General features: G+C 38.0%; 5 protein-coding genes and 1 long non-coding RNA gene across 16 annotated transcripts in view; 5 read left to right on the forward strand and 1 right to left on the reverse strand.

Annotated features, from left to right (window-relative positions):
- The window catches only part of LOC132847105 (uncharacterized), a 15,994-nt gene extending 5,318 nt beyond the window's left edge, over positions 1–10,676 (forward strand). The window contains exons 2-3 of the long non-coding RNA XR_009648599.1: positions 10,208–10,265; positions 10,449–10,676. This is a non-coding gene — a long non-coding RNA (uncharacterized LOC132847105). The remainder of the gene's footprint in view (positions 1–10,207; positions 10,266–10,448) is intronic.
- Positions 10,677–16,380: 5,704 nt separating this feature from the next.
- Positions 16,381–34,378, reverse strand: LOC132847095 (synapse differentiation-inducing gene protein 1). Its single transcript, XM_060872066.1, has 4 exons — positions 34,072–34,378; positions 31,041–31,694; positions 25,367–25,504; positions 16,381–17,153 (listed from the first exon to the last, which is right to left on the reverse strand). The coding sequence occupies exons 2-4, from the start codon at positions 31,593–31,595 to the stop codon at positions 16,995–16,997; spliced, it is 852 nt and encodes a 283-aa protein (XP_060728049.1). The 5' UTR covers positions 31,596–31,694; positions 34,072–34,378; the 3' UTR covers positions 16,381–16,994.
- A 2,790-nt stretch (positions 34,379–37,168) lies between these two features.
- Positions 37,169–66,584, forward strand: LOC132847084 (cullin-9). 3 transcript variants are annotated; one of them, XM_060872047.1, is made up of 42 exons: positions 37,169–37,374; positions 38,448–39,095; positions 41,983–42,137; positions 43,676–44,248; positions 44,325–44,466; positions 44,679–44,866; positions 45,015–45,435; positions 45,955–46,147; positions 46,675–46,876; positions 47,282–47,472; positions 47,955–48,151; positions 48,237–48,474; positions 48,801–48,906; positions 49,011–49,238; positions 49,744–49,834; positions 50,105–50,276; positions 50,549–50,654; positions 50,744–50,839; positions 50,981–51,156; positions 52,198–52,331; positions 52,819–53,004; positions 53,741–53,770; positions 54,110–54,246; positions 54,389–54,571; positions 55,186–55,343; positions 56,499–56,700; positions 56,898–57,069; positions 57,761–57,906; positions 58,048–58,177; positions 58,379–58,581; positions 58,753–59,003; positions 59,946–60,324; positions 60,683–60,823; positions 61,006–61,170; positions 61,326–61,489; positions 62,701–62,794; positions 62,944–63,018; positions 63,111–63,221; positions 63,602–63,719; positions 63,869–64,002; positions 64,298–64,389; positions 65,279–66,584. In XM_060872047.1, exons 2-42 carry the CDS (start codon positions 38,453–38,455, stop codon positions 65,496–65,498), a joined length of 7,743 nt encoding a protein of 2,580 aa, XP_060728030.1. In that variant the 5' UTR covers positions 37,169–37,374; positions 38,448–38,452; the 3' UTR covers positions 65,499–66,584. The 3 variants fall into 3 exon arrangements, with proteins under 3 accessions (XP_060728030.1, XP_060728031.1, XP_060728032.1); XM_060872048.1 differs by having other exon boundaries at positions 53,744–53,770; XM_060872049.1 differs by lacking the exon at positions 53,741–53,770.
- Positions 66,585–67,875: 1,291 nt separating this feature from the next.
- Positions 67,876–91,751, forward strand: si:dkeyp-121d4.3 (uncharacterized). Of its 5 annotated transcripts, XR_009648591.1 has the most exons (20): positions 67,876–69,511; positions 69,762–69,928; positions 70,024–70,066; positions 72,402–72,527; positions 72,600–72,698; positions 77,542–77,763; positions 77,900–78,037; positions 78,209–78,307; positions 78,438–78,539; positions 79,333–79,557; positions 80,534–80,671; positions 80,827–80,919; positions 81,003–81,079; positions 81,707–82,415; positions 82,490–82,885; positions 83,291–85,318; positions 85,528–85,618; positions 86,521–86,586; positions 90,131–90,411; positions 90,867–91,006. XR_009648591.1 is itself a non-coding variant. In XM_060872050.1 (19 exons), exons 1-19 carry the CDS (start codon positions 68,426–68,428, stop codon positions 91,484–91,486), a joined length of 6,525 nt encoding a protein of 2,174 aa, XP_060728033.1. In that variant the 5' UTR covers positions 67,878–68,425; the 3' UTR covers positions 91,487–91,751. The 5 variants fall into 5 exon arrangements, 3 of the variants coding, with proteins under 3 accessions (XP_060728033.1, XP_060728034.1, XP_060728035.1); XR_009648592.1 differs by lacking the exon at positions 86,521–86,586; XM_060872050.1 differs by lacking the exon at positions 90,131–90,411 and having other exon boundaries at positions 67,878–69,511; positions 90,867–91,751.
- Positions 91,752–92,964: 1,213 nt separating this feature from the next.
- On the forward strand, positions 92,965–106,990 carry znf318 (zinc finger protein 318). Of its 4 annotated transcripts, XR_009648594.1 has the most exons (13): positions 92,965–93,399; positions 93,687–93,805; positions 94,075–94,642; positions 94,799–96,152; positions 96,241–96,338; positions 97,824–97,923; positions 98,026–98,312; positions 101,983–102,144; positions 102,289–102,379; positions 103,188–103,306; positions 104,166–106,279; positions 106,398–106,482; positions 106,575–106,990. XR_009648594.1 is itself a non-coding variant. In XM_060872054.1 (12 exons), the coding sequence occupies exons 1-11, from the start codon at positions 93,148–93,150 to the stop codon at positions 106,263–106,265; spliced, it is 5,250 nt and encodes a 1,749-aa protein (XP_060728037.1). In that variant the 5' UTR covers positions 92,965–93,147; the 3' UTR covers positions 106,266–106,279; positions 106,398–106,990. The 4 variants fall into 4 exon arrangements, 2 of the variants coding, with proteins under 2 accessions (XP_060728037.1, XP_060728036.1); XR_009648593.1 differs by having other exon boundaries at positions 104,166–106,482; XM_060872054.1 differs by having other exon boundaries at positions 106,398–106,990.
- Positions 106,991–111,315: 4,325 nt separating this feature from the next.
- Positions 111,316–130,731, forward strand: ppp2r5d (protein phosphatase 2, regulatory subunit B', delta). Of its 2 annotated transcripts, XM_060872062.1 has the most exons (17): positions 111,316–111,609; positions 112,508–112,591; positions 116,348–116,522; positions 121,836–122,035; positions 123,852–123,962; positions 124,347–124,439; positions 124,606–124,736; positions 125,467–125,526; positions 125,645–125,753; positions 126,036–126,089; positions 126,214–126,384; positions 126,777–126,904; positions 127,084–127,185; positions 127,351–127,423; positions 127,836–127,883; positions 128,048–128,161; positions 130,446–130,731. In XM_060872062.1, the coding sequence occupies exons 1-17, from the start codon at positions 111,583–111,585 to the stop codon at positions 130,581–130,583; spliced, it is 1,818 nt and encodes a 605-aa protein (XP_060728045.1). In that variant the 5' UTR covers positions 111,316–111,582; the 3' UTR covers positions 130,584–130,731. The 2 variants fall into 2 exon arrangements, with proteins under 2 accessions (XP_060728045.1, XP_060728046.1); XM_060872063.1 differs by lacking the exons at positions 111,316–111,609; positions 112,508–112,591 and adding an exon at positions 112,692–112,741.
- The last annotated feature ends 459 nt before the right edge of the window (positions 130,732–131,190 follow it).

Here is a 131,190-nt window from a genome sequence, read left to right on the forward strand (position 1 = left end):
TATATATATATATATATATATATATATATATATATATATACATATATATCTCACTAATGCTATATATATATATATATAGCATTAGTGAGATATATATATGTATATATATATAATGTGTGTGTGTGTATATATATATATACATATATATATCTCACTAATGCTATATATATATATATATATATATATATATATATATATATATATATATATATATATATATATATATATATAATGTGTGTGTGTGTGTATATATATATATATACATATATATCTCACTAATGCTAAACTTTGAAAATCCCCTATTTAAAACATAAATTGATAAACACAATTTATTTTTTCACTTATTTCCCAGATGAACATCAATTCACCTGTATTTTGTGCAGAATATAATGGCCATCAGTTTAGACCATCTGTCATGCAAATTCCTAGTAAGTAGAATTTTTAATAGGACTAAAACCCATAATCCACAATCCCACACCAACAATTATTAGACTCTGTATGAGCATCTGTTCCACAGATGTCTGTTATGCTTATATGGTAATATGAACCAAAAGCCTGGCATTTTCATAAGCATTCATTTGGAGACTTCAGGGACAAACATTCTCTCTGATTAAATTATTACAAATACAATACACATACTGTATTTTAGGCAAAAAAACAAAGTTTGATAATTGATTTAATGAAAAATTTTTATGCATTCTGAAAGTTTATCTATGATCAGGCTTCATGAGAGACCATATGCATATCAGAGTTTCTGAGTATAATGTAATAGATTTATCAATGTATCAGTTACTCAGCTGACATGCAAACTCCTCTTTGTGATAAGGCTTGTTTTCTTTTATCCCTCTGCTTAATAAAGAAAAAAATAATTTAAGTAAAAAAGATTGCATTTGTCAAGTTTACAGTGATGGTTCTACTGTTTGTCATTAAGTACCTGGATATAGGTTTCGATAGAGTTTTAATTAAAAAAAGCCTTGAAGTGTAGATCACCACTGCCTGAATACCTAAGCAACTTTTTCATTGTTTCAAAGCTCTTCATATGAAGATGCTTCTTCAGATATTGCTTAATTGAGGAACTGTACTCCTAGAAAAAGGTTCCTTGAGAGTTCTTGGTAAATCTACCAGATCTTCTATCCTGGAACCTTGAAAAAATGTGCATGTCTGGTTTATATGTTTTTTACATAGAACCTTTAAGGATTTTAACCTTTGTGAGACTAACTAAAGCAAGCAGAAGGTAATTAATGGGCTTTTTTTTGTACAGAGTGTAATTACCGATTATGGACAATGTCACATCGAATTAAAGAAGCATCTCCTGTCCTTTATCCCAGTTGACCTTGAGACTTTACTGTAACTCCACTAGTGAATTCATTTGCTGTTCTCGATACATATAAATTGTTTGGGTAAAAATAATACTGATTGGGAGTTATAACATGAGTAAGGTGTGCTAGAACAGTTTGATCTTGATCAGAGCGCTGCTGTAGAATAGCAGGTCATTTGCCTGCACTAAATCACACTGAAATCCAATTCCATTGCGTCCTTTGCTGATTACTATCAGTGTAACAAAACTGATTGATGTTCAGGGATATGTTTAACCAGAGACACAGGGGAGATGAATTCAATCTTCAGTTCAATCTTAAGTCTCATAGCCTCTGTGACATTTGCACTCTATTGGGTCATTCCTTGAATGAGCATATTAGATTTCTGTTCAATATTTTACCTCACATTCCTGACATGTTCTCAATAGGGATCCGAATGAGATTGGAAGCGCTGAATAGACCTGATAACACAGTAATTTATTCCTTCAATTAGTAATATAGTATATTGTTTTTCTTCACGAGGGCATGTCTCTGATAGAGGAATATCGCCTAACCTCACTTCATGACAAGAAAGAGATTTCATGGTCAAATGCAAATACTTTTATCCCTCCACATTCATCTCACCTTGTGATATTCCCTTTAGAGTAAAGCTTATATTAGATGTTTTTTATAATTTATTACTGTTCCACACATGGCAGTTGATTTAAGCTGAAAAGAAGCCACATGGCTGTGACACCACAGGGACAACAAAACTGGTGATCGGAAAAGACGAAAAATGTAAACTTTATAAATATAAATAAAGTCCATGTGATTCCACTTAGCCCTCCAACTGTTTACATGTAGTCTCATCAGTATGCAGATACAGTCAGTGTAAGAAAAATGGCTCAGACCTCATAATGTTCTGCAGGGCTCTGCATTAAACTGCACCATGTTCACATGAATTTCATATTAGGAGACTCAGCATGGTTGAAATACTCCAGTGACTTCAAATCACACAGCAGCATCTCAACACTGTATGGTTTAGTGTTTTCTCTATTCAGACACTGACTCAGCTTTTGAAAGACTTGGCAGTTAAATGCTGATTCAGAAGTTTTTAAAGCAAGAGATTAAAACCTGAAACCTAAAAATGCAATTCAACACATGCAAAACAGACAGGTGTTCAGTGTTCAGACTGACTCTGAGTCTTGGGTTATGTAACGTTATGGTTTGGTCCAAATGCATGGTAATGTCCTTAAAATCACATTCTGTTTTTAAATGCAAATGAATACTATTTTGAAAGATGAAACTATTTATTTGCTATTTTGTAGAATCTGATTTTTATTTTGGAAGCATCTGGAAGCATTGGTATTTACTACTTATTGCCACCCATTTCTACTGTTTTTTTTTTTTTTATTATTTTTTATATACATATAATCTAATCTATTTTTTCAAAAGAGATCCCAGAAACATTTCAATCATCCAATAGGAGAACAGGAGAAAATTCAAGGAAGAACTGGTGGCGCTGCTTTTTCAATGGGGTCAGAACTCAGAGTCATCCATGATAGAGCACCCTGCATCAGAGAGGGTTAACGGATCAAGGGCAGCTGCAGCTTGACAGTGTTGAGACCGTCTGATCAGTACTGCTGAGTATTAACCGTTGACCCAACTTTGTCTGTGGCTTGGGTCCATTTGTCCTCTAAGGTGGAGGTCACTGCAAATCGATACAAAGCATTTCAGACAGATCACCTCTATCCGATAATGAAACATTTATATCCTCATAGCTGAGACCTCTTCTGGGATTAAAATGTCCCCGTACCCAGGACATATGGGCTCACTCACTAGTTTGATATGTGTGAAATCTGATAGTCACCAGTAGTGATGAACTGATGGCAGTTCCTGTTAATTTCAGTGAGTCAGGTCATTAAGCTCAGCTCACCAATAGTAACCAATGCGTTCAGATCACAAAAGACCCATTGCCATTTTTTCTGTAATGGACAAAGTATTCAATAGTTTGCCCAGTGAACAATGTCTGAAAATGTCTCATTAAATCTTAATTAATCTTTTAATTAACAAAAGAGCAATACTTTGCATTGTATTTCATAACCCATTACACATACAGAAAGCATTCACTAAGCACATTACTGTGTTTGCTGTGTGTGTGTTGCATTATGAAGATTCATTTTCATTTATACTGATAATGAACTCCTCTAATACACTGAATACAAACATCTTCAACAAGCAAGGTTTAGCACCTCGTTCTGCCTAATAATATTTCAAGCAATGGTCTGTGTACAATAAACACAAGTAGTTGAAAACTAGTTATTAGTTGGAATCTGTGAAAAAGAGAAATTCTCAGCATTCTCTACCACAAATATCAAAACATTCATTGAGGGAATAGAATTTTCATACCTCATGCCTTCAATATAGTCCCAGAACCTATATCTAAACACGTTAAACCAACATTTTACTAAAACACTGTGATGAAATGTATTTAAATCTGTCAACCTTCTGTATGCATTTTTGTAAATAACTAATTAAAATCGTTTTTCAACATGTTCAGAAATCATTAAGCTAGTTACTTTGGTAAATAAATATCCCCATATTTTGTCTTTCTTCTGCAGAATGCATGTCCATGAAGTGCTATAGAAATGCCAGTGATGTAACTAACAACCTTACCATTGCTGAAAATAACATGTGCTCCATGTAGGGTGTACAGTATATTGTTCAGTGTTTAATGCACTACTTAAATAATTTTTCCTCTCTCCAAGCCCATTTTCTGATCATCAGTTTGAGAAGCTGCCATAGCTGCAAAGTAAACTTTAACCCCTTTAACACAAGAATGTAGACGGGCATTTCTCACTAGCCCTCAGCTCTGTGTAGAGTGTAACCTAGCAACAGTGTCTAAGTGCCATTTACTTTAATCTAGATTTCCAAACCCAGTGCTGCTGAAGTAGGGTTTGTAGCTAATGTCACCTGGATTTGCATTTTCCACAGCCATACGAGAATGCTAAATAAAATGTTTGGCATCAAGGGAAAAAACTGTGGTTATTCTTTCCATGGTGCATGGCTCCATGATTCTTTCCAGCATATTGCTTTATTGGTGGAATGATTGGCTATTGATTACAGGTGGTTTGTTTTTCCAATAAGGCACTGTAGGACAATTTGAAATTTGAAATTTGGTAAATGGAAAGCAACCATGCAGGAGATGATAAGAGTATTGTCAGGAAATAAGGCATGGCACAGACTAAAAAACAGGTCACGTTTGGAAAGGGCTGTGGAGGTCCTTCACTAGAGAGTTGTGAATGCAGAATTCTCTCTTTATACGTTCTGAAACTTGTTTTTTATAAGTGCTTATATTTAAAGACCAATAAATGACAGATGGGCTTGTTATAAATGTATAATTCTATCCTATAAAACCAAAGTGAAGATCATTATCCATCAAAAACAAAAAAAGAAAAATCATTTCATTAAAGCAATTAAAAAAAAAAAAAAAAAAAAAAGTTGCTAAGGCAGAAATTTATAGCACTTCAGAAATCAACATAAAAAGTCTTAGTTGTTCATAATAATAGTATGTAATAAGACATTCAGAACTTCAGAACATTTAGTCTCATTACTGCTGATTTGTATTAGTGAATTATTATCTTGAAAATAAGGATTAGATTATGGCTATCAGCACCACAAATGTATTCCAGTTAAAGTTCCAGTTCTTTGCTTTGGGCTAAATTCATTGGGCTACTAATTTATCATCTAAAAAATATTTGGCAGATGACTTTATTTTGGAGAAAGCGGCAGAGTCCATTAACAAAAAATCTGTTTTTTTTTTCTTTTTGTATTTATCCAATAAAGGAAAAAATCTCTTAGTGTCTGAAATTCACTTGTGAACTTTTATAACATCAATGCAATATTAGTTGGCAAAGAGAGCACTGGATAATATCTGTGAAAATAATTGCAAGAGATAACTCTTTTTTGCAAATAAGCACTTTGGCAGCAATCGTTTGCTTTTAAATAAGGCTTTGAAACTACACTCTAGTGATATTTATCTGGGTAAATCTAAAAAAAAAAAAAAATAATTAAAAATTAAAACATTGCCAACATAATTATAGTGAATGCTTATTGTTAATCTGCTCTCCATGTTATTTTTTGCCAGTGAGTCAAGAGAACAGATTGAATATCAGGGGATAAAATAGTAACATCCTACCCCTGAAACCATGCTCTGTGTGCAGCAAACTGCCATTGCACCCCTGTAAAACAGCATTAACACATTAATGTGCAGAAGTCTCTCATGTTAGTAAATGCAGTTCACAGCAGAAGCCTCTGTTCTCATTCTCTTGAAGCTTTAAGGAATTTAAGTGAGGCTCAAGATTCATTTTGTATTCAGTGTCTGATTCTCTGTGTATGCTTTTCTGACAGAGTAAATATAGCTTTGTTTGTGTGTGTGTGTGTGTGTGTGTGTGTGTGTGTGTGTGTGTGTGTGTGTGTGTGTGTTCTTTCTGGAGTCCGAATATCCCAAAAATGGAACAAAAGTAAAGACATTTTGCTAACACAACACAGCTCTGCTACATCTTAGATACTTTTCCACTAGACAGTGCAGAAGAGCAAGGAAAGGTAACAAATCCATTAAAACACATTTTTCTTTATTTCTGTTACCAAATAACCCAAATAAGAATTTGTGCTTCTTACCCAGGTTCCTTTCTCTCCAATTGATCTTTCACTGTAAGCTTTTCATAAGTGTATTATTAAGTGTAAGTTAATCCTTGGTAAATGCTACATTCCCTATAAAACATATCCACAAAAAATCAGCTCTCTCCACTTTTAGCTAAATTGCTAATAGCTCAATTTTTGCTGTGTTGCAAGAGAATAACAATGGTGTCATATTTTCATACCTTTTCATTATGTTTAACAATAAACAGCACCAGACATTTGACATGCTACATAACCTGACAACCCCACATTCTAGTCACCCCACAAGCTCCTCCTTGTTTTACACAATATAATGCAATTGGAAAACAGACACAGGATATTCAGAGTTCTGGATTTTGCTTTGTTGCCATATTCTTTGTGTATTGTACATAATTAAAGAGCATTGTAACAGTCCCTCCAGGATTTTGCAAATTGGGAATTGCAACTGAAGTGATATTTGTAGGTTTTTGCAATCGTATAAAACAAGAGAGTAAGGACTAAGTTTAAGAATAGAATTTAGTTTAGAGGTACAGTAGACATAAGTCACATGCAGGGCCGGCCCTGCGCACAGGCAGAATAGGCAAATGCTAAGGGCGCCCGTGCGCCCAAATTATTATTTTTATTAATATATATATATATATATATATATATATATATATATATATATATATATATATATATATATATATATATATATATATAGATAGATAGATAGATAGATAGACACATATATATTAATATATATGTATATATATATTTTATTACCTGAGAAGTATTTTATTTATATATTTATTATATATATTTTATTGCTGTAAGAAAGGCAAGGAAAGCATGGTCTCCGTAATATAGTTTTTTTTATATAGTTTGTGTGTGTTCCCAAAATATTTTCAAAATAAAGAAAAACAGGACAAAGCTGTGCAGTTTGTTTCTGTGTAAGTTTATGAACAAAATGATCGGAACACAATTGTCTGTGATTCCAGGGGCACCAGGTGAAATCTTGCCTAGGGCAGCAAATTGGCTTTTCAAATCACATGTTCCCTGGTCACATGTCTCTATAGTAATGCAGCGTGTGGGAGAATGAGGGAGAAAAAGACAGAGAGAAAATTATTAGGTATGCTTGTAATCATGTGATGGTTAAAGACAATGGATAATGACAGCATAACTAAAAGGAAGAGCCAGAAGGTGACAGACATGGGAATCAGCATATAAAGTGACTTGCGAGGGTGTTAAGACAACGGCATTCAAACATCCCAGTTCACCAAATACTCTATGCCCATGAACCCTCCACATCTGCTCCTTTACCTAAGAAAAAATATTTTTAAAAAGCTAAACTAAAGAAATTTGTTTTCAGCCTGGACTTAAACACTGAGACTCTGTCTGAGTCCCGAACATTAATTGGAAAGCTGGTCCATAACAGCAGGGCTCTGTAATAAAAAGTACCTGCACATTTTAATTGAAGTAGGTGTGGTGGATCATAAAAAAAAAAAAAAAAAAAAGATCGCTCAGGTACTGTGACTTGAGACCATTCAGTGCTTTATAGGTGAGTAATAGTATTTTATAAACAATGTGAAATTTGACTGGGATAGGAGTGATGTTTTCATATCTTGTGGTTCTAGTTAGTACTGCTGGGTTCTAGACTAACTGGAGAGAGTTTATAGTCCTACTGGAACATCCAAAGGGCTACCCTTGTGATATTAACTACATGAGCTTCAAAAGAGAGACTGAAGTCAATAATCACACAAGGTCTTTTACTTATGCACATAATGAAACAGAAAGGCCATCCAGGGTTACTCTGTGGCCCTAGTGAGTGAACTTCTGTCTTGTCAGATTTAAGCAGGAGGAAATTAGTAAGCATTTACTGTCTAATGTCCTTTACACAATTTTCAATCATAATAAGTTGGTGTTTCTCATCTGACTTTCCTCAGACGTATTGCTGCATGTCATCAGCATAACAGTGGAAGCTGATACCATGTTTACAAATAATTACACCAAGGGCTAGCATATATAAGAAGAAAAACAGTGGGCCTAAAACAGAATCTTGTGGAACACCAAACATAACCTTAGTATGTTCAGAGAAGTCACCATTTGACCTGAGACACGAGAGCCAGGAGAGGGCGGTTTCTTTAACACCAACATTTTCTAGTCAATCAAGTAAAATAGCATGGTCAATGGTGTCAAAAGCTGCATTAAGATCTTGTAACACCAGCAAAGAGACACAACCCTGATCAAGGGCTTAACAGGTCATTTACAACTTTAACCAGTGCTGTCGCTGTGCTATGATGAGGCCTAAATCCTGACTGATCTATTTCATGAATGTTATTCCTATGTATGTACGAGCATAACTGCTGAGCTACAACCCTTTCTAGGATCTTGGATGTAAAGGGGGTTTTGATATTGGCCTATAGATAGACAGCTGGCCGGGGTCGAGGTTGAGTTATTTAATCAGAGGTTTGATAACTGCTAGTTTAAATGATTTAGGCACATTGCCAGTGCTAAGGGAAGAATTTATTATTTTTAGAACGTGTTCAGAAGCTATAAGCAATATGTAAGCAAGGAATCCAGTATGCAGTTTGATAGTTTTGAAGGGGAGTAAAACAATCTAAGTGCTGATCAGTGCTGAACAAGTGCTGAACATTTATATTATCTACAGCATTGTCTATCAAATTTTTTGGTTTTAAATTAGTAATTTGAATTTTATGCTTTATTCTCTCAATTTATCCATTGAAATCATTCATGAAGTCTTTGCCTTTGCAGATGGTGTGCACTTTTCTACAATGGTTTTACTCCTAGTTAATTTTCTACAGAATTAAATAAAATCTTTAATTAGGGTAGAGAGACACACTGATCTAGCAGCACTAAGACATTTTTTGTAGCTCAGAAGACTTTTCTCCATGCTGATTGAAATTCTGATAATTTGTTTGACACCTTTTATGTTTTAATTTCCTAGTTGATTGCTTGAAAGTTCATGTGTTGTCATTGTACCAGGGTACTAGTTATTTTTCTTTAATTATTTAAGTGGAGCTACAATATTTAAGGTATAACGAAACACTGAATCTAAGTAGGGGGGCACGGTGGCTTAGTGGTTAGCACATTCGCCTCACACCTCCAGGGTCGGGGTTCGATTCCCGCCTCCGCCTTGTGTGTGTGGAGTTTGCATGTTCTCCCCGTGATTCTGGGGTTTCCTCCGGGTACTCCGGTTTCCTCCCCCAGTCCAAAGACATGCATGGTAGGTTGATTGGCATCTCTGGAAAATTGTCCGTAGTGTGTGATTGCGTGATTGCGTGAGTGAATGAGAGGGTGTGTGTGCCCTGCGATGGGTTGGCACTCCGTCCAGGGTGTATCCTGCCTAGATGCCCGATGATGCCTGAGATGGGCACAGGCTCCCCGTGACCCGAGGTAGTTTGGATAAGCGGTAGAAGATGAATGAATGAATGAATGAATCTAAGTAATCAGTCACCTGACTAAGTACTGTGGGTTCAGACAGCGATCCAATCACTGGATGATAATTCTGGGAGACATTTGGTAAATCTCACTGCAGTAGCAGATGTAAATATACACTGTACATTTTTCAAATCTTTCCTATACTGTACTTAATTAATAATTTTAGGAGTTATTCTGTAGTATACTCTAAGGTGAATAACTGAATGATAAGCTACAACTAATCCTCTGTTCTCTATATACTCAACATCTTGTAAAATATTTAGTGGAGTTATACATCTGCATGACATTAAATGCACAGTTTCACTTTGCCAACAAGAGGATGTTGTCTTGTTTATTTGGAGTCACATAACAGCACTAAAATGCTTGGCTTGACTTGCAAACCTTTTGCAAATTCTCCACTGGCTTTAGCATTCATTGTGTTTCACTTGAATTCATTGATTTTACACTGCATTAGCTCTGTCATTTTATCAATTATAAAATAGAAATTATACATGTAGATGAGAAAATGTTGGTGTTTTACAAATACATGTTGTTATTATTATTATTATTATTATTATTATTATTATTATTATTATTTATTTTTTCTATATTTCAATGCCTGGGTGGTGATGTACCCCAGTGTGTCCAAAATTTGCATAGTAATTAATTGCCTGTTGCTGGGGTGAGCATCATTTCCATTTGACTGCAGTGGCTGCCCTTTTAAAGGTTGATTTATTCTGTTCTTTTTTTAAAATTAGCCTCTTAAACCTCTCTTTGTCTTTTTTTCTCTCCTCTCCCATTTATTCCTCAAGCCACCATATTGCAGGATGAGGTCCGGTAGTGATTGGATGCCCCTGTTGACATTATAATGTGAGTAACCACTTATTTCTGCGCTCAGTATAAGCACTGCAGAACCTTTTTCAGTCATCCTAATATTCCACAGATTCCAAGGCTTTACTTTTCTGTCAGTCAAATCATCACACTAATATAACACTATACTGCTGCCACTGCTGTGATGATTGAACTGGTTTCACAGCTCTTGTTTTTTTTCAGATTGTTGTGTGATGATTGGTGTGTATATGCAGAGCTCCCATCTCAACAAGACCCACTGGTGCTGGAAACGTCTTCATTCAGGGCAAGTGCTGTGTTTCAGTGGAGTAGAAAGACAGTCAAGAGCATTTGGATCTGAGCCTAAATTGCTTTATTCTGTTTTATGGTCATTTTGAAAATATATGAAGTGAGTGAGAATGAGTTAAACTAGAATATAGTTAACCTTTAAAACATGGCCCTATTAGATTTTTATAAATCCCATTCAACGTTATATTCACACTGTACTGAAGAGTTTATTTTGACAAAACAGTACTAAAAATACTGATTATTGTTTCTTTCTTAAAGTGCTTGAAGCAAACCTCAGAAATGATTAATTACATGTATTGAAATGCCAGAAGGCAGCATTTGTTCTAGATATAATTTCTCATTTATTGGCATTCAAGCACATGCAATCAATAAAATGTGAATAATGCTGTTTAAATGTAGTCATGTCTGGATAATTACAATGCAAATTTGCAAACAACATATTAACAACCTTTCAACCCTGTCCATTTATTTTATTTTAGTATGAAAGTTCATCCTATTGTTTTTTGTGTATATTTTATGGACAATAGATTTCAGAGTGTTATTTCACTCATGCAGCAGCAAGATATGGTGCTGTATTAGAAGCCGGTAGAATAAGCAGAGCCGTCTTTCTGTTTGTGTTCTGTTTGTGTTCATTTCTATTTAATGACCCTAGAGGAAAGACTGCCTCACTGATTCATTGAGCAGATGCCTGAACACAATGCCCAGTCTCTGATGAATGCTGCCACTCTTTCATTTTTCCACCCCTTGAATCATTTATTTGATGTTTCTGAAGTTATACTATATACACAGACTTTCATTAGATGTGTTCTGGGTGACTTTAGTCTGCTTTGTATTATCTGTGTGAATATACAGTAGACAGCATGTGCTGTAAACTTGTCTAGTTACTTTCAATATAAAATATTGACCATTCTTAGAAAGCATTTAATATAATTATTTTTTATATGTTTTACAGAATATATAAAAATATTTTTTTGTCCTTGTCATATTGTCCTTGTATCTGTGTATATCATTTGGATTAAAAAAAATATAATAATAAGGAAATTTAGGAAAGGACACAAGAATCCGGTTAACCATGCTGTGTTTACTGTATCTACAAAATTATATCTAGCTGCCCACACACACACACACACACACACACACACACACACACACACACACACACACACACACACACACACACACACACATTCAAAATAAACATTCTGTTGTCAGAACTAGTCTGTGTTTATTTTTATGCTTCTTAATCCTATACAGTAATAATTTCCAAATTGGTATACATAAAAGCCACGATGCTGACATTTTTCCACCTCTCCAGACTCTCTCTGAGCTATTAAAACAAAACCCAATCTGATCATGCATTAAGCTAATTCTGCAGATGCCCTAGCTGCCATCTAACCCTTTTAAATGAATAGAGCCATGATGTTTGCTGTTATGAGTAATGGTAGTGTCTACAACTTGATAGCTTATATTTTCCTGCCATCAGTGAGTGCAGATAAACAGTGTTCTAAATGTTTATACTTATTAAATTGAACTCAAACAACTAGCCAAAAATTCCATTTAATTTATTGATGCCTTACAAGAACTGTCACAAAAAATTGGCCACTGCCAGCAGACGGCACTGGAATACTGATGAGGTGATCCTTTTTCAACCTCTATCTATGTCAGATTATAGGCCAAGATAATGGTGTGTGTGTAGATAGATAGATAGATAGATAGATAGATAGATAGATAGATAGATAGATAGATAGATAGATAGATAGATAGATAGATAGATAGATAGATAGATAGATAGATAGATAGATAGATAGATGGTAACGCTGCAATAAAGCTTATTTATACAATTATCCATTCATGTGGCAGCAGTGCAATGTTTAAAGGTGTGAAATCATGCAGATAGAGGTCAAGTGCTTGAGTTAATGCTTGCAGCAAACACATCATAATAGGGAATGATTGTTGCTAGCAGGTGGTCTGGTTCCAATATTGATCTCCTGGGATTTTTTTATGCACAACAGTCTCTCAAATTTACACAGCATTTACATCTAGTGAACAGCAGTTCTGTAGATTTCAGGCTGCAGTGAGCAAATGAAAATGGACAGTTGAAGATCAGAAATGATAAATCTTGATTTCTGTTGGAATATGCAGATGAATTTTGTGTCAATAGAATCCATGGACCCAGCCTGGTTTCTCTCAACAGTTCAGGCTGGTGGGGGAAATGTAGCAGTGTGTAGCAGAAATGATTTGTGGCACATAATAAACCCCTTAATACCAGTTGATCATTGTTGTAATGCCACAACATTCCTTAATTGACAAAACTTGTTGTTGAGGGTATCACATCTGATTTCCTTCCTGATGCAACCTCCCCATTTTATACAGGATTGGGACTGGCACTGAGAATTAAACCCTTAATGGCTGGGTTGGTTCTCTGCCCAGGAATCAAACCTAGGCTGGAGGAGAGAGTTTACTGACAAAATTTGTGTAGTGCTTTTAACAAAGGACATTTTCACAGGAATATAACAATTCAGAATAAAAATTAGGTTTAAATTTATATGTATCCTTAATGGTCAAGCCAGAGGCGAAGGTTGCAAGTAAAAACTAAGTAACCTAAGTAACCTTAGGCGGAACTAGACTCAAACATGACCCCATCCTCATCTGGGTGACACAAGAGAGTGTGATTGTAAACAGTTTACTCATACTATAATGGCTACTTCTAGCACTATAATACCCAGTGCCACAAAGCACAGATTGTCTTAAACTGGTTCCATGAACATGACAAAAATTTCCATGACAAAATAAAGTGTTTATTGTACTTCAGTTTTTTATGTACTCATGATCTGAATCCAATTGTGCTTTTTGGGATGTGGTAGTATAACATCCAGTATGAACATTTTCCCTCCACAATGCCACAAGGCTGAATTTTAACTCACTTCTTCAGTTATCTCACTCATTTCCTGTTTGCATGGTTTAAAAAGCACATGGACCTTTCATTAGATACAAAGCAGTTTGCCTGCAACCTCTTAAGCTCTGAGCTGTGATTTCTCAGACAGATATTTTGTGCATGTCCCTTTTGCCTTTTCATGTTTCTTGCCATTTGTCTACTTTTTTTTGTCTACCGTGTGCTTGTTGTTTTGACGTTACATTTGAGAATTTGAGTTTTTTACTCACCCTTCACGATTTCAGTCTGTGTATCTTGTATTTTCTGCAATGATTCTTTTTGTTTTTTTGCCTACAACCTTTATTATTTTGCCTGTGTATACGTATATATATATATATATATATATATATATATATATATATATATATATATATATATATATATATATATTGCATGATCGTAAAACTGATGAATCTGCAGAATCTAATCATTCAGAGCATGTATATAAATATAAAGCTATTTAATGTTTCTTTAACAGTTACAGAACTACTAGAACTGTTCTACTATAGTGAACTTTAAATACTAATTACAATAGCAAATAGCTTAGCAAATCAATGTTAGAGATTGAACCAAGACTTGAGTCTGATTTATGTGGCTTTTACTGGTTGTAGTGTAAAATTACAAGTTGGGACTGATTAAAATGTAGGGCACACTAGCTTGATGAAACAGGAGTGATAAGTCTGCCCATTTACACTGATAGGTGTAGGACTGCTGCAAACTTTATGGTCCTCATCCATGCAGATAGGACTAATAGCATAATGACACTACCAAATCACACAGAATGAAACCTTCACACATACAAAGTTTAACGGTTACTTGTATCTGTAAATGTTTTCACTGCTGTTAAAAATCATTTTATTCTTTCATGATTTTTGCTTGAAATAAGCGAAAGCTATGACAAAATCCCTCACACACTCAATGGAGCACTAAAAGCTTTCCTAATTACTTCAAGTTGAGCATCCTGCTTGGGTTGAATTACAAGTTCCTTAATTAGAGAACAACCTCAGCCTCGTCTGATCCTTCTCCTCAGGGTCCTCATCCCCTTGCCATAAAACAGCTTCACAAAACCGCTATCGTCATCTCATTTACTTCCTCTGGCAAACACGGGCCATAAATCATTTCAGAGCAGCAAGCAGGCTGTTTCCACTGCTATGAAATATGCATATTTTGTCCAGGTGGTTAGTCATTCATGCTGCATGTGATGCTGATAATGTAGGCTGAAATGACCTCTAATAGGGCTTGATGTATTTCTGTTTTCACAGTAAAAGTGCCTATGTAAGTTTATGTAAACATCTGCCTCAATAATTGTTATTATAGTCTGGTGACACGTTGCTAAGTTGTTTTTAATTGTATTTCTTTAATGTACAGAGTGTTACCCTGTAAAATTAGCAAACAATAAGCTCTCCTATTCGTTATGTTGAAGTGGACATTTCTTTTTCTCTAGCAAATCAAATGTGATAGATTTGTGACAAAGCACTGAAGACTAACTGGGACTTAGAGACTATTGAAGATCAGATTTGGGCTGTAATGGAACACAGAATTATAGTAGTAATTATCCAAAATACAATAGTGAAGTATTTGTATTCAGTCCATGAAATAATTTAAAAATATTCTTTAGAAAACACTAACTGACCCTTAGCAAAAATGTTACCCTAAAAAAAAAAAACCCTTATGAATGTTATATTTTGTGTCCTTTACAGTATATATTTACTAAACACATTTAGGGCAGTTGATTTGGTACTTTTTCATAGAATCCACCTTAACCCTTCTGGTAACAATGATAGCAGCATTTGCTTAATATGTCATTGTTCAATTAAAATGCCATTTATTATTGTAGCTATTGCTGCAGCACTTAACCATTAAACTTATTTTTTTAGCATTATTCTGCAATGAAGCCAAGACAACATGCATTTAACTATTGAAACAAATTAAACTTGACCCAAGACAGTGATACCAAGAAATCTAGTCCTGCGTGTTACTAATTTATATGCCAGAAATACCCTTAATATAATGTATACAGCACTTCAAACATAAAATAAGCTACTGAAGAAAAACTATTTCAGACATTTGACCTTGCTGTGACCCTGTAATGAGAAGCTCGCCCACTCAGTGGCAGAGGCATTACAATGCTTTAACCTATCTCAGGCAACAATCTTGTTTTCTGTACACTTTTTTTTATTTCATTTGGCTGTATTTTGCTTTTACATAACACAGATGAAAGTAAAAAATAAATAAATAAATCTGTGTAGAATTCACAAATACACAAAATATGGGTAACTAGCATTCTTGCTAATGGCATGTGGGACATAAAGGCATTTCCAATGATTCACTGATTACATAATTAAAATTTTACTTTCACTCTATAATTTGTATAATTTGGGCAACATGGTTGTACTTGGACGTGCTTGACGTTACCAGTGAATATCACAATATTATTGAAACTCCAGAAAAAAGAATGAGAGAACTCACTTTTATTTATTCTGTTATAAAAGATAAGATTGGTTAAATTTAGATGATGTCACCTTTTGTTTATGTGAGTCCAGGTAAAATCTACATTTAGATTCAATGGTGAAATACAAGACCAATCAGATGATCAAGCCTGTACAATAACAAAATGTCATTTTGACCAGACCAGTGAAATCGTCTACGGTGCCAGGAGGCACTGGGAAGGAAAAAACAATGAAATACATTTGCTTGCTTCAGTATGTGGATGTGTGCAGGTCAAGACTTAATTAAGCAGGGCATAATCAAGTATAATCACACAGGGTACATAAATAAAGACTAGGTTTGAATGAAAAGACTATATTTAATTGGCAAGAGGTTGCAGTTTGGCGATTAAAATCTCCCACAAGGTGAAAATCTATAACACAGTGTAAGCATGTACACCATCATAATTTGGCATGTAGAAACTGAAAGCATATGGTCTGGTTTTAAGACTTCATGTGTTATCTCACAAAAAAAATGATTCATAAATATTTACAGCCCTCTCAGATCAAAATGTTACTGCTATACCAAAAAAGCCCACAATCAGGTCCTACAGCCCATCTATATGGCTTTTTGTCCATCTTACCCTTGAGTGTTGAATAAGCCCATTCTTATGGTCCTTATAATATTGTATCTCTTTATAAGAAGGCTTCAAAGCACTGTGGCACTTCAGATAGATTGTTTTTCATACATCACCATCATACAGAAGAAAAGTAACACTACACTAAAGGCTCAGAAGACAAGATTGGCACAATAAATACTATGGTTGATCAAACCGGAGTGATGTTTTCACCTTGTAAACAGGTATTAAAGTCTATTACTACAGTATGTCTACACAAATGCCACTGTGATAAACAGTGAATACGAAAAAGGAATGCCATGATTTACAGTGTCATAATGTTTACAAATGAGGATCCATTCAATAATTCCATGTGATTCATAAAAGTGCTGTAGAGTGTGTAGATCATTACTCAGTGCAGTACTGTAAGTGGCCTTACAGTAAATCCACATGCACAGTCAGTGGCAAGATGGGCAGCGAGGCAAGGCTACAAGTGGTTGTTCTTGGAAAGGTATGCAATAAGAGCCACTGCCACGCCAACGTAGATGCCTGTACCGATGGTGATGGACAGCACAGCTAGGAACAGAGCACGTCTGGAGCTGGAGCTGGCACGGTGAAAATCCCCTTTATTTACTGCTTTGTTAGTCTGGTGGAGAAGGAGAGAGATGCAGAGGCACAGAGTAATGCTTCAGTAAATGCCACAGTAGAACAAATTGAGAATAATCAACAGAGAACATTATGAGAAAAAAATGGAAAAGGAGATGATGATGAGGGTGCAGTGAAAAGGAGAGTAAATAGTGAGTAGAAATTATTAATTGGCTCCTCTCTAGCAGCTGACTGACAGGGGGTTCTAGTACAGAGTGGATACATAAATAATTCGAGTGCCATGATTCATTTCCCTCCTGAGGGCACCCAAGCCTTTGAAGTTCAGGAAACCTTGCCAAGATTTAAGGCACAATTTTTTTTGGATTTTATTTATATTTCAATGTTCTGCAGAGTTATTCTTCTCCTCCAATATGGCAGATGTTTCTTTATAACCTCTTAAATAATTTCTTTTTCTATTCATTTGAGCTACAGCATAATGGGGGGGGGGGGGGGGACGACGACAAAGCGAGCTATCTGCCTCTAGCCTTTTGGCTGACATATTTCCCTGAGCATGCAGCCATCAAAACAGGCAGCACCACACTGGAACATAGCTTGGTAATGTTAATTGACGGACATAAGCTCTAATCTATCAGCCAATTATATTAGAAAAAGCCAACCTAGCTGCATCAAAAGACAAATTGGATTACTGCAAGCAAGCATCACCAATCAGAGTGATCTGTGGGCCAGGGAATAGGATTGCAGTTTTTCCTTCTATATCCTTTACCTCCACACCCTTCAGCTCAGTTATCTAACTCTGTATACTAAGTTAATCAATTTTTTAATAAATATTAGTCCCATTTTCATGTTTATCAGTTTTATATCCTGCTCTTACAGTATTTCAGCAGGAGTGTCTGTCTGAGACTAGGCAGACTAATGAGAGTGGAACAGCATGCAGGGTCTTTGGAATAGATTTAGAGCACTGAAGAATTTCTCTTTTGCTTAATAAATGAGGTTTAAAGTATTCTCTCTCTCTCTCTCTCTCTCTCTCTCTCTCTCTCTCTCTCTCTCTCTCTATCTCTCTCGCTCTCTATCTCTCACACTCACACACACACATACACACACACATACACACACACACACACACACACACACACACACACACACACACACACACACACACCTCTCCTGAGAGCCCCAGCGTGAGAACTAGAGAGTAGAGAGAGTCAATAAAAGTCCTCTGAAATGAAAATTGGAAACAGCAGTCCACATTCTACAAAATAATCCACAGTATACGTTCATAACGCACTAATTAATCATCTGAATTGTGCCTTCATCGTGAGTGTGGGTGTGAAAATGGTCAGTGGCAGCGCTGCTGAAATATTTATGTGTTCTTTTTGTACGTCCCATGAGATCAGTATGGCAGCAGGACATCAGCACAGCAGACAACACTGCAAAATCCACTGGGCTCTAAGTGCAAACACAGGGTGGAGAGGAAATGTCTACCTGCTGAGCTCACAGGCAAGATGACGATCAGTAAAAGTGAAAAAGTACAGCATTTACTACAACTGTTGCTGTGTTTTTGCATTGCATCTTTTAACTTTAGCTTCTTCTGCAGGGTGGCTTTTGTGTCACTCCAGCTGTTGTCACACACTGTAATCTCAAATAAGTAGGTGGATTAACTCAGTTCTGGGGAGCTGAACAAAATAGGTTTTTTAAATGTCTTGTCATATTGTATTCTATTGTATGAGATGTCTTCTGTTGTTAACTTTATCTGACAAAAAGTCTTGTGACAACAAAGTTTAATCCTTGTTACATTCCTTTTCTTCAATTTCTTACATATACTGGATAGTTCATTTTTTTCTGTATTTAAGAATTTATTATATTAAAACACAGAGTTATCATCATGACACACATGAAAAAAACTGTGGTCAATGCCGACGCCTTGCTGGTACACAGTACAAACCTGTACAGTATATCAGCTCTACAGTGAAAATCTAGATGCATATGTTTTCTGTTGAACATAAATATCTGGTCTTGAACAACAAGGACAAACCAACTAGTTGACTGCTGGTCTCTCATCCATTTTTTCCATATTGCAGGAGACAGAAGAGGTATAGAGATATACTTTATAGTTCATAGGTATTCCCTAATGACAGGATAATGCACCATGCTACACAGGAATGGTTTGAGGAACATGACAAAACCCCAGTAAACTCTAAATTCCCTAGATCTCGATGCAATCAAACATATGTACTGTGATGTGCTGGACAAACAAGGGGTTTGACACAATATTACACATCTAGTTTTAATGTTCTTGCTGACAGCTTATACTGCTGTACTGTTTTGTCTTTGTGAAGAGAAAATAAAGGCAGTTGCATTCTGTAATAGTGATTACAATTTCTCTGATGGTGAAGGTTAATTTTTTTTCTCACTTATTCTCACTAACTTTTTTTCTCACTCATTTCACTCTCAGAATTTCTTACTGGAATACTGTGGGTTAAAAACGCCAATGCCGAATGACCTCCTACAGTTTATAATTACTTTGTTTATTTGTATCCTGTTGGACTTAAATAAACATTGTTGGCCTTAATCAATTACTCATGATTTTGTTCACATTCACTTCTCAAATTGCCTGCAATACATTTAAGGAAATTAAAAAAAAATAATAAATACAGTCAGTGTCAAGGTAACACATTACTAAAAAAATCAAGCCTAATGTTAACATAAGTGCTTTTATCACATTTACAGATAAGCATTTTAACACATTTAGAAATAAGTGTTTTAACACTTTTTCACATAGTTGTCCTCTCACTGAGATTCACTGCTTCAGAATTGGATAGTATGTTTAGCATATTATTCTTTAACTGCTGCAAATTCAGTTGAAACTAATAGGTATCTAGGGAAAAACTGAAATACTGTAAGCCAGGTAATGAAGCCGCAATGTATCAGTAGTGTTATGTTAACAAACAAGTTAGTATTATTAACTACTAATGAATACAGGGTAATCACTTAATAAGAATATTAAACTAATGGTTGGGTAGTTTATCACAATCTATATTATACTTACAGAGTGTTATACATCTCCTGTATAATTATTGTTAATTATCCCAGTATTCCAGTATTCTTCAGAAGCTAATAGTGAGTTAGCAGTTAATGTTGTACTACTTATTCATTCCTAATAATCACTGCATAGTTACCTTTAAAATATTACACAGCATTGTAATATAATGTTTTACTATATGTAGTTATAAATATAGGAATAATTTTCCGTTTACGAGGTTAAATTGCTTTGTTAATAACCCCAACAACCCAACATGATGAAATCAACACTATATGGCCAATAGTTTGTGGACACCTATATCATTCACTTACAATAATTATGTACTTGCTGAAAAGTTCACTCATGTTTTAGTATCCTTTCAGTATTATAATAATTAAATTCAATCAAATTAAAAAGACTTTCCGCTAGATGTTGTATGGCTGTAAAGTCAGTTAGCTGTTAGGACTCGGCCCGGACTTTGGCCACGTGCATCTGTTTACGTTTCTCGTCACATGTCTGCCCCGCTTTCGTCTGCTCCTCCCTGTCGTCACACCTGATCCTTATTGTGTCATTGTCTTTTTGTATTTAACTGTGCCGCGTTGCCTCGTGCAGCACGGCATCTACTGTGGTTTGTCCTGTTTCTAGTCTGCGTCATGTTTCGTGTTTTCTGTTATTAAACCCTGTTTATTTTAGCTATCCTGCGTTTGGGTCTGTTCCGTGTCATGACATTAGCATTCTAGTTTATCCCAAAGGTGTTTAGTGGGATTGAGGTCAGGTCTCTGTGCAAGGAACAAGTGTCTTTTGAAGGAACATGTTTGGACTAGGTCTCTTGCAATGTCACAGCATCCAAAAACATTCTGTATCATTGTGTGCTTCTAGCTTAGCGAAGAAGACATTATGAAGGGCCTGAAACTTAACAGCAACAGTTACGTGAAACCTGTAGTGTGAGGTGCATAGCGTTGATAGTTTGTTTCTTCACTTTATACTAATGTATCTATAAATAAGACAGGTATTAAAAGCTTTATTATGAAACTTTAATGTGAAGATCCTACAGATGGCTCACTGAAACATCCTTTCCTTACCAACATTGAACAATGACCGCAAATGAATCTGGCTTCAGAGAAAAACGTTCTTGAAATTCTTTCCCTTGAGGCATAAGTAGGCACTTACTATGCAAATAAGATTAACAATTCTATTGTTCTGGCCAGATGAGGAACTCTTGTAATTACTGTTTTACTTTAAGTATGCCTGATTAAGACTAAATCAAAGCAAACCTGATTAACAGTGGCTCAATAGTGGGGCGATACATGGAAAAGATGAATAATAATATAAGAGAAAAACGTGCTCCAAAGATGAAGCAGTAGGTTTAGTGTATCTCTAACTATGAATTGGATTCAATTATTACAAAGCATTAAGTACATGAGCAGCAGGATGAAACAGTGGGTAGCGTTGTCTCCTCACAGTTCTAGGCTTTATAGACGCATTGATTCAGAGCTCTGATTACTGTCTGTGTGGAGTTTTTATTGTTCTGCCCATGTACCTGTGGCTCTCATCCTTCCACATCCAAAAAAACATGCAGGTAGGTGGATAGGCTATTCTAAATTTTGCCTAGAAGTGAATGAGTGAGTGTGCATGGTGCCCTGTGATGGACTGGAGTCCTATCCTAGCTGTATTCCTCAAGCTCAGTGTTCTTATGCTAAGCAAAAAAATCTTATGACAGTCCCAATAAAAAAGTTGCTGTAGATGAAAAAGTGAATTTTGTACATCACAAAATAATACTGAAGGATGACTATTGGTGTTGCCATTATTATAAAGCTTATAAAGATCCTTATATGGTAATGAAAAAAAGCAATTTTAAAGCTGTAATGAACAAACAAACACACGTAAGAAAACTCACAGCTGTATGTACAGTATGTATATATATGTAAAGTGTTAACTGCTTTGTCTTTATTGCCTCCATTAGTTGTCCCTGGTGGGTGTGTTTAAGAGCTCATGCCTTACAATGCCCACTCTAGCACATTCCCATGCCAGAATATTACATAAGGAGTTTACTCATACAGCATGCTCTAAAACCAATAAATCAGATTATGCACAGCGGATTAGCAAAAACAGATGCTGCATTTCATATACACATATGAAGAATAGAATTTCAAATTCTACTTCTCCATAACAGAGAATTTATTTGAGGATGGATTTTTTTTGAAAAGGCATTTTTATAAAAGTGCACGTCTATAAGAAATAAGGCTGAAACATACACAATCAGATAGTTATGGAGGAATCTTGCTCATATTTTGAGCAGAACTTGTTCTAATTAGGAACAAGGTGGTAAAAGTAAATGTTATGCTGACTGCAATGGTTTGAAAAGTGGTGCAAACAAAACTCTAAGTGATTGATTCTTTTTCTAGCAGCCTGGGAAAACACTTCATATGGTCCAATTTTGAGATATGTAGTTCTGAAAATTACAGGCTGTCCTAAACTGAATCTGAACTGAAATGAAAATAAAGTTATAGCATTATAAAAGAAGTCTCCAGAAGTAGTAAAAAAAAAAAAAAAAAGAGTAAAATGCCCTTTAAAGGTTTAGTGCCTTAATTCTGACTCCACTAAGCAGACCAAAATTGTGTAAACGCATTATTAAATTTAATTTGCATTTCATTTAATGTGTAATAAATAAATGTATAAATAAGATTATGAAAACTATGCCAGTCTTTAAAGCAGCCTTTATTTTCAGAAAACTGGCTGACAGGAGACCTGCCCATGCAGCAGACATTTACTCTTTAATAATATAATATTTTATATTTAAAAGGCAGACATTTGTAGTCTAGTAAAGATCATTACATTTTCACTAGAAATTGTTTATCTCTACAGTATATTATCTCAGTTGGAATAACCTTAAGCTAATTTAATATGAAGTTGAGATGGCAGATGCACACAAACGTATCTCTACATGCGTCACCTAATCTATTCCTGAAAAACATTATTGTCAGTTTGGGATATTATCAGTTGGGAATTGATTATCAGCATCATTTACATTTCTACATCTCACCATCTGAGTTAAAAGCCATCTACGGCATTTAAACACAAGCCTCATCATTGTTATTTCACTTAAATAATGTCTGTTCATGCTAATTGATGGGGAAAATCACTGATTAATTCATCCAGGTCTGTCTGATTTCTTATAAATTTGTTTCCTTATTAAGACATCTATCTGCTCTGTTTTTTGATGACATGACAGCAAAGGAGCTTCAGATGCATTAATTTTGGTATGGCATGTAGTTATTCAGTACCTTGCTCAAAGCATGACATTCATTTTGCGAGAAAGCGCATTTAATTAGTATGGTTTATACATATTCAGACATTCTAGTTTCACTGCTGTGTTAAAATGGCTTCTAAACTTACATCGTCTTTATAGGCAGACAGCTAAGGACATGTTAGATAGAAACATAAATAAAAACATTTAGTCATTTTGGGGATTGGGGTACAAGGGACAGGTTTTTCCAGGCTGACATATACAGTATTTCTTGTTTAAGCACGCATATTTACACCGTGATTGCATTTTACTTCTCTGGAAAGCCTCTAAAGCACCTTCAGTTTCTGTGTGGCTCCAGAATGTGATGTCATTGCTTAAACTGGAAAAGATAAAGTTTTCATCCAGGGGTAACTCTGAAAAATTTCGCCATAAATGGGGCTCTTTCATGGACTATTTTAAATTGCTACAAACTGTACCATGTGATTGATTCTGCCCCCTCCCCCCGTACTTTTTATTTTTATTTTTATTTATTTATTTATTTTACTGCGTGTGTTTTCTGTCTCCTGCATATGCCTTTTTTCTTTACTCGCTGTTTTACTGTGTTCTAAAATAACAAAAATTTAAGGGGAATACCTGTAAACTGTATGTACATGACTGTTTGCGATACTTCCTCAATAAGAAGATTGAAAAAATATATATATATTTACACCGTGATATATTTAGATATTTTTAGATATATTGAGTCGAAATGATCAGTAATAAACTAAAACCCCAATAAAGACACGCCTGGTCTGTGTAACCAGGTCATTATTTGACATTCAGAGCAAAAATCCACAAACTCTTCCGATTATTTCTGATTATCTGTTGGCTGTGTTTTTGTGTGACAATTTTATTTTCAGGCCTGTTTGTCAAAGATCTCTGCATGTAAAAGCTCACGCAGTGTGTGTGGGAGCCTCCTCTGCACTTTCAGTTTAGTGTGGACACTGTTACTCTGACAAAACAACAGCCTGCAAGCAATAAATGTTGTGTAATGTGAGCAATACAGCGATTTCTGAATTTTAAATGTTGCCCAATGTCCACTAGACATCAAAGAGGATGTCAGATTATAATGCTCTTCGATATTAATCCAAAATATCAGGTATACAAATAAATTATTCATACACTATGGTGTGTGTGTGTGTGCTTCCAAATATGTTAGCTTCCAAAATACTTCAGAGAACCTGCTGTTCTTCCAGTCCAGTGCGTGCGATAAGCTCAGAGGATTCATAGGGGGTTTCAGGGAATTGATTTTGGCGTGGGCTTAGTTGCTTGGGCCTGTCTGAGTAAACTTTTTTCTTTCATACGGAGGATTAGAGAGTTGTAGGTGTTGATTCCTGACGTGATGTGAGCGAGTGAGATGCTGCTGAGCTGCTTTTCAAGTCAGCATTTAAATATCAGGGAATTTTTTATCCTGTCTCATTAGTACAAACTAACTAATTAGTACAAAGCAATGGATGTTTTACTAGGCTTCAATCATTTACCTGTTTTAAAAAGAGTACTATTTGTACAATAAAGAAAGACGTCAAATGCTTTCGCTTGGAACCACCGACAACTGCCACTTATCTACTTCCATTTTTGTTCTGTACTCCAGAGTGAACATCACACAGGACTAAAAACCCACTTGACTGTGCAGCAAGCAGAAGTCATCTCTGTTTGAAAGAATAATGTCTCCAGAAATCCTTACACTGTGTTGGTGTTGTTGGTTTTACAAAAAATAATAACAATAATTGAGGCAAAGATCGAATCCTAGTTTGTTCATTTTTTAAAGGCATGTATATACATTTTTTGTGTCAATATTTTAATTTGAATTTCATAATGAGACATGAGACAACAAAAAATAAATATCAGACCAGGATTTGATCTAACATAATAAGAATAAACAATAATGACTTTTGATATTGGTGTGATATCTTTGTACTATGAGGAGCAGGTGTTAAGAGATCTTTACCTCATGAGACAGGTAGAAGGCAGCGATGCCAAGGGGCCAGAAGCAGCACAACATTGAAAAGACACTGAGGCCCAGGTGGTCTCGCGGGGGCATCATCAGGAAGTTGTCTTCACTCTCTGAGTCACTTGAGTACTCACTCTGCAGAAAGTACATGAAAATTCATTATCGAGGACAGGTTATTTTACTTTATTTTTACACTTTCCAAACCATTTCTAAGCCACAGAAAACAGCAGATTATTGTATGTCTCTTATCTCTTATTTCTAAAGCTGATGAGTTGCTACTGAGGTGAAGCCATTGCAGACGCATATTTAGCATAGCACATTTAATAACACACTTCGAAATAACTGTAGATTCGTCTGTGCTACAGAAACATCTGTGCTATTCCCTGAAGTATATCATATTCAAATTTGCCATATTGCTCCGAACACACAATAGAATAACTCGCTGTTCAAATAACGTTTGTAAGCAATAGCTATAATTAAAGGGAAAGATAATCCATTTTGAACAGAAGTGTAATCTATTTTTGAAGATGACGGTCATAAAATCTAGAATGGTGGTCGTCATTGATCAACTATCACATCACGCCTTAGTCGCACAGTAGCAGACACTCGGGAATGATTCTAAAGTCACATCCCACTAATCATTTACACTTGTTAGTCAGACAATTTATATTAAGCACAGAAAGCAAGTGTGATTTAAGCCAAATAATAGACTTTACCTCTATTGAGAATTGCAAGAGATTATCCAAGAGACAATGTGGTAAAGAGCTCATTTCCTCACTGAGGAATGTTGTGTAAGAAGTGTTTTAGGAATAAGAAAATTATCCAATGAATATAACTATAGATGATATTCCACTACAGCTACAGCTGGGTTATATGGTTGAATAGATGTTGCTCTAGTTATAGTGCTGAAGCTGATCTTATTGCAAATGAAGCTGATCTTAATCCCTAGAGCCAATACAAACAAAGTAGAGGTATGACACAGAAGACTTCTCAGTCAACAGCTTCACTTTGTATGCTGAAAGGTGAGCCAAGACACAAAAAAAAATCTCTCGCTGAAACAGTGAGTTAAAAGTGGAAGACACATCTTTCATCAAGGCTGCAATGTTGAAGCAGGCTGAAATTCTTGTTGAGATCATATCATTGAACTATGTGAGTGGATGATTGGACCTAGAGAAGTTGTGTATTATAGAAGATTAGCAGGCCAAGCACTGATCCCTGGGGAATACTTTACTTAAAGACTTATTAGGCCTTGGTCACATCCCCTTACAAAGCACTCTGTAAGTCTCAAACTGTATTTGTGACATCCTTATAAGAGTTGTACAGTATGTGTTTGTGTATGTGATTTATCTGTGAACTCCAGATGGCTGTCTTTGCATTCACCTTACTGTTTACATGTCTAGGCTGAAACAGCTTGTACTGAATGCATTTCTTGCCACCAATTTGTACAAAGTTGGCCTTTTGCATATGTTCACAGACAAGGACATGATGGGCAATGATTCTCTCTCTCTCTCTCTCTCTCTCTCTCTCTCTCTCTCTCTCTCTCTCTCTCTCTCTCTCTCTCTTTCTCTCTCCTGATTATGCAACACTATTTAGAACTGAGCCGTACTCTATGTGCCATGGCAACATAATCTTTGAAATATTATGGAAACATGTTGCAGAGGATGAGACAATGAGACAATAGATCAGTAGGAGTGTGGAGGATTTTACACCAACTCCACATAAAAACAGCAAAATATATCAAGGAGAAAGATATCAAAAGCAAGCGGTGGTGTTTACATACATAACAACTGAATTTCTAATTTGTTTTTTTGTTGTTTTTTATTTTACCATGTGTGAGTTAAAGACTTACACACCTTACATGAGAGATATATTTCAAAAAAGCATTGTGTTTCATCTGAATAAACAGTATCATCACCCACACTAGAGCCCAAAAGAACAGACGACATAATAAAAATATTATATAAACCAATCATCATTAGAAGGCTAAGAGACTAGGGTTCAGTGTAAGGCCAATGATTCTGTCACACAGCTTCTAAAGTACACCAAATTAACTACAGAACTGGAGGCTACATAAACTGCCTCAAACTACATAATGGGTCTTAATTAATAATCATCATCTTTTCACTGGTGTCTACTTTTGACGATGTCTTTTGCATTACCTGTATAATATTTATAATCTACATTTTACAATTATTTATCTAAATACAAGAAAGGGAGAAGGAAATTCAAGTACACTTAAAGGAGGAATGAATTTACTGCTGTAATTTACCAGCAGTCAATTATGTTCTAAGATGATACTGCACATAGGACTAGAAATATTTTACTCAGAGCAGTGTGTTATGGAGAGGAATGGAACTGTAGTAACTTTACTACAACTACAGTAACCCTGTAGTGAGGTTGCATGCTTTGAATTATAATTGCTTCACTAACTGGATGCCAAATTTTAAAATCTTAAATCTAGCTCAACCCACTACAATCTGTTCAGAGTGGTGATCAGGAGCACTTGGTCCATACCAATGCTGAGAAGAATTATAATGACAGTATAATGCCATTTTTTTCATAATGACAATCATTAATCTCTCCATGAAAGTATATATAAAGGTTGTGGTTCATTCAACATGAGAAGAAGGTGAAGTATGTATTCATACGTACTCAAGAGACAAGGCTCAACGTCAGAATGTATGCATATGCTATCACATACGCTTACTTTCACCTGGTAAACCTGCAGGCATCACAGACCATTTATTTGCATAAAATTCTATGTAAGGATGCATTCATCCACATAGCAGTGCCTTAAAATCATATACATACAATTTATGTGCGCATACAGCTGCATCTCAATAATTTAGAATGTTGTGGAAAAGTTACATTTTTTTCAGTAATTCAACTCAAATAGTGAAACTTGTGTATTACATAAATTTAGTACACACAGACTGAAGTGGTTTAAGTCTCTGGTACTTTGTATTGTGATGATTTTGGCTCACATTTAACAAAAACCCACCAAAAAATTAGAATATGGTGACATGCCAATCAGCTAATCAACTCAAAACACCTGCAAAGGTTTCCTGAGCCATCAAAATGGTCTCTCTATTTGGTTCACTAGGCTACACAATCATAGGGAAGACTGCCGAACTGACTGTTGTCCAGAAGACAATCACTGACACCCTTCACAAGGAGGGTAAGCCACAAACATTTATTGCCAAAGAAGCCGACTGTTCACAGAGTGCTGTATCCAAGCCTGTTAACAGAAAGTTGAGTGGAAGGAAAAAGTGTGGAAGAAAAGGATGCACAATTAACCAAGAGAACCGCAGCCATGAGAGGCTTGTCAAGCAAAATTGATTCAGGAATTTGGGTGAATTCACAAGGAATGGACTGTAATGGACAAGGCATCAAGAGCTACCACACACAGACATGTCAAGGAATTTGGCTACAGTTGTCCTCTTGTTAAGCCACTCCTGAACCACAAACAACATCAAGGGCATCTTAACGGGATAAGGAGAAGAAGAACTGGACTGTTGCTCAGTGGTCCAATGTTCTCTTTTTGGATGAGAGCAAGTTTTGTATTTCATTTGGAAACCAAGGTGCTAGAGTCTGGAGGAAAGGTGGAGAAGATCATAGCCCAATTTGCTTGAAGTCCAGTGTTAAGTTTCCACAGTCTGTAATGATTCGGGGTGCAATGTCATCTGCTGGTGTTGGTCCACTGTGTTTTTTGAAAACCAAAGTCACTGCACCCGTTTACCAAGACATTTTAGAGCACTTCATGCTTCCTTTTGCTGACCAGCTTTTTAAAGATGCTGATTTCATTTTTCAGCAGGATTTGGCACTTGTCCACACTGCCAAAAGTTGGTTAAATGACCATGGTGTTGGTGTGCTTGACTGGCCAGCAAACTCACCAGACCTGAACCCCATAGAGAATCTATAGAGTATTGTCAAGAGGAAAATGAGAAACAAGAGACCAAAAAATGCAGATGAGCTGAAGGCCACTGTCAAAGAAACCCTGGCTTCCATACCACCTCAGCAGTGCCACAGACTGATCACCTCCATGCCACGACAAATTAAGGCAGTAATTAAAGCAAAAGGAGCCCCTACCAAGTATTGAGTACATATACAGTAAATTAACATACTTTCCAGAAGGCCAACAATTGAGATAGTGAACTGGTGGGTTTTTGTTAAATGTAAACCAAATCATCACAATTCAAAGAACCAAAGACTTAAACTACTTCAGTCTGTGTGCACTGAATTAATACACAAGTTTCACTATTTGAGTTGAATTACTGAAATAAATGAACTTTTCCACAACATTCTAATTTATTGAGATGCACCTGTATATAACTGATTCTTGTCAATATAGGAAGCCAGGTCATGTCACAATATGGCATGATTACACAATATTGCATTTATATAAAAAATAACTCTTTAATAGCTCTTTATCAGTCCTTCATCAGTAATCTTACTGTAAGTATTGTATTAAGTACATTCTGCATTGGAGTACAGTTGTAGTAAACAAAGCACATAAACTTTTTAATACTGCACCAGTAGGTTCTTAATAATAGGTTCCCAGCTATCAGTGGTAGTGATTAACAGGTAGGCTAGGTCAATTAATACAATTACATAAGCTAATAGAATAAGCCACTAGACTGTCATGACAACAGTTCAACATCAACACTACCCTTTCAACTCATATCAATTAATTATGGTTTCATTATAGTCTACGTCTTGCAGCCCAATATGTAGAAAAGAAATTGAATATTATTTTGAAATCTGAATTTCATTTGAATTACATACAATATTACATCAGGCACTACAAAATAATTCAAATTGACACTGTGTTTCCACTAATTATGTGAATGACTGCATTTTAATAAACCATACATCCAGGTTTCACTATACAAATGTTTCAGAGTGAATCAATGTCCCCTTAAGACATATGGTATCATAAATTAGGCATTGTTTACAACATCCCTTCCTCTATTTATGGCCAGTTTTTCCCTGATTACAAAACCTTTTTAGAGCAGTAAGGAAATACTGCACGTGTGTAATAAATGTCAGTGTGAATACCAGCAGGCTATGCATGTGATGCTCTTTATAATGTCAGATCAAAGGTTTTTAGAGGTTATTTATTGATGTTGAATAGTTCACAGTCTGGGCAAACCACAGCACATCTGCAAGCTTTCTTCCTCTTCAAGCATTATTGTCACCACACAGAGATCTGCAGAATGTGCGGCAGTCTTAGAACAGGTGGCCTAGGCAGGTTGGAAACAGCAGGAAACTGGCTATCCAGACTGCCCTTACACTCAGACCCCTCTCCCTCAACACACACACACACACACACACACACACACACGCACACACACACACACACAGTCAGAAATATGGATTGCTTCCAGTGAAACAAGACTGGAGGTTGAAAAAGAAATAGTGACAGGTTCAACTACTATGCAAAAAAAAAAATAAAAAAATGTTGAAAATTATATTAGCTTTGATGAATCACCTACAAACATCTGAAATATCCCAGTATTGTCAATACTTGTTTTGAATGTACCACTGTTATCTGTAGTGGTTTTCATTCAGTGCAAGATGCCTTTTAAATAACAGTTACATACAATGTTATGTTTTTGATTTATAAATAAACAATTATAGATTACAACAAAGACACATGTCCAGATCCTACCTCCAGCTCTTGAAACTCATCGTCATCATCCACATCATAAGAGAGTGTATGAATCTTGGTATCCTCCATAGATAAATCCAGGAATTTGTTGTCAGTGAGCATGAGCCCATCTTTAGTAACTGTAGTGGTGGAGTTAGCAGGAGCTATGTCCTCAATGAATGTGGTCTCACAGCAGTCGCTTCCCTCACCCCACACTCTCAGTACTCCTTCAGGGTACAGGATGAGGTTGGGCTTATAAAAAGGGTCCAGAGCCTGGGGCAAGGCACTGGGGTTGAGCAGCTGTGGATGGTGCCCACTAATCCGTGTCCCAGTTCTGTCCTGACCTGGATGCTTGGAGGAATAATTGACCACTGCGTGGCCCTGATACTGTGGGGCAGAGTACACTGACACTCGCCCTTCCTTGGTCTCCACCATTACACTTCGGGTGTTGATCAGACCGTTGCATTTGCAGCACTCAGGCCCCAAGTCACCACCACCTGCTGTTGATAAGATCCTCTGAGCAGGAGGATCTTTCTCCTCTTCTGCTCTGGGGGCAGTTCTGAGCCCTGTTTCCATTCTGACCTAGTGAGCACTGTTGCTGTGGATGGTCCCTGTCCAGGCACTAGATTGCCTCATCAGTACTTCCATGAGGTGGAAGCATTGCCCTGGTCTCTCCTAGATAGAACCACAGCAAACAGAATGAATAATGTTTACCATTAATTGTTTTACTCTAATATTCATGATCTACTCCATTGTAAAGAAAATTTTTACATATAACGTCAGGAATCATTTCTTATAACAAGGCTACCATGACTGATTTGCAAACACACATACATACACATTTAGAAGTTACATTTATGCTATTCTTGTATATTTTTAGAAATGAGGCCCAAGGCTCAACACATACATTCTTCATATAAAATATAAATTTAATATACATTACATGGTGTAAATTATACTGGAGATGGTTAAGAATTTAATTAGCTGTGCTTAGAATCTGTCAATAAGCACATGAAAGCATATATTGCTATATGACTATATACAGAGTTTGGAAAAAGTAATGTGAACATCCATTGTAATAGGGGTTAATATTATTTGTGTAGGCTACTGTGACAAAAAATGTGGTGATTATCATTTATGCATTTTTCTTTGCTATATAATGCCAATATAAAAGGAGTTGTGCTCAGAAGTGGTTAGTTTAAAGCATTGTTAAAATGGGTGACTTGTCAGACTTCCAAAGGGAACAGATCGTGGGAGCTCTTTAGCGCCTGTAACCTTCAAGACCAACAGCCTCCACGATTATGACCGTGTACGGAAAGCATGACAGGACTTCATCAGTGAAGTATAGTGGATGAAAATCAAGACATAATGATAGGGACTGTGAAACTCTAGGAAGGACTGTGTCCAAACAATACAAAACTACTGCAGCAAACGCGACAGCAGAACTTAATGTCCATCTTAAAGACCCTGTTTCCACAAAAACAGTCTGCAGAAAACTTCACAAAGCCAAAATCCATGGAAGAGTTGCACTTGCTAGACCACTGATCACAGACACAATGCAAAAATGCAAAAAGATGGTGTCAAGGTCATAAACCCTGGACAGATAAAGACTGAAATCGATATGGCGAGATAAATCATCGAGTTAATGGATGGAAAAGCCTCAAGGAACAATAGCTACAGTATACTACTTAGACTATCCCCCAGATGGAGCATGCCAATGTGATTAAAGGCAGGTCATAATGATTGAGTAAATTATTCTTCTGCACTTTTGGTCTCATACAAAGCAAAATACAGCACAGATATTCTGTATACATATTCAGGATACTAAAGAACTCACTGCTGAAATAGCCCAGTAGTCCTGATTTTACTTTTGGGTCCTATAAACAAAGAAGAAATAAAAACAATATTGTCACTTCTCAGGAGTAGACCTTTCTTTTCATATGAGTTCTAATAATACATAAGCTGGCATTTGCCATTGTTCAGTTTCCTCTGACAGTAGCTACTGCTCAAGGTACAGAGACAGGATAAGGAGGCTGAATCCCAAGCGCTAACCTTGGTTTTAAAGCAAAACTACAATTATTACTTGCCCATTAACATGCTCAATTTTGTTAAATTGTAAATTTTATACCTGCAGTACTTCACAGTTTCTGGACGGCTGTATTGTTATTCACAGTAATGCAAGAAGTGTTTCTTCTGATGCTTGAAATGATTATTGGCTGTGATGTCACTCTCATCAAATAATATCTCTAGTAGTAGCTGTACCTCTCTGTCATTTTATTCTATGACCTAACGAGCCATTTCAGTGTTTTAATATAACCTTATATATATGATACATCTTTACTAATACTACAAATGTTGATGTGAAAACCTATTTGTGATTGAAAACCTAATCAATTATTCTTTACACATTACAAATGATTTAATTAAACTTGTAAAAAAAAAAAAAAAAAACTTAATGGAAAGCGACACAGAATATCAATTGAGTGTATTTACTGAATAATATAATTTACAATGAATGCCTAAATAATAAGTTGAGACTACCAAGGGTTACTACAAATACAAACAGCAATGATCCTTTTGAATAGAAAGTTTTTGTGAAAAAGGTATATCACTTAGAATTGAATATGAATTGGATAGTTCTATTCGTAGTTACACTAAACGATTAATTACAAAAGAAAGAAATAATGCATGCAATCAGCAGAGAGTAATTATTTTTCTATTGCTTTTGGTTAAGTGTTGGTGCTGTCGTCGTTTTGGGGCCGCAATGAGAGCTGTCCATGGTACTGCACTATAAGATCCAAGGAAGAAAAACAGAAAACTAAAATAAGACGACAAAAACGTGTCATTCAGCATTCAATTATGCGTAAAATTCTTGAAATCTATGAAATAAAGCTAAAATTTCAAAAGAGACAAATACCAAACTAATCGTCTCTAACCTTTCGAAGCGCGTAACTAACAGCAACCTGGCTTCTGTTGTCTCTCGGCGGCATCTTGGTGCAATCATTCATTTGCGGTACAAGTTCGTGATCTGACTGGTAAAGCAAGCGCTTACCTTCCGTGCCAAGTGCGTGCCATTCGACGTCCAAAACACACGCGGACTTGTGTGCCTTCAGTCCGTCGTGTTATTCATGCACAACAGTAGAGAAGGTTAAATAAAAACCTCTATCCAAAGAGTAATATTTGTGAAATGAGAAGGAAAATCAGCCAGCTGGTGTGGACTCGCCTTTCGTGTGGAAGCCGTGTAGAGGACGCAGCATGGTGACACTCTCAGTTGTTTATTTTATTTATTTATTTACATATTTATATATTTATTTATTTATTTACGTATCACGCACTCTTCTGCATTTCCAACATGCTTCATCCAAGGTATTGGGGCTGTGTATGTCCTGAACGTGTGTACTGTCCTAATATGTATAAGTGCGCTCGCGTTCCTCTTGGTCCTAAAGAGCAATCTGCTCTGGGACATCCTACACACACCGCACCGTCATTCTTAACCAATTGACACCCAAATTAGGCCTGTTAACATTTAACCGATGCATATAATAGTGTCCTATGGATTGCAAAATATAACTCTAATAATATATGACTCTAATAAAATTGATATAAAGTATGATGTGTGAGAAAAATCATTGTTTACATAATTACAATAGTTAATCCAGTCAATAAGGCTATCAAATTTCTCCGCAAACTTTGGTTCCTTTTGATGTCGACTAACTTAATGTAATATTGCCACCTAGTGATCTTTCCTAAGAGGGCTATAAGAGAACATCACTAACACAGTAAATTCACTACATTAAGATTTTTTCCATTTGAAAAGTAGATACCAAAGCACATGATACATTTCTAAATTCCTCAGGTGCTAACTATCAACTGGCAAGAGAATATGTTCTCCAGTTTTAGTAACATTTGGTTATTTGGGACGCACATTCATGACACAGTAATGCAGTATTTTGCACGCGGTTCTCACATACAGTAGTTTTCCTTTGGGTTATCCATTTTCCTGCTGCAGTCTAAAACATGCTAGTAGGTGATGGAACTTCTACTGTACACCACATTGCCCCCAGTTGTGAATGTTTGTGTGCATTGAGCCCTGAGATGGACTGGCAACTGTTTCTATGTGAGTTCTACTGTTTTACACCCAGAGTTACTAGCACAGACTCCCCGATCCTTGATAACCCTATATCCACCATAATCAAGATAAAACAGAATCAGAATCAGAATCAGGTTTATTGGCCAAGTGTGTTGACACACACAAGGAATTTGGTTCCAGCTGTTGATGACTCTCAAAAGTACAGACAGAAATAACACTATACATGTAGCTTGGATTATACAAGACAAAAACAGACAAGACATGACAAGACAAGACAAGATAAGACAAGACAAAACAGACTATATGAGACAATGTGAGACAATATTAGCAAGTTTACATTATTTGTAAGAATGAGAATGTTAGTGGGTTTATTATTATTTTAGGCCTTTAGTTTTATGATTACTTATTATTTCCTAATTTCAGAAAAGATTGTGAACAGATTTTTTTTAATCAAAGCTTTTCAATTTTTTCTAATCAAAGCTTTTCCAGCAACTAGCTAGATGTTTTCATAATGTAAGTGGTGCAGTGTGACAAAACTAGATGTAACTTAACATTAACATTAACTTAAATGTAAATTCAAAATTTATTTGTTACAATAGTACAATGTGTGTAAATGTATGTTTTGTTTGGTTTTGGGTTTTGTTTTTTGGAAGCACTGAAATAGCTGCACAATATAATAAAAAGTACAATTTTTACACTCCAATTTAACACCCAAAGAAACTCCAAATAAGTATTCTTTTCAGAGCTTGTAGGGTAGCTAACTAGTTTATCAGCAGGTTAGTTTGACTGTAGCCTTTCTACTTTAAATCACAAGTAGCTTGACAAGTTACAGTTGCCATTAATTAGCTAATTGCAGAAGAGATACAAAAGCTATACATAAACATAAGCCATCAGTGCAAAAGGAAAAAAGCAAGAATCAAATACTAAAAATACTATAAAACAATAATGATCATTTAGTTTATGATTTAAAAGAGATTTTGGACATTTCCAAAACTTGTATTTTGAACTCATGGATAAGTCATGGATAAGTGCTTCCAGGTTAAAAGTTCAGAAGACCAAGTGGCCATTTCAGCTATCACTAGTAGTTTCCATTCACACTCTGTTTTATTAATGTACAAGAATATTGGTTAATCATAAAAAAAATCGTTATTGGTACAATTTCCTAAATGAATATGAGAAATAAAATTCAAATATTTTGCTGGTCAGAAAATCTCAATATTATAAAAATGGCCAATATAGCAGCTTGCAGCCTGTGAGACATGGATTGTACATTGTGAGAGTTTTGCTTGCATTTGTAATTAATACTATTCTGTGCAAAGATAAATAATCTTTCACATACACACACACACACACACACACACACGCACGCGCACACACACACACACACACACACACACACACACATTATGTGTTGTCACTTTCATACACTGAGAAAAGCCCCATTTGGTGGATAGTATGGATAGTTTCACTAGATGATGTTAAGTCCAGTGTTAGTACCGTTGACAAGGCAGCATCCTTCTCAACTGACAGAAACATCTATCAATTTAACACACACTAGGATAAAGATTTGCCTAGTCAACAAACTCAGCAAAGTTATATAATGTATGGTATACATGTGAAGCAGCAGGTAAAATGCTAGTAAACAAGACCACACATATAATTGACCAGTTCTTCAAAGTTTATTACCAGATCCTGTTAAAAAAAAAAAGACATATTGCATGCCATCACCTCTAACTCATATCATCTACATGTTTGAATGTATTTATGCTGCTGAGACAGTAGTAGAGAAGTCTACCCAGGTTAATGAGGAGAAATTTGAATAATGCAAATATAACTGAAAATATTAAGACCTTTATCAAAGACATGATGCAATAAAATGAATGCATAATCTTGCATTTAAACCGAATACACGCAGGAGCAGAGCTGCAATATTCGAGTGGTAATAAAAAAATATCTTTAAATATTTCAAACTGTAAAGTTGAACTGTAAAAGTTTAATGAGTTCATCTTTTGGCTCCTGTTCAGCCACTAGGAGCATGCAGACGTCGGGCTTAGAATATTTTCCACTTCCGCTTTTGGGGCGGAAGACAAACTCATAAGTCTTCACGTAGAAGGAAATATTGTGAATAAGATTACTATTGGTAAAGCGTATAGCTAAGTTAAGAAAACGTGCTCAGGCTGGGCAACGATACGATATTAAGGAGAAGGAAATCTCATCGAGTGAGGGAGAAAGTAGTGAAGCCGCGGAAGTCGTATAACACTGGAGGTAAACGATAATTATGGGTTTTATTTTATATAGCATCCTGGCTAAGCTACTGGTCGGGCCGCGCTGTTGGACCGCTAACAGCGCGCTAGCAACTGTGGACTAGCCTAGCTGGATAGCTTAGCATGGATAGCTTAGCCTTGATAGCTTAACCAGCAACTTAACAGGTAGCGGTCGCCGGCGTGTGAACAGCTTTTATCCTTGAACCCCAAAACTCACTTCCCCCCAAAAAAACAGCGTTATAACAGAGTGTTTGTAAACATCCACGCCGGTGGGTTTAGCTTTAATTTGACATGTAGTAAGTAGCATTGAGGATGGGGAGTGGCCCAGGAGGGCATCAGATAGATGTGATTCAGCATCAAAAGTCAGTCTGAGAAATAAGTTAGTGCTTGTGAAACTCTTCTCATTGTTTTAACAACCTAATAAATGTGTGTGAACGGTATTGTAGTAACTGAGCGTTTGTTTACATATTAGCCGAAGCTAAGTTGCCTCCTGCTGCTCCTGTTTGTGCGAGAGTGAAACTTGGCACCAAATGACACTCGGATGAAGTGGAAGTGTGTAAGAGAGAGAGCACCATTTGATACAAGGCCCCGACTTGCTCACTGCTGTATTTTTTTAACATGAACTAACGGAAAAAGAATGTGCTGTTTCATTAGCTTAGTGTACGCAGCTAACGCTAACGCCCAGTGACTCCACACTTGACCCTAACTGACCTAAATGAGTCACGTAACGTTACAGTTAGCATTTACATAAGGCTGTAGTCGCTTGCTAAGATCTCAGTATTGATATTTATATATAGTATAGGTATTGAAAGCTTCCACTTTCTGTGTGTTTTTTTTATTTTTATTTTTTATTTATTTCAGATGACATGAGTAAATTTTTTAGCCTGTTACTCATTCATTCCTGTTCTCATTCAGGTTCATTTGCATGAACCAACAGTAGAAATAGCTTTAAATCGTCTTGGTTTATCAGACCTTTATACCAGGTCAGTACACTGGTATGGTTTGAGTAATTTTATTTACACATTTAATATGCTATAACCACCTACTACATGTGTGTCATTATTCATTTGCCAGCTGTCATGGTGGGCGAGCGGCGCAACGGGAACCTGCTGGTTCAACTTGGACCAAAACAGCAGGCTTACCCAGAGGAGCTGATCCGTCAGAGACGTACCCATGATGGCCAGACGGAGTATCTGATACGCTGGAGCCTGCAGGCTGTAGATGATGGCTCCATCTCAGGCAGCAGCGGTAATGAAGGAGGCAGCAGCAGTAGCGGTAACTCTGGCGTGGGAAGCTCCAGTGGGTGCGCTTCAGGAGAGAGTAAGACAGAGAATATCCTGATGTGGATGACTACTGAGGATGTGTATGCTAACTGCCCTACTCTACTTGGAAAGCGACCACTGCAGGAGGAGAAGGCGAGACCCAGTGGCCAGTTCCCATCCGATGTCACCTTTGATGAGGTGGACCTTCGTGACATGAAGGAAGACGTCAAAAACCTTGTTGAGCGAGCACGGAAGCAGATGGCCAAAAACAGCGATTTTGCCATTAGCCTTACACACACCATTCATGTGCTGAGTGCTTATGCAAGCATTGGCTCACTGGTGGGAGTCTTCAAGGAGACTGGGGCACTTGACCTGCTGATGGAGCTACTGGGAAACAAAGAGCGACAAACCCGTCGCAGTGCAGGCAAGATGCTGCGTGCTCTGGCCTCTCACGATGCAGGTATGTAAAAACTGTGACTGTACTCTTTGCAAATACCAGTGTACCACTCAATAAATATGTACCACTAATTTGGGAAGGCGTTCAACTACATTTTGAATTGGGGATTTGTGCTTATTCTAAGAGCATTTCATCCTAGTGAAGCCAGATCTTAATGGACCTTGCTTTGTATACCAGGGCATTGTCATGCTGGAACAGGTTTTAGATTGTTTTGTTTTGGAATATGCACGTGTGGAATAGGGCATGGAGTGAGAGATAGATAACATAAGTGTGCTGCTGTAACAGCCAATTTTCATATATTGTGAAATTATTGTATTTTTGGCCTGTGTTTTGTTTGACATCCATTTGATCACACAAAAAATCACAGAAGCGGGTGTGTCTGAAGCACTTTAAGCACGTTTTTATTCTGCTGTTAGTTACAGTGATTTCTTGAACCCAGGATAAAATGCTGTTTTCTTTGTGTTATCAGTATTATTGTGTTGCACACATATTTAGAGTATTTGGCACACTAATGTTTAATTCAAATACTCACTAGTTGGCGGCATCATAATTTACCAGGAAGTCGATGGACATATACAATGCATTGTACAGTTTTGGGCCATACACGTTTTATACAATAAACAATCTTCCTATGTATATTAAATTATTCAAGCACTTAAAATTCAGAAGGTAATTTGTTAAGAATTGCCTCTGAACCCAGAGAGCATTAATAATGGGCTTACATCAAGGCTAAAGGTCAGTTGTAAGCAATGATAGCCTTCAAAGTTTCAGCAAATAAATCCCTCTTGCTGTACGTTTCATTTACATAAATTCTTACAGGAAGCAGCTTCATTCAGTAAAAGTGGAGAGGGAGGGTTGTTGCTCTGTAGAATTTCCTCTGAAGTTTAATGTTCATGAGATCAAGTAAAACCTGGTGCACTGTGGAAATGGTATTTTATTTACTCAGAAGTTACTAAGCAACAGTTCAGCCACAAGGAGCCGAAAAAGTATAATGTTTGAGCTGGATGGGGAGATACAGAGAACAAACATTCCAACATTGTGGTTATATACTTTTGAACTGTATTTGACAATAATGCTGGTCAATAACTACATTTATGGAAAAACAAATGCACACTACTTATTTTAAGACTCCCGAGTGTACATTTTTTCCCCCCTTGGCTTCCGATGAAGGATACAGTGTGTCTGCTTTCAATGCTGGAATGCTAAGTTTCCTCTTAGTTTATTTATATTGAAAATAACAAAAATCCTAAAATATAGATGTTTACAGACTTATACAAACTGTAAAGTGATCAATCTATAGCTTAAATCAGAGTGTTTCTCAACCAGGAGCTTGTTTTACAATTACAGATTTAATTGTATTACAAATACAATTACTGTGATGTTCTCCAAATAAAGGCCCAAAATTTGGTGGTTTTTTTTAAATTGCATGTACATTTAGAGCTCTCGCTTCATGAAAACATTGTTCATGAAAACATTGAGTGTATAGTCTACCGTTAAAGTACTGAATTTGCAAGTCCAATTCTTTTTTTTTTTTTTTTTTTGCTTGAAATGTGAGTTCAAAAGAGAAAAATATGAAACAATAGATCAGAATAGGAGATTCAATTTCCTGATACCTTTTATGATGTTACTTACATGTAGGTGTGTTAAACAGTACTTGCGTCTAGGTGTGTTAAACTGCTTAGAGCATGGCACCTTTTGTTGAACACACACAGTTTCCAGATGATCAGAGATATTGGGACATGTGACTTGTAGGTGTATCTTGTTTCCCACGTGTGTCCTCTTAAATTGATTGTTTAAACAGTTGTTAGCTCAGAATGTGTATACCTGATTTGAGCTCTGGATTGACCTGTGAAGTCGGCATTTAGTGCTGAAAAGGATCAACCAGCATGAAGAATAGAGAGCTGTTTATGGGGTGGATCCAGTCAGAATATGTATTAGGTACACAGATGACAGAAGTTTGAGAGCCACTGGCTTAAACTGCTGTAACTTCATTTATAGCTAAATATCAATAGCATTAGCCATTCCAGACTGTTTATTAGATGCAAAGGAAGTGGACATGGATTATAATTTGGACAAGTGTGGTTACACTTGCCTCGTGTGTTTGTGTGTGCTTTTGTGCACGGTATTGAAACTGTAAAATAACTTAAGCCAGGCCGTAAAGAAAATCAAATCAGTATTCGGTTACTGCAGTTTGTGTTGTTGTTATACCTACACAGAATCTGAAAATGTGCAGAGACAGAGCAGCACTGATGCTGTGTTAGATGTTAGATTTTTTTTTTAAACACACACACACAGTTTTCGGTTTTCAGAAAGGAAGTACACAAGCAAGATGGTGCATTATCACTTATTTACACTGGCTTATATGCTTTAGTAAATATTCCAAATATCCGTTCTGAGTCAGACTGTCCGATTTCTGTAAACCTGCATAGCCACTGTTAACAGAAGGTTCATTAATCCAGCGAGATTTCAGATTTTTAAATGTTAAAAGCTGTGACAGTTAGCACCGCCAGCTTAAGAGCATGTGCATCAGCACAAATAGGAAGATTTCATTTTCAATACATTTTCTGTGTGTAGTTGGTTAGCCTCTAACATCAGTTTTACTTTCATGTCACAGAAAAACAATAGCTAAACTATACACAAACATCACTTCAGTATCACAATCAAACACAAAACAGCCAGTCGGAGAAAGCTAATGCATGCTACCTACAAGAGTTCTTCTCACTCATTCTCTGGTTATGGTGAGGGAGAATGTGAAAATGTCAGTGTACTTAAAGTGTGAAATGGGAGAAGAATAATTTGGCTTTTGTATTGATTGTGTGTTGTATTGATTTTAAAATCTTAGGCACTTAATGTGTTTCTTAATGTCGTCGTTCCCCCTGCTCTTTTGCAGGAAGTCGTGCCTATGTGCTGCTATCCCTAAGCCAACAGGATGGCATCGAGCAACACATGGACTTTGACAACCGCTACACCCTACTGGAGCTGTTTGCAGAGACAACTTCTTCAGAGGAGCATGGCATCTCTTTCGAGGGCATCCACCTCCCTCAAGTAAACATCCCTCATCTCACTTAGTGCCTGGTTTGCTGTTTTATTGGAACTTGTTTTTAGTTATCTGAAACTTACATTTTACTTTATATTTTTTAACAGCAAAACTAGCTTTGAATTACCCAGTAGGGAAGTAAAACCAGCAGGAATGCCAAGAGAGTATTGTTATGTGATGATCAGTAACTTTGGAGATACACACTGCCTCCAGAAAGTATTCACACCCTGGTGATTTCACTTTTCGCTGTATTGCAGCATCAAATTCAAGTACGTTAGGAAGGGATCATTTTTTTGCTTCTTTTGAAGTGACTCTTTACAGAAATAAAATTAGTTAATTATTTACTGTATCCTTCATTATTTCTAAGTCTTAAAATTCTATAAAAAAAATTCTAAACACCATTCTATTAATTACAAAAGATTTTAGTTCCAAAAAGTAAGAAATTACAGATTTGAGTGTCTGAGATATGTCTCTGTAAGATTGCACATGCTGACTTCAAACTACTTCTACAAATGTTCTCCAACGCTCTAGACACAGATGTCTGGAACAGGTTCTCAGTAAGAATTTGATTGTATATGAGGGCATTCAGTGAGCTCTGTAACTCCTATGCTGTGGTGTAGATGGACTCTTGAACACTTCTCTGATAATTGCCTGAGCACTCAACTGGCCCTTGCCATATAGTTCCACCTTGTTATAAGTGAGTGTTCCTAAACAGTTCAAAGCTTTGCTGGTTGAGTTTTTCCTCCTTTATCTTTATTGCTGTTCCTTGGGCCTCATTACAGCATGACTTCTGAGAGTTCTGAGACCTTGCAAAGACAGTGGACCTTATTGTACTGCTGTACAGTTGGTCACAGATGCATTCACACTGACCACAGTGTACACATTTAGTATGAGTGCTCAAGAAAATTAAATACTAGTTCTAAATTAGATAGTTTTAGGAAGTGGAGTTGAATAGTTATCAGCTGTCTATTTATGGATTTTAATTCTGGGGACATTGCGCTATATTTAATTTTATATTTGTAGCAAGTAAGAAGCAGCAAAATAAAAAGATAATACCCGTTGTCCCCTAATATATGTAAATGTTATGTTGTACTGAAAGAAATAATCATTGATGGGTGAATCCATTCTGTAGATAGTCTTTTATGTCACAAATGCTTAAATCTTCCACAGCAGTTCATCCCTTTTGCTTTAGATTTGTGTCCTGTGACAGAATTTCTCCTTTTGTTCAGAATTGGGCTTACAGCATAAATGTTACTAGTATAAATCATTACTAGTGAACAGTATGTTTGTGCATTTTACGTTACAATGGTATATTTATTACTCTTATGCATATGACTATTAATACGATCCTGGATCTCTTGACTTTTTTCAAAATATTTTCTTTCTATTTATAGGTAATTTTGATTTCAAAATAATCTAACAAATGAAACACCTCCACCTCGTCTGAGGCTAACCAACAGTAAATACAAGCATGGATGATATCATCTGGATTCCTTAAAGTTTAACATGCAATTTTTACTTAGGTTGTGTTTCTCTGTGGTTATAGATCCCAGGCAAACTGCTCTTTTCTCTGGTGAAGCGATACCTTTGTGTGACCTCACTGATGGACAAGCTCAACACCTTTGGTGCCGAGTTGAGCTCAGAGCGGCAGGAGCCTGGCCCCTCCTCTTCCACAGCAGCTCACCAATCAGAGCAATCCCGGCTACACCGGGAGTTTGAGTTCACCATGGCAATGGCAAACCTCATCTCAGAGCTGGTACGAGTGATGGGCTGGGATCGTAATCGCCAGCCACCCCTTGCCTCCACCACAACAGCTTTGGGAGCAGAAGAGACAGTGGGAGATATGAACAGACGCACCTTACGTTCCATCTTCCAGCCCCGTTTTTCTGCTTCTCCCGTTATGACCACAACAGTAACAGCAGCACCTGCTCCACCCAAAAAGAAGGCAAATGGCTTCAGGACTCGCACAGACTTCTCCACACGTTCAGCTTATGTGGAGTATGTGCAGGACACCCTGAAGAGCGGCATGCAGGTGCGCATGCTGGAGGACTATGAGGAAGTCAGTGCCGGTGATGAGGGAGAGTTTCGCTACAGTAATGATGGCTCACCGCCTGTTCAGGTAGACATAGTTTTTGGTATTTTTCCCACTGTCTTCCTTAAATGCTGTCAGATGTATGACAGACTTTGTGTTGTAGGTGTACTGGAACTCAATCTCCAGAACATACTGGGTGCACTGGCACATGATTGAGATTCTGGGAAATGGAAGCAGTGGACAAACCGAGAAGGAAACTCAGGAAAAGGCTCTTTCTCTAACCGAGACGATTAAACTTACTGCAGGTAAGACTGGATTACACACACACACACACACACACATACACACACACATTTGGGTAATAGGACACACTTCTGTGGCTTGTGTTATTGGCTGATTTAGTCTTGCTCCAGTCTGCTTCCCTGCACTATGGTAAAACTGCTGTTGCTAATTGATGTAATTTCTGACTTTTCATGTCTGTTGATGTGTAACCCATCTTCTTCTTCCTGTGTTACAGTAAGTCAGATGTTCTCGAAGCCACCTGGTGGGCTGTACTCATTACCTTACCTAACAGACAGCCTGCAGGATGATGCAGAGACACTTAGTCGTGCTGAGTGGTGGGAAGTGCTTTTCTTCATTAAGAAGCTGGAGCCAAAGCAGCAACAAGAGATCAACAACATCCTTCGACAGAATATTGATGAACAGGTCTTTACAGATTTCTGATTCCTTTATGAATCTTCAGAATAGAGAATGGAGTACAGATGGGTTTTTTAGCTGCTTCAAGTAGATGATGTTTCAGTTATTAAGTGACTTTTGTTTAAAGATTTCATTTTCAAATTTTTTTTTCTGTCAGATGGTGGAGCTGGATGAGGCCACTTTAATTCAGATGTCGGTGTCAAGCGAGGTTGCCCGGAAGGTTCTGCATTACCTGAAACAGACCCTGCAGGCCTCCTGCTTGGGTGACTTGCTCTGTGCACATGCCTTTGCTAAACACTACTTGCGCCGTGGTGGAGCCAGTCTGGAGGATGAGGAAATGTTCACTGACAACTCTCTCAACAGCTCTGGGATTGGTTTGCAGGGAGCCTCATCATCTTCATCAGTGACACCTAAAGCTTCTACATCTGCTGATTCTTTTTCCATTAATGGCTGTGTATCTAAGAAACCCAAAAAAGAGATTATTGTAGATAACAGCAGCTGTAACAGCGACACAGAGAGTGAGCTACCAGCAGAAGATGAGACTAAGTATCCTATAGATCTGGAGGAAAAGATGAAATGTGAGTTGCATCTGGTAGTTTTCAATTTTAGATTTTTACACTGAAATTACACTATATGAGTAAAGGTTTGTGGAAACATGGCCATCACACTTATATGTGGGTCTTCTCCAACATTGGAGGCACAAAGTTGTATAGGATGATTTTGTATTTTGAAGCATTACAATCTCCTTTCACTTGAATGGGGCACGAACCTCATGACAAAGCCCCTTTGCACAAAGCGAGCTCTATGAAGACGTGTTTGGTTAAATTCCCTCAGTCACGCTCCATGTCTAGTGGAAAGTTTTCTCAGGAAATTGGAGGCTATTATAAAGAGGGGGGACTAAATTTGGAATGGGATGTTCAACAAGTGCATGTTCACAAATCTTTGTTTATATAGTGTATTGATTCCTGCAAGAACCAATACAAAAAAGATATCTGTACATTCAGTCAGCCACCAAATTACTGTTGTTATGGAATTGCTTTCAATTTGAGAAAAATAAAAATCTGATATCTTTTATCATTTATTTTATTTTATTATAGTATTTAATAACCCAAAAGTACAAGGTAAGAAGACAGCCTTGGAGAAAATTGGAGAGGTTGTGGACATTATGAAAAAGAGTAGCTCTGACTCTGGACAGCTGCTGGCTGGCATGAAGTTCATCTGTAAGATCCTGGACGAAGAGGGGCCTCAGGAGCGTAGCACTCTTCGATCAGATTCAGCACAGAGCATCCGGTGAGTGAAAATACACCCCATAAAAACAGATTATATCTGATTATTCAAATCCACTTAAGGAGATTTATTTTATTTTAGCTTATGTATCTCCAAGGCACATTTGTCAACTTAAAATTAATACCTTAAAAATGATGTAAGGAGGAAAAAACATTCTTTTGGAAGTTGGAGCCATCTTATTAAAAAAGAAAATAACACATAATACAGCCATTGGTGTTCTGTTTGGCCAACATGGACACACTGATTACAGCGCATTTGTGTAAAGTCTTATACAGAAACAAAATGCATGAAATGACTAGGTATCAACAGTTCAGTTCTAGTTCAATTTTGCTGTAGATTTAGTTGCTTCAGGAAATGCATGATACACAGTCTATCACCACTGAAAATACGTTCCAAATTGTTCATATCTGTGCATTTCTAACTTTCTGAGGGTTATGTCATACCCTGTCATATATATATATATCAACTGAGTTTGCTGTATGATGCTTAAACTTCTGGCTAACCACAGACCCAAACCTTGATTTCTTTAGGGACAAAGTCTTAAAGCTACTGGTTGAGATGGTTGGTAGTCAACCAAAACAAAATGCCATCATGGCCTTGCTTCTAACACGTAGCCTAATGCTCAAATATGAGTGGCGGGTTTCCTTCGCTACAGAGGGTGGAGTGAAAGCCATTTTATCCTGCATGCAGGAGTATCCCACCTGCACACAAGTGCAGCAGATTGCATTAGCAGTAAGTACCTTATTGACATCCACGTACACTCATAAATTCATTGTCTCTCTTCTGCACTTTGCCGGCCAGTAACAGTCCAAGTGTCTGCCTGACTCATTCTATGGGTGCACACACACCCAGCACTATAGCTAAGTACAAGCAATCGAACAATGCATATAAACGCTGTAAGATGTTAGAAACAGAAAATGTATTATTTGGAATTTACTTTGTGTACAATAGTCCACAAATCCTCCTTTTATTCTTTATCATTTTACAGATTTTAGGGATTATCTGTTTCCCAGTCCAACTAAACTAGCCTCACCTAATCTTATTTCTATTGATCAATGAATTTCCCAACCTGAATAGCTTTGTTATAACAAAACATGCAGGTAAACGAACACAAGAATATATATTTTCTCCCTTCAGACATTAAAAGTCATAACTGGTGCCAGTAAGCATGACCTACGCAGTGTGGGAAGCTGCGTGCCCCTCTCTGAATCGGGCACGCAGATGATGCTGGAGATCTTTGCAAGCATTGGCTCAGCAACACCTGAAGGGTCAAAGGGGCTTCTTGGAGCAATTCCATCTGCCATTGATCTTATGCTGAACACCTCTAGGTAGGTGACTGAAAGCTATTAGCAAAATGTCTTCTGTTTCTCAAAATCGCAGAAAAGCATGTCTTTTTTCTGTCTAAAATTGTTTTCAACTGACTTGTTGAAATTGTACTAAAATGTCTAAAGATAAATCACCTGCAAGTGTTTTCTTGAAGCGAACAGCCACTAGAATATTTGATTGCCTTGAAATTTCCATTAGTTCTCTTGTTTTACAAAATTTCAGGATTCATTACATAATTTTTCTCAAAATATTTGAAGATACTGTCTTGTGGTATTTCTGGAGAAATCGCTTTACAGTTTGGTCCATAAATATTTGGACCTATTGGTCAGTGGTGTTGCATATCGTACCTGTCCACCACAGTATTTATTATATGGTTCCAGATGGGATGGGAGAATTTGATCTTCATTTATGTTGACATTGTTTTATGTATCTGAAGGTGAAGATGTTGATCTTCTAATGATACATGTTTCTCTGCTTTATTTAGTTGTAGTCCATCCGTACGGAATGGGCTGTTGGTGATAATCATGCTGATCTCCAGCCACAAGAGCCTAGCGGAGCAACTGGTGGCCTGTGACATCACCACTGTACTCCGGAAGTGCCTTTCTGGACACCGCTCAGAAAGCATGCTGGCAATAATTGCCCTCACTCACATCTCCAACGTTCATAAACTGGAAAAGCAAGGTAGCATAAATGAGTGCTCATATATGTTTACTTTTGATTTCAGAACAATGTGTTCTTAGTAACTTTTTTGACTTGCTTCCTGTAGAGTCTAAGGAGGAGCTTGACTTCAAGGACACAGAGCTGAAGATGTTGGTTGTAGGTCTAAAGGAGATGACTACCACCAAGGAGGTGATCCAGACGCTGGAACAGCTGCTGTGTGATGAAACCTCTCAGCTGGAGGATGAGAGGAATGAGGTGATGCATAGCAGAGACACATTTCAGGACCTGGTGCGCCTCATGGACCAACACAGAGTGGAGCGCACAGTACAACTCTCCATTCTCAGGCAAGGAGTCCAAAGTTTGCACATCATTTGCTTCATTTATCCATCCAGACCGCACCAAATTACATAGTTTACATTTAGTGTTTAAATGGAGTGTCTCCTTACAATCCAGTGTGATGTAAAGATGATTACATCTTTTAAGACATTATTTGAGGCCTTTGTTTGCAGTGAATAACTTTGGCTGCTCCTGTCCATCGGTTTGTAAATAAAAGATCTATAGATTATGACAATATTTTATGGCATGGCTTCACTCACACCAGGATTGTTTTAGTGTGGAAAAGGGTAATAAATAATAGAACTGACTTACTTTATTGCTATGTTTGTAACAGAATCCTGAACAAGTTCTTGGACAATTACCAGGAGGATTTGCTTCCCTGGCATGAGAGTATTGAACCTTCCCTCTCTTCTATGACAGCTTGTATTAATGACAGAGAGGTACCTAGTTGTCTTCACATACATACTTCTTTGCTAAAAGTTCTCTCTTAAGCCAGTTTGGTGCTTCTTTTTTAAGTTTCCTACATCTTTCTCTTAATATCTAGGCTGTGCAGCAGTTCATCCGTTTCCTATACCGACTGGCTTCTCTGAACAAAGACTATGCTGTAGTTATGTGTCGTCTTGGCACTAAGGAAACACTTGTCAAAGCTTTGGACAAGCATAGCACCAACTTGCTACTGGTCACAGAGCTAAGAGACCTCATTAACGATTGTGAAAAGTATGCCAGCCTTTACAAGAAGATGACCACCAGTGTGTTGGCTGGATGCATACAGGTTATTAACTGTCAATATTGTTTCTTGTCTGAGTTTTAACAGGGCTGTCACTACTAACAGAGTACAGGACTTTTTCATTTTTGTTAAACAAATGTCTTATATATTACTAGGGCTGTCAGCTTTCTCAGTCATCGACATGACATGACAAACTACAACCTGATTGTGCGTTGAATTTTTTAAGTATGTTAAATAAACTGATCCTATTACAAAAAGTGACAACTTTCTTTTCCATCTACTTTCTCTTTTTAATTTTTACTTTTTGTTAATCACTGCTCTCCCACCCCCAAGAAAAAAGTGAAAAGGTGCATAAGAACCTGATTACAATAACAATGTATGTGATTTTTAAAAAGTAACTAAGAATATAACTCATTACTTAATTCTGTACATTATCAAATAACTAATGGCAGCCCTGATGTATACTGCTCTAGGATCAATTAAAAAATATCTTAATCATCAGAAATATTTGCCATCACAGGAAGTCTCATATGATTTTGTTTCACACTAGATGGTTTTGGGCCAGATTGAGGAACATCGACGCAATCATCAGCCTATCAACATCCCTTTCTTTGATGTGTTCTTGCGCAACTTGTGCCAAGGTTTGAGAAGAACACATGATAAGAGCAACATATCATCAAATGCATTTAGTTAAATTAATTTCATTTGTTTACAATGAAGTGATAAATTTTAAAACTCAGGGGAGTCAGAAATGTTCAGATATGTTCAGTCTGGGCTGCACTCAGGCACCTGAAACAACAAATAAACATGTTGTGTACACGTCTTTACACACTATTTAAAATTCCACAAATTGGAGCAAAACGAAATGTGGTATGTGTTTTGATTTTTAGCTCAGTGTTGTTGTTTTCCAGGTTCCAGTGTGGAGCTGAAAGAGGATAAATGCTGGGAGAAGGTGGAAGTCTCCTCTAACCATCACCGAGCTAACAAGTTAACTGACAAGAATCCCAAGACATTCTGGGAATCCAACGGTTGCACAGGCTCTCATTTTATCAATATTTACATGCACAAAGGGGTAGTGATTAGGTTTGTGTATATTCATCCATTTATATGTTTGAAACTAGTCATTGTCGAGAGCCATGAATATTTGTCTTTATTTATTAATAATACAGTGGTAAAAATCACAACATACTGTTTATTAAATCATATTAAGTTATTTCTTATCACTTTTATTGCTATTAGCCAGTTTGACTCACCAGTCGAATAAATCAAAACCTCATTTGATATTTTTACCCGACAGAATTAAAGCAAGGGCAAAATAAATGCATGTTTATATAGGTTTGGTTTTTCTTCTGCAGGCAACTTGCAGTCCTTGTAGCCAGCGAAGATTCCAGTTACATGCCAGCACGTATAGTAGTACTGGGTGGAGATGATCCCACAAACATCAATACTGAACTCAATACTGTAAGAAATCATACTGTCCCTGCTACAGTAACGTTGTTAACGCAGTTTCATATTCTCTTTGAACGAAGGCTTTATCTGATGTTTAACAGGTCAACGTGCCACCATCTGCTAGCCGCGTTGTTCTGCTGGAGAATATGACCCGCTTCTGGTCCATAATTCAGATCCGGATAAAGAGGTGTCAGCAGGTCAGGAATATTTTTCTGTTCTTCTTTGTGGTGTAATGATGTTTAAATAAACAGATGTATGTGAATGTCTTGTAAACATAAAATCTAAATGAAGGAAAAAGGAATCATGTTGAATTAATGTATGTATTCATTTTGCATCAGGGTGGTATTGATACTCGAGTGCACGGCTTTGAAATTCTGGGGCCGAAGCCAACATTCTGGCCAGTGTTCAAGGAGCAGCTGTGCTGTCGTACCTACCTTTTCTACACAACCAAGGCTCACACCTGGTGCCAGGAAATCTTAGGGGACAGGAACCAACTGCTGCAGCTTTTCAATAAGTGAGTAATGTGCTGCTTTTAAGAACTCTTTCTTATTATTTATCTGAGCTTAAAAACCCATTTTGCAAGGGACTACTAGCCAAGTTAGCATCAGAAAGAATGAAACCACAAAATGGACACGTGCAATATTAACATTTTAAAAGCCCGAGTGAAAACTTTCTCACCCAGAACATTAAAGGTACAATATAAACATCATTTAACAAGTTTTTTTTTTTTTTTTAATAAACCAAAATATGCAAGAATGTAGAGCTAAAACATTGTAATAAGGCAATTAGATTATATGCTAGATTATATAGCTGACCATTGGAAATTTTAAATTATTGTTAAAACCTGACCACAATGTCTAAGTGTTTTTGCTTGCTGTGTAAAAGTAAGTCAGGGGACCTGGATTAGTTTAAACTTGAACATACTTTGCTGCCTAATTAAGGTGCTTCATCAGTTTTTACAGAACGGTGGGAACATCTCTTATGGTCCCATGAGAATGTTTGAAGTCAATGTTGTGACCTGGTGTGAAGCTGCTGTGGTGAATGTGTTAAAACTGCATTGCAAGATGATAACTTGTGTCTTGCCCAATCGAACAGAAGTAGTTGCATGTTGGTCTATAGCGTCTCCTTCACTAAACGTTTAAACTCAATGAAGCTTTGAGTTTTGAGTACATCTTGTGAGATTTGTAATAGCAGAAGACAATTTACTGTCATGTGTAAATAAGAGGTTAAACACAGCCTTTATTAAATGATGAGGCAATGGTACTAGTATAAAAAGATGCACCCACCTTGACAAACACAGAAGGGTAAAAGTGATAATTGGACAAAAAATAAACTTTCTCCATCTCCAAGGTGTCAGTCAGCCAGGACAGGTATATTTATGAAGCAACAGTATAAATAAATGCTGCATGCTGTGGTTCACATATTCTGTGTTAAAGAATTCATGATCTTAGTAAGTTCTAGTTTTGTATATCTTCTAGTCCTATGCAAGAATTTTTCTCTGTTGATTTGCCTAATTACTTGACTTTCTGTGTTTTTTTTTTTTTATTCTTGTAAGGTTGAACAGTGCTCTGCGTCACGAACAAATGTTTGCTGACCGTTTCCTGCCTGACGCTGAGGCTGCAGAGGCCCTTGGTCGAACTTGCTGGGAGGCTCTAATTACTCCTATTGTACAGAGCATCACTCTCTCTGGTAAACAGTCTCATATAGTCTGCTCTGAATATTTAGCTGCTGAATGAAGTGGTGAGGTCTTGTGGCTATTGTTATACTGTCAAGATCCCCCCCCCCCCCCCAATGTAATTTATTCTGAGACAAAACATTTCAATTTTATACATTTAAAATGCTCTTGCACTCTTGCAACTGAGTGATGGTGATGTCCTTAAAAATAGAATTAAAGTAGATTCCACATGCCACAGTTTACAAGCCCATGGCTTATTTAATTATGGCTAAATAGGATTTGTCTTGAACATCCTCAGAGAGAAGCACAAAAAGTGTTTTTTTTTCTTAACTTGCCTTGACCTTATTGTAGAATATTACATTTTATTTTTCTGCCAGTAAGTGGTGTATGCATTATGTTTTTGGGTTGTGCATCTAGGCTTCTTGTTCACATGATATCTCAAGATCGAGAGGTTGAATGTTTTAGGATCTGTATGGGATATATTTTTCTTTTCTTAAACAGACAGCCAAGCTCTTAGCCCACTGGCGTGGTTGCTCAGTGAGTACCTGGAGAAGTCAGAATCTTCAAAATGCTATAAGAGCAGGGCTGCGATCTTTAACTCCCGCGTGCGGCGTCTCACCCACTTACTGGTTCATGTGGACACCAGCCGAGTGGATGTGGAAGAACTCAAACCTCCTGTCAAATCCAGTGAGTAATCTGAAAAAGTCTCTCTCTAACATGTCCTCTGCTTTGCCATACGTTTACTCTCATACAGAAAAACCTATCAGTAGCTTTTCATTTAGCAGCACATTAAAAAAAAACTTATAGAAGTGAGTGTCTTTTAACCCTGCATTCAAACCAGCACACATCCACGCATCAGGCAGCTGTTTGTTTTTCATGATAGTGTTCTATTTATGTAGTTTTCACACTGGGCACATTTTCTGTGGTCTGAATCCAAGTGCAATGTTTGCACTGTCAGGGGCAACGTTGGTTTAGTTTTTAGACCAGGGCATTTGGGTGTCACAAACGCACATGATCTTTTTTTTTTGGATTATGCATAGCAGTGCACCTTGTCTCTGCTGTGTCCCACAACATTCCCCTGCCACTCATGGTACACGTATGCTGTGGAAAATAGTGGAACACTTTCGCAGATTAATTAACTTCCTTATAAAATCCGGCCACGAGTATGAATCCTGCTCATGTTCACAGGAATCACGACACAATTCTAGTGCAATGGAAGTCAGACACTTCACTTCCTGGTGTGACACCTTTCATTTTAGCAACTGCCAGTGTGAAAGCCCCTAAAAATCTATTAGATTAAATGTAGCCATGAAGTCGAAAATGACTTTTTTTTTTTTTCCTCAGTCATTCAGCGCACACAAATTTTCAGACTATTCAAAATCAGTTAGGCTTCTGTTTTTCAAACTTATCTTTTTGCTTTCAGAAGGTATCAACAGAAGCAAAGATGTAAAGAGTAAGTAACAGTTTAGAGAATAATCAGCAATGTTTTTCTTGTGTGTTTTTCTTGCAGAATCTTTGTTTGTCATTGGGTTTTTCATCAATACATCCATCCAACCATTTATTCCGTGGTGTAAAAGCACAGAAACTTTCATATCATAGCATTTAAATTTTGATTTATTTATTCATTTATTTATTTATTTTTAAATTGCATAATTTTTCCAGCTCTGGAAGACTTAATTGTTGTCAGTTAAGCTTTTGTTTTCCATGGTCCTTTTTTGCTTCTGTATTGTCACTGTGTGTACTACTGATGATTTCTGATGCGAAACCGATTTTTTTTTTTTTTGGAATTCAGATGGTAAAGAAGGCAAGAACAAGGAAACATCTGCAGTGAGCTCTTCCTCCTCCTCATCTGCTGCTAAACCTAAAGTAAAGAACACCAGCAGCATCGCTGGCATTGCACTTTGCTGGCAGGCTGTTGTACAACGACAGGTAATTCACAACCTATTCATATTTATTCATACATTTATTATGATCATGTTCATAAAGTGCAAATTAAAAAAAAGATAAAATCTGCCCGTTTATTTAAATGTGATAAGATTGAGTTAGTCATTTTGCTTTGTGCTTTTTCCAGGTGAAGAAGTTTCTGGACATAACGTACAACCTCCCAGACTTTGTGGAACGCTACAAGGATATGTACTTGCGCCTGAAGAACGCCATGGAGGAGCTGTTTGGCCAGCAAACAGCCTTCGTGCTGGCACTGCGTCAGGGGTTTTCTGCAGCACTGTTGCAGCTCTCCATCATTACTGCTATGCATGTGAGTCTCACTGCTCTGCAGGACTTTCTCTCACACATTTGGTTGCAAGTCTTTTGCCTGAAAGCCCTGGGTGTGGTGATGAGTAACATTTTGATGACAAAATTGCTCCTCAAACATCTTTAATGAAGAGCTGTCGAATGCTCGTTTCTGATTTGTAAGAAGGTGATTATTTCCCAAATCAATTTCAACAGCAGCTTTGGCAGTAGATTCATTTGCAAGGTTAGAATTAATACACTTCTTGTAAAATATTCTTGTTTTTACAGTATTAACTGTAACTAAAACGAAGACTTAAATAATTGTTGTGATATTTCTGTGAGAGATTTCAATGTCAGATTTTGTAACAGAAAAATACACAGATAGGTAAATAGTGAAAAATTGGTGGTGACTATTTTATAGCTGCTATGACATAAGTGATAACAGGAACTAACTGGTTTCAATGACCTTCCACAACATTATATGTAACTATGAATGAAGGAAAGCACAGTATATCAATTATTAAGCAATATTCAAATTTATCACTGATTACCCAACAGTATTTTTCTCATGTTTTATTCCTTCTATTACAGGCTCTTAATCTAAAGCTGTGATTCTTTTATGTCTTTCTGCTTTGCTAGGTGAGTGAACGGTTTGCTCAGTACATAGACCACATGATCCAGGAGAGTGGAGTGGATACTGGGAATGTGGAGACTCTAAACAAGTTACAGCAGTTTTTGGAGCCCATGCTTTTCCTCTCGGGTCTAGAGTTGGCTAACACATTTGAGCACTTTTACAGGTGTGAGATTTAGAAGACTTCTTTCTAAAAATGCGTGAATTACACTGTTGTGGATAGATGATTATTTCTTGAAAGGTCTTATTTTTGATGGGTAGGGGTTCTATCAAAATAAAGAAGTTCTGTACGGACATTGCTTTTCTGACAGTTTTAGGCTTAACAGAACCTTTGAGTGTGTGGTGGAAATTCTATTCTATTAATCAGAAATAATAGTTCAAGTGAACAAGGAGAACACAGCAGAATCCTGTGGAATATCAAACTTCTTTATTCAATACACTTGAAAGTGTGAAGTCAGTCTGTCCTGACCTAAGTCTGAACAGAGTGAGTTAGTTGGGTGTAAGGCAGTTCTCTATTTATACAAGGCGCTGGACAAAAGGTTCGTAATTATGTCTGCATGTGGCATCTTCCACTTATCTTGTCATCCCCTAATCTTGTCGTTGCACAAGCAGGACAAAGGTCACACTGTTATTTTCCATATGCTTAGTGTGCAGTTTGGAAAACAGTTCAGTCCCCCTTTGTTATCTTTGCTGTTCCTAGTTTCAGTTGTGTGAGTGTATTGGTACAGAATGCCCACTGTTAATTTTTGTTATTCACAAAATTTTCTATTACAAGGGTTAAATCAAAGTTACATTTTGAAAAAGAAAGAATGCACTGAAGAGCTCAGGAACACCACAGAAAACATCTGTGACCCTGGTGAAGAAAACCCGTTTTACAACAGTTGGCCAGATTGACAACAACTTCTACCATTCCTGCTGTGAAGCACGGGGGAGGTAGCATCATGTTGTGGGTTTGTTTTACTCTTAAATGGACAGGTAACAAATGAGGATTAAACTTCCAGCAGGACAGTGATCCTGAGCATGCCTTCAATGTTGAATCTAAATGACATCAAAGCAAAAGTATTGGAGTAGCCACCATAAAGTTTAAAGAACTTTGGGCTTAATGACAAGCAGGTCTGAGCAAGGAGGCTCACAAACCTGACAGTGATACCAGTTCTTTCAGGAGGAATGTCCAAATATTTTGTAAATTATTGTGAGAAGCTTGTATGAATCTGTTGGGGTTTTTTTATGCAAAAGAAGTAATAATATTTATTTAATAATACTTAATATATAATAGGTTATAAATTAGAGTAAGAAGGCTTTCCATTCATTTCCTTTAAAGGTACTACCTGGGGGATCGTCTGCTGAGCCAAGGGAAGGTGTGGCTGGAGAGTGCAGTGATTGAGCAGATTGGTACCTGTTTTCCTGAACGTTTCCCTCAGCAGATGCTGAGCAACCTGATTGAGTCAGATGAACTTCAGCAGGAATTTCACCTTTACCGGCTGCAGCAGCTGGACAAGAGCCTGCAAGATATGAATGAGGAGGTGGGAAATGAAACAGAGATCAGATTGTACCGCTGTCCTTTTTCTGATATTGGTACAGAATAAATTAGGCTTATAAATTCATTAGATTTTAGGCATATGTACAAGCTCTTAGCTTTTCCCTGTTATGAAAAGACTGGGTTTGTGTCGGTGAATACTGATTTGTTTTGATGAGTAATAGTAGACTGTGTGTTGATCAGATGGTGGATGAGGAGATGTCAGAGCCAGAAGAAGAGAGTGAGGTGAAGGTGCTGCTTTTATCGCCACGTTGTTGGGCGGTCTCTGCTCCCTGCTATCTGAAGAATCCTGCCAAATATTTCCCCCAGAAGCTCTGCACCTACCTGGATGAGTTTACTGACTTTTATTCTAACAGTAAGTTGATTTTCACATACTTGCTCTGTTCACCACACTTGTTGTTTAGTGGTTATTATTTAACAATTATAAAATTAACACTTTTTTTTAAGTTACTCTAGTTTTCTTTATGTATCAATGTATAAATTATAATTTGTTTGATTATTTTTAAAATATATTAACTACAGAAATATTTGCCATGTTCCAAACAGCTAATGCTACTGCAGAACTAATTAAATAACAGCTTATTATCTGATTAATGCCAGTCATGTTGTACAGCAGTTGATCTGAGTACATAATTATTATCGTGTTTGTAAGTCAAAAGAGGCAAAATTAACGCAAGATTAATGGCATGCTGTTGTTTATTTAAATTTATTTATTTATTTTATACACTTTACTGGTTCTGCAGACTGTTTAATTTGTACATCTTAGCTGTGATGTCTTTAATTCCAACCAGACGAATTCAGAATGAAAGTAAAATAAATATTCCCTAGCTATACCGCTAACTCAAACACCATGATGCTGAATTCCTTTCTGCTTGTTGTGTGCATATCAGGTGATTTTTGTTTTTGCCTTGTAAAGTAAAATGCAATGACTTTTCTCACTGCTTTTTGGTATCATTTTTAGGATAATTTCTGATCCAATTTGTAGCATTCATTTTGAGGAAGTGTTAGTGTTGGTCAGTCTGAAGTGTTTGTAAATATGTCTGTAGGTCAGTGCATGTACCAACTTGGCAACAGTAAGCCGCGGCGATTGCAGTGGACCTGGCTTGGTCATGCGGAACTGTGTTACGGATCCTGCACACTGTATGTCTCCACACTGCAAATGTTCATCCTGCTTCAGTTCAATCACCAAGAGGTACTAATTTGGAATAATTGGTCAAACCCAGTTTTGTTTTTTTTTTAAGACTCTGGGGTGTTTTAGATTTGTATTTATTCCCATATATGCTTTCTGTCTCTCAATCTATTGCATCCTTCCTGGTGATCTTCTCCTCTTCAGGAAGTGAGCGTGCAGGCTGTACAGCAGGCCACTGGCCTGTCTCCATCTGTACTGGTACATGCTCTTACGCCATTGATCTCAGAAAAGGGTGTTCTGTCCCAGGAAGGTTTTAATCAGGATCTTCAGAAGGGTGAGCATGCTGCTAGATTTCTAGTATTACTGGTTGCTCATATATACACTGTTTTTGTTCTAATCTTTTCTACTTTTTGCTAATATTTACTGTATTTGTTGTAATTCTTAAAATAAATCATATAAGGGTTTATATCAAATTAGGAAATTACTTTCATCCATATAGATGGATGTGTTAACTAATTTGCCCATAATTCCTCAGGGGTTCTCAGGTTGAATAAGATGTCCTTGGCACAGAGCTCAGAGAAGCAAAGATATTGCTATCTACTGCCAAAACAGACCTACCTAAATGTAGATGAGGACGCAGTCTTAACTCTGGAGAGGAAACGGAACCATTTGTACTGCCTCATTGTACAGATCATGAAGAATGAGAAGGAGATGCATATAGACAACTTGGTGTTCAAGGTCAAGTCTGATTCTCTAGAACCTATTCATTTTCAAGCCCTCAGAGTCATAACTGAACAGTGTGCTTGCTAACTCCGAAAACATAATGGGAATGCATGCAGACGGATATGTATGACTCACAGCAGGTACTTGTTGATGTGTTCTAATCCTGTGTGTCTTTTAACGCTACAGGTTCTGGACACTTGTCAAAAGCAGGAGGCTGTGCGCTCTTCCAACACTGTGCGCTTTAGCTGCAGCACCACAGATGTACTATCCTGCATTATGCACATCATCAACAAGGGCTACATCCGCCGTAATGAGGACAACCCCCACATCGTGGAATTTATGATAGAAGACCCGTCCACCCCCCAGAAGAGCCAGGCGCACTTCTTCAGCAAGCTGGACCTAAACAAGAGCATGGGCAGCACTAAAGCTGACACCAGGTGTGCTGATGACCCCTAGACCACATGCGCATGGGGAGGGTGAAGACACACAGTGACTGGGGGAATACAAGCTCTGCCCATTGGGAGCAAATACTTTTTGTTTTCTTAAGATAGGAAAGATTCTTCCCAATGGTCCTTCCAGGCAAGCTGACCCCACCTTGTGTGATTACCTGTGTGGACATGCATATTGTTTGCATCAGGATATATTAAGCAAATATTATTGCTTTTCTCGGTCATGTAAAGATCCTCAAACCTTGAGTGTTAAAAATGTTAAACAGTGCCATAATTGTAGACATAGTTCTTAATTCCTGGTGAATTGCCACTGAAATGGAATTCTGTTTTTGGTAGATGGGGAATGTTCATTTCAAATTTGTCAAAATGCTTTTGTTGAAGTGACCAAACTGAGACAAGTCTGAGAGACCTACAAATGTTTTTCCATTTTATTTTACCAGAATAAAACCAAATGTGCCTTGGATTTATTTTCTAAGATCTGTTATAATTAGAGGAACTAGAAAAATCTGAACATGTGCTGAACACAGACATGCTGACAGGTCAATTTATTTGCTCAATTTACACATGGAGATGTTCAAAAGCAGGCAAACCTACAAGTTTGTTTTTATTAAATTAAGAAATAAAACTTAATACTCACTTTCATGTTTGTTGCTTTTTTATTTTCTTAAACACTTTTAATAAATTGATCATTTAATCCCTTTAAATTGCTGTGACTAAATCAGGCTTCTTTCTTTAAACTAATCACAGTTTGATCCATTTGCAGCCAGCTTATATCAACAAAAATACATTCTGACTTACAGAATTATTAATGACATGTAAAGCGTAGTTCAGAGGAGAAATCAGGAGACATCTATACTGTGTGCTTTATGGGAACATTTGGGAAATCTGAACACGCATTGTGACTTGATTTGTGTATGTGTGTCTCTGCAGCCTGGGAGAACCTATTATAGCTCCTCAGCGGGTGGAGGATGGGGCTTTGGAGACTGTGCTCTTCTCCATGGGTCGCACAATGACCCAGGAGGAGGTGAAACATCTGATGCGGCGCACCATCCAGCAGGTGGCCGACACGCTCAGCTTGGAAGAAGAACCAGCTGAGCACCTGCTCATGCACTGCAAGTGGAACATTGACATGTTGATCCAGCGCTACACAGATGATCCAGAGACACTGGTGCTGGCTGCTGGCCTCAAGACACTCAACCCTCAGCCTCCCCCTAGTCCCATGAGTCTCTGCCCTGTATGTCTTGTGTCCTGGTCTGGGGACAGTGAATCCGAGCCCTTGATGCTCAGCTGCAGGCATTACTGCTGCAGGGTAAATATCTTGCCTGCAGGTGTAAACATCTTTGCTTTGAGTTTAAAGTTTGTAGCAAAGACATGGGTCTGATGAGCAAAATACAAAATATGAACATTTTTATTTTTAATTTAGACCATATGAAAAAAAGAGGACAAATAACTTACTAATGGTGGCATCATTGACCAATGTCCACTGGACATATTATTAGGATGTGTGTTGGATTGTTTATGTTTAAGCTGCTCATTTTCTGAAATGTCAAATAGTTATTTGCTAGCAATGGTTAACTGATTTAAAATACTTTAAACTGTCTTTAAGTTGAAGTAATTTGTAAAGTACAGCATTACAGCTTTGTAATACATTTCTCTATCCCTTGCAGTCTTGTTGGCAGGAGTACCTGACTGCTCGGATTGAACAGAACCTCGTGATGAACTGCAACTGTCCGATCACTGACTGTCCTGCTCAACCAACATCTAAATTCTTCTTCAGCATTCTGACTGACAAGGATACCATTGCAAAGGTCTAAATCTTATTTCTGCTTTACAGTTAGTAGGAGAACTGGAGATCATCTTTCTATTCATTGAAACCTTGTCTTGCCTTAAAGGGGATGTTCTTTTCAATCTTTTTAATGATTTTATTTCCGTTCCAGTATTGTTAAAGAATCTGAAATGCCTTCTTTTGTGTTGTATATCTTTCTCGTAGTATGAGAATGCACTCCTGCGGGGCTATGTTGAGTGCTGCTCCAACCTGACCTGGTGTACCAACCCTCAGGGCTGTGATCAGATCCTGTGCAAAGAGAACATTGGCAGCATGGGCACCTGCTCCAAGTGCTGCTGGTCATCCTGCTTCAGCTGTAACTTCCCTGAGGTAAAAGTGCGAACAACTTCCATGGCAGTTCTTTGTGTGACCTGACGTTAAATGGCACCAACTGGCACCAAAAGTATCCAAGAATGTAGCATTGTGTACAATACATGCATATACCTGTATATACGTTTATATAATGACCAGTCTTCTTTTGCCAGGCTCACTATCCAGCTACCTGCAGTCATATGTCCCAGTGGATGGATGATGGTGGCTACTATGAAGGAATGAGCATGGAGGCCCAAAGTAAGCATTTGGCCAAACTCATCTCCAAGCGCTGCCCAAGCTGCCAGGCACAGATTGAGAAAAATGAAGGCTGTCTGCAGTGAGTGTACACACACACACACTCACACACACACATTGTATATATAACAACACAAGGTAAAAAAGAAAAAAAAAACATTTTCTTTTAGTTACTGAGAGTTAAAGGAATTCCTGTTAAAGGATATACAGTTTATGCAGTCAGTCATAGTAGTTACAGCTCAGAAAGAGGGATAAAAACGCAGCACATAAAGATACAACTAGATACCATGTGCTGATAGATAGATACAACTAGATACACCTGTTTATTTTATAATATTTTGGTTTTCTCTTATCTGATTAAATGTAGATTTTTCTCTATCTGTTTATGCAACAGAAAACAAATCATGACATACAGAATAACTGTTGAGTATGAATTATCATACAAAGCAAATATTTACTGCAGAAAATTGGGACACAAAACTGCTGGTACCTTGCAGGTCATGTGGCATCAGCACAGTGCGTAACATCCACCAGATACTGGCCAGATTCATTTTTGATCACAGTGACGATCACTTTGGTATTGTTGTTGTTGCCAAGTGCTTTTGAGTATTTCAGAAGCTGGGCTTTTTATACATATCTGTCTGCAGAGTTTACATAAACAACAACAACAAAAAAACAGTGTGGCTGGACATTCTGTATTGAGTCTGGTCTTGTTGATGGAGGGCCGAACAGAATGGCTAGACCGATTTGAGCTGAAAGAAAGGCTGGAGTAACTACTCTGTACAACTATGCTGAGCAGAAAAGCATCTCTTAATGCACACTGAGTTAGATCAGATGCATCAGCAGGAGCCAAGAACAAGAATCTGATCTTACACTGGGCACAGGCTCAAAAAAACTGGACAGCTGAAATCTGAAAAAAGACTAGCCGTTGCTTTCTAATCTTTAACTGTCTCATAGTGTTAATGAAGCCTGCAAGTTCCATTTTAGGCTGTAAGGAGTGGAATCCAATGTGGTTTTCTGCTGCTGTGGCCTTTCCATCTAAAGATTAACCTATTGTGCTTTCTTGGATGCTTTTCTGCTCATTGTGGTTGTAATGAGGGGTTTATTTGCATTAATATAGCTGTCCTGTCAACCCAAATGAGTCTGTCCACCCCTCGATCATCTCCTTCATCAACAACAGAGCTCATTCTCTGTAAATTCTGATGTATGAAGTGAACATTAACTGAAGCTCTTGACCTTTATCAGCATAATTGTATATATTGATAAGTAAGACATACTATTTTGTTCTGGCAGTATGACCTGTGCCAAATGTAACCATGGATTTTGCTGGAGATGCCTTAAGCCTTGGAAACCTACTCATAAAGACTATTACAACTGTTCTGCCATGGTGAGTATTTATACCTGGCATGGTTTTTACATTGCACTCATGATACAAATCTACACATGTAGCTCGGTTGTATGCTAAATCAACTAATGATTTGTATTTGCTTATTTAGGATATATTATTGAGTAATCATAATGCATCTGTCATTACAGGTCAGCAAAGCTGCAAGACAAGAGAAAAAGTTCCAGGACTATAACGAGAGGTGTACTTTCCATAACCAGGCCAAGGTTGGGATCAGTGGCTCACAATAATGTCTTGTTCTGTAATGCTGCTTTAAATGCTAATAGTGCCTGTATTTTACTGTTAATAACCTGTTTAGGAGTTTGCGATCAATCTGGAAAACAAAGTGTCTTCCATCAATGAAGCCTTGCAGATGAAGTCTTTGACGTTTGTTATTGATGCTTGCAAGATTCTTGCTCAAGGGCGAAAGGTGAGCTCTTTAAATCTATTCATCAATTAATCTATTCTTCTTTAATTTATCCAATGACAATTGCTCCCCATATACGTGATCATCTCCCCAAATAACAATATCATAATTCAAGCAAAATGTTTATATTTAGCTGATGGGTGTCACAGGCAGGGCAATGTTTTGGACATCTGGTGCTAAGCTAAACAGTCTTCATGTGTTTTCAACAGCAGCATAAATGAAAAAGAGCTGGTAACTGAAAAAGGAGGCGCATGCTAACGTGTGTGTGTGTGTGTGTGTGTATAAGCTAAATTCTGTACACATTAACTGGCCATGTTCTGTAGTCTCAGGCTTTAAAACAGCACTTTAATCTAAGTTAATGATTTGTACTTTTTGCTACTCAGGTGTTGGCCTACTCATGTGTGTACAGCTATTACAACCAAGACACAGAGAAGATGGATGTCATGGAGCAACAGACTGAAGCCCTGGACCTTCACACTAATGCCCTCCAGATCTTACTTGGTTTGTGTTAAAAAAAACAAAAAAAAAACTGTACTATAAAAATATCTGAAGTGTAAACACTCCATTTTACAATCGGTTAAATCGGTACAAATATTTGATTAATTAAATATCCATAGTGTAAATATTTAAAGCGCTGTATATTTTTGCAGAGGAGACACTGTTACAGTGTACAGACTTGGCATCTTGTGTCCGACTGCTGAAGCCAGAGCACATTAACACCGGCCTGGAGCTTATTCGCCGCATCCAGGAGCGTCTTGTGGCGATACTGCAGCACTCTACACAGGTAGGCTTACATTCAAATGCTTTCATAAAGCAGACAAATACACAATAAGCAAAATAAATTCCAAACAGCCTTAAAAAATAAACCACAAATCAGACTGTGCTGAAGTTGATAAAGCATCAAAACAATTTACAGGTTTTTTTTAAATAATCTATTATCATTCTTATCATTCTTAATATTATCCTTATTATTACATATCCTCGTTTTTCTTTGTAGAAATCACCTGTAGGTGCATACAGTATATCCAGAATTATTTTGATGACCAACTTATTTTGATTTATTTTATTTATTTTTGTAGGACTTCCGTGTAGGATATCAGTCCAAGACTGGGCCAGATCATGAGGCTGCACAAGCCTTAAATGTTGCTAACACCACAGAAAAGAGCAAAGAGTGAGTTGCACAAAAAGAATAATATCAATTCTTATAAACTTGCAAGCTCTGATTTACTAAGATCCAAAATAACAAGCACTCCAGGCACAATGTTTCAATTAATTAGATATTGAAATAAGTTTTGTATGCATTGGTCAGAATTAATTTATCTTCTCGAAAAGCACAAAAGTGACAGAAGTGCCATCAGTACTTCAGATCACAGGTTTATATTAATGCTCTCATTCTAGTATGCTATTGTTTCTATGGTAACAACTCATACGCACAGAGTTCTATGCCTAATGCTTCACATAATCTCAGGATACTATTAAACGTGTTGTTACTTAACAAAGAAAAAGTCTGTAAGCAACAATCCTGATGGCACCAGAGATGCATATTTATGATGATTATCAAATATGAACAGTTTGATTTTGGTCATTATTTTTGCTGTAATTTTGAGAAAATTACTCATTATTAAGACTTGGTAAATTGTGTCATTTTTGTCTTAAAAAGGGTATAAATATAAATACTTCAAATTGACATACAGTTTGTGCTCCCAGTATATTAAACTGTGCATGAAATCACTCTTCCCAGAGTCATTTACAGGTTTACTATAAACTGTGCTGTAAAAACTCCCCTCTGTCGTTATGTACAAATGACCCAAACTGCATATTCATTAATACCAAATGCCTGACTGGGATAAAGCAGCTACTGTAGACGATGACGGTGATTCTGCCAAAGCCAGAAAACGGACAAGATGTGCCATTGCTCATGTAAAAGTCGTAGTTGTCTGTGGTCCCTGTTAGTAAATCAACTTGCAAGAACATGTGAAGAACATGACTGTTTTTAGACCTAATGCACTGAGCTGATCAGTAACAAATTTAAGAGAGTAAAATAGCTGACCTGTTTTCAGGGCCAAATCAGATAGAGGTTCTGAGACCGGAGACTCTGACAACAACAATAACAACAACGAAGATGGGGGAGATGAGGCTGAGGAAGATGATGAGTATGATGACGAGTATGTCCCAGAATGGCACGAAGACTACGACGAGGAGGAAATTGACGAGGATGACTTTTTCTCTGATGATGATGAATCTGAAAACCTGGACAGGGACTTTGTTCTTTACGACTGAATCAATAATGAATGACCGGTCACTGTGCCTAGGACGAAAGAAAGTGAAGATGCATCAGCTTCAGTTCTGGGAAGTTAAACCTATGCTGTAGAGATCAGTGTTTTCCCTCATGTAACATTCATATTCACTAGTTCAGCAGATATGTGTAACAGTGGAGAAAGCACCCTTGTGACTGAAAACACTGGTCTAAAAATAGTAAGCAATCACTAACAACATTCAAAATGTTGAATGAACAGCACTTAAAGGATTTATTTTTTATTTAATCTTTTTTCTTTTCCTTTCTTCTCAGCTAACTAAGCCTCTGTATCTATCTGATTTGTTGCATTTGTGTTTGCTCATTATTATGTGGTAAAAAAAAAATGCACTTATGCTAATTCATTTCTTTTCCAGACATCTTATAAAACAGTTAAGATAACCATGAAAATAGTGACATATACGCCAAAGCAGAGGCAATTACACACATTGCTTGACACAAGCCCTCTCTTAATAACCTGAGCTTTTTTTATTATTATCGTTATTATTTACTCACAGTGCTAAAGAAGGAATACACACACAAGTATCAAAACTTCTTCACAAAAGCAGTTGGCCTTGATTTATTTGATAAATTCTTTTGAATGCTTTAATATACTGTATTTCTAAACTGTTCTGTGTTCATCCTTTCGGTGATGGGTTCATATGGAGTCATATAGAATTATCTGAAGAAAGTTTTGTTCAGGAGGATCTTCGTGGAAAGGAATTTGAACGCGGTCTACAATAAAGACGTTTGGTTCTGTAAGAAGAATCATTTAATAGCCTGGACCCAGAATTTGTTATGGCAATAAATAACTGAACATATTATTACAGAGGATCATATTATTTGCTGAGCAAACTTTATTTAGCTGTTTTTTCCCCTCAAAGTAAGAGAACAAACTTTTAAAAACATGTTTATGTTGTATAAAAATACAGAGATGAAGAATATCTTCCAATGTTACATGCAATCTGTTGTAGGCTGCTTTCTTTATACAATACAGTTATTGGTCTGCTCATTTAATGTTCTCGCTTAGACTTGTGCAACTTCGGCTAAGTAAATAAAAAAAAAATCTTGAATTGCTTGATTGTCAGATTATTCTTAATTATTGTGTGTTTTAATGCAGACTTTTTTAGGGTATTCACAAATGATGACTCCGACTGCATACTTTTGTTGTGCCCAATATCATCCCCTACTCACTGTTTACTCCACTGGAAAATCACTACATACCACACTATTATAGGCAGGGCTAGTTCTTAGATTTTGTAGGCCCTAAGCAATATCTTACTCTCACTTAAATATCTTACCCAGTTTTATGACTACTTGAATATTACTAGAAACTTGTAAATACCCTGGTTATACCTGGACACCTGGTTCTGCTATGCTTTTATCGGGATCTCTAGCTATTAATTTATAGCTGTGTTTCTTCACCTCTATAGAGAGCAACACGCAGTCACAATGATGACAAACATGAAGTATATTTGTGTATTAGTGTACACCGTTTCAGCAGGAATCTTTAAGAATGAACTCACAAAGGGGGATTTGTATGAGAAGTGACTTTAATTCCCTCATGAAGCATTTTCTCAATTTCTGTGAGGTGCATTAGGGGATCATGAAGCCACTTTTAGGGAGTTTTAATTATATGTGTCCTGACAACAAACTCGCACACAATGTAAACTTAATCAGTGTGTATCACATAACACTTCAGAGAGGTACCACGCAACAATTTGTGGAAGATTGGATCTTGCTTTATATTTGATTATCAGATTTAAATATGATTATGTGCAGACAGAGTAAATGTGATGTACAGAATTATGTCTATTGTACTATATGTTCTAAAGATTGAGCAAAGGACAGAAGGTTTATGAAATGTGTCTACACATGCAAAATCTGAAGAAGAAGATAAGAAGAAGAAGAAGAAAGTAAAAGAAATATTTATATCCTTTAAATTTGGGGCAAGTTTCAAGTTAGACAGTTGCTAGACTGTATGCTGGATGAGTCGACTCTCAGCTGCCTGCTCGTTCACAGAGTCGTTCACAGAGTCGTTCACAGAGTCGTTCACAGAGTCGTTCACAGAGTCGTTCACAGAGTCGTTCACAGAGTCGTTCACAGAGTCGTTCACAGAGTCGTTCACAGACATCCAGTGATGTCTGCCCAATAAGCATGCAATAATAGAATATTGTACATTATAGGAAGAAAAGTGTAATTGTGCAATATTCAGTTTATGTCCATGTCAAAAAAGCAGATTACAAACTGTAACCCCAAAGATTTAGACTTCACTCACTGAGGATAAAACTAAAGACAAAACAAAGAACCGGAAGTGACGACAGCTGCATTAAACTCCCAGCGGAAAAAACTGCAGTTCTGTTGACGTTTATGGGACTTCAGCTAGTCAAAGACTGCAAAGTTTTTGCAGCCAAATATTAAACGGATTATTTTAATTTATCCAGTCATAATTAATAGTGGTAATTATATTTATTCTTTTTTGGTTTCCGTACTTTTATTATTAAACGTTGGAATGCAACCGGAAGTCAACACTGTTATGGTGCTAGTAACACACTGATGGCGCAGCAACACGGAAGTTTTGCTAGCTGGGATAAATATGATGGAAATGTTACGTTTAAGAAAGTTTAATTTCTTAACAGAACTTATCAGTTAAATCTACGGTTGGTCTGCTGAGACGAACGTGTTTTCTGCCACGGGGTTGTTGCAGAGTAACGGCTTTATGTTCACTCAGCTAGGATTAGCTAGAACACTAGCTTACTTTATGTTCACTCAGCTAGGATTAGCTAGAACACTAGCTTACTTTATGTTCACTTAGCTAGAACACTGGTCTACTTACTGTAAGTAACACAGAGCTGCGGAGGTCGGTGACTGGCTGCAACTTGCAGCTGATGCCCAAAGTTTTATCTCAAGCGAAATGTCTAAAGGTCGAAAACGCTCGAAAGCCAGAAGAGCCGCAAAAGCGGCAGCAAAATCAACTGGATTCGGAATGGCACCGGGACCAAGGCCTCCGCCTCCCGATGGATTTTGTGGTGGTGGTCCGCCACATCCAGTGCCTCTCCTCGGACCGATGATGACTGGAGATCGCTTTCATACGAGCCCACCAGACTTTGGACCGCCAATGATGGAGGATGGACCGTTTAGAAATGAGCACCCCCAGTTTGTCCCCAGAGACCGGTTTGTACACAGACCCGGGTTCCACTCGCAAGAGCTTGATATTCACCCACGTTTCCGCCATCCAGATTTGGTGGATGGACCACGAGATTTTCACCCAGAGCCATATGGTGACCGACCTGGTTTTCACCCACTAGAGTTTGAGGGTGGACCTTCGGGTTTCGTGCCACCAGAATTTAGAGATGGATCACGTGGCTTTGTCCCTCCTGAGTTTAGGGATGGACCACAAGGGTTTGTCCCCCCTGAGTTTAGGGATAGACAACCAGGCTTTGTCCCTCCTGAATTTAGGGATGAACCACAAGGGTTTGTCGCTCCTGAGTTTAGGGATGGACCACAAGGGTTTGTCCCTCCTGAGTTTAGGGATAGACAGCCAGGATTTGTCCCTCCTGAGTTTAGGGATAGACCACAAGGGTTTGTCCCTCCAGAGACAAGGGATGGACAACAAGGGTTTGACCCTCCCGAATTTAGGGGTGGACAACAAGGGTTTGATGCTCCCGAATTTAGGGGTGGACAACAAGGGTTTGACCCTCCTGAATTTAGGGGTGGACAACAAGGGTTTGACGCTCCCGAATTTAGGGGTGGACAACAAGGGTTTGACGCTCCCGAATTTAGGGGTGGACAACAAGGGTTTGACCCTCCCGAATTTAGGGGTGGACAACAAGGGTTTGACCCTCCCGAATTTAGGGGTGGACAACAAGGGTTTGACCCTCCCGAATTTAGGGGTGGACCACCAAGATTTGCCCCAGTGGCAGGAATCCGGCCATCACAGTTTGTGGATGGACCAGGTTATCCAGTGAAAAACCCTGATTGTGGACCACTAGATATCCATGTATGTATATATAATCTCATTTTATATATAGAATCATTAAATGTAATAATATACAATTGGTTAAAAATGTCTCTTGGTGTAGTGTTAACATAATATCTATCATTTCTTTTTTTCTTTCGTTTTTAGTTCCTTTCTTACTTTTCTGGGTTGTGATTATAATAGTATCAGGACTATTAATAGTGACAAGTTATGAGACCTTGAAATGCTCTTACATTGTTGCATTCTTTTTTGCTTGCATTTTATATTCAAGAACACTGCGTCCCCTGTTGCACCCTGCCCACCTCACACAACTCCTCAGGCAACTCAACAATCCAGCGCTCCACTCAATAATGAAAATAGTAAAGGTTCCACTACAACAGCAACATCCACTTTGAAGAAAGAAATGCCTGTTGTCAAGAGCTTGCATGGTTCAGTCAAGTAAGAACATTTTTATTCAGTTTTATTGAATGTGGTTTAAAGCAAAGTTGGTGAGGTCACTGTTTTAAATGATCTCAAACTATACTATTTTTCAGACCTCCACCTGGGCGATCACTGGGAGTCATCACATTTATTGCTGTAGGTTCCTACACACATGCTTTTTTTTTAAATAAAAAAGATAATTGAATTCAGATTTGGACTAACAGTAAAATTGAGTTGCCATTTTAAAAAACTAATTTAGAAATAATACAATAAATAATCTTTAAAGTGTATTTTGTAAAAATTGTCTATATATACAGGGCCATACCTTGAAATTGAAACACTGGTCTGTATAGTGTTGGAGGATTCAGGCCTATATATGTGTGACGTGGTGGCCAGTCTTCACTGATTTTACATTCCATAAATAAGAGCAAAGCATGAAGGTTGAATTATTAGAGCAACAAGACAGCTATGCTTACAATGTTGCAATCCATACAACATAGAGACATATCAACATAATTGGTGGCGTATTAACAGTTAGAAATGGAAATGTACAAATGGAAGCAATCTTTCACTAGGCAATTTTTTGATTCATTGGGAAGCGGCCTTGCGATCTTACTTTGACAGACACCACCTACCTTAATATTGTTGCATACCAAGTACATGTCTTTTTGGCAGTGGTTGTCCTTGTTGGCTGTAGTTCTTTTCAGCAGAATTATGTGCCCTGCCATTTTACAAAAATTACTTCTGAGGGGTTTAAAGGACATAAAAAAAGTTGAAAGTGTTGGCATGCACTGGAGAAATACAACAAATGATTGGTTAGGCATGTTGTTGAACTGAAAACCACAACCAAAGTTTTTTCTTGGCACTGGTCAAGAGGTATAGCTGCTTCTTACCAAACCACTTCTAGAGCCCTATTCAGACGGGACTAGTTTTCCAAACGACGTTTGAGTTAGAATTTTTGTCAGCCGACGTCTGTCATTTCATGTATGGATTCGGACAGGACTAACATCTCTGTGTTTATTACGGAGGTGTCTGTGTTTTACATGTGGCCGTTGCACAAGACCACATGTCCAGTATGCATGGAATGCATGATCAAATGTATTTTGAAATTAAGTAAATTTACATTTAAGCACTTTAAAATGTAAACATCCTAACTTAAGTGTTTAAAAATGTTATACACGTTATAATAATATTAAAAATAATTTAAAAAAACAAATGTAAAAAATGTTTAACATCATATGGTTTTATATAGAACTTCTTATAAACCCACTGGAATAAATATGTTTTTATATAATTTTCACGTTATGTAATTGACTATAGAAATGAAAGTACTCTTACCTGAAACTTACAGTAACAATTTATGTGATTTGGCTCTTCTTGTTGATTTCATTTTTTTATTTCTTCGCAGGGTAGCAAACACATTTACATCCATTATTGGTGTGCAGTAAGCAGAAACTTGAATACCGGTGCGCTAGGGTTAATACGGTAGTGACCAAAACAGACAAGAAAACGGTTGTTTTTTTTTTTTGGAAAAACCATTTTCGGCAATCACAGACATTCGTATTCAGACGGGACTAGAATTCTCAGAGGAGTGCCGATTTTGCTGAAAAACAGTAGGTAATTTGCTCTGGAATTTTTACACAGGTCGTGTGAGAAAAAGACAGACATGGCAGATTCGGACGGGATTAAAATCACAAAGTACGTCTGTGAAACTGAAATTTCTCTAACGACCCCCTGTAAAACTAGTCCAGTCCGAATAGGGCTTAGGTCTAGGTCTGAGTTCTGCTCTGGAAGTATGGTCGTTTTTGGGTGTGTACCTTTGTACAGGACCAGCAGATCAGTTGCCCTTAGTGGGGGGCATTCAATAACTCAACTGTGGAGATTCTGCAAGGTGGCTAGACTAACTTTGTGAGTGGGCTAACCAGCTAAAAGGATAGAGGCTCCACATGGGGATACCTCATGTTGCATTAAGCACTTTTTTGGCACATGCCTCCAACCATATTTCTTTTCTTATGTTTCACTTTCTTTGATGTTTGGGGTTGAGCTGTAGCCTGCTACCCCAAGCCCAAAGCATCCATAGTTCAAGCTTAAAATGCAGCTGAATACTGATAAAGAACATGAAACATGGTGTGGCACAGATCTACAATTTGTTAAAATTTTTGTTCTTGGAAGAGAGCAACATGTGTGATCAATGCAGCCTTGCATTTCAAAAAAGGCTGTTGGACAGTGATGGAACTTCGCTTTGTATACTTGCGATATTGAATCATTCATTGGATGTATTGGATGCCATGTTTTCCTCCATAAAGTATCCCTTTGAGGGGCAATCAGTGATCTGAGGGAATGACAGATGTTTTGGAACATGTATCTGGATTTTGGTGACATAAAGGTGCCAAGGAACTGATCTGTTTGGCTAATAATTTGTGGTAGAATAATTAGACAAGTATTTTGTGCTTACTGTTTACAGTTTCCTTTTTGTCATTTTGAAATTTAGAACAGCTACGGATTCATCGAACGTGAGGATCTGAAAAAATATTCTTTCTCATTTGATGCTTTTTTTGGCAAACGGAACCATTTGGTACCTGGGGTTAAAGTGCATTTCACAGCAGTAAAAGAATTGGTGAGTGATTTAAAATGTAATGCTATTATGTGATATGATGCTATCTTCTAAGCTCTGTTGTTGTGTTTGTAGGGAAAAGAATGTGCTACTGATGTGAAGATTGCACCACAAGGGACAGAAGAGATTGAACCCACGGTGTATGAAGGCGTTGTCACTACAGTGCTGCCGGATGTGAGTAGAAAACCTCTGACATTAACTTTACACAAACCAGGGTTGTAGTTTAATAACAAACGTGAAACCATGCATATTTAGGCTACCAATAATGAATGAGTACAATGGATATTACTTTGTATCTTGGCATGCTTGGCCCTGGGCTAACTGTGTGATATGTGACAACCTTGATTATGACCTTGTCTCTGACGGTATCCTTTGTTTTGGGCTAGACATTATGTCTGATCTCAAATGCGCCGAGCCCAGACAAGCTGTAACAATCAAATCAAATCTTGTCGCATCATCAGTTTCTGTTAATGGCTTTCTTATCAATTTTGCTCATAGATAACACTAAATCCCACACCTTTCTTCTGTATAAATTCTCCCTGTTGGTCTCAGTAAACTTTGAACAGTTTTGCTATTCAATCATCGTTGCTGTAAGGTTCTGTTGGCATTCATTACCCTAAATTGAGCTCAGAGGTTGTGGCGGCAGCAGCACGACTTAGACGACGACTTAGAGTAAACTTAAAATCTTTCTCTCTTTTTCTCTCTCTCTATACAAACACATATACATATAGATATAGTTAGGCCCAGAAATATTTGAACATAACTTTTGTTATTTTAGCTGCTTGACAAAACACATACAAAATACAGCATCTAAAATTAAAATGGGCTTAAAGTGCAGACTCTGCTGTAATCTGAGGGTATTTACATGGATAAAGAGTTTAGAAACATTACAGCTCCTTAATATGTAGTTGCCTCTTTTTCAAGGGACCAAATGTAATTGAACAATTGCCTCAAAAGCAATTGCATGGGCCGTTCTCTCGTTAATCCATCGTCAATTGATCAGACAAATGTTTTGGAATTGATGGAATTGGAAGCTCTTGCTGTGAATCCCAACATCTGGTCAAAAGAACTCTCAATGGAAGTGAAACACACCATCATTAGGATGAAAATCAGAAGAAATCCATCAGAGAGATAGCGGAAATGTTCGGACTGGCCAAATCAACAGTTTCTCATTCTGAGAAAAAAAAAAGGGCGCACTGGCAAGCTCAGGGACTTAAGGCCCGGATGTACACGGAAGACAACAGTGGTGGATGATTGCAGGATCCTTTCCATGGTGAATAAAATCCTCTTCACAACATCCACCGAAGTGAAGAACACTCTGCAAGAAGTAGGTGTATCAGTACCAGAGGTCTACCAGAAAGAGAAGAATTCATGAGAGCAAATACAGAGGGTTCACCACAAAATGCAAACCATTAATCAGCCTCAAGAATAGAAGGGCCAGATAAGACTTTGCCAAAAAACACCTTAAAGAAGCTGGCCCAGTACTTGAACAGCATTCTGTGGGCAGATAAAACTAAAATCATCCTGTACCTGAATGATGGGGGGGAAGAAAGTATGGAAAAGGCTTGGAACAGCTCATGATCCAAGGCACACCACATCCTCTGTAAAACATGGTGGATGTGGTGTGATTGCATGGGCATGCATGGTTTTAAATGGCACTGGGTCAATACTGTTTGTTGATGATGTGATAGAAGCAGCCAAATGAATTCTGAATTGTATAGGGATATACTTTCTGCTCAGATTCAGCCAAATGCTGCAAAGTTGATTGGACTGCGCTTCTCAGTACAGCTTGGACAATGACCCAAAACATATTGCAAAAGCAACCCAGGAGTTTTTTAAGGCAACGAAGTGGAATATTCTGCAATGGCCAAGTCAATCACCAGATCTCAACCCAGTTGAGCATGCATTTAATTACAAGACAAATCTTGAAAGAGAAAGACCCACTAACAATTAAGGTCTGACGAAGCATCTCTAAGGATGAATCCCAGCATTTGGTGATGTCCATGGGTTCAAGACTTCAGGAAGTCACTGGCTCCAAAGGATTCTCAACAACGAATTAATTTATTTACGGTAATGTTAATTTGTCCAATTACTTTTGAGCCCCTGAAATGAGAACTCTGTATTAATATGGTTGCAATTCCTAAATTTTTCATAGGATATTTTTGTTCAACCCCTCTAATTAAACCTGAAAGTCTGCCCTTCAGTTGCATTTCAAATCCAATGTGGTGGCATGAAGATTGGGTCACTGTACAAATATTTCTGGGCCTAACTTTATGTATGTAAAATTGCTCCGGCTGGTCCAAATTACGTGGTTTCCGAGCATGGACATTCACTTTGAGCACTCGCCACAGATTCTCAATAGGATTGAGGTCTGGGCTCTGTGCGGGCCACTCCAGGACCTTTGTTTTGGTATCCTTCAGGAACTGTTGGACCAATTTCGATGTATGCTTTGGGTCATTGTCTTGTTGGAAGACCCAGCGACGACCTAAGGCTAGACTACGAGCAGATTTCTGCATATTATCCCTCAAAATGTCAACATAATTTTCTTTTTTCATGATGCCATGCACCCGAACAAGGCTCCCTGTGCCTGAAGCTGCAAAACAGCCCCACAGCATGATGCTCCCACCACCATGTTTAACTGTGGGAACTGTGTTCTTAGGGTTGAAGGCCTCACCCTTTCTTCGCCAAACATAAGCAACATCCATGTGCCCAAACAGTTCCAGTTTAGTCTCATCAGACCAAAGCACAGACTCCCAAAACTCATCTTTACCTTTCAAATGTTCACGGGCAAACCTCAGTCTAGCTGTGATGTGCCGCTGTTTGAGTAAAGGGGTTCTTCTGGGACGATGGCCCTGAAGCCCACCACGATGAAGAGCCCTCACAACTGTGTTCCTTGAAACATCAACTCCAGAAGAGGCCAGGTCAGCAACAATCATCTTGGCAGATGTCTGGGGCATCTTGCTGATATCTCTGACTATTTTCCTCTCCAGGGTTCTTGAAATCTTGCGCTTACGACCACGCCCAGGTTTGTTTCTTACAGAATTTGTCTCCTTGTACTTGGGAATGATGCAACGTACGGCGGTTCTAGACACTGTGAAAAGCTTGGAAATGGCAGTATAGCCTTCCCCCTTATCATGAGCCTCCACTATCTTCTTTCTGAGCTCAAGACTGATTTCCTTTGTCTTTGGCATGGTGAGTAAAAGTAGTCTCTCCCAATAATGTGTTCAAGTGCCCTGTTCCTTGGAGTCCTTTAATGCTGATTGAATGCCCAGGTGTTGTTAGGAAGCCAATTGACTGCACAGGTGTGGTTTGAAAGCTGATTGATTAATTAGGTGTGTTTTGAAAGCTGATTGATTAATTGGGTGTGTTTTGAAAGCAAATATTCACAAGGGGCTAATATTTTTGACCACCCCATTTTCACTATATTTGATTATAAAGCAAGCCTAAAAATGTATTTTATATTCCAAAATGTACCAAAAGCTACTAAATAGCACTGGCGAATGTTTGATTATATCAAGTTTTATCAATGCTGCAAACATTGGAAAGATCTTTAGGAAAATGTTCCAAAATTCCTGGGGGGCTAATAATTTTGGCCTCAACTGTATGTTTGTATGTATTTGTGTGTTTGTATATAAAAATTAGAATATCATGGAAAAGTCCAGAAGACACTCCTTGACACCCTGCATAAGGATTCTAAGCCACAGAAGATCATTGCTGAAAGTGCTGGCTGTTCAGAGAGTTCTGTATCAGGGCATATTCATGGGCAATGTATGGTACATGTAGGAAAAGGTGCACAAGCAACAGGGATAACCATGGCTTTGTGAAGTTTGTCAAACAAAGCCGATTCAAGAACATGGGGAGCTTTACAAGGAGAGGACTGAGGCTGGAGTCAGTGCATCAAGAGTCACCACACAGACATGTCCAGGAAATGGGCTGCAATTGTTACATTCCTGGTGTCAGTCCACCCCTTAACCTGAGGCAACGTCAAAAGCATCTTACCTGGGCTTACTCACTGGTCCAAAGTCCAGACGTTTGACTTTTCTGTATTATAATTTATTTCTTTTTGATTATCATATGAACTATTTAAATATTTTAAGATACTGGATTTTTGATTTGTATGAGTTGAGCCATAAGTATTTAAATTTAAAGAGAAAATATTCAGGTTTAAAATATTTCAGTTCATGTATAATACAGTATGTCTAAAATATGAGTGTGCATGGTGCTTTCAGAAAGGATTCAGACCCTTTCACTATTTTCAATTTTGAGACACTTAATACTGACTGACACCAGCAGATATTTGTGAACATCCCAATGCACACACGTCAGATTTACCAACCTTGTGTTTCTCAATGCCACACACCGAATCAGGCTTTGATAGATGGTGGTCTGGTTACACCAAGAGTTCATCAAGGCCTGATACTCAATGACATAGGAAATATTCTTGTGTGTGAGCGAAAGAGGGGCATGGAGAACTGAGGGGTGCCTTGTACGCAATAAAATTTCCCTCTGCCAGTTGGATTGCCTTGTCAATCCAAACCAGACTGTCACTGGAAGTCAGGCGATGAACTGATCTAGCAACACTAGGTTGACTACGTACCCTTTGCCATGCTCCTCTGTTAGTAGCCACTTTTGACAGGTGTCTTGGAGCTGTTGTTCAAATGCAAATAGACAGCCAAGCTCACTGATGTGGTTCAGATGTGCAGCCTACTTGTTGCAAAACAGCTCACCTTAGGTCCGGCTACTCCAGCATGTTCATGACTAGAAGCTTTTGGACGCTGACCAGTCCCATGCTTCTGCAGCATGCTTGAAGAACTTGACGAATGGCTCTGGGTTGTCCTGTGGTCTCATGTTTGGAAGTGTGATGTGTGGTATGGCTGCAGGAGCTGTTGGGGTTGTGTCTGAGAATGAGGAAGTGGGAAGCAGGTGTGGGGAAAACCCAAAGATGTGTTTGTGTGTGTACAGTTAGATGTACTTACACTGTCAGTATTTGAAGTGTTTAAAGTCTTCTGTTTTCCAGACTTATGTGTTGGAAGCGCATCCAGGCCGCATCAGAACCATTCTTAATACTGAAACTGTAAAATTGCCTTTCGGAAAGATGGACTCAAAAGCCACCCTACTACTGTTTGACCGGGTGAAATTTCAGCTGCTCACAAATATTATTACAAAGGTGCGCAGAGCAACGAATGTCACACCACAAATGCCAGAAACCTTTCAGCTCACCAAGGAACTGAGGGAAAAGGTCAGAGAAACCTTAATAAAGGCTCTAACCAGAAAACATTTTACAATTATATGTGCTGATAAGTTCTTACTTTTCACTGAATTAAAACACATTGTTTGCCCTGAACATCTAACATTTCGATTTCCTTAATTAAAAGGGCATTATAACGAACATCAAGGATGATACCTGTACTATCATGTCAAAGAAACATGAAAACCTCACTGCTTCTCTCAGTGAGTATCTGTCAGATGAACAGTTAAAAGTCATGGATGAAGTGGACTTCACACTTGTAACTGTAAGTGAGAGGAACTCTTTTTTTATATATATATATATATATATATATATATATATATATATATATATATATATATATATATATATATATATTTTTTTTTTTTTTTTTTTTTTTTTAATTTTATTTTATTTATTTTTTACACTCTTAATTTGTAATTTATGGCTTATGAAGGTAAAAGAAAAATTAAAGGCCATCAGATTGAAGAAACTTCCTGAGGGCTCGGTGGAGTTTAAAGACAAACTTACTGATACCTCTACATGCAAATCAATGGTAAGTACTTTTTTTTACATGATGTTTAACTGCTTACAAACAGTATTTGTTTTTATGATGCAGTAACATCTTTACTTGCTAGTCTAAACTGCAAAATGTTTTGCTAAATTGTGATATTGTTTTTGTGCAGTGGAAACCAGTGATCTCTAAGGAAGAAACTGTTGAAGACATAAGCAGTGAGAAATATGAAGGAACGGTTTCCAAAACCATCCCCAAAAGTTCTAAGACGGAGGTGATGTGCTAACAATTTTGGATTTAGTTCCTGGTTATTTGGTGAAATTTCTTTTTGAGTTTTGAGCAACACATTTAAATATAATTCACATCCTACATACTGTTGGAGAAATTCAACATGTATACTTTATTAAGTGAAATTTAACTGAGCTTGTGTTCTATCACATTCTGGAGGACTTATCTGCTAAATATTTCTGTACTGATTTAATATAAACTGATGTAAATTGCAATTTTCTCTTCATCTCAGAGATGCTTTATAAATAACTGTAGCCCTAATGCCATGAGACATTGTGTCAAATTATCCAGGTAGAGGAACTAATCATGATTATGAAATTAATGCAGATATGCTTTATCCTTAACTGTTTTTTTCTACAGGTGTCAGTATTTAATCTCAAATGCGTAGTGCGACTTGTATCTTAACAGCAAATTCACTGACACCATGATATTAAATTTCTGTTTACGGCATTGGCAGATGCTCCTTATCCAGAGCAACTTACATTTTTCTCATATACGCAACTGAGCAGTTGAGGCCTTGCTCAGAGCCCCAGTGCTGGCACAATGGTGGTTCTGTGATTTGAACTCAGGACCTTATGATCAGTAATCCACTGCCTTAACCACTGAACTACCACTTCCCTTATTACCTGACTGGGACCGGATTTTTACTCATTCATCCACTGGTGTCACTGATTTTGTATAAAAATGGACCATGTCCAGTTAATGTAATACAAAAAAAAATTGACCTGCCTTTTGCTCTCATGTACCATTTCTAAGATAATTTTGTTTGTTTTGGGCAGACGGGGCAGCAGCTGCCACAGGGACTTGTGATCACCACTGTGGCTGGTGCACAGAAAGGTTTACCATTTGGTTCAGGTGATGTAGTCACACAGGCCACGATGATGGTTGGTGACAAGGTCCAGTTCAACATTGCCACCAAACAGGAGACCAAGGAGGAGCGTGCCATCAACATTGTGATTCAGCCAGAAACCTTCCAGCAAGAATCCACAGAGCAACGCAAGATAGTGAGTCATTTTTGTTTGTAGGTATTTAGGTATTGGAGCCTCTTCCAAATGTTCCAAATAGAACCTTATTTTCTTGTCAAGTAGTTTGCACCAGGAATTTTACATTTATTTATTATTTGTATTCCCTCAGAATTTCCAGGACCTTCGACTTACATAGGACCATTTTCAGTGTTGTCGACTTAACTGCAAATGCTGTGCCAGTATTTATCTGGGGAAAGTTATTCATATTCAGAGATTTGAATGTTGTCTGACATGCTTTTTCAGTAACATCTAGACCTCACTTTTAAACACAAACACCTGGTTTTAGACAAACACACCCACACCCTGAAAAAATGTCTTTCAACAATTAATTTTGCATACATTTCTGAAACAAATCTCTAATTAAACTAAAACACTAAAATACTTTTACAATTGACCTGTGTTGCTGAATAGGGTTATGTCTGGAAAATGCTTTTCTGAAAGTACATCCTTACTGAGATCAGTAAAGCCAGCGATAATTAAACACGTAATTTTGTGTTTGTATTATCCCCGATCATATATCAGGTTAATAACAAATATCTCCATGCCATACTTCTGAGTGCTGGCCTTTCTTCTTTGTGGTTAACTAAACATTTTCTTAGCTCAGAATGGTAAGAAAACTTATATTATGATTATTAATTAACATTACAGGCTTGATGCAAAGATGTATATCTGGTTCTGCTCTGTAGGAGGAATGTCTTGCTTTTTTTCTTTTTTTTTTCTTGGTTATTGGGATGGTGGACAATCAGGGTTTTCTGTTTGTTTAACAAAAATTAACAGTCAGCTGCCTAATGATGTCACATAAGCAGTAGGTTGGAGGGATGTGGTGTCTGGCTTAACATAGTAGTGGAAGCATCCTTTAGCCTCAACTCTCTAGACCTAATGATGGAGTGAAAATTGGTGACTATTAAATTAAAAGAAATTTGGTTAATCATGATTTTTTTTTTTCTTTTTTCAGGGCATTGTTGTAAAATTGAATGATAATTCTGGGTTTATCAAGGCTCCTCTGGACCCACAACTGTTTTTTGACCTGTCTGAGGTTATGGATGAAGCCAAGCTCATGTTGTCAGAGAAAGTTGAGTTTACACTTGCAATGGTAAGAGCTCTTTTTGAATAGTGTAATATCTGATAACAGATATATTTTGCTCTTCCTATGCTGCTCAAATATACCGAAGTATTTTAAACAACTGATTCTAAAACATTATCCACATGATGACTTTATAAAATAATGCATGGTATTTTTTTTTACAGGGGGCTTCAGAAGGTAAACGAGCAATTAGAATCAGAAGGCTAACTGAGAGTGTTTTCACACCTGTACCAAAAATAGAAGAAAAGAAAGAAAAGGTGAAAATGCTTTTTAAATGACTTTGTGTTTCTGTGCTGTGTGGTGGAATGAAGAATGAAATATTTAGTTTGACTATTTGCAGAAGAAAATGATGATCAAATTGCTGAAAGACCCAAAAGAGCACATCAAGAACGACAACTGTGATTCGCTGGCTGCAGAGTGAGTACATGAGTTGTAAACTATAACTTTTTTCTGATTGGATAAAAAAACTGAATTGTCAAAATATTTAATGCAGTTGATATTCAAGCTGCAATATCTAAAGACATCCAGTGAGCAGCAGTTATGTTGGTAGAGATGGCTTATTAAGTGTGTTTAGAGAAAAGCATCTCAGTATACAGAGGAAACCAAATATTGAGGTTGCCTAGTGCCAACAACCATGCCAGGTGCCAGCCACTGAGATCAAATCCAGCTTTCCCCTTTATGATATATGATGTAATCATTCACTGGAGCTTTTGACCTCTAACTACAAGTTTTTAATTTTTGCACAGCCACCACATGAAAGTGACGTGACATACGGCTAAGTATTGTGACCCGTACTCAAAATTTGTTCTCTTTAACCCATTAAAGAGATGGGTTAAGGCACCATTAAAGGGGGGGTTGGTGCCTTGCTCAAGGGCACCTCAGTCGTGGCTGGCCATAGACTTGAACCCACAACCTTAGGGTTAGGAGTCAGACTCTCTACATGCATATATTTCTTTCTCATGATAAACATGGGCTTAAATTTGTGTTAAATAAAAGCCTCTCTAAGAAACTTAAAGGCCATTTATTTGTGTTTTTTTGCTTTAGTAACCCAGCCAGGGAAAAGGTGGAGGTCTCAAATGCTCCAAAGCAGGGCAATAAAGACAAACAGGAAAACATTAATAAGGGTAGTAGAGAGCGTAGCAGAAGCCGAGAAAGCAGCCGACGCAGGTGCAGTCGCAGCAATAGCCGCAGCCGGGATAAGAGTAACACCTACTACGGCAAGCACAGGAGCTCCAGTCGTGATAGAAGTTCCCGAAATTACAGACTGAGTCGCAGTCATAGTAGAGATCGATCGCGCAGATGCAGCCGCAGTAAAAGCAGGGAAAGGAGCAGTCAGAGTGGTAAAAAGAGAAGTCACAGCCCAGAATACACGGATGAGCATCGCAGAAGACGGATCGACAGTAAAGAAAGCAGCAGCAAGAGGCGAAGCAAAAGCCCTGATGGCCAGAACAAGACGGCAAAACATGCAGCTAACTCACCATCAAGTGAGGCTGTAAATAATGAAATAGAAAAGAAGAGGAAAGAGTTATTGGAGCTCAATGAGTTAATAGCACGTAAAAAAGCAATAATTGCGATGGAACAAACCACCAAAAGTCAGTTTAAAGAGACACTCGAAATGACTGATCAACATGGGATTGCAACGTTTGATTATCAGCACAAAACCTATCTAGACAACTCATGGACCCCTGACTTGAAGCCAGTTAGGTCCATTTTAAAGAAATACTCTGAATCTCTCAGCGTTCTACAACATCAGGTCTGTTTTTTCTGTATATATTTTTTTATGGTACCTTACACCATCTTATTGGTTGTTGTTTTTCCCCCATAAAGAAAAGTGAAAGAATTGACAGTCCAGAAGAGCCACTGGGATGCCCAGAAAGCAAAATTTCCAGTACATACATGTCTGTTGGCTCAGGCCCTGGATGGATTAAACAGAGTTCTACACCTGAGACTGACGATCAGGAATTAGCAAGGAAAAAGAGACAGTTAGAGGAACTAAGTGAAAGCATTGCACGTAAAAGAGCCATTATAGCCATGGAACAAAAAGCTAAAGCCCTTAGCGATGGGTCTGAAATGAAAAAGAAATACGATTTTGTTTCATGCTCAGATGATCTGGACATAACAATGCCAATCAAGAACACCTGGCAACTTGATATAAAACCTGACCTTCAGCCAAAGAAGTCCATTTTGAAGAATCGGTCAGAATCTGTTACTGACCAGCCACAGGTTTGTCTTATTTCTCTCACGATCGGTTACAAGTTATTTTACAGACATCTCTAACTATTGTACCTTTTTCTAGCCATTCGCACATTTCTAGGTGAGAATGATACCATCACCAAGTGTTCCTTGCTGTTCACCAAAATGATTGCAGTATAGTTATACTATACTTTATATTTTATAGTGCATATTATATACTATATTTTATAGTGCATAATCTATATTTTTCATTAATGTTTGCTATTAGGATTTTCATATACAAAGATGGATCGATGTTACAATGACAGGAAAGTAATGATGGCAGAAAAGATCAAGTACTGTTGCCTTTGGATGGAAATCACTTCCATCCAAATCACTAGTCCTGAGGAAGGAAAATGTCATTGACGTAAATGATTTAACTTTTTTGTTTTGCAGAAGGATTTGACTTCACGCGGTCAGTATGCTATTTTTCCAATGTCTAAACAACCTAACTCAGCTTTCCTCAGTCCCTCTGAGCCTTCAGATGCTTCATTTAAAAAACCCTGTAATCCACCTTCAGTGCTCTTGAATACTGATGATCTTTTCAAGAAGCTGATTGACACCTCTGCCAGTTCATGTAAAAGCAGTAACAACACAATGGGCCAGCAGTCATTTCAGCCAAGTTCTAATTTATTTTATGACCAAAAAAGTAGCAGAGAGTCCAAAGACAAAAGTTATTCAACATCGCCTTCTCAGATATCACAGTTTTCTCATCAGGCTTGTGACCAGGCTTCCACAAGTGAGGCTTCTTCAACCGAGTCTTCAGCTACAAAACGACAGAGTAATCTTGCAACCCAAATGGAACGCTTTCTTGGTGCTTTAAATAAAGCAGATTCACATTTAGTCTCCTCATTGTTAAGAGATGCTAATGATTCTGATCCACTGGAGAGTCCGAGGATCCCACAACAGCACTCAAAAAGTAAAGTGTCTTGTGGTGGCGAATTGTATGATCCATTCAAAGAAACAGACTGCAATGAAGACAACTATCCCTTAATGGGGAGCAGACAGAAAATAAACCCTATGTTGGGACGAATTGAAAGCACCCAAGACGATCTGTTGCCACATGAAAGAGCTGTGGTAGATGGCAGTGGCTTTTCCAAAATTGTTGGAATGAGATATGGCGTTGAAACAAAGCCTGAGAATCGGTTCCTTTATGGAGAGTCAATACCTTCTACTAGCCAAAGCAGACTTTTAGAAGAACACGAAAAATTTTTGGAGGAGTGTGATAAATTTAAACCGTCACAAGATCATTACATTGATGAGCCATATCATAATGACTCGAAATATGTAGAGGACAGAGAGAGATACAAACGACAAAAACCATCTGACAGGCGCAGAGTAGAAGGCGGACTTGGCCCAGTGCAACGCACATCAAAGGATGCCCACAAAGATGCGGACCAAAAAGCAAGCCACTATAAAATAATTCAGGATCTTCTGCAAACTGTTGGTCTTGATTTAGACACGACAGATATTAGCAATCTAGCTGATAGGACAAATGAGCGCCTATATGGTAAGAAAGTCAAACCTCAGAGTTCTCACTCTTCTGATCACAAAGACGAACGGTCAGCACGTAGGTATGAACGAAGAGATAGTAGTCATTCCACTGATTCTGAGGGTGTCAGGTCTGTATCCCCTGCTAAAAGTTCTAATCGTGAGGTCTACATGAGCTATTTGGACACTCTTAAGTTTCGTCACGATGACGTCGCAGCCGGGGATCCAGACCTATTTAGCCTTAAAAGGACTATTAGGAATAGTCCAGAAGCCAAACAAACGACACCAGACCCATATAATATCGCACCACCAGAAGTTTCACATGAAGCCGTCTCAGAAGCTCAGCCTGTTGGTTTGCAGTATACTCAAATATTCAGTGAATACTCCTCAGTTTCACACCATGTTACAATCAAGCAAGATTCCCAGCAGTGTAGTTATGCTGTAGATGGAAAACAAAATCCCTATGGGTCAGTTTCTGTAAATCCTCTGCATTATGCTTCTGGCTATCCGACACTACCCTCTCAATTACCCCCTGGCTATGCGGCTTATGCATCATCTGCCGGGCCTTTACCAATGATGCCACCAGGCCCTGCCCTGTTCTATCCACCTCTCTCTACTTTTACCTCCCCAGTTCCTCCTCCACCTGCTCTTTATCCACCCACTTCAGGCCAGTTTGGCTATGCCATGACGCCTGCCAGCTCTGGGTATGTCACCCAGCAGGCTAAAACAAGGCCCACTCCACAGAGCAGGTGTCTCAAAACAATAAAAACAGTGCAAACTCAGAATTCTGTTAGTGTAAAGCTTTCTGCTGCCAAGGAAATTCCTACTGTCATTAGCATACAGACACAAAAGGAGCCTAATAATGAAGGTGAAACTAAATCCCAAAAAGTACCCATGATGGAAGATGACATCAAAGCTAAACAGAAAAAAAGGGTATGTTATCTTTTTTCTCACCCCCATAGTGTGTGTGTTGGGGGGGGGGGGGGGTGTTTTATTTCTTGTTTGTATTTGTACCTTTGGTTGAGTAGATTTTGGAACATTCGGTTAAGGAGAGAGAGTTTTTGTTGTGAAATTATTTCATGTAATGCTTGCATTCACTGTTGGGCTCTTGAAATCCTTTTTAACACTTTTGTTTGGAGCAGCTGGAGCAGTTTAATCAGAGAATGAGGCTGAAGAAGGAACAGCAGATGGAAGCGCAGCGAACACGAGGACTAAACCAGAAATCAGCACCAGGTATCAGAGTAGTATTTGACATATATAGCTATGAGGCATATTTAACAATAACCCCACTACTAAACCCAAGGCCAGAAAATGAAATGCAATTATGAGAATAGTATTAGCTATATGTTGAACACAGGGCCAGTTGGGCCTCCGCTTGGCTAATTATGCTAAAGCTAAGAAAAGTTTGTGTGCTTTAGGGTTAAGGTATCGCAATTGGAAAGAGCGATCAAGATTGTAAGGATTCGGCTAGGGCTGTTACTATCACTGGACATCAGGCGGTATTGAGTATTCGGTAGAATTGTTAAAGGGAGGTAAAGTAGCAATTAAGATCTAAGTAAGAAGCTAGACAATGTAAGAGTAGTAGGGGGAAAATCCATCCATTTGATGCTTTTTCTAAGGAGATGTCTCAAGTGATTGAATGTTGCCAAGATTTGTATAGATAGTTTGAGTGTAACCAGCAGATGAACAGATCAGATTTTGAATTTACTCATACAGGTTCAAGGTCACAGCAAAGTCAATTGTCAGAAGCAGTTCAATAGTTTTAATAGCATTCTTTCTGTTTAAAGTACAAGGTTTAAGGGCATTTGAGATGTAGTACCAAGTAAACTGGCTACGTAACCTTGTGTGCAATAATTACTTTACTAACCTGATACTTCCCTGCATACAATGCACTGTTTATTACTGAATATGCTTTTGATAACTATGGTTCTGCCTAATATGTGGCTCTTCAGACCCCTTCAGCTTTTGCACACTATTGTGCTAGAGATTTAATTTAAAATGGATTAAATACTTTTTTCCTATCAGCACATAAAACAACTCGATGACGATGCAAAAATATTTTTGTACATTTATTAAAAAATCAGAATCTGTCAGTAAAACTGTTAGATTATGATACTTTATTCTGTACTTTGTAGAACATCCACCTTGTTCTCCATTGTTCAGCAGTTGCATTGTTGAAAAGAGGAACAATATATGCGTAGGTATGTGCGTTTCTAAATCATCTAATCATGAATTTGCCACAAGGGGTCTAATATTCTACAAAAGTTATCGAGAACTAGAGAGCAATGCCTGAACTCAATCTGGAGTGCCTTAAACTATTATCTGAATATTTATCAATATACAGTATATCTTCAATTGGGGAGGAAAATATAGTTTTTGATTTTTAATACATGTGCAAGAATTTCCAAAAGCATGTATTTGCTTTGTGATTAATGTATTATTGTGTGTAAATTAATGTTCAGAATTTGTCTTTCTTTCTCTCTCTCTCTCTCTCTCTCTCTCTCTCTCTCTCTCTCTCTCTCTCTCTCTCTCACTCTCTCTCTCACTCTCTCTCTCGCTCTCTCTCTCTCACACACACACACACACACACACATTCTGTACTCACTCACTCTTTTATTCAAATCTAGATGGATGCTGGATTGATGGATAGATAGGTAGATGGTTAGGTTGATTGATCGATTGATTGATCTTTAGCTAAGTGAGCTGGAAAGTTTACCCAGCTCAAAAAAAACCTGGAATAATACTTGCAGGTTATCAGCCACCGCACATATGTGGCATGTGTCATGGTGGCCAGATAACCTGGAATTATCATTGAAATTGAAGCCTACTGTGTGGTAGACATCACCACCTTCGTCTGTAAGTGGTCTGGATGGATGACTCGTCCTACTTTAGAAGGGGAGGTTCCACCAGTGGTGCTTATGTTCAATTCACTTCAGTTCAAATGTATCTGTGTAACGCTTTTAACAATGGACATTGTCTCAAAGTAGCTTTACAGAACATAAGCATAACAGTTTAAAATTATACAAAGATTAATATAATACAAAAAGTTCAAGATTAATATTAGATATATTTAAATGTGTTTGTATTTATCCCCAATAAACAAGCCTGAGGTGACTGTGGCAAGGAAAAACTCCCTTAGATGGAAGAGGAAGAAACCGTGAGAGGAACCAGACTCAAAATGGAACCTCATCCTCATTTGGGTGACACTGGAGGGTGTGATTTATAAATATACAATCAGACAATTGTGTATTGATGAGGAGGTTGTCCTCAAAGACCACTTTTAGTTGGCATCTCCTCTTAGAATGTCCGAATGCTTCATGAAGCAGAGTCCAACTGGAGCTGGTACATCTCTAGATGCCCCAGTATCCACACATGGTTGGCCTCATCTCAGTGAAGGTCAAAAATTTTCATGACACAGAACCTAACTGGAGCTGGTACAATCTCTGGATGCCTCTGGATGGGTAGAAAAAGAGAAGCATTAGAGAGGAATTGGTGCAGCTGCTGTTCATAATATTAGCAAGCACTAGATGATTTATTTTGGGAAAGTGTGTGTGAGCCCTGAACACTGTCTGGAAGGCTATTCCAAAGTTTGGGAACTAAATACTTTCTGGGAACTAACAGATGTCATGAGTTTTGTTATCCCAGAGAGCTGAATGGATTGTAGCATGCTAGAAGACTGGTTAAATACATGGGAGCTAAACTATTTAGACCCTTGTATGTAAGTAGCAGCAGTTTGTATTCAATTCTAAACTTAACAGGTAGCCAGTCTAGAGATGATAAACTTGAGGGTAAATGATCATATTTTCTCGAACTGGGAAGGACTCTGGCAGCTGCATTTTGGACTAACTGTAGCCTTTTTATTGAAGAGGCAGGACAACCAACTAGTAATGCATTACAATAGTCCAGTCTGGAGATCCTGAATGCAAGAACTTTCTTCTCAGCATCAGATACAGATAGGATTTCTTAGTTTGGCAATATTTCTAAGGTGTGAGAAGGCTGTGTTTGTAATATGGGCGTATGTTTATGTTGCTGTCTAATATAACACCCAGGTCTTTAACTGTTGAGCTAGTAGTAACAGTACATCCCTCTAAATGGAAGTTGAAGTTTGAGAGCTTCTGTGTACTGGTTTTTGGACTGAGAAGTAATATTTCTGTCTTATCAGAATTTAACAATAGAAAATTACAGGTCATCCAGTCTTTTATATCTTTAATGTACTGTTAACCTAGATAATTTAGAGATTTCATCTGGTTTTGAAGAACTATATAATTGGTTATCAAAAGCTGTAACATTTATAGAAAGTTAATCAACACATTCTGCTGGAGACAGCTTTAGGATTTTTAACTCATCCTGATACAAGTTATTAAGAAAGGAACCGAACAAACATCCTTCACTGTGCATCACTTTGTGCGAACTTCGCACACGTTCTTTACCCATTATTCTAAAATCTAGAATTTCCTACAGAAAGTAACATTTTGTTGCTGCTGTAATATGCTGCATTCGTTTCAGAAGCCACCGTGGTCGTCTTCTGTTAGCTGCAATCTAGCCAGCTAACTGTGATGAGTGATGTTTTATTTACCTGATCAAAAGCTAAGATGATGAAACGAAAGTAAATACTACTATGAAACAACTCATTTAAAAGAAATTCTGCTTTGTTTATTGTCTATACCAGCTTTTTGAGTAGGAATTCCATGTCAAAGGGGTGTAAATTATGAAGTTTCAGCGAATGAAACAAGTCATGAATTATGACTTTCAGTCAGAAAAAACATTACTGTGTATGCACAATTCCATACATGGTCTTCTGAAGACAAAAGATGTTTCAGTAGGTACTCTGCCAGTGGTAAAGCCTGTATAATTTTCAGCTCCTTATCCAGCTGTCTTGTTATTAAAGATGAATGAATGTTGGGAACAGGGAAGTGAACCCTGGGGATATAAACTGAGAATCCCCTTTTTGTAGTGTCACCTTATTTAGTAGATGGGATTTAGGCCATAGTTCAGACATAACTTAGAATATCTTAGAGTTGCAGATTTTATAGTCCCCTATTAGAATAGGCATTTATGGGCACACTTTGAGCACCATGACAAGTAAAGAGCAGGACTACCAGGAAGCACAAGCCATGCCTTCATAGAGGAGGAAAAATGCTCAGAAATGTCCTATATCCTGTTTGGCAAGATTTTGCATTACTTTGAGCTTTTCAACTCTGAGGAGTGCAAGTGTGTGCTTGTCTCAGACATGCTTGTGATGGTTTCTTGGTGTGAACCCACTTGTCCTTCACCTGTGTCACTGTGCCTGCCTGGAGATTATTGCAATAGTAGCTGACTTCAGGTGGCTTCCTGTTCCACATCTGTCTCTATGGTAAAGCAGTTAATTGTGATCGTAAAGAATAGTAAATCACTTCACATTTATTAAAAAATAATGAGCAGGTTTTTTTTTTATATGGGTGCAAATACTGCAGGCTTTGTACTGCAAACTGAGATACTAACTGGAAAAAGCGGCTTTTGCAATATAGAATGCACAGTGACCGGGGCGTTTTAATCTTAGTTAACAGGTTCATACTGATCCTGATAAAATCCACCTTCCAGCTCTGAAGCTTCAAGCTACATTGTTAAGTGCTATTCGATTTAGCTCTTACAATCTGAATTACACCTATTAATGTAATATTGTGGGTTTTCACAGTCAGGCAATTAGAAAATCTTAAACATTTATTAATCACTTTAAAGAACAGCTCATGATGTGTTCACCCACAGAGTGACTTGCAGCAACAAGGCAACCCGGAGACCATTTATTTATTTTCAATGTGAGCTGATGACTACCTGGTGACATGAGTGACAGTGACCGGATGTGGACGTGTCCGGCGACACAACAAAGCTGAGAAAGGTTTATGCAAATACCGAAAGATTTGATGCAGCATCCACCAGTGGGTGTGAAGACAGTAGAACACACGAGGTCCATGGAAACACAATGCTGCTTCTTCCTCTCGTATTTGATGCACAAATGCACTGCTAAAATTAATCATTTTCTACCTCTGGTAGGTTTTATTTTGGTGGCAAGAAAATTGATTTTCTCCACTGAAATGTTATTACTATAGCAACCAGTAGTAGGAATGGTATTATAGGAAATAGTATTTCTGACTTGCAGAGAAAAAAAATCACTGCATGTGTGAACAAAGCATCGGTCTGTGCTTTGGGCAGTAGATCAGACCAAAAAAGTCTAACTGATGTTTTAATAAAACTCATTATTGGAGGCAATAATGTGTTTATTAAATATGTGGTTCTTTTATAAAGTCAGGAACACCAGTTCTTGTGTGCAAAAGGTTTACTGTAGAAACCTTTCGAAAAGCCCATGGTATATATGGGACTATCACGTATATTTCTGTGAATGATCAACGACTTTTCTAAATATATAGTTTTAGATAGAGAACCCGCGGATCTTGTTCAAGTACATTGATGTTTATGACCTAAGCTTTTACATTTTTTTTTTTAGGAAAAGTTGTCCGAACAGAAGTAAAGAATGTCTGGATATGTGGCCACTCCCTTGTGTTCTGGGCTGAGAAGAGGGCCACATCTCCTGAAATAGGTATGCAGCTTGGTATGGACCCCAATACTGTGCGCATATGGTGGAAGGGTGTGCAGGGTATGACATGGCAACAGCTTCTGCCCCAGCTACTCCAACTAAAGGACAACTGGCCCAAACCTGATGTGATTCTTATTCATCTGGGGGGAAATGATATTGGCAAGATGACCCCAGAGACCTTTGTATTAGCAGTGAAGAAAGACCTGGTTTCACTGAAGAGCATTTTTCCCGAATGCCACCTAGTTTGGTCAGACATCTTGCCCCGCAAATCCTGGAGACACTCAAATGACAGCACAGCAGTGAACAACATGCGACAGGCGATCAATAAAACAATACGTGGTATTATGGCAGAGCTTGGAGGCTCCTCATTGACTCATGACAACATAATGCCAAAAGTGGACTCTGGCCTCTACAGACCAGATGGAGTTCACCTCTCTGGTAAAGGGATTGACACTTTTAACTTAAACATGCAAGACTTTCTTGAGAAATGGGAAAATGAGATAAGTGAGGCAGAGACTTCTGAAAGCTAAAATGACTTTTGAGGTTATTTTCATCCTTATCTTTCAGTATCTCTTGAACTCTATTGGGAATTCACTCTTGTATCTCTTTTAATGTTAGAGTTGGATATCATCCAGTGCTTATCATAATCTGAATGCATGTAATGTTTTATTAAATGTGTTAAATTCTGTTGTCTAATAATATTTACAAATTCCTGTAATTATTCCTGTATGTAGATTTAGTTTTTTATTGGTTGTTGAATGATTAGAAAGCAAAAAAATAAAAGACAATACTTGACTCTACAGTCTCTTTATTAAGTGCACCGAGTTTACTTCTTTCTTTCTTTCTTTCTTTCTTTCTTTCTTTCTTTCTTTTAAAACTTTTAAATAAACTCATTGTGTCTGTCATTCACATTTTTATGGGTTACAGCAATTGTTTGTGTGTGTGTGTGTATATATACTGTATATAAAATTACACACATAGTTTTGCATTTTTGTTGTGTGTCATAAGTGTGAGACTTTCTTTTGTACAAAATTTCTTACCAATGTATTTACAGTATGTACATCTGTTCAAAATATGTGATGTGCGCTCTGCCTTCTATAATAGACTTTCTAATAAAATTGTATCCATGAATGTCAATGTCGTATCCACAAATGATCAAATGGCACCAGTTTGCTGTCCATACAGTGGCAGTCTTTCTTTTCTCCAGGTGTTAAGGGAACTATTTAACCCCTGTGTTTTGGGGACAGACTTGGTACTCGTTTATACTCGGATCACCTGCTGGACTGCACGTCCCCATGGACCTGACACACGAGGAAACAGTTATTTGGAATAAACCGTGAAGCAAGCTCATTTTTATATGTAGATACAATAACAACCTGTGGGATTTTACATGTTTATTTTAAAATTTTCATATTGTATACGCATAACGGTTGTGTATAATAATAATTATAGTTTTAATAATTGTGTTTTAAAAAATAGCATCGTACATATATATTATTATTATTATTTAGTATAGTATTATTTTATTTTAAAAAATTGTTTTGGCAAGATAAATGTATTTTATATAAATGTTTTTGTAAATTCAATTATCAGAATTGCACAATTATTAAAAATTGTTAAAAATAAATAAATAAATAAAGCAGGATGTGACCAGTGTTCTTTTCTGTGGAATTCTTAGCGGAATTTCAAAGCTGTGAGGTGTGAACAAATTGTGTATTTTAATTACGTAATGCAAAAAAACTACATTAATTTTTTTCTATCTATCTATCTATCTATCTGTCTATCTATCTATCTATAACAAAAATAAAATGTTATATTCTTGAAATCATTCTGTACCATTCTCTTATTTGCTGCGTTATTAAAACTTTGTGCTTTTGTTTTATTTTGAATCTCAACCTTTTCTCCACTCATCACAGCCTCGTAAACAACAATAATAATAATAATAGAGAATAAAATGTTTTAAAAAATCTGATTGGCACAGAGCGGCTGGTACGTCATTTCCTGTTTAGATAGACGAATGGTTGTGCAGGAAGTAGTTTTAACACGATTTGGTTACGAGCTCTGATGTACGTATGTGTTCATTTTGAGCAGTCATTTTAATTCGGGTTGCTTTGTGTGCAGATATAATACGACCCGAGGAGGTAAACAGACACCACCGGAGCCTATTGTGCTGGAGCGGGCGGCTGGCGCCATGTACCGAGGCTCAAGGCCGCACCGAGGTTCATATCCTCCTGCATCGTCTCGGGGTTTTGCTCCTCGCGCACCGCCTCCTGCGGGTCCGTTCCCCAGCGCCCCGTACCGTAATGAGCACGCGCGAGAAAGCACCGGCTACCAGCATGGCTACCGTCGGCACCCGGAGCATCCAAGGAGGCGCTATTCATCACCGGGAAGAGTGTCGGAAGACTTCAGAGGCGATGGGCCTCCCACTAGAGACTACGGCCATGTAGGCTGACTACATTATTACACTCTACTCGGTCAATAGGATGCATTTATACAGCGATTCAGACTGTATACTAGTGAATAAATTAGTCACATCATTGACATACTGTAGTTCTGTGCAGCTTAGTATGTGTTGATGTAGGACTTGAGTATGTAGCATCCTAGTATGTAGGACTTGAGGTTACAACAGGACCTCATATGGTGCTGGTCCTCCTCTATTTACACATCATTTGGTAAAAGAAAGAAAGAAAAAAAAAACAGACATTAAATTGCATTGTTACTTTCCTGCAGAGATTTACCCCTTCACCCCCACATGGTGGTCTGCCTACTGACCACAGTCTTGTTATAACTGTGGGCAACGAGTTGACTGGTTTATCCCAGAGCACAGGAGCAGAGATTCAATATGCCAGGTAAAGTCTATTTTTTTATATGGAAAATAAGCTAGAATTTCTCACCTGGATTGATTTTTCTCACCTGGATTGAATCGGATTGATTCTCCGATTCTCCTTAAACTGGTCATTGGTTATTGGATATTTCCCACTCACCAGAATGTTGTACTCATCACATAACTTTTATAAATTTGGGGGTTGGAAGCTAACACACACTTATTGAATAACCGTAAACAACTGAATGAACGGATGGATTGTTTTTTTTGTTTGTTTTTTTAATCCCCCCACAGAGATTATTCTCCACAACGGTCAAGCTATGAGGGTCACAATGAACGTGGTTCAAGAAGGCACAGTCAGAGCCATTGTAGGAGCAGGGGCTGGAGCCGCTCTCCGGACAGAATTCGCAGCAGGAGTCGACCTCGCAGCAGGAGCCGTAGTCGTGCAGGGAGCCGTAGTCGTGCGGTGAGCCGCAGTCGGGCGCTGAGTCGAGGACGTAGCAGACCACGTAGCAGAAGTAGGAGTAGGTCCAGGAGCAGGGGAAGGAGTAGAGCACGGAGCAGGGCACGGAGCAAGAGCAGACCATGCAGCAGAAGCAGGAGCAGGGGAAGGAGCAGGGGCCGGAGCTGGAGCAGGGGAAGGAGCAGGGGCAGGAGCCGGAGCAAGGGTAGGAGCCGGAGCTGCAGTGGAAGCAGCAGCAGTAGCTGTAGCAACGACAGTAAGAGAAACAAGGAAGACTTTAGAGAGCTAGAGAGGGCCCGTCGACGTAAAGAACTGGAGGACATGCTGTCGATGCCTACTAAATCCATCTTGAAAAAGAGAGTTGACTCCTCTGAAACAGATTCTCCAATGATAACACAGGTAAAGTATAATTTCATTCTAAGTGAATGATTTTCTGATTTTGTGCTGGTCTAGATTATGTATTAGATAAGCACATTGTTTCATTTACCATAGCTAGGAGTCTGTTTTAGATCATTTTTTGTTGAAGATCTAATTCTAGTTATCTAATGGTTTTAGAGTACGGACTCTCCACAAGGGAATTCGGGCAGTGGTCTTTCAAAGGATGCGGAACAGATATTATGTGCAGTGACTAAAAACATGGACCCAGACTTGCTGGCATCAGTGCTGGCTCAAAATTCTAATGTCAGTGCACTTGAAGAGCTCATAAGCAAACTACAGCCAACTAAAGAGAGTGGGCATGGGTTCCCTCTCCCTCATGAAAACAGCAGCCAGGAGCATACAGACTTTACTCAGCTACTAAGTGTGATGGCAGAGGCAGTAACCCAAGCACCAGACAAAAAGAAAAGCTTTACGGATATTGAAGATGAAGAGAAGTTCCTGTATGGGGATGAAGAAGAGGATGCCAAATTACCAGCAAAAGATGTGTCTAAATCTGGACAGTGTAGTTTATTGGATGTCTATGAGAAAACTGCACCTGATGTGCTGTATCATGAACCAAAGACTTCAGTTGTACATGATCTACATCGGAAAGATTATGGGCATTCTTTTAGTCATGGGCATCCTGAAAAAGATGAAAGTCAAATAACTAAACAAAGCAAGTATCGGGATAAATGCTATTCTTCAGCCACAGCCGGGCAGCATCTTGATAGTGAACCTCACAGTAACCCACCAGCAACCGGGACTCATGATGCTCAAGTTAGGGCAGAAGTGGAGGAATATGAGAAAATACAAGATCTCCTTAAAACTATTGGCCTTGACCTGGGGGTAGCTGAGATCAGCAAGATGGCTGCCAGGACGCAAGAGCGCCTCCAAGGTAAGAATCCTGGTAAGCAGTCGGCTGTCAAAAGACAGCAGTCTGATCACAGGCGCAGGAGCTACAGCAGAAGTTCCAATAGTAACAGCCAGAGTAGGAGTAGAAGCAAGGGAAGCAGCTGCAGCAGGAGAAGCAGTCGTAGTCGGAGCAGCAGCTATGAGCGCACCTCAAGTCGTGGCAGAAAGAAATCCATTCCTCTTGAAAGACTTGCATCACGATCAGACAGCCAGAGTCAGAGGGAGGTTCGCCCTGGCACTAAAGCTGACGAGAGCCCGTGGCGTAATACAGGTCCCCCTCCTCCTGAAGTTGTGAAACCTGAAACAAATAATTTCCCAGCTCACCCTGCCCATCAGATGCCTCCCTATCCGCAGCCACACACACGTGCAGTTATGCCTCCCAACTACCCTCCACCTGGCTATGATCCTTATGGGAACTACATACCATATATGCCACAAGGCTGGCCCATGTACCCACCTCCTAGTTTGACAATGCCTCCTCAAAATCCCATGAATGACTACAGTTCCCCTGCCGTAGACCGGCGCTTCTTGAAAGTAATCAATACAGTCTCAAATGAAACTCAAGAGATGGATAAAAAAGGTGAACATCTTTGTTTATTTCATTGTCACTACTTAAATTTTATCCTGCATTTTGAATACATATTTGAATGTTTTGTTTCTTCCCATAGGCCCAAAGGTGGACCCGCTACAGAGCATGACAATTGCCTGCAGTGGAAACCAGAGGAGGGTAATTGAAGAAAAGAATAATGCCAAACAAAAGCAAAAGGTAACTATAGTCATTATCTGTGAAAGTTTTCCAGACACACAGAAAAATGTTATGGCATAAATTCTGCTGCAAGACTTCTTTAGGCTGCAGATTTATTTATTTTGCAATTGAAAAAGCAGTACATTTTAAAAGGGATAGATGTTTGAAGGCATCCTTTAAGCAAAAAAGGTGGTATGGTTTCAGATTTATGATGTTTCAGTTATGAGGTTTCAGTTTCAGTTCTTTTTGTCTTTCGACTCCATTCTGAGTCTTACAAGCTGATCATTATGTTGAGGTGGTCAGAGCTGGTTATGCCCACTTTTATACTGTGAATGATAAAGCATCCTGGTGTCACTGACAGCATCGTAAGAGCACCCAGTCACCAGTGTTACAGGCTGGCATCAGCCAAATGCCCTAAATATAAACGGTGGTTTTAGATAATGAAAAATTATTAGCATGATTCCTAACATATTTTACTATATAAAAAAAAAAAAAACAGGAACTCAGCTGTTCCTGGCTGAGTTGTCAAGGCTGATCACTTCTGAGTAGATTCACTACTAGTTTATCTTTTGGAGATAATGGCTCTCACTGTGGTTTGCAAATCCAACAGACCAGTAATCAGGCCTGGGGCTGTCTGGTCTATTTGAAACCAGTTCATTTTGCTTATTGATTGGATAGTTTTGTCTTCTTTCTATAGACAAAGTGAATTGTTAACAGCGCTATTCAAATCAACTGAATCAAGTGTGTTGGTGACAGTAACTGTCTGCCACTTGTTGAAATTCCTTCACGTGCATATGCACACAACATATGTACACAGGGTGATGTATGTAACTTAACGTTAAATCTGCAGTAATAGCAGCTGTCACTTATGCATCTTTTCCACCGAGGCAGTTTGAGTGCTGGTTCGGAGCCAGAGCCTAATTTAGAGCCAGTTCTTTCTTTTTCCACAGCCAAAGCACCGGCTCTAAACCTGGAAAAGTGGTTCTTAAGTAGCACCAAAACGTTGCTGGTCTAGACTTAAGAATCGCTTATGTCAGGGGCTGGGGCAGGGTTACTGTTAGTGCATTTGATCATGTACCTTAAGTATACTAATGTTTAATACACTTTTACTTTTCCTCAATATGATTATCAGCACACATGATAGTACATGCTAAGGCTAACTTTTTCTGTGTTAATGATAAAATAATGTTATGTATTTTCTCGATTACAACCTCCGTTTATACAAATTACATGGAGCATTGTTGATGTATTTGTGTTTGTATTTGGTGGAAAAGGGGTATTCATCAGTCCCATTCTGTGCTCTCTAGTGGTAGAGTTCTCTAGCAGGACATAAAGTTCTGTTTTAGTGTCTTTTTTTGCCATTGTCTCTTTTGTCATTTGAGGTCAATATTGTTGGTGTCAATTATCTTCAAAAGTGCTCTAAATTAGCTCTTAAAGCTATTAAATGCACTTGGGGTATTGCCTATTACTCAGTGCAAGGCTTAAATACTACTGTATCATTGCTAGGTTACTGAAGAGCTTGAAAAGCTGAAGAAGGACAGAGAATCCCGAATGAAGAAAAAAGATAGTCTATTGAAAGAGTTGGAGAAACTGCGAAAGCAGCAAGGTATTCCCCTGCATATTCTAATAAACATTAAAATGATATGGTGATTGGGATTCTTTAATGATGCTTGTTCATTAATTGCCATTTTACTGTTTTGTACCATAGGGGAGCTCCTAAGGAAAAAGCGAAGGGAGAAAGATGGTCACAAGGATCCCATCCTTATGGAGCTTGGTCGTCTTCAAGAGGATGTGATGGCCCAGATATCCAGTCTGCGCACTGAACACGAAGCAGCAGAGAAGAAGTATGAAGAACTAGTGAAAGTGGCAACAATCCTGGGGCTGGACCACAAAAACCTTCAGAGCTCTGCAGAACATGAGCACGGACCTTCACGTAGCAAGTCTAAAGAGTCCAAAAGTCCAGAGAAATCTAAATCTGCCACGTCTGACACGCAGGTAGATTTACTTTTGCTGCTAGTGGGTATGTTCAGAAAGGAAGGGAACTGGTAAAACCCCTCCTCTCTATATGATGGTTTATTTAAGTCAGGTTTATCTTGTCACTTCTGCAAAGGGCCAGTCTGGATCCAGGTTCCGTTCAAGCAGCCGCCACAGTCGATTCCTGTTTAATCAGCTTATCTTGTTTTTTAATGAAATCCTGCGCACACACACACACACACACACACACACACACACACACACACACACACACACCTGCCCCTTCTGGGTAAGATTGGACACCCCTGATTTAACCACGTTGTTGTTTTTTCCATTCATAAGTGCTAGTGAAAGTCAGTAAGGAACATTTTATTTTTCTTCTGTTGGTTTCTGAAACTGCTTGTTTACTGAGAAGCTACAAACAGAAATCTTATAGTTTCCACTAGGGCTGGGCGATATGGCTGAAAACTGTATCACGATATCAGTGTTTCATATTGGTCGATATCGATAATTATTGATATTTTTATGGCCCATTTAAAATAAGGACCAGGAGAAAAATATATTACATTTAAACATTTTTATTTTAAACTTAACCTTCCTCTGATCATAATCCCCTCAGTTATTAAAACAGAAATATCAACAACCAGGAAAACTCAAATAATTATAATGTAAACATAAGTCACAATGTACACTTAACAATTATCTCTTAACATTTAAGGTGCAAAATGAAAGAAAATGTACGAAATGCTTAATAAAGTGTAATAAAATAGTGCACGATATGGTGCAACCAAACTTGATACTGTTACATGATTGGCTGTTAGTGTCACTCCCTAAGTTGCTAGGTTACCAGAGAGTGAGTGCCTTTGTTAATGCAACCAAACTTGCTTCGCAAACTCTGTTTTCTTTTGACGAAGAATAAAAAATATTGACCGTTTTATCGAACACATTTTTATTGATATCGATCACGTGTCTATCGCGATACATAGCTTTATCATTTTATCGCCCAGCCCTAGTCTGGACCCAAAATCTGCTCGTCTCCAATGTCTGAGATAATGATTTCTCCAACCCTGTTTTAAGTCGGGATCACACTATGTGATTTTTTAGAATCCTTTGCTATTGTTGCTTGTCTGACTGTATGAACATGATGCCCATGTCACACTGTAGGATCTCAGTTGTCATCATGTCAGACTGTACAGCAGTCAAGACTTCGGGGTACGGGCTTTTACATCATCGATCAATGACGTGTTCCGTCGCGCATTCTCTCGCTAAAATGGTAGGTGGCAGCAAACAAAAACAGTCTTTCTCTATGCCGCATCCTTTTTAGTCTTGTCATGATATAGCATCGACACGTCATACAAGCAATCCTTTTCCCTCCATAACTCAGTTAGTATCTTTTCCTGTTGTACCTGACTCGTTTTGGCATCTACTCTGAGGTGGTTTGAAGTCATGCTAAGTGCGTCATCCAGTTCGACGCTCCAATTGGTTCCCAGTTTGACGCTCGTCGTAGGAGATGCCACACTTCACACTTCACATGCCAGAACTTCGGAGGAAGAAAAATAAATCGCCATGCCCGTTAATCGTTAGTCAGTGACCAGGTCAAAACAGCGATCAAAGACTACAGATTTTATCCTAAGAGTGTAGAAATCTTTTAGGATTTTCAAAAAAAGACGACCAAATTATGGCCAGGATCGCACAGTGTGACCCCGGCTATAGTTATAGTGCACAACAGAATAATTCTTCAGTTGAGCCTGTTTTTGAATTCATGTTATTTTGAGTTGAGAGAATTTTACATTTTATATTCAGTTCTTGTTTTTAGCAGCTTTACAATAAGAATCCTCGAACAGAATTCGGAAATACCAAAGCATGGGTTAAACATTTCAGCGTACAACACATGGTTCTACATTATTACAACCGTAGGGTATTTATAGACAATCTAAGACAATTGACAATTGTCTAAGACAAAATCAAACTGTAGTCAGTAAAACAAAGAATAAAATGAATTTATTATTATTATTATTTTCTTTCTAAATTCTTGATTTCTTTTTAAAATTCGACTAAAGGTGCAATGAATTTAAAAGAAATCATTATGGAATCTGATTTCAGCCCCTCCCTTCTTTTTTTCTTAAATCAGATTGAGTTGAGGTTTCTGCTCTTTTGTCCCCAAGAGCATTGGCACTTTTCTTAATAAATGTATATAGCTGTAGCTGATCATTTCTATATTTAATGTTGATTGACTTACTACTGCTGATACCTACATGGAGTAAAGATGTACTTCTGTTTTAATGAGGATGAACAATAGTGGTTGAAAATCTTTCTCTGTGCTGCTTATCCCCATTGTGTTTATTGAGAGAGAGGTGTGCATGAGGCGGTTTTTCCTTCCCCTTTTTATCCCCCATTTTTAATCCTACCTCCACCCACTACTGAAGAGACTGGCCAATCTTCTCTTATTACTGTTTGTACAATAATATACCTACAATAGTTATAGGGTGTTTGTTACTGAAAATATGAAGAAATATCTCATTTAACCAGCAGTGTCTCAGACGTGGGATATATATATATATATTTATATATTTATATATATATATATATATATATATAATTTTTTTTTTTTTTTTTGGGGGGGGGGGGGGGGGGGGGTTGTTGTGTTTTTGTGTCCAGTATGCTTGTTAACCGAATGCACATCTCTACTTTCACCTGAAATTAGTCTTGCCCGTACATTTCAGGGGTGTCTTATGAATCAGGGAAACGTTTAAATCTTGAATTGAATTTAGAGATGTTAAGAGAGCTTCTGTATTTCTTGAAGTAAACCAGACCATTTCCTGACCTGTGCCATGAATGTCGCAGCATACGCCACTGCACAATGCTGTTTTCCACGCATGCATACTCATGATCCGTGCCTTGTACGTGTGGAAACAATGGCAGCAGGGGCTGCTTTGCGATGGTAAACTAATTGTCAGTAATATTTTCTTCATTTATTGTCAAAGAATTTTGAATACAAGACTATCATGTTCTTTTGGAGAATTTATGGAGAAATTCTGCTGCATTTATCTACATACAGAGCAGTGAACAAATATAGTTAATAAGGATGAACTCCCAAAATGTAGATTTTCAAATTTTCAATGAATTTTATTTGTATAGCACCTTTAACTACTCGCATTCAGTATCAGTACAATCAAGTAAAAGACTGACTAGTGAGCTTCCTTAAAAAGAAAACTGGCACATTTATAGATATTATTCAATTTCGAAAAAGATAAAAATATTTATAATAACTCTTTTATTTAGTCACAAATGGCAGTGACCTTTTGATGAAAACGATCACTCATCGCTTCCAGATCTCTACAACATCGAATGTTCGAATGTCCTCTAAAGGAGCTGTGCTTTATCAGCATCTTTGGTTTTCCACATACTTGAATAATCCTGTCAGGGAATTCCTACGCTAGTTTAGAGGTTTGCTCTTTGTCTGTGACCTGGAGTAGTGATCTACTTACAGACTTAGTTGAAACTAGAGCAGTGGTTCCTCTCAGCCGGAGCACAGATGGCCTAAAATACAAAGGTAAGATTACTTTGCCAAACTTCATTAATAGGGAATCAAGGTCTATTTATTTATTTTTCAAAATCTGTTGCTGCTTTTTCCCTTTCAGTTGGGTTTCTGGGCATCTTACTAACATGTCATTTGTCCTTCCTAAACTAGGCTACCAAGTCATCAGCGCCGGAATCCGGCACAAGATCGGATTCATTAGCTGAGATATTTGAGTACTACGATGCAGGAAACCACTGGTGCAAAAACTGCAACATTACTAGTGGTTCCATGTTTGATTTTTTTACACACTTGCACAGCAAAATGCACAGAAAGGTAAATGCTCATTATTTCCTATATTCTTATAGGGATACTTAATGCCTTTATTCATATTTAATCATACGCAGTCCTTTGTTGTCACTTTGCTCCGCCTGTTGTTTTATTAAATAATAAGTCATCTATTTTTTCTTTTGTTTAAAGACTTTGGATCCCTATATCAGACCTTGGGCTTCAAATTCTGAGCATGAGAAGAAGAACCCTACAGGCGAACTTATTTCTAAACCAGCAAAAGGTAGAAGCTTTACTCTCTTATCCACAGACTAAAGTGAAAATAGTTAAATGTAGGGTCTCCAATTTTTGAGAAATGCTTCAGAAAACTGAGTTGGACCGACTAATAAACAAAAAACAAAACAAACGTGTAGCCAATGAGCAGAAAGGGGCGGGGCTTGTCAATATGGGCGAAGAGAGTGTTCAGTGCGCATGTGTGACATTAGCAGAAAGTGGGATTAGCATTAACATGGAGGATAAAAACAAAGAAAGAAAGGGAAGAAAGGCTTACGATAAGGCAAGAAGTAGGACTCGTGTTAATATAGGATCAGCTTTCCAGCGCTGGAGAGAACTGAAGGAGCGGGAAGTTGGCCGCATTTTCACAGATTGGAGTTTCCCGAGTCAATAACTCCTGAGTTAAACGCTGTTACTACACAAATAACACTTCTTTTCTATGTAGAGAGGCAGCTTGTTTTGTTTCACAAAACTAATATATGCCGTCCTTTGCATGATTATGCTTGTGTATCATTTTTGCTTGTTTGTTTATCTGCAATCATATTGTTCTCCCCTTCAGCTATGATAAAGACACATTTCTTTCCATTAGTTGCCTGGGTTACGTATGTATGTGTTGGCGGAGCTATCAATACAGGGGTGGGACCCATTTGGGTCAGGGGCGTGTTTGTTTTGGTGATTTCAAATGTCGACATTGGCTTTCAAAAATCGGAGACCCTACCATTAACCTTAGGTGTAATTACAGTGCTCTAAATGTGAGGGTGGGATTAGTGTGACTTTTTATGTGTCACTTGTCACCTTGCTGTGTTTCTCTCCCATAGGTTCTGAATTTGTGTTGCCTGTGCGAGGATTTTTCTGCCAGTTGTGTAAAGCTTTTTTCGGAGATCCTATTTGTGCAGAGGCCCATGTTACATGCCATGCGCACAACGAGAAGTACAAGGTAATTTACTCATTAAAAAAATATATATATATATATATATATATATATATACACATACATAAAATTTATTTATTTTGTTCATTTCAGAGTTTAGTTTTAAATCTTTTTAACATTTGAATTTGGCAGCAATAAAGACAATAGACACTGCTCTAGAGGAGATCAGTACAATCAAGTAAAAAGCTTAAAACCAATGTTATTAGTTTGTAGATGATATAATGTGGTAGCTCAGTGGTTAAGGTGTTGGACTACTGATCAGAAGGTCATGAGATTGAATCCCAGGTCCACTAAGCTGCCACTTCTGGGCCCCTGAGCAAGGCCCTTAACCCTCAGTTGCTAAGTTGTATAAATTTAAATAAAATCTAAGGATAAGGGTGTCTGCTAAATGCCAGAAATGTAAATAATATACTCTGCATAAGAAGCGTGGTTGTATTATTGTGCTTTATTCAATCCAACGCAAAGCTTATTGCATTAATTCATTTTTTGAATGAATTAATCAATTTTGAAAATGTCAAACTATTAACTATTATTCATTATAAATCATAACTAACCACCTCTTAATCACTTGTGTAAATGAAACAAACTAAATGAGTTAATTTTAAAGGGCAAGAATAAACTCAAGTGTGGACAAATGCATTTTCTCACTGTAATGGTTTGGCTTGTTCCTTAGGCCTATACAGAAGGTGGAGTACATTTAAAGCATCTAATTGGTTTGAACCACAAATTGTATGCCAGAATGTTTGGATCAAATATATTTGAACATACACAATTATTACTGGATTGAACGTCTATAAAGTGTGTTTATTTGTCTGGGATTTATTGGAAGGTTGATTGCCTTATTTTTCTCTTATTTCCACAATAGAAACAAATGTACGAGAACCCACTGTATGAACAGCGGAGGAACCTTGATCGCCAAGCTGGCATGGAGAGTGAAAAAAAGCAAACTGATCACAAACGAAAGCATGAAGATGATGACTCGGAGGATGAGAAGAAAAACTCCAAGTCCAGCAAAGATCAAGTAAAAAAACCCAAATGCAAGAATGAAGATGAGAATACACCCAAACACATCAAGGAAGAGGAACGAAAAGTAAAATACATCAAAGAGGAAGAGCATAAACCTAAATGTAAGAAAGAGGAGGTTGAGAGGACCAAATGTAGAAAAGAAGAGGAGGAAATGGCTAGGTATACAAAAGAGGAAGGGGAGCGAAACAAGTTTAGAAAGGACGAGGAAGAGCGGTACAGACAAAGGAAAGGGGATGATGAGAGATACAGGTCTGAAGAAGACAAATACCGATACAGGGAAGAAAATCAGTACAAGTACAGAGACGATAATGAGAAATATCGTTACAGGAATGAGGATGAGAAATCTAGGTATCGGAAAGGGGATGACAAGAAATACAAACATGTACATGAAACTGAGGAAGACAGGAGACAAAAATACAGGGAGGAAGAAGCTTTAAAAATAGCAAAATCAAAATGGGAGGAAGAGGAGGAGGAAGAGGAGAGGCCAAGATATGGGAAAAAGGAGGATAAAAAGCAACACCAAAAAGGAGGTCACAGAGATGAAAGAGAGAAGTCTACTTTGAAAGATGCTAAGATCGACCCTGAGAAGCCTTGTGAGGCTCCCAAGGTTTTTTGTGGGCCGAGCCCAGCCATGTTGGCGAAACTTCGCAAAAAGAATGAGGAGGCCACTTCACGTGCTGTCTTTGGAAAATTCACTTGGAAAAAGCCTGAAAAGTCTGCACTGGAGAAGGAAGCTGAGAAAATTGCAGCGCAATTTATAAAGGAAGATGAGGAGAGTGCTGTAACTAAAGTAGCAAGTAAAGACTCTGATGATCAGGATCCCTTTTCCAAGTCTGTCGCTGCTGCTAAGAGTATTGCTATCAAACTGCTGGGTAAAACATCTGTCGCCCCTTCCCAAGAATGGGTAGCCTATAATCAGGTCAAAATTCGGCCTAATTTACCCACCCCTTCTAATATTCAGAGGAAGTCTAATGTTGGGCAAAACAAACCTTTTTCTGCTGACACACCCTCCATAGCTGAACCAGCCATGGATGAAAGCAGCAAATCTGAAACTGTGATAAAACAACAAGCAGAGAAAGAAGACATTCTGCCAGCTGAACTAAGCTCTAAGGCATTTGGTGGTGAGGAAGTGAAATTGGAAATTGCAGCTCAGAACTCATCCAGCCTTACATCTGCATCTGTCTCCATACCATCTACTTTAACTGTCACAACTCCATTAGCCACAGTGAAGGAGGTTAAGACCGTCGAGGTAAAAGCTCCTACTGAACGCACGATTACTCTCGAGTCTGATGTAGCTGCTCCTGGAGTACCTGAGGAGGAACACAAACTGACGGTCATGGTCCGTCCTCCTCCTCAACTTCAGACTTTCGGTGGTTACGCTTCCAAAACAGTCAAGCCAAATCCAAGTCTAGCAGCAGCAAAAGCAAAAGACTTGTTTGACATTTTCTATGGCAGCAGCACTATGGCAAGCAGGGTTTCTAGTGTTGGCAATAAAGTTGGCTGTAAAAAAGGCTCTAAAGCTGATTCGGGAAGTTTGATAACCACTCTAAATAAAAAATCAACAAAGGAGCAGGATACAAACAATAAACACTTGGATGACGTCTCCAGCTTGAAGTGTGAGGAGCCATCTGCAAACAGAGGAGCACAGGCTGAACAACCACCTTTTGATCTCGAAGTAGAACCACTTGTAGACTCAAAAGCAGAAGAACACTGTGGAAGAATGGAAATGGCTACAGTTGATTGCAAGAACGAAGTCGATTCTCTAGACTGTTTAGCCAATTCAGAAATCATGGAGAACATTGAGATGATGGAATCAAACGATAACCAAAATCCTCTGGACACTGAAGAGGCGATGACACTTTCATTCTCTCCACCACCAGGTTCTTTTACAGAGCAGCTGAACTTGGACACATTTGAGTTCAGTTTTGACTCTTTATAAAGAACCTCCATCCAGTAGGTTTAGGATGTGCATGAAACCTACAAATCATTTCAGTAACATTGATCTGAAAACTTTTTCTTTATAATATACATTTTTGAGATGTTTCATGAATCTTCTTAAACTCTTTGGCAGGTAATGCCAGTGAAATGATGGACTGACAAGCACTCATTCTGAAGGAAAGGAGATTCCACTGAAAGAATGAGCACTTTCTCACCAAGTAATGAATCATTAGCATATGTAAAATGTTGCACAGTTTTTGTTCAAGTACAGGGTTTTGAACTCCCTGCTTTTTTCTTGCTTTGTTTGCAGCTGAAACAGTTCCTTTAAAAAAAAAAAAAAAAAAGAAAGGTAATGTAGACCGTTATTTTATATCTGTATCTGTTTGAGAGTGAAATAAGTTCACGTCTAAATCCATCAATCCTTCCACATAAGTAAATCAAAGATATTTTAATACAGGAGCCAGAGTGATCCAGGGTCAGAAGAGAAAAAGAATTGGTGTGGAGCTCGAGCGACAACGACAAAAAAGTCTTGAAATGCATTTGTACTTTTGAGTCCAGCGTTAAGCAGCTTTCTCTTTACAGCTCTTCTAGGAATTGACACAAATCTGCGATTATGATTCTATGCCTTGTTAAGTTGAAATTCTGTACACTGTTTCTATATTATTATTGGTTGTGCTGTAGTGTCTGGTGTATAAGGTCTAGTTCAAATAAATTTCAATGACCTCCTTTTTGTGTATTAATCATATCTAGATATCACCAGTATCTGGAGGATTTGTATCTGCTTTTTGATATGCTGTAATTGAGTAATATTTCTTTTTATCATTTCAGTGGAAGTATATGTTGCCATATATAGTGTTTTTCTATCCACTGCTTCAAATTTTTTTTTTCTTTCCAGTTTTCTGTTTGCTCTTTATAGTGTGTGGCCATACACCTTAAATTCTGTTTATTTATTTTAACAGTCTTGTTCATTTGGATTTTGTAGGTTCCTTTTTGAAAGAAGTAACGTAAAATTCAACACTATTTTAAACCTGTAACTTGAAAGACTGTAACATGCAAACATATGAGTACTTGTACAAGACATATACCTCCTTGTTCTTTACAGTTTTATGATTCGTAGAAATATTTTTTCGAAATAATTTATAGTTCGGATTTCCTAACCGCAAATTTTTCAGTCATTTTGCAATACAGCATTGAAATGCATTTGGTGTTACAGCAATCAAATCCTTTTACATCAAAGAACAAGAATACAGGATGGTGAAAAAGGTGAGTGAGTGAACAGGTAAGTAAATGAGAACGAGAGAGAAATAGTGCAAGCAGGCATTTTAGATTAGATTCACATGTCTTGTGTGAATATAGAATATGTTTTCCATGTGGTCTGTATTTATTTATTCATATTATTTATTCAGTCATTCACTTTATAGTATGATTTGACCTTAAAGCTTGAATGTGTTTATTCCAAATCTGGGGGAAATAATTAAACAAACAAAAAATGTCAGTATAAAAATGAATGGCAATTTAATTATTTGTAACTGGAACATTATTAAAGTGGTGGTAAAACACGATTTCACTTTTCTAACTTTAGCTAGTGTGTAATGTTCCTGTTTGAGCATAAATATCTGCAAAGTTACAATGTTCAAAGTTTTAAGCAAAGGGAGATATTTGCTTTTAAAGAAATCCATTTCTTAGGACTACAGCAAACGGCCGGCTGACGTCACTAAGCCCAATATTTACATAAACACCTCCTCCGAGAATATTAAATAAGACTACTGGTAAAGGTAAGGGGCGTGACGTTTCCGAAAAACGTGCACTAGGTGGTTAGCGAATCACAACACACTGGGCCACAGCTCAAAGCCCATTGCTATTTTTGAGGGACTGGCTTCATAGAACCCGAAAGCCATCAGACCGTTTTACAAGGAGGCACAGAGCGGTGTAGAATAAAGGTAAAATATATGAAAAATAATGCAATTTTTTTAAAAAAACGAAGTATGAACACATGTTACAGTGCACCCCACAAACACAATCAAGCCTTCGAAAAAACGTGTTTTACCACCCATTTAAAATAAGAATGTTGCTGTTTTTATAGAGGAATTCTAGTTATTTACATGAACTTCCTCTTGTTTTTGTTAGAAAATAGGAGCAGAAAACAAATGCCTACATTAAGCCACCAGAGGGCGCTATTGATGTGAAACAAAATAAACCAAATTAAAGCATGTCAGAACATTTTCCCCTCACTATGTGAAAGTACAAGGTATACTAATTAAGTGAAAGTCAGTGTTGCATTGTTTTCCCACTGTTGCTTGCAGAAAGTTTCTGGATTCATCTAATTGTAAGGGACTTTCCTGTACACTGTCCACCTCGGGTCAGTTACAGGTGGTCTGGGCTCTGGCTAGTGAATATAAAATCATGGATCATCTTTTGGTTAAGGCATTTTGTTGATTTAAAGGTACATGTTTTGGAAATTACTTTATAGCCCGCTCCTGATTAATACCTATCAATAGCTGAGAAACCCTGAATGCATTGTTGACCACGGATTCAGCAGTCAGATGAAGCCAAGAAATCAGCTGATATTTATTTTGGGTTTAATCTACACAATTATATTGGTAACAGCTGTATTATAAGACTTTTTTTATTATAAGAGATTTAATATGATGGTGGATAATTATAAACATCCTTATTAATTTTTTTCAGATTTTTCTCTAAATTTTTTGTAATTGCTTTTATTTATTTATTAATATTTTTATACATAGTAATTTAACATTGTGGGTGGACGAAAATTCATGATCTATCTTTGGTTTTATTTTTACAGAGACACACACAATTCAAAATATTTGTGAGGTCCTGATCCCCCTTCAAGTCAATAAAAATCTGAAATTAAACCATTTATCAGACCAAGCTGTACAAAAATACATTGTGTTTTCATTTGTTCTGTATATACATACACTATTTGGCCAAAAGTTTCTGGACACCATACTTTTTGAATGTTCTATTTCAGATTCTGTCTGCTGTTTTTATAACCACCACATTTTCTCAAAGTTTTAGGTTACGTTTTGGAGTGAGACCCTGCATTGTTATACATTAGTGAAATCATTATTATGCTTAAACAGGTTTTATCCCCACTTTTCCAGTGAAAAGAAAATCTAAATGCTACAGCAATTTATATAGAATAAAATAAAAAAAACACTACAGACAGCTGTGCCTAGACAGTGCTACTAGTAACATAGTTTTTTTAATTTACATGGGTCGGATTTGAATCTGTACAGACGAACACAATGTGGTGCTTATAGTTTAATAACATAATTAGTTTGGGTGATTACTGTGTATGTGATAATCTTGTTTTTGTGTACGTCGCTATTGGATACTAGAATTTCCTCCGGCATTAATAACGTATCTATCTATCCATCCATCTATTGAAAGACATCCTCACTCATTCACTCATTTTCTACCGCTTATCCGAACTATCTCGGTTCACAGGGAGCCTGTGCCTATCTAAGGCATCAAGGCAGAATACACCCTGGACGGAGTGCCAACCCATCGCAGGGCACACACACTCATTCACATACGCAATCACACACAACGGACAATTTTCCAGAGATGCCAATCAACCTACCATGCATGTCTTTGGACCAGGGGAGAAAACCCCCGAGGCACGGGGAGAACATGCAAACTCCACACACACAAGGCGGAGGTGGGAACCGAACCCCCAACCCTGGAGGTGTGAGGCGAACGTGCTAACCACTAAGCCACCGTGCCCCCTGAAAGGCATCCTATATATACTGAATTTCTGACTTTGTGGTAAGGGTGTGTGTGTTAGGTGTCCATAAACTTCTGGCCCTGTAATAATCAACATCATAAGTATCCAGATCTGTTGGCCTCATGTAACTATAAGAGGCAATCCAATGAGATTTTGGACCTTCAATGCTTAAAGAAAAACCTAAACCAAAGTGAGCAAAATCTGCTTCAGTAAGTGTTTCTCAGATGTAATGAAGACTGTACTGAGCACAACACACATACACATCAACTGTATGGACTGCACAGACCTACACCAATTACACTCTCTTCCATTATACATCCATCAAACTGTTCACATGCTGATTTGCACACTTCGGAATGTATTGCAACAGCTATATATGGTTAAATGACAATAAAAGCTTCTTGACTTGACTGAGTTGAGTATGTGGCTGTCTCTGTAGGGTGAGTATGAGGCTTTTCCTGTGAGTTGAGTATGTGGCTGTCTCTGTGGGGTGAGTATGAGGCTGTCCCTGTGGGATGAGTGTATGGCTGTTTCTGTGGGTTGAGTACGAGGCTGTCCCTGTGGGGTGAGTATGAGGCTGTCTCTGTGGGGTGAGTATGAGGCTGTTCCTGTGAGTTGAGTATGTGGCTCTCCCTGTGGGGTGAGTATGAGGCTGTTCCTGTGAGTTGAGTATGTGGCTGTCTCTGTGGGGTGAGTATGAGGCTGTTCCTGTGAGTTGAGTATGAGGCTGTCTCTGTGGGGTGAGTATGAGGCTGTTCCTGTGAGTTGAGTATGAGGCTGTCTCTGTGGGGTGAGTATGAGGCTGTTCCTGTGAGTTGAGTATGTGGCTGTCTCTGTGGGGTGAGTATGAGGCTGTTCCTGTGAGTTGAGTATGAGGCTGTCTCTGTGGGGTGAGTATGAGGCTGTTCCTGTGAGTTGAGTATGAGGCTGTCTCTGTGGGGTGAGTATGAGGCTGTTCCTGTGAGTTGAGTATGAGGCTGTCTCTGTGGGGTGAGTATGAGGCTGTTCCTGTGAGTTGAGTATGAGGCTGTCTCTGTGGGGTGAGTATGAGGCTGTTCCTGTGAGTTGAGTATGTGGCTGTCTCTGTGGGTTGAGTACAAGGCTGTCCCTGTGGGGTGAATATGTGGCTGTCTGTGGGGTGAGTACGAGGCTGTCTCTGTGGGGTGTGTGTGTGTGTGTGTGTGTGTGTGTGTGGCTGTCTCTGTGGGACTTGTGGCCACGCCCCCTGCAGGTAAATGTCATAAAGAGCGATAAGGCGGTGTGCTGCAGTCATTCAGTACGGTGTGCAGGGTACAACACACGGCGAGCGTAATTGCAGAGTATAATTTCATAAAATATGTAGTATAAAGCACTTGTGGTCAGCGTCATTTGCAGTGATCCGCCCTTTGTAATTCAGAAAAACGAGTCCAATAGTGAACTGGTGTCGGCTTGTTTCCAGGTCGTGTCGTCTCTAACGGACCAATCAGCTTCCAGTTGGGCCTGAGAACGCAGCGCGAGCCCTGACTGTCTGAGCGCTCGAGAGTGCGGGAAAATAATTTTACTGGGCACCAAACACCGCATCCGCAAAATGCCGAATAAAACGAAAAAAGAAAAGGTAAGTTGTTTTCCTATGTCGCAAAGTTGAAAACAGATGTTCAGTAAGTCAAACATGACGGTAGTTCCCGTGTCTCGTATCCTGCAAAACCCTCCAGCAGCTTGCAGTGTTCGTATCGAGGCCTAAGAGCTAATCTGGCTAATGCTAATGAGCTAAAGCTAACTGTTAGCGTGCAGAAATCTCCTGCTTCAGATCGACCTCCGTGCTGTCGGTACAATACGAGCCACAGAGCTGCTGTACGTCGTAATGTGTTAGAACATTCGACACAAACCTAATGTCTAGTGTCACCGTTTCTCCTCCTAACGAGAAGCTCGTTTCCTTTACACGTCTCCATCCGCCTATAGCTAGTGATCACTGTGTGTTTCTGGAGGCAGGAGGACGCTTAAATGTCACTTTGTGTAGGTTTCTGAGCGTTTGATTAGTACGTGTGAGCTGGCAGATGATGGTGTGTGATCACCAGGACGTTTTCACAGCGTCCTGAAATGATTTTCTGTGTTTTTGACATTGTCAGTAGCCTTGCTGGCTTCTTCCTCAGCAGTCCTCCTGAAGCCAGTTATAGCTCCATATTATAGCAAACCACTGAAGCAGAAGTAACATTACACACAAGTTACACTAGTATGTAATATAAGTAATAGATGTATATTTTATAAGCTGTCAAGCTAGATTGTAGAGATGCACACACACCTGTACATGAAAACGCAGTGTTACAGAGGTGTTAGTGCCAAGTGATGGGTGTAATCACTAGATACTGATGCGGGTGTGTGTGCTGTTAAAACCTGCCCAGTATCACAGCAGTGCGCATGCGCGTCATGTGTCTTTTCTCTACATTAGCAGTACCATATATATATATATATATATATATATATATATATATATATATTTTATTTTCCTCTTTTAGGATTCCCCGAAATCTGTGAAATCCAGCAGCAAAAACAATAACGTCAACACTGGAAAGGATCCTGGGACTGAAAATTCAGACGAGGTAAAAAAAAAAGTTTAAACTTGATTTTAAATTCTGATGAATGATAATTTTTTTTATAATTCTGCCTGCAGCTGCAGAGATGGTAATGTCCTGCTGTGCTTTGGCTTTGGAAGACAGCTGGGATTTGTACCCTTTAAATGCATCAGGGATGTTAGTAATCTGTTTTGTTTGGTTTTTCCTGGGTGGTATTTTGAGTGCGCTTCATTATAACATTGAGAGTAAGAGCAGAATCTGGTGACTGAATGTTGATCAAGCTGCCTTGTTGTCTGAATCTATAACATTACACAGAGGACCATTAGAGCACTTGATCTCCATCCAGACTGGAGCATGTTTTAACAAGAAGGGAGCGGCTTGCTAGAGCAGAGGACCCGTGTGAGAGCCTGGGAAGAGGCTGTTCCCTATGTACATAGAAGAAAGTTGTTTATTATTTTTATTATTATTATAACATTTTATCTTTATTGCACATGATGTTCAGAGAATATTTGGGAATAGCTGTTCAGCAGTAATAGGGTGCTTATGAATTATGAAATGAATATGCATTTTCTTAAAACGGTCCCACAGTTGTCATGTTTTTTCTTCTTCTTGTAAGCCCAAGTTGTAATGGACTAACAGAAACTGGACTGTTATGTTGTTGAGTTTAGGTAAGATTTGTAAAATGCCATGTACACAGTACTTGTAGTTGTGGCATAGAGGTGTTACCAGGATATGCGGTAACTCCGTGATAACACTGTCGATACAGCCCTTATTGCCATATGTTGTAACACATCAGCACTTGGTAAACTGCCAAAAATTGATGTGTGCTTACATTCATGTTTGTATAGTAAGATCTCTATAATACAGACTATATGAGCTTTAAGATATATATTTTTACCACAGCGCACTTGAATTCTTAAATCTGATTGGTCAGGTGTACATTATTTTTTATGTAACCGTACAGCTCAGACACTTGTTCTGGTTGTTAAATGAAGGATATGTTTATATTAATGAGTGCGCTCTAATACATCATTGTTTTTGTTGTAACAGCTCATGCACAGGGATTTGTAGTGTGGAAGTGGCATGTAATCCAAGACTAATAATCAAGGGATAAAAAAATGTTGTTTAAGAAAGAAAACCTCTTATAATGAGGTTAGTCTGGTGACCTTTTTTGTTTGGTGACATTTATTTAGCCTTTATGAAAGGAGCTTTGGATGATAATACTTTAATCAGTCACGGTGCTTTGCAAAGTGTCCCAGCACAAGAAAGTCAGAGTTTGTGCTTGCCTGTGTGTCAGTAAAATGATAGTCTGTTGTGTGTTAGGTTTATAAATACTGACGGTGAGAGAGATTGAGACTGTAATAAAAGGAGAGGCTGCTGAGGGAATGACTGTTTATCATGTTTTAAACGTAAGTTATATCAGGAACTAACTTGTCTCTCAGATGCTCCCTGACATTAACTCTACCTGTAAACCCTTCAATGTGCTGTTCATTCACATATTAAACATTTTAGTTTTTGACAAGTTTTTTGTGGTATATGCAGATTAACGCTCTCCAGACTGTCCGGTTATATGTATATAATGCACTGTGGGCTGGAGTTTATTAGCATATGTGACAGGCTAATTGAATTGAGTTGGTTAAATGTAAACTTTAGAAACAAAACATGATGGCTTATATGTTGTTATTGTCTGTGGAAAGTTCAACTAAAAAGCTGTATGGCTCCAATAAATAGACAAGATATTATGGTTCACATTTAAGCAATATGTCTGGATTAGTTGTCTGAAATTAAGTCACTGGTTGGAAAAAAGTTAAACACTAAGATTTGAAATGATCAGACTCCTTCAACAGAAGGAGGAACATGGATTTAATAACTAACTGCTGTGCTGTATAACAAGTATTAGTATCTCCTGGATCTGAGGAAAGTGTTTAAGTGACATTGCTGACAGGAAAATGAACACCGAGGGTGATGTTGCACAGGGTGAAGTTTATTGATCGTATCTATTTTAGGTCCGACTCAATTATGCGAACCGAGACACCATGGTCGGCTGTTCCATACCATGGACATGTCTCACGGTGTTGGTTTATTCACCTGTATTCATTAACTAATCCCAGAGCTGTATAATGCTACAGTGATTTATGTAATGTGACTGTTTCTGGTGCCAAGTTTCTGCCAGTAATAGTTAAACACATTAGTGTGTGTGTGTGTGTGTTTTGAGCATTAGATCGCCCTGACATTCTGCAGTATGTATGTGCTCCATGTATGCTTCTCTAAACATAGTTTCAGTGATTAGCTTTATCCTAACTTCACACAAGCAAGTGACATGTTGCTCATGTGGATTGTAGTTTTTGTCTGTTGTGAGCATGTAGGAACAGCTACTGTGCACAGTCCAGCACTTTTCTTCATAGTAGTAACAGAAGGAAACGTTAGGAGGCATCAGGTAAAACTAGATAAGCACAAGTGAAATAACACACTAATCAGACTGAAAATTGGCTGTTTGAGGTGCTAGGCTTTATACAAGCTGTGGGAGATCAGCAAAGCAACATAGTGCTTAGTATGACAGTCTACTTTCACATCAGAGGTTATTTTATCCTTTAGAGGTCTGATGCCTTTAAGAGATATTTTGTCATGCCATGCTCCTATTTACTGATCTTATTACAATTTCTGCTACAATAATATGTGGGCAGCATGCATGTTTGTTTGTATTATTGAAAAACTCAACTTTAAACGTGTTTGGTAATAAAACAATATTTTGGTGACGTGCAGACATGTCCGTAAAACACATTTAAAGGTTTTTGCAAACATTTCTGCCCTAGATTATGTAGACATAACTCTATTACAGCATTGTTGGGAAAACCATCCTGTTCATTCATTCACATAAAACAATACATTTATTAATATTTTTTCTTATACTTTTTGTTTGAGGAAGGCTGTGTAAGACGGAAGGTAGAATTCCACTGGAGAGACAGTCGTGTTTGCACAGATCATTACCGTATGAATACTGTGCTCTGTGAATGGGTGTGTCTAGATTTGTGCTAAAAACTATACACCTTGTTTGTTTTCATGCATGTTACACAAACGGAGAATATTTGTTGTCCATTTTAAAATGTGACATTTTAAGGTTTCTGTAGACATAGATTTCGTGTCTGTGCCACATTGATATTTTGTGATTGTGATGCACTCCGGATAAAAATTCATAGAGCTGGAGGTGGCATAAAGGAGGAAGGTTTTAAACAGAATAACACCGTCATAACTGAGAAGCATGGGGGAGATAGTATCATGCGGTGGTGGTGTTTTGCTGGAAATGGGACTGGAGGACTTCATCAAATAGCTGGCATCATGAGGAAGGAGGATTATCTGCTGAAACAACACTTCAGGACATCAGCCAGAAAGTTAAAATTTGGTCACATCTGAGAATTCCAGCAGGATAATGATCCTCAGCATATCCCCAAATTTGTAATTAAAACTTACAAAGCCATGACCAATATAGCATAGAAAATATATATACGGATTGAAATGAAGAAGCAGAACAAACTTTTGCCTTTGTAATGTCTCTGTACACATTTTTATAAGAGGTTGTGCATGGTAATGTAAGATGAAAACTATACATTTTATTGTTGGAACCAAAATAAAAAACTTTTTACATGGTGCATAGATGAGTTTTGTCACGTATACTATTGAACTATTTAATAAGTTTCTTTCTCTGAAGCAATGCAGCTGGATTGATGATTTGAATTCATAAACCTCTCATGAATACTGACGCTTGCTTTGTCTGTGTTTATAAAGACGCAGCAGCAGACCGCCAGCAAGCGTCCTAGCAACAGCACTCCACCTCCAACTCAGCTCAACAAAATCAAGTACTCAGGTGGGCCACAGATTGTCAAGAAAGAGCGCCGCCAGAGCTCCTCTCGCTTTAACCTCAGCAAGAACCGTGAGCTGCAGAAGCTTCCTGCCCTTAAAGGTACATTGTTGCTTATGTGTCTTCTCTACACCAGGGATGAGGAGGGAAATGTGTTATTAGATCTTTCTTCATATTTTTTGTCAACCCCTTTTCCGTTCTAAGTTATAGTTTTACTGCAAACAGATTTGTTGTAGTTCTGGAACTAATGAAAAAGCATAAACACAATTTTTTAAATCAAGTTTTGTAAAATGTACATTACATTATGTTTATCATCTCTCCGGCAATAACAACTAGCTTCTTATATCTGAACCCTTATAGCCCTTAGCACTGGCCTTTTCCTTCCATGTGATCTGCGTATGTTATGAAACACAGAAAAAGTAAAATGTAATGGAGTCTTAATAGCTTATGAATTCATTGTATATGCTTGTTGCTTGCCATGTTGGATACGCAAGACGTGACTAAACGTGACGGGGAAAAATATGTGCCACTTGTGAGCACTAGTATGAGAGAGCACTAATTAATAAGACAAACCTGTTCAATGAACAGTATTATAGGAACTAACTGTGTTCCATAGCTTTCTTTACACTGATTTATATATTTACTTTACTTCATGTTGTGCTCTGTTGGCAATTGAGTGACAGGTAAAAAGGGAGAAATTGCCAATTCCCTTGTTAGAAGGGTTGTCCCTTGTCAAGGCTTGGCAAGACATTTATTTTAGACAGCTTGCACATTTACATTAAAGGTGGAGTCTCCGTTGTTTGAGAAATGCTTCAGAAAACTGCGCTGGGACATTTGTATTACCATAGTATTGCTCATTGAGTTAATTTATTCATAAAAATATACCCTTGGTCAACTGCCCCAACAGGTTCCGCCATAATATTTGTCTGGGTTATACATGGGTTATACTTGTCTGGTGTATGTGTGGGGCAGAGCTATCAAAACAGGGGTGGGACCCATTTGGGTTAGGGGTTACTATTTTTTAAATAGTAAGGTAGCCTGGTCACTGAGTATACTCAATAAAATATTCATGAATTAAGTTCACATATTAACCAAATATTATCTTCCCTCCTCACACATAAACACTGATAGGGTCAGTTTGGCCAAAACCACAAATGCACAATGATCCCACACGTGAAGCGTAGTAAATCAACCAAGATGTATTTGGTGTCTGACGTTTGCGTTGTTAGACATTTAATAATTATCTCAGTTTAATAATGATCTCGTTCTAGTACTGCCCTAATGCCATCAGCTGTCTGTGGATTCAGATGATAATTTTCAATACTTAAAAGTAGAGCTGTGTCCTGGATTATACAGCATGGTTCTTTGCATATTGCATAAGGCTGTGATGCATATTTATTTAACAGATAATGCAGATAAGCAGTTTCCCCATCAGGGATCAATAAATTATCTTGAATCACATAAGTTATAATAAAATTACTGAAGTCAATTTAATATAGGTACACATCACACAAACCTTTACATGTGAGTAAACGTTAAAACGACAGTTGTGTGTTTGCGGCTCTGTCAACACTTTGACTCATGAATTGTGTTAGGATTCTGGCACCGATTTTGGAAGTCATGGCAAACACAGGAAGCCTCAATGTTTTTCTTTCCTGCTTTTGTGTCTTTCTGTATGAAATATACTTTTGCCCAGCTGTGTTTTTGTCAGCGTCATATGTTTATACAGGGTATCAGTGGTGCTGAGTGTGTATGGGAAGAAAAGATTCATTGGCGTCATGTTTGTTGAAAGGAGAATCTGTTACTTGGGTTATGGAAGTTCATTTGGCCCTGGAGGTATGAGTCAGTCTCATGACCGACTGATTGCCGTTCAGCAGTAAACTGGGTCAGGTCTGTGGTTGTGTATAGGCAGACATCATCACATGAGCCCCTGGTTATTGAGTGGGAGTTGATCAATTTTTCTTCCGTCTAAAATGATCTCTCTATTTTAGCCTTGGCCATTTCTCACCATCCAGCTGTTCCGTATGAGTCTGAGAGGGTGAAGGCTAATGTGCTTTCCTGCTTCTTTTCGAACTCTTGCTTTTGCTGTCTCATGCTCCGAGGACAGAGATATTCGCTCAATTCTACATGCATGAGCTAACACTTGATTGGCTAATGTTGCTTTTGGAGCACATTCAGTTCTGCTCTATTGTACGACTGGCTGATTCTTTGGTAGGATTTGAACTTGTGATATCCGGAAAATAGGGCAAGCAAACACTTTTCTGATCTTTGATCTTGGACTTAGTCACTGATCGCAAGGTAATTAATCTAAAACAGATGCTGAAGTAATGAATTTAAACTTGTTTTATATATTATAATAATTATTTTCTAGCTGTGAAATCAGTGGGTTTGGGTTAACAAAATACTGTATGGTTTCTAGATGGAATCTGTTGTATTTCATGAGATTCATGATATTGTCCTAGGACAAATTTGAGTTTGAAGAAGTTATTTTAAATAAAGTAAGATGTAACTGGATTGATGTTAATGGTCCTTGGGGCTTTTAGTTTTTCATTTAAAGTTGAGGTCATGCTGACTTCTGGGTTTCCCTAGGGCTACAGTAATTACCAAAAAAGAGAGAGATTATTCACTCAGATTATTAATTCTTAGAAAGATATAAGTAATGTATGCATATTTATCATTTTATTAATTTCTTTTATATTTATTTATTTATTATTCAGATGCATCTCCTACATTAGTCGCAACTTTTTTTAGTGCTGCACGATTAATCATATCGCAATCGCGATATCAAGCCTGTGCGATTAAATGACGCAAAATGCTGCGATTTTATCAAATAAATAAATAAATAAATAAATGCATGTGTGGACATGACAACCCATTCTCTCTGAAAGCTGTTTGCCTATTTCATACACTATCCGCCAAGGCCATCCTTAAAAATATTCTGGTTTGCCGTAACCCGACCGACCCTGTCAATTTAGGACCGACTCAATTTTTATATTTTTTTTTTTTGCTTTAAGTCCGACCAACTTGCCGGTTGTAAATTTGCATTAAGACCAACTTTTTTTTTTTTTTACTCTTCAAACAACTAATACAAAAGCAATAAAATAATATTAACGGGTTCAGGCACCATGATGCATCTAAAATAAGCATCAAAATAAGGTTTGCAATGATGCGCCCGAAGGCACGGGTTGAAGGCCCAGTCAGTGACGTCACGATATGCTAATTTGTTTAAAGTCATACCTACGTAATCACCATCACCAAAATTGTACTTTTTTTTTTACATTGAAACTTGAAAAAAAAATATAGACATACCTACCGATCCAAACGCTCACACAACACCCCTGTCCTCCACTTGCTTCACTGGCTTCCGGTGCAGTTTAGGGTGGAGTATAAGGTCCTTCTCTTTGTGTTTAAGGCCATCAATGGTCTGGCCCCGGCCTACCTCACAGAATTAATAAAGGTCTACCAACCAGCCAGATCTCTCCGCTCCTCTGGACATACCTCTCCAAAGCTGTGGAACGCACTTCCAGCACACTTACGATCCATCACTGTGCTGAGTGTTTTTAAATCGCAGTTGAAAACTCATTTATTCATACAAGCTTTTAACATGTAGACCCTGTTTCAACTGCTATTTTATGTTCATTGTATTCTTGATTTTATTGTCGTTTCACTGGAAAGCACCTTGTGCTCTTGTAAGGTGCTCTATAAATAAAATTTGATTGATTGACCCTTTTTTTTTTTTTTTTTTACTGTTACTGCAAACCAAAATATTTTTAAGGATGGCCTTATTAAAAAAAAAAAAGACCAGTGAGTTTCAGTTTAGGCAGTGGCACGGATGGCGCGTATGGTCATGTTGTGACTTTTTCCGGTGTGCAGCGCGGAACGGGTGAAGATGGATGCCGAGCAAACGGACACTGAACTGGTGGCCAGAAAAAATGCTACCTCTGTTATATGCCGATATTTTGGCTATAAGATATCCGACACTGAGCAGAGAGAGGTACTGTGCAGAATTTGTAAAAATAAAGTTGCTACATCACGTGGCAACACGACAAACTTATATCAGCACCTGAAACAGCACAGAGAAAAGTATGATGAATGGATGAAGGTAAAAGCCCAGATTAGTAAAGAAACAACTGAACAAAAAGAACAATCTGTAAGACAAAAAACCACAATTACAGGTGTGTTTGAGAGTGTTGCGCCATATGAAAGGTCTTCACAGAAATATCTGTGCATACAAGCAACAAGCTCTTCATCATAGAGAGATTTTAGCACTAGTGGTAATGTTGTATCGAATCATCGCTCCTGTCTGAAACCAGACAAGGTGGATATGCTTGTTTTTTTTTTGGCAAAGAACCTCTCAAGTGATAAGTAGAGCTTTTTAGAAAGAGGATTTGGAAGTACCAGTTTGTTGCTTTGTTTTTGTTTTTGTAAATGACCAACAACAGTTTTAGTGGTTTCAACCACACATTTATATCCAAATTCCTTTTTGAATGTTTATACAAAAATGTTACGTCCAGGTAAAATATCCCTGTTTGGACAGAATGTTCAAAATATCTTATTTTCATGTACATAGAAATTACTTTGTTCTATTTATTATATTTAGCTGTACTATTGAGACAATAACAAGTTTGTTTGCAGTAATGCAAAGATGTTATTTTGTAAAAATATTTTAATTTGCATTTTCCTTGAGAACCAAGCAAGTTGACTCATGATACCATTTGTTTATTATATCACAATCACGTATCGCAATATTGACCTCAATAATCGCAATACGACATTTTCCCTAAATTGTGCAGCCCTACTTTTTTTGTTGTTTTTTTTCCATCATCATCAGTCCATCATTATCTTTTAGTGAAATCAAGCAATAATTTTGAATAACTTTTACTTCAGATCCTCCTTTTCCTGATCAGGACCTACACAACCAAAGGAGTGTCCTAACTCTATATGATCCAAAATGCAATTAGAATTTGAACACAAGCCACATTAGTAATCAGAAACCGAGTTTAGACAAGCTGTACAATTACGTCGATTAGGTTATTCGCTTTCCTGTCAGCTCTTCACAAAAGGGAGAATCTGTGTAACCCGAATATTGTGTGTGCTTGGCGGTCACCCAAATCCCAGCAGGTAAAAGCCTAAACCAAATCTCAATTTCTTTTTAACTGGCTATTTCTCTTATCATGTAGGTTTATGTGGTTGGTTCACATAAACCTAGAGGCTGCCAGCCAGACAGGAGCTGATTGCAATGCCTGATTACTTTTGAGGATTAATTCTCCACTTGGCTACTAAAATGCTGAGATTTGCTGGCTAAATCAGTAATAATTTGTATAGGTCTGTTTGACTGGCTTTTTTACTATTGGATCTGGTCGGAGTGAGTGAGTGAGAATAAAAACTGTAACCACCTTCTTATCTGAATTTCAGATGCTCCACCCATCGACAGGGAAGAGTTGTTCGTTCAGAAGCTACGCCAGTGCTGTGTACTGTTTGACTTTGTGACCGATCCTCTCAGTGATCTCAAATACAAGGAGGTGAAGCGTGCTGGACTGAATGAGATGGTGGAGTACATCACACACAATCGTGATGTAGTTACTGAATGCATCTACCCCGAGGCTGTCATTATGGTGAGAGCACCCGCACCTACGTGTACATTCTGACATGTTTAGGACACTGGAAATTCACACCTGCCTATTAGCTTTCTGTGCCACTAGATGTTTTATCCTACTTCAGATTCTACATTCACCCTACATTGCAACTCTGACATTTAACTGTTGAATGAAATGTTTTTAATAGTCACTGCTTGTTTTTTTTACTGTGGCTAATAACTAATAAAATGTCTACTGAGTTGTATTTAAATCTTTTTTTAGAAATGAGAATAACACTTAAATAACAAACTAAAATGATTTCAACTAGACATTTCTTCAACTGCCAATTTTGCATTACCCCAAAAGGGGAAAATACAAATACAAACAGAACATTCATCTATGCATCTATCTATTCATCTATCTATCTCTGTGCTAATGTAGTAGTAGTGAATGGATTCACAAAATTCAAGTTTGAAGGAATGGTAGTTATTTTCAATACAGCAAAAATAAGCATTGCCTGAATTGATTAAAATGTATAATTTTAATCAAGATTATATGATCCATACAGAGGCTAAGCTGCATATAACAAAAAAAAAGGTGCGTATTAGAAAGATTAAAAATGAAACGGGTAATAAAAAAAACTTCTTGTCACTCTCAAGAAGTCGTTTCTGAAAGTTTTTTCTGTTACCTACATTCTGCTCAGTCAGGCTGTATTGCCAGAGGTGTCTTTTAATCCCGTATCCTTTGCTATACAAAGAGGCCTCATATTTGCAGCTATGAAATCCCCAATCACTGTAATCTTTATCTGACTCAGACTGCAAAGGAGTGTGTGTGTACACAAACGTGTGTAGCTTTATGTCCTTTATGTTGTGTGTAGCTTCATGTTATCCCTCTGTATTGATCTACAGAACGATGTTGGACATGTCTGCAGTATTAGGTGGATTATAACGTCAGTTATAATCAGCTTATACAGTAACTTACTTTTAAACCACAATGCTTGCTTATTAAAATTTATTTATTTTATATTATTTAGTGAATATTTTTAAGGCACAAGCGCAAGCCCACATTTTCTTAATTAACATTAGTAAATATCAAGCAGGTAAAACTAATTTATATGAGAATTAACATGTTTCAGTTCTGTGTGACGTGGACTGATCATTTTGCAATTACGCCCTTTTACATAGACGGCTTGCCTGAAAATTCTGTTTCCATGGCAACATGGCTCCTTTTTCTAGGACGTTTCTGTAGTCCTATAAGGTATAGTCTCTTATCCCTCTTACACGATGTTTCATAAGGAGATCTCTTCAGTGATGATCACCGATGAGTCATCTTAGTTATTTATTTTCATTCTCATTGTAATCCGGCTTTTGTGCATTTGAAATTTTGAAAGCTTTTGTGGTCTCTGTTACCTGCAAATGAATCTGATCTGATTTGCTCTAAAACACTCACACAATGGATTTAAGGCAAGATTGTTTTTTTTATTTAATTTTTTTTAATTCCCACAACCAAACTTTGTGCCTCTGTAAAACAAAACAGCCAGGCTGTATTTATTTAAGGAGTTGAATGTCCATTTCAGTGCATGAAGAGATATCGAGGCTCACTAATATTAATGAAATGATCATCCATCAACACTATTGCCCTTTTTAGAGAATCTGTACTTATATATGCTGACATGAATGACATGAAATTGTGACTAGTGTTATCATGTCCCATTATATTAGGGTGAAGATGTTTACTTGAGTTTGTTGAAATTAGCACTGAAAGACATGTGGTACTTATTGCCATAGCCATATATAATAGGAAAGATGTATTGATTATGTGATTATTAATATATACATTTTTGTTATTGCTGTAGTTTTCAGTAAACCTGTTTAGGACCCTGCCTCCTTCTTCCAATCCTACCGGAGCAGAATTTGATCCTGAGGAGGATGAGCCAACACTGGAGGCAGCCTGGCCCCATCTGCAGGTGAGTGCATCTCTCTGTTCCACCTCAGCATAATACACTGTAGAATTAGTACATTTACAGGCTGTTTTGTGAATAATGGGCCGCTGCATTTGTGGTTACTCTTTAAAAAAAATCAAATAAAAGCTTGCCCTGATAGTGCAGCGAGAAGGAATTGTAGTGGAGACTAAATACTGGTGGGGGAAAAATATTGTTTCTACTGTCTGGTGTGTCCCAAGAAGCCATGATACATCGTGACAAGCCGTTAGCTGGAAATATGTGACACAGGCTATAGGAGTGTGCCACTCTTATTGAGAGCATAGCTCTGTATTGGAGTAATAATATTTTACCAGATTTGGTGTTATTCCTGACTGATTTTTGTCTTCTGCTGTTTCTTTGCTCATTTAGCTGGTGTATGAATTCTTCTTACGGTTCCTGGAGTCACCTGATTTCCAGCCTAATGTCGCCAAAAAATACATTGACCAAAAGTTTGTATTGTCAGTAAGTATCTATTCCTGCATACTTCATTACACTCAATTCTAATGATTTCAGTTCTGGAGCTTCAAGGTTTATAAAATCCTGCACAAAATCACGTACTAAATATAGCAGTAGTTTTTTATCTATCTTTTAAATTGTACCATGTCAAACATGCAAATGCCTTTTGTAGCTCCTGGAGCTGTTTGACAGTGAAGACCCCAGAGAGCGGGACTTTTTAAAAACAATCCTACACAGGATTTACGGCAAGTTTCTGGGACTTAGAGCATACATTCGTCGACAGATCAACAACATATTCTATAGGTAAATTGTGTATCTTTATGCATATATCATGTCTTCTTTTATACTTTTGTGAGATTTATATATGTTTTGATGTATTTTTAAATGCTTCTTACAGTTTAAACACTTATTAAAGTGGTGGTAAAACACGATTTCACTTTTCTAACTTTAGCTAGTGTGTAATGTTCCTGTTTGAGCATAAACAACATCTGCAAAGTTACAATGTTCAAAGTTTTAAGCAAAGGGAGATATTTGCTTTTAAAGAAATCCATTTCTTAGGACTACAGCAAACGGCCAGTAGGGACTACACGACATTCCTCCAGGGTTGCTGACGTCACTAAGCCCCAATATTTACATAAACCCCTCCTCCGAGAATATTAAATAAGACTACTGGTAAAGGTAAGGGGCGTGACGTTTCCGAAAAACGTGCACTAGGTGGTTAGCGAATCACAACACACTGGGCCACAGCTCAAAGCCCATTGCTATTTTTGAGGGACTGGCTTCATAGAACCCGGAAGCCATCAGACCGTTTTACAAGGAGGCACAGAGCGGTGTAGAATAAAGGTAAAATATATGAAAAATAATGCAATTTTTTTAAAAAACGAAGCATGAACACGTTACAGTGCACCCCACAAACACAATCAAGCCTTTGAAAAAACGTGTTTTACCACCCCTTTAAATACTTCATACTATTGTTAATTGTTGCATAGTGTAAAGATTTTTTTTTTTAATTTGGTGTGTGATCTTGTTGCAGATTTATATATGAAACAGAGCATCACAATGGCATTGCAGAGCTCTTGGAAATTCTAGGAAGGTGAGCGCATACATTAAACATGTTGCGGTGACAAATCAGACCCAAGGTTTGTTTTACACTGAATTGAATGGACCTGGTATGTCACATGACTAGAACATGTATGCTTTTCTTCCTCCAGTATAATTAATGGTTTTGCTCTGCCATTGAAAGAGGAGCACAAAATGTTTTTGATTCGAGTGCTCCTACCCCTGCACAAGGTCAAGTCACTCAGTGTCTATCACCCTCAGGTATTTTTCTATTAATGTCCCTTTTGTAGACTTAGATTTGATGGCTTCTTAAGGATGAGCGTTTTAAGATACTGTACTTATTTTTTTTTCCTTTAGAACACTGACGCTCTTATGATTGAATAAAGTTTCAGTTGCAAACTCGGTTTAAACTTAATTGTAATTCTTCATTTTGTCTTGGAGCAGAAACTCAAATGTGGTATTCACAAATTGCTCAGGGGCCTTAAATAAGGTTTAGTATTTATGATGAGAGGCTAAGAGCTCTTTTTCCACCTTTCCTTGTAGCTGGCCTACTGTGTTGTTCAGTTTTTGGAAAAAGACAGCAGTCTCACTGAACCAGTAAGTGCTACAGCCTTTACAGCTCTAATCATTATGAGTTATGAATATTTAGAATTTTGTTTTGATGGGAATGTACATTTTAGTGCTTTCCTATTATATCAATCTGTACCTTTTTATGCAACAGGTTATAATGGGTCTCCTGAAGTTCTGGCCCAAGACCCATAGTCCTAAAGAGGTGATGTTCCTGAATGAGTTGGAGGAAATCTTGGATGTCATTGAGCCTTCAGAGTTTGTAAAAGTTATGGAGCCCCTGTTTAGACAGCTAGCCAAGTGTGTATCAAGTCCACACTTTCAGGTAAGCAATCGTGCTACGTACCAGTCGGTGTATTTCTAGAAGTAATACTGTTGCCAGGTGCATGTATACTAGCTCAGTGATCTATAGGTGAAATTCTGTAATTGTTGATTATATGATTATACCAGTCATATTTCACATCTTACACCTTGCTACGTTGTTTAGCGTTTTGCTGTCCAGGAATTGTGGCTGACTCCATATTGTTTAAATGTTGGCTGATGATCAACTTAGGAGTGCCCGGTTAGAAAGCTAATAGAAAGATACTACAATATTCTTACCCCCCTTTATGGGAGGAAAGTATTGATCAAACATTGCTGCATTCTACTGTCCAGCCCAACTAATCTAAGCTTTGTTAGTGTCAACATTATTCATTAAAATGACCCTTTATGCTTCAGGTTGCTGAGAGGGCACTGTATTACTGGAACAACGAGTATATCATGAGTCTAATAAGTGACAATGCTGCCAAAATCCTCCCCATCATGTTCCCTGCTCTTTATAAGAACTCCAAAAGTCATTGGAACAAGTAAGAAACTCACAGGAATGGCTCTGTTACTGCTCTTGAACATAGGACTGATTTTCTCATATGTGTGCAGCAAAAACAAAACAAAAAAAAGCATGCATGCAGATTCCAATGAATGACTTTTCTTATATTGCCAGTGTTTTTGTTGTCCTATAGTAACAGTAGACTTTTTTTTGCTGCAGGACAATCCATGGGCTTATTTACAATGCTCTGAAGCTCTTTATGGAGATGAACCAGAAGTTGTTCGATGATTGCACACAGCAGTACAAAGCTGAGAAGCAAAAGTAAGGAGTGAAGAGAACTAGAAAATGGAAAAAGAGAAAAGGCAAAGAGAAATATGTAGTCTCTGCAACAATTTTTCAGACCTTAAGTTATGTAGGTAGTTCCGATAGGCACTGTTTTTGACACAGAGTAAAACAAAGTGTTTTTTATTTTTTCCACCTTCATAGGGAGAAGTACAAACTTAAGGAGCGGGAAGAGATCTGGCACAAGATTGAACAGCTTGCTAAACAAAATCCTCAGGTACACTTTGAGCCTTTTATTGATGTGGTTTTATGATTTATGATTATTGATTTATCTTTTATAAATGAGTGAATCTCTACAGTCAGTACTTTTCATTTCATGAATTGTAAGAAATTTTATTTAAACACTGGTGATTTTACAATATAATTTTAAAGGTACAAACAAGTCAATTGAAGTCCAAGATCAACTGATTTAAAAAAGGTCTTAGGGGTGACGTTTCAGCTTTTTGTACTTGAGTGAACGCTCAAAACTCAGTTTTTCAGGTCAAATCTAATTATTGCAGGACACTTTCCAGTGCCTTAGCCTTATTTTGTGGCCAGGCCTTAAAAATAGTTATACAGTTTAATTTTTGGTTTTTCAATATTTAGTCTGAGTGGATTTAAAAAGGTAAAATGCCATAACCTTTCGGCAGATTACGAAGATCCATCCTAGTCTTCGACCTGGACTTCCTAAGGATGCGGTCAGTCATTTCTCCTTTCAGTAAAATTTCATGCAGTTCAATTATTTCTACATCATGGTAAACATCACTACTGAAAAGGACATTTAAAGATCTGTTTAGTACAGTTGTTACATGTAAGGTCATGTGGAACACAAGTGTTTTTGTCTCTGTCTGTACATAAACAGTATATAATGTATAATGAAAACCAAGGGATACCACATTATTCCATGGAGACAGAGACTCCCACTGCTGAGGATATCCAGCTGCTGAAAAAGACTGTGGAATCTGAGGCATCACAGGTGGGATATATTTTGCTTATCTGCTCCCTCATTGGTCTTGAAGTGATATTAACCATGACATGATGGTTAGTGCCAGATAGGCTGGTTGGATTTATTTTTTTCTGCTGATCTGGGATTTTAATGCACAACAGTCTCCATAGTTCCTCAGACTGATGCCATAAAGAAAAAACATCCAGTGAGCAACAGTTCTGCTAGACCTTTTTGATGATGGAGGATAACAGAGAAATGGCCAAACTGGGTCAAGCTGACAGACAGGATAAAGTTAACCACACTGTACAATTGTGGTGAGCAGAAAAGCATCTCAGAATGCACAAGACACCAGTCCTTGATGCAGATGGATGAATCCATGCAGATGGATTTTTTTTATTTTTTTTAATAGCAGCATGTCCAACAATAGATCTGTCTGTAACATAAATGATGGAGTTCAATAAACATTCCAGCTGTAAGATCCTTATTGTTTCCATAGCAACAGCTCATACACTAGGAATTATATGGCATGTGCTCCACATCATCTAAGGCAGAGGTATTCAACTTAAATTTAAAGAGGTCCAGTAAGAGAAAATTTCTTGAAGCGAAGGTCCGGAAGATCATAATGTCTAACTAGTTAGTGTGATATATATATATTTAAGTAGCCTAGTAGTTGTATCAACATTTGCAAGCAATCAGTACCTGACTGTCAAATCAAATACATTCAGTACAAGTCAAAAACTAAATATTTATTGTCATGTAACATAGAACTGAACATATGTACGATTGTAGATATGTATAATGTTCTCTCATTAAATTAATAAAGGTAGGGCTACATTTTAAAATAAGGGAAAATAAATGAAATGTGAAAATTGTGTATGTTTAAATAAAGTGCTTAACTTTCCCTTTTATATCTCAGTGAGAGAACTGAGCTCTAGCTTGGCTTGCCAGGATTTTAAACCTGGGCTTGAATGGAGTCAGGGCCGTTCTCATACACATGTGGAGGTGCTCATTAGTGAGCCTGGAATATTTAGTTTTGATTATGTTGATTGTAGAGAAAGCTGCCTTGCAGTTGTATGTAGAGCCAAACATGGTCAGGATGTATAGGGCTACTTTCCTCAGACCTGGGAAAGCTGTCTTCAGATTTGAGTGGATATGTTTGTTCAAAACCTTTGTTTTGTCTCATAATGGCGTTTCACATTGCCACTTTTAATATGAGACACTGTTTCTGAACATATGAGACACACTGGTTTACATACGAGACGCACTGGTTTAGTGCTCCCAGTGGGAAGTATGAACAGAAATCAGTCTGTCCATTCTGGATTAAATGTTTTCACTGTCCACTTTTCTTTTTTTGGAGAGCGGCATTTGTTCTTTATTCTTCCTTTCTCCGTCTCACTCGTCTGTTTCTATCCCTTTGTTTTCTACATGTATTGCTATCTTTCTTTCATGTGTAACTTTACTCTAATTCTCTCTCATCTGTCTTGCGCTGTTGAGTCGCAGTGTTTACTTAAGGAATGCACAGACTTGATTGGCTGAGTGCTATCATGTGGGATGGCTTAACTCGCATGCAATTGGTCTGTGCGTTTCCACTACCACTACCGTAAATATTGCAAAAGCTGCACCGGTAAAATGGAAGTGCCCCCTCAAGTTTTAAATCATCCTTTTGTTTTGGCTGTAGGTCCGGGTCCGTATTGGACAGCTGCTGGGTCCGGACCCGGACCGCGGTCCGCCTGTTAGTGACCCATGATCTAAGGCAAATCATAAGGCAAATAATAAATTATTTCCTTTTCACCTGTGCTCTATTGAACGAGAGAGAGAGAATGTATAATCATTGATATGGAAATATTTTGCTGAAATGTTTGTCATCACTTTGTAACAATTGGTTTCCTGACATGGGTGAGTCTTTAGGAAAGAGGAGATTGAGAGGAAGGTGAACAACTGATGACATATAATGTGAGTGATAATAGGAACAAATGTGTTTTTAATAGGAATAGCACACAACAGACTCTGTTTTGTATTATGCCATATCACACTACCCAAGTGTGGATTATATTTGTATAGCACACGGTCTACTGTATTGTGTGCACATGCACACACATGATGAATCCTGAATAGCTTAAAATTTTCAAGACCAAGTACATGCATGCCACCGATTCTAACAGTACAGACATTTACAATTAACCAAACTTATTGGGTAAAACAGAGCAGGGTCCATGTGTTTAGGGGGAGAGGAAAGCTTGGTTGTGGATGAGGAGGTGGGGAAGAGAAAGAGATGGCAGCAGCAAAGTTGCTTTAAATCTCTAATTTCTTTCAGGGAACGAAGGACATAAAGAAGGACAAGGTGCTGATGCGACGGAAGTCAGAGCTGCCACAAGATGTGTACACTATAAAGGCTCTGGAAGCCCACAAGCGGGCAGAAGAATACCTGACTGCAAATCAGGAAGCTCTCTGACTGGGGAACACCACAACCAGTCACCTGCACCATGCCTAGACTGTCCCACTTGTATTTGTCCAGAAATGTCACCTGCTGTATACTCCCCCCTCCTTTCCTCCTTTTGTCTCTGCTTCTTTCCTCCTTCGCTTTCTCTTGGAGAGGCCTTTCTTCAAAAATGCTGGCCAGCACACAATTGTGAAGAGCTCCCATTCTCTCTCCCCATCTCTCTGCGTTTGTCTTTCTCGTCGTCTCTACTACACCCCCTACCCCCACCATCCCCAAGCCTCTGCCATTCCAATACCAACACCAAATCAGAAAACAATCATGCAAAACAGTATTTGAATTGTACTACCACAATTATTTTTCAAAATAATGTTTCCTGTTTAGTGTGATTTTACTCTCATTACCTCTTTTTCCCTGCTTTCATCCTGTTTTCTTGCTTCTTCCCTTCACTGGTCCTGTACGTCTATATTCACTTAGGCAACTGACTGTGTTGCCTATAAGATTACAAGCAACACATTTGTGACAATGATGGTGTATTTGCTTAAGCCAGGTTTAGGGACAAGGGAGTGTAGGTCTTTATTTCTGGATCATGTTGCCTTGCTCTTGTGGGACAGTGTCATGC

The sequence above is a fragment of the Tachysurus vachellii genome, chromosome 6 (genome assembly GCF_030014155.1).
Source record: "Tachysurus vachellii isolate PV-2020 chromosome 6, HZAU_Pvac_v1, whole genome shotgun sequence".
In the NCBI taxonomy this organism is placed as follows: domain Eukaryota; kingdom Metazoa; phylum Chordata; class Actinopteri; order Siluriformes; family Bagridae; genus Tachysurus; species Tachysurus vachellii.

Excerpts from the sequence above, each read along its gene's own strand:
- si:dkeyp-121d4.3 (XM_060872050.1), top strand. The coding sequence starts at position 68,426 with ATGTCTAAAGGTCGAAAACGCTCGAAAGCCAGAAGAGCCGCAAAAGCG. Across the intron at positions 69,929-70,023 it reads AGCTTGCATGGTTCAGTCAA|ACCTCCACCTGGGCGATCAC; the intron begins GTAAGAACATTT and ends ACTATTTTTCAG. Across the intron at positions 85,619-86,520 it reads AAACCAGAAATCAGCACCAG|AACATCCACCTTGTTCTCCA; the intron begins GTATCAGAGTAG and ends TGTACTTTGTAG.
- znf318 (XM_060872053.1), top strand. The coding sequence starts at position 93,148 with ATGTACCGAGGCTCAAGGCCGCACCGAGGTTCATATCCTCCTGCATCG. Across the intron at positions 96,339-97,823 it reads ATGCCAAACAAAAGCAAAAG|GTTACTGAAGAGCTTGAAAA; the intron begins GTAACTATAGTC and ends TATCATTGCTAG. Across the intron at positions 103,307-104,165 it reads CGCACAACGAGAAGTACAAG|AAACAAATGTACGAGAACCC; the intron begins GTAATTTACTCA and ends TTTCCACAATAG.
- LOC132847084 (XM_060872047.1), top strand. The coding sequence starts at position 38,453 with ATGGTGGGCGAGCGGCGCAACGGGAACCTGCTGGTTCAACTTGGACCA. Across the intron at positions 49,835-50,104 it reads CTTGCGCAACTTGTGCCAAG|GTTCCAGTGTGGAGCTGAAA; the intron begins GTTTGAGAAGAA and ends GTTGTTTTCCAG. Across the intron at positions 60,824-61,005 it reads ACAAGGATACCATTGCAAAG|TATGAGAATGCACTCCTGCG; the intron begins GTCTAAATCTTA and ends TCTTTCTCGTAG.
- ppp2r5d (XM_060872062.1), top strand. The coding sequence starts at position 111,583 with ATGCCGAATAAAACGAAAAAAGAAAAG. Across the intron at positions 122,036-123,851 it reads ACCCCGAGGCTGTCATTATG|TTTTCAGTAAACCTGTTTAG; the intron begins GTGAGAGCACCC and ends TTATTGCTGTAG. Across the intron at positions 123,963-124,346 it reads CAGCCTGGCCCCATCTGCAG|CTGGTGTATGAATTCTTCTT; the intron begins GTGAGTGCATCT and ends TTGCTCATTTAG.
- LOC132847095 (XM_060872066.1), bottom strand. The coding sequence starts at position 31,595 with ATGGAAACAGGGCTCAGAACTGCCCCCAGAGCAGAAGAGGAGAAAGAT. Across the intron at positions 25,505-31,040 it reads ATGAGTTTCAAGAGCTGGAG|AGTGAGTACTCAAGTGACTC; the intron begins GTAGGATCTGGA and ends TACTTTCTGCAG. Across the intron at positions 17,154-25,366 it reads CCTTCTACCTGTCTCATGAG|ACTAACAAAGCAGTAAATAA; the intron begins GTAAAGATCTCT and ends CTTCTCCACCAG.